A 125,030-nucleotide genomic window follows, 5' to 3' on the forward strand; every position below is an offset into this window, starting at 1 on the left:
CGTAAAATATTTTCAGGTTGACAGTGTCTCTGGAACACAGCAGTGTCCCGTGGAGAGGTCTCTGAAGGCTGTAAGGGCAGGCAGCTTGGTGTGGTAGAAATGGAAGGTGGCCAAGCAGTGTGTGAGCAAGACAGACGTGCGTAGACTGACAGGCCCACTGACTGCTCTTTAGCTGTGTGATTTGGGGTAAATTGCTTTACTTGTCTGAGCCTCCTTCTATACGGGTATAATATCTACCCAGGGGAAGAGGGGAATTACCTTGTATGGACATTTGCTGCTTACTCTGTACCAGGCACCGTGCTAGAGTTTATTATTCATTATCTCATTTTATCCTCAGAAAATCCTATGAACGAGGTACTACTATTAGCTCGAGTTTAGAGATTTAGCGATTTAAACTTAACTTCTCTGAGCCTCGGTGTTTTTACATGTTTAGTTAAGAGAGGCTCAGAGAAGTTAAGGAATTTGTCCAAGGTCACACAGCAGTTAATAGGCAGAAACCTGAAAATCCATTAACCATTACTTGAATATCACCCCACGGCAAAGCATTGGCCCTTGTGTTTCGTTTGAACGAAAGGCACAGGGAATTTTGTTCTTCCCCTTCCCACTCCCAGAGAGTGGGTACAGTGCCGTGTTATTTTATGGAATTCTCATAGCAGGAGGAACACGTTGTTATGTATGTTCTCCAGATGTCAAAACGGGGCCCTAACGCGTGTGTCCCTATCACTGGGACGTGTCAAGGCTGAGGCATGAACCTGGGGATCAGGTCAGGCAGAAGTCTCCTGCAGACGGCATCATCACCTCCTAGTCCCGTGCTCTCTGAACGGCCACAAATAAGACCCGTGTTCCGCAGCGCAGCCCGAGGGCCAGGCAGAAGCTTGGTGGTGTCCCAGCCAAACATCCTTAACTTCCAACCCTTCCCCGCGGGGCTCCAAGGTGTGGTGCTTTAGCTGCGCTTTCTTTTCTCCTACCCTGGGATTTAGCTCTCCGAGCGGGCGGGACGCAGGGCCAGCTGCACGCCTTTGTGCTACCATCAAAGAGTTAAGGGCAGGCCTGTCTGCACAAGTGCCTGCCCGCAGAGCCTGCGCACATGTTGCACACACACGCATACACACCACACACGCTCTTATATGCCACATAGATTATACACCCACACCACACACGCTCATACTCAGCACACGTAACCCCCACCTCACACCCTCTTATACGCCACATAGAATACACACACACCACACACGCTCATACACACCACACATAACCCACACTGCACACCCTCTCATAAGCCACACAGAATATACACACACACCACACACACTCATACACACCACGTGTAACCCACACCGCACACCCTCTTATATGCCACATAGAATATACACACACACCACACATGCTCATACACACCACACACAACCCACACCACACACGCTCATACACACCACACACGCTCATACACACCACACGTAACCCGCACCACACACGCTCATACACACCACACACAGCCCACACCACTCATGCTCTTATATGCCACGTAGAATATACACACACACCACACGCTCATACACGCCCCACATAACCCACACCACACATGCTCATACACACCACATGTAAGACATACACACCCACACTCATATATATCCTATATAATACATATGCGACATGTACTTGTATATACTACATAGAACATACCACACCCCCTACCCTTGCATCACACATGCAAACCACACACATAAATATACCACACACACCCTAAATACCATACACAGCACATACACATAGCCCACACACCCTACAGAAGCACACACCAAATCTCACACCCTTCATCATGTATGTATGCCTCATACACATAAATATTCTACACACACACCTTACACACATAAGTGTAACACACACTACAGCACATTATCATCCCTCATACCCCTAGACACACATGTTCACACACCACACACATATATTCTTCATATACATGTCTATAACACACACAACACACACGCACCATATACTACCTCACACTTTCACATAACACACACATGCCACCCTTCACACTCTCACATCACACATGCCACATACATATGTACAACACACACACACACACACTACCACATTCACACACACATCACTGATAGTTATACACATCACACCAGACCACATACACACAACACTAAAATCATATCACACCTGTACCAACATATAACACACATGTCACACACATACCACTTTACCACATACCATATATACCACACACAAACCACACACAAACACAGAATTTTGAGTTCATTCACATCTAGGCTTCAGCCTCAACCCAACGGTACCCAATCATTCTGAGGAAAGCCACAGACAGACCCCTGCTCCCGGTGTTTTTTTTCTCTTCCTGGCATCATTATAGCCTTGTTGCTGGATAAATTAATTACAGAGTTGAAGAAACAAATTCAACTCCCACCCACCATCCCCCTGAAGTATCAACATTGTGGATCTATTTATGAACTTCAAAATCCAAGGTGTGACACGCTCTGTCACTGCGCAGCGGCACTCTGGCAACGAGCCGGGTTCCGTCCTTCCCTGTGGTGAGAAGTTACACCTCTCTGCTCTGCTCTGCTCTCCAGCATTCACCCCGGAGTGTGTCACCGTGGGGGGAACCGACGTGTGTGTAGTGCCTGCATCTGGAGCACACCCAGCCCTGGGGCAGGCGGGGGTGTCAGTGTGGAAGGGGAAGTGGGGTCCACTCAGGGAGGGCAGAGAATTCTTCCTGTGGGCTTACTTCCCTCTTTGGTCCGATGGGGGAATTTTGCCTGCCAGGGGCCAAGGCATTATGGGAACCATGCTGTTGAGCCTTTCTTGGGGTGATTTTTAGGATTGTTCGGTTTTTGCAATGGTGGGCAGCAAGAAGGCCACTCCTGATCTTGGTGCTGTCTTGTCTGAGTAATGTCCTCCACATATTCATGATTTGGGTCTTATTCAACTTTGGGCGCTCCTTCCCCTACGGGTGTGCTGCCTGAGGGTGCTTCACTCTCCTCAGAAGGCCGTGTATAAACCATATACACCTACCTGTTTCAACAGCAGGTTTGAAGTGCATGAGGTGGGCGGGACAAATGCTGTTACCCGTGGCCAGCCAGTGAGAGGCCACAGGAGGTCCCAGACAAAGAGCCGTCCGCCAACAGACCAGGCTGTGCCTGTTGCTGACAGCACACAGTCCCCCGCTGCTCTCCTGGGTTCCCCGCGCCAAACCTGCTCTGAGAGACCTTCCAAACTTGCCTAGGTCTGTCTCCCCACAGATTCAGGGAGGGCAGCGGAGGGAAAGTTCCCCTTTCTGCACAGCTCTGGAGGGTGCGTGCTGCCAAATGGGAGGCAAAATGTGGAGCCAAAGTGGGAGAACCGAGCTGCATGGTATAATGATTTGTTATGTTTGGTTCAGCACTTCAAAGGCGATTAGCTTTCATTAGGGGCCAAGTCAAGACACTCTAGATAATGCTTATAGCAGCGGCTTCTAGATTTGCCACAAACGTGAAGTGGGTGGTCATGGCACCCTTCAGGCTGTTGAGGGAAACATGAAGTGGCGCGAGGAGAGATGCAGGGTAGGGATGGGGGGCAGAAGTTTTTGGCAGGTGAAAAAAAACGGAGAGCAGCCTCTGAGTTGGCCTTGGGGCCAGGGACGGACTGATGTTAGTACGATGTAGCAGGGTGGGCTGGGTAAAATTCAGGTCTGCAGCGGTGCGGTAGTGTTGGTAGTGACCTGCACTTCCCTGAGAGGAGGCGCCTCCTTGATAAGCTGTTTTCATTTCATTTCAATTCACGTTTTCTCCTGACCCACCTCTGTCAGCCTTAATGTCAAGTTTCAGTCCCATCGCCAGCTATTTGACGCGTGTCCATCTCGAACACAGGGAGTTGGGGGCCCACAGTGAGGAGGCAGCCAGATAAGTGTTCCAGGGTGAAGCCAGCCAGACGGCTCTTAAATGTCTTGTGAAGGAGCTCAGCCAGAAACTCGTAGGAGAAGGTTCCTGCAGCGCGCCCTGGCCTGTGGTCACATTTCTGAACGTAGCCTCCCAAGAATTGTAGGGTGGGCTGAATAATCCTGCTTCCTGAGGGCGTGTATGTACCATGCATCCCCTGATTTCAAGGAAAAGCTCAGGAAATATGTGGTCCGAGGAGAAAGGAGCCTCAATAGGGTTTTTGTTGTTGTTATTTTGCAAGGATCTTGAAGTGAATGCCCACAAACTGCCCACACGATGAATAGCAGCATTCATTTCCCAGGGCAGTGAGGCCAGAGCTGGGCCTGCTGGGAGATCCTGCCTTCCTTCGGCCTCGGGCTACCTTCAGCTCCACCGCCACTTTTCCCTGATGCGGGCCGGGGATGGCGGGGAGCTGGGGGGGAGGAGCAGATACCAGGAGCTACTTCCCCTGCCCCCCCCCAATCCGGGCTCTGACACTGGCTCCTTTTGGCCTTGGGCCATTTGCCTGGCTACTTCACCTCAGTTTCTCTATCTATAAAATGGGGATAATGGTGTTTACTTACTTACCTCATGAGTATTATGGGAATTAATTACTGTTTGTAAAGTGCTTTGAAGATGAAAAGTGTGAGGTGGCATCATCATTATTATTACGAAATATCTTCCACTGCTACCGACCAGGTTCTGCCAGATTCAAGAGAACATCTCAGTTCGAGTTCTAAGTGAGACCCTCACAGCCCCCCCACAGGCACATACGTGTGCATGTGCGTGCACACACAGCCCCGGGGACTGACTATCTGGATGTGGAGAACAAACCACTTTCACCTAGAAAGGGGTCCTTCCTATTTATGGAGTTGACAGTAGTTAGGAAATTTGGTGGTGAGAAGGGGAGAGTAGCCGGTGGCCCAGATATACAACGTGGTCTATTACGTACATGATTAAGCAGGAGCAGAGCCAGCCATCTCCACTTCAACCCTGTGCTCATGATCTACAACACAGATGTTAATGCTACTTTCGTATGGAGGATTTTTGTCTTTGTTCTTGTGGTACGAGAAATGTAACACGTTGGATATGTAAAATCTATCTGCTACTTTGACCTTCACTGAGATGAAGTGCCTCTGTCAAACTGCCTTTCATCAGGGGCCACGGAAAACAGCACATTTTCAGAATTTCAAAGTCTCCTAAAATATATTAGATCATCCCTCTTTTCCAATGAGTGTAATCTGACTTTTTGGAATATTTAGAGGCAGAAAATGAAGTTTTATCAAATTGCCTTTTATTTGGGTTCTGGTATTGTCCCTTGGCTGACTGTGGGAATTTTTCTCATTCTGTATATCTATATCTGGTTGAACAATGGTTTGTGTAGCAGGTTATGCTTGTTAATGGGGCTGAGTTATGTGGGGATGCCAGGGGCAAGATTATTAAAGAATAAAGGGTCTAAACTGGAGGAAGAGATACTGTATGAGAGTCTAAATCTGACCACTACCGATGATCTCTTTAAAAGTTCTAAGTTTCTAATGTAGCATATACAAAATATATGTAAATTTAATTTTACTATGAAAAGAAAAATAGACAACATCCCAAATTCCAGAAGATACCATTTATGATTATGCTGTTTGTTTATATAATAATCTAGGTACCTCTTTTCCTAGTAGAGTAATTATACCTAGGAAGCCAGGAGGTAACTATGTGAATTACCCCACAGGGCAGGAACACTGGGTAGGGAACCAGCCAACTCAAATTATTTATGTAAATGGAGTGTACAAAGTCTTCGCATTTCATGGCAGATTGTGTTCTTGAAATGGGGGTTGAAAATCCAAAAGCTGTAATTCAAATGTGATTTTTAAAGAGAAACAATGGTGTGATTGGAACTTGTGTCCCTACTTAAGGTTGTAATGGCCAAATTGGTTTCTTCATTACAAAATTAATTCATTGTCATTATTTTATAAATAATTAAAAAAAAGAAAAGATACTTTACATTTAAAGCATCCATAATTCTTCTTCCCAGAGGTAGCCACTGTTCCTGTCTCGTACCACTACTCTTCCAGAACTTAGGTATATATAAAAAAAATACTGAACACAAGTTTTATACACTTCTAACATTTCCCTACATCAACAAAATATATTTATTTTAGTGTGGTTTGGTAGGATTACAAATAAGGGTGCAACATATCATCATATGCTTATTGGATATATATATATACATATATGTATATATGTGTGTATATGTATACGTACATATATATGTATGCATGTTTTTTTCTGATTTGAGCTTTGAGCTCTGTTCCAAGCCCATATTTTTCAAATGGGAAGTTCATTTTATTATTATTATCACTAATTTGTTAGATATTTTTTAAAAATGAAAACATGAACATATTTTCCAAATATTTTTTCAATTTGTCATTTTCACTTATAATTTTGTTTATAGCATTTCATTTTATTTTGACTTCAGAGAGAGAAAGGTTTACATTTTGTATCATCACATCTATAAATCTTTCCCTTTATGATTTTGGCCTTGGTGTCATGCTTAGAAAACTTCCTATACTCTAAAATTATGTAAATATTCACTAATAGCTTAGCCTAGAAGTATGTGTGTGTTTAGTTTTGCTGGAATTATTTGTGTATATCTTGTGGGGAGATTAGAGATATTTGGTTATTTTTGGTAGACAGAGTTCTAGGAATGTCTTTCTGTTCTGCTGGGTTTTTTCCCCCTCATTTCCATTTTTCTTTCTTCTTCTGAGTAGGCAAAAAGCAGAGAGTTTAATTATTTGGCTATCCGTGACCTTTCTGGGGCTTTCCTGGACTTCCATTTCATTAGTGCTCACTACTTCCTTCTTATAGCAATGATGGTATAAAAATTATATCTGTCTTTTTAAAAGATTTTATTTATTTATTCGAGAGAGAGAGAGCGTGCGTGCATGAGCTGGGGGAGGGGTAGAGGGAGAGGGAGAATCTCCAGCAGATTTCCCGCTGAGGGAGGAGCCTCAGGCGGGGCTCTATCTCCTGACCCTGATATCATAACCTGAACAGAAACTAAGAGTCTGATGTTTAATCAACTCAGCCACCCAGGCACCCCAAAATTATATCTGTCTTGGGGCTGCACAACCCATTCCCTATTTGCAGAGAATCTTCACCATCTGATCGCTCTGCATGTTGTGTGCCACATCAAAAGCCTTCAAAGTCTCTTCTAACACTCAAACTCAAGACTTGATTTGAATCCTGAATCCATAAAATAGAAACACTTCCTACCCTTGGCCATATCTAATGCTCAGTAGCCCCTCACAGAGCACCACTCTGTCCCCAACTCTGGATTCCAGTCTTGGCCCTTACTTCCCAGCCATGAGATGTGGAGCACCTTCATTTAATCCCTCTGAACTTCAGTTTCCTCATCTGTAAAGTGGCATTAATAATAACCTTCCTTGGCTAGTTCACAACATTACTCTAAGGATCAAATGAGATCATGGTTGTAAAAGTGCTTAGTAAGCTGTAAAGCAATATACAAATATAAGATGTTATTATTTCCCTTTTATTTGACATTATAAAGGATTAAATATGATGTGTGACTATAAAGTAGTAAGAACCATTTTTTTTTAAGTAACATGTCAGACTATAAACACCCAAAGAAATGCAATCCTTTCAGGAGGCCTCATAGGAAGCCTCAAATTAATTTCTATGCTGTTATCCATGCTCAGAAGGTGTTCTTAACTTCCTTTGTCTTTGGGACCGTCATGGACATTCTCCCTTGGTATGACATTTTCTGTCCATTCACCTACTTCACCCTTCCCCTCCACCCTCCTCTTTTCCTTGAACTTCCTACTCAGAGGACATGAAGGGAGATCGAAGCAATGGGAGAGAGTGAGATCTCAGGGAACGGCGATGAACGGAAGGTAGGACTAGGCTACATGACAAGACTGAAACTGGCTGCCAGAGTGAGTCTTCTGGGGTTCATCTCAGGAAAAAGACTGGCTTACACACATTTATGTGCTGTTTGTTGCAGATCTACCTTTAGGGTATCGGCGAATACTCTGTTGATAGGAATCATCAGGAAGTGAATCTTACTCTCTGCTGAAGTCTTTCTGTTCAGTCTCATTAGTTAGCATCTGTAGAATTGTAGCAGCTGCACTGGACTAAAAGTAAATAAACCTGAGTTCTGGTTCTGGCTCTGCAATAACTGAGTGACTGGGTGATGGTGGACACTCAGTTTTAGTTTCCTCATTCTCAGAATAAGAACACTGAAGGTCCTTAAGGTCCCTTCCACCTTGAAAATAATAGGATTTTGGTAGCCTTCCTCATCATGGTTTTATGGAGGTGCAGACCATTTCCTACCTTTGCAAATTTGGGCAAGTTGTTTAACCTGTCTGAGTCTCGGTTTTCTCATCTTTAAAATGCTTATAGGATGTGTCAATGTGGGTTCATCACTTGTAATAAATGTACTACTGAGGTAGTGGATATTGATAATAGGCAGGTTATGCATACATGGGGGCTGGGCGTGTATGGGATATCTCTATAACTTCCTCTCAATTTTGCTTTGCTACTCTAAAAACTAGTCTCAAAAATAAAGTCTTAAAAAAAAAAGGCAGAGCTAGGAAATGATCTGGACCTCCATGGTGGTAAAAGCTACGATAAGGAAGGCCTTTGGAATCCTAGCTCTATATGGACCCCCGTGTTAGTACAGAAAGTCTTAATTGTTACTTTAAAATTTATTTCATTTACATTAAAGGATGTAAAAAGCTGAGAAAATAACATTGTCTCTATTTGCAGATGTGTGTTATAGAAAACTCCAAAGAATCTACAAAATAACTCCTAAAATTGGTGAGTTCAACAAATGTTGCAGAATACCCAGTCAAAATAAAAAAAGTCAATTGTTTTTCTGTATTCTATCAAGAGAGAATTGAATTTAAAAAGAAGAAGTATATATAGCATTTACAAAACAGGTATAAATATATCAAAATATGTACAGGATCTGTATGTTAAAAACTTCAAAACAATGATGAAATAAATCAATGAAGATAGGCGTAAATGGAGGGATATTTCATCTCAAGGGTTGGAAGGCATATCGTTAAGAAGCCAGTTCTCCCCAGTGTAATCTAAATCAAATCCTAGAAAAGTTTTTTTTTATAGATATCAAAAAGTTGATACACACATATGGGAAGACAAAGGACTCAGATTAGCTAAAATAATTTGAAGAAAATGAACAAAGTTGGAGGAATCCCGTTACCCAATTTTAAAACTTACTTTCACACTAGTAGCTAAGACAGTGTGGGCATAGACACAGAGACCAATAGAACAGAATAGAGGGCCAAGAAATAACTGATCCACATAAATATAGTCAACTTGTTTTACAAAGGTGCAAAAGCAATTCAATGGAGAAAGGAGAGTCTTTCAACAAATGGTGCCAGAACATTTAGGTATTCATATGCAGCAGAAAGAACCTCAATCTACAATTTACATAGTACACAAACACTCAACTACATTATTCAAAATGTATCATAGATCTAAATGTAAAAGTGTAAAACTTCTAGGAAAAAAATAGAAGAAAATCAGTGTGACCTTGGGCTAGACAGTTTTTAGCTATAACACCAAGAGCACAATTCACACACACACACACAAAAACTTGGTAAACTGAACTTAATCAAAATTTAAAACTTTTGCACTATGAAAGACACTGTTGAGAATGAAAACCCAAGCCACTCACTGGGAGAAATTATTTGCAAATAACATTTCTAATAAGGACTTGTAGCCACAATATATAAAGAACTCTTAAAACTCAGCAATAAGAAAACAATCCAATTAAAAAATGGTCAAAGATCTGAAGAGACACAACACTAAAGAAGGTGTACAAATGGCAAATAAGCTTATGAAAAGATGCTAAATATCACTGGAAAATGCAAAATCAAACAACAAGATACCACTACACCTCTATTAGAATGTCTAAAGTCTAAATAATTGGCAATATCAAATGCTGAGGAAAAGTGCAGAGCAACAGGGACTCCCATTCATTGCTGGTGAGAATGCAAAATAGAGCACCACTTTGGAAGACAGTTGGAAGTTTCTTATAAAATTAAACATAGACTTACCATCTGACTCAACAGTAACTCTCCTAGGCATTTATCTAACTGGTCTGAAAACTATGTCCACACCAAACTTCCATGCAAATGTTTATAGCAGCTTTATTCATAACTGTCAAAAACTGGAAGTAACTAGAGGTCCTGCAATAGGTGAGTGGAGGAACAAACTGTGGTATGTCCATACAATGGAATACTACTCAACAATAAAAAAGAATAAAGATATCATTCCACACACCAACATGAGTGAATCATAAATGTATTTTACAGGTGAAAGAAATCAGGCTGTAAAGGCTACATACCATATTATTCAATTCATATGATATTCTGGAAAAGGCCAAAATTATAGGGATGTCTTTAGTCCAGTGGTTGTGAAGAAAAGTATTCTACTAGGGGAAGCACTGGAAATTTTTTAGGGTGATCAAACTAATCTCTGTGGTACTGTGGTGGTATATACATGATTCTACAAATCTGTCAAAACCCAGAGAACTTTGCAACATTAGTGAACCTTCATATATGCAACTTATAAAAAATTAAGGAGCCAAAAGATCTCAGAATAGAATGTAGATGCTGACACAAGAATTAATCTGTACTACAAAGATATGACATAACCTCACTGAGGAGGATGGAGAGAAAAAGGTCTTGACCTAAGTAACTTTGGAAAATGGTGTTTTCACAGGAAACTGTAAGTCAAAAGATAAAGGGAAGTGAACATAAACACTGCATTCTAGTTGGTAAAGTTGTTTCTCATGGGATTTGTTTTACCAATTCTGAAACTGCCGTCTCTGTTTACTGGAACTGAATAAATAAATAAATAAATGGATAACAGATAGTGAAAGCCAGGTTTCTTATGATTGGAGAGGGAGGTGACAGATAAACAAGGAGGGAAGGCTAAAATGAACCACTTGGTAATGGATTAAAATTGGAGATATTAATATGAACTTATATATGAGTTCAATATAGATACAGATGAACAGGTACAGGAATAATTATAGATTTGTGTACATACATGGATTAGTATACACACATACATTTCCTAGCTCTGTCTGCTAAAAAGAACTGGAATGCCACCACAGTAACAATGAACACACCTACTGCCCAGATCTTGGTTTCTGATATTGTCCTCTAATAAGAGGAACCTGGGATCCCAGGAGAAATGGCTAATTGTAGGGCGGAGACAGGAAACACACAAGATGTACCTGGGACATCTTTCAGTGGCAGGAAGTAAGAAACTGCTCAAAAAACCAAAGGATGGATGCATGTCAGAGAGACACAGGGGCCAACCTGAAAGAGCACTCACTAGCCACAACTGCAACACTGGGAACAATAAAATAAATAACGTGGTGTTGGATTATAGCTCCAAGTTCAAAGCAAATAGCCTTGAATCCCATACTGATATGAATAAATGACCAAACAAGTACACAAAAACAATGAATCGTGGATCACCACATCAAAAACTAATGATGTATTGTATGGTGATTAACATAACATAATAAAATAAAATTTAAAAAAAAACAAGTAAATAAATGAAGAAGAGACAAATCTCTCATACAGAAATATTCCCAGTAATTTACATAGCTTCCCGTCCCTCCAGGTGGTGGAGCTCAACTCCATCCCCCTGGGTGCGCTGTGCTTAGGGACTTGCTTCCAAAGAGAAGAATAGGAAAAGAAGGGAAAAGTCACTTTCCAGGGAAGAAACCTGGCCAATACTACTTCAACCAGGTGATCAAAATTACCATTATCAGTGATAAGTCATGTTGATTAGCAGGCACTCCTAATATGAGGTGTGATGAAAATGGGACTTCACCTCCACAGTCTTCCTCCCCAGACCCACAGTCTTAGCCTGACCGTGAAAAAAAATCAGACAGATCCAAGTTTGGGAGGCATTCTACAAAATGCTTGACCAGTACTCCTTCGATGCCAAGGCTGTGAAAAACAAGAAAGTTCTGAGAAACTGTTGCAGTCAAGCGGAGAACAGGGAGACACTACAACTAAATGTAAAAGTGGTATCTTGATGGAATCTTGGTACAGAGAAAGGACATTAGGGAAAAATAGCAAAATCTGCATAAAGTGTGGAGTTTAGTTAATAGTGATGTCTTGATGTTGTTTGAGCAGTTGTAGCAAAGTTTCCGTAGTCATGTCAGTGTGGGCGATAGAGGAAATGGGCTCAGAGTGTATGGAAATTCTCTGTAGTATCTTTGCAACTTTTCTGTAAACTAGCCTAAAATAAAACATTTATTTAAATTTAAAAAACATATTGAAGAAAAATATTAATCATATAGGATATATTATAAAGAAGCATGTATAGAGTGATCTTCATTTCATATAACTAAAATACATGAGTGTGTGCCGAGGAAACCAGATGTGTGTGTATTCAGAGACGTGACTTTTATTTCTCCTTTCTGCTTCTCTGTATTTTTTAAATTCTGTACTTTACAGCAAACAGGTATATTTAAATAATTTAAAAAGCTGTACTCAAATCAATCAGCAGGAGACTGTGATACTGAGCAGTGGGAAGAGGTGAGATGGGTTCCCCCTGAGAGAACAGACACTGTGTTTGTAGACAAGCATCTTCAGTCTGACTCCAGAGACAATCATTTTTTTAGACACTAATCCCTGAGTCTCCATGATCATCATTTCTGAGTCACAGTGAAGAATGGTTCCATCTTTCATTTTCCTACCTTAAGAAAATTGAGACTAAGTGACTCAAGCAAAGCCGCATGGTTGGTTAGCGTGCTAAGCCATCCAGATGTGTTTTATTTGTACTATATGGTGTTTCAAAATTATTTGAATACGAATGCCTTTAGGTGATGCCTCTTCTCTGTTTTGACTACAGGAAGCTCAGTTCACAGGATGTTTCTTTAACTGCCTGGCCCCTGGAGGAGTTCATGGGCAAACCCTTGATTTAGGTAAAGCAGCAGAAATGAAGAACTGGGTATAGGATTCGGAGTTCTGAGATTAAATGAGGGAAAAGCAACTTCTTCTTCAATTCAAGGAGAGGATAAAAGGGAAGTTCTTATTCTTGTGGGTTAATTTCTGACTAGAACCGGCATAAAAACCCAGCAGACCGTGTGCATGTCACCACCACTGTGAGCGGAGCCCCTGGAATTGTGCGGTGAACAGACTGTGTAGCCATATGCAGCAGCTCTGACTCTCCCCCCTCCCTGTCAAACTGTAAAAATAGTGCATTTTATAATGTGGTTTAACGTCCTATTTTAATAAGGTGTGGTTTGGAGGAACATCTCAATTCAACACTCCACTCAGTCATCATCATCATCATGACCTCATAATATTTATTGAACATTTACTACATGTCACACTCGATGTTGACTCATTTGTTCCTTCTACTGACCTCAACCAGCAGTTCTAATGTCATCCCCATTTTACAGATGAGAAAGTGGAGACTTGGAGAAATGAAGTAATTTACCCAGGATCATGCTGTGGAGCAGGGATCTGAATCCAGCCATCTGACTCCTGCCCACCTTCTTAACCACCAAACCACATGACATTTCACAAATCTCTGCTTCTTCTTCTTCCATGGACAGCACAATATAGGGTTCCAACTCTGTAGTGTGGAGCCCTTTCCAAGGTGCAGTACGTTTGTGAAGATATTGGAGTTAATGATTTTGTTTCATTTACAAATAATTACTAGTAATTTTAATCTATGCAACTCTGATTTTTCTGTATCAATAAATTATTACATATATTATCACTAATAATTTCTTCATTCCTTTACTTAGGTGAAAGTAACTGTATTTTGACCTCTCATTTTTACTCTGTATTAAATTTTCCTTTTCAAATTACATTGTTTTCTTGATTGTTTTCAATAGACGCAATATTTCAATATTTGTCATGCATAATTTTTTGTATAATGGTTTATGATAGAGGTCAGTGTTTAGAATTTCATATCATCATAGTCGTCTCTTTTGTATTCAGAACTGATGCAGATGTTCTTAAGCTGTTAGGAATCTAGCAACACTTTGCTTATTTGGATACTAATTATATTAAAATCTATTAGCTAATTTTCCTATTTAATCTCCTCCTGCAATGGGCAACATAACCAAATGGATTTCCAAGGAGGACATATTGAAGCCCAGATGGTTTTTTGGTCTCTCTCAGGGAAGTCAAGTGCTTAGGGAAAACTAGAGAATTACAGTATTTGAAAGGGGGAAAAGGGTTGTGTCAAGAAAACAGTGTCAAAGCTATTGAATTCGGTGCCTAAAGCAGAAAGTCGGCAAAAGTTTCCCTGGGTCAAAGTCAAGGTCAAGAATTTTGCTGATGGCTGTGTTTATATCACTTTTGAATGTGCAGGACAGAAGCTGCTACCAAAAATATACCTTTGCTTCTCAAGTTATCAAAAATGAAGACCTTTCCTCTCCTCAGTAAACACATCCTCCATGAATGAGCTGAGCATTTTCCACAACTTCTAATAACTCCCAGATCTGCATCTCCAGGTGAGGGCTCTCTCCAGAAACCCAAACCTGTGTCCTGTTGTTCACCGTACCCTTCATTTGGATGCTTTACTGGAACCTCAAATTCTTCCAACACTAAGCTTGTCATCACCAGCCCCTCCCCCGACCCATTATGTTAATAACAATCAGAATAACAACCGCAACTCAATTCTACCTCTTGTATTTCCAATTTAAGGCCTGGAAAGTCCAACCAGCTAACCGAATTAGTCCTCTCCTTCCATCTACAAATATAGCCGATTACCAATTCATAAAGGTTCTATTTCCTCAGTATCTCTCACATCTGTCTCTGTCTCTTACTCCCAGGGCCATCTTGTGTGCCCATCCCCCTTCCTCCACCATGGGCACCTTGACAACAGACTGTGCCTAATCCAGAGCTGAGACAGTTAATGGGCCCCGCGTGCCCATCACCCAGATAGTGCCCAACAAAATGTTTGTTGTTGGAAAGAAGGAGAAATGAATGCACTGCTACAGTGTTAGTATTATGGAAAATGTGCTTGGTTTTGGTCATTTGAATCCAAAGTGGAGCGATTTTGTTTTCTTTTGTTGTGATCCTTCCATCTAAAGGTTTAAATGACTTCTGGAACAGTTCTTGGATTTACCTGAAAGAATTTTCCCTAAACCTTGCGACTATGTGCAAGTTAAATTTCAAGCATGCACACTTATTTTTAAGCCACTTGAATCATCTGTGCTTCTGGGAGAGGCAATTTGTATCTATCTCTTCTGACTCCAGGCTTGGGCCTTTAGGTGTGGTGTTTCTCTAACAGCCTTCTTCAACCAGTTCGGCGATGGAATTAAACCCTAATTGTTGTAGAGTATCCATTGTATAAATTGAATTAATTTCTCTTCCGTGCATCTTCCAGAATGGCACTAGCTCTCTGCCATCCTTGGAAGGACTGAGAAAACAGTCACTCAAATCATTTTCTGTTTTGTGGTTCACAAAGAACCCTGGTGGAGAAAAGCTTTAGTGTCTCAAAAGAGGCCTAAGGAAAAATTTCTCATTAGAGACCCTCACAGATGGAGATTCTCTACATAATGGGTCAGTCTCACCTTTCCCTTGCCAGCTCATTCATTCACTGCCTCCTGCCCCTAAAAGCCAGAAAACCCCAATAAGCAGTGGATCTGATGCCAGAAAAATACTCTTGCACTTTATCGTCTAAGTCCTTTTTAAACATTCTACCAATATTTAGCCTTAAGACTGGAAATTTAGGGGAAAAAAATGCAACCTTTGCTTCATTTGGAAACTCTCTTTGCTAGGAAGTAGGCTGGTGCGGAAGGAATGGGCATCAGGGAAAGCTGTGTTTTCTTTTGCTTCTCTTTGGGGAGGAATGGTTAGGAGCTGTGATGGCAGACATGAAAATAAGCCCAGGCCTTTACAACTGGCATCCTTTGAAAGGCCTTTCCTTGACCCCTGTTCCCTAGGAAGAGGAAGGTTGCTCACAGAAATATCACAAGGTTCCATTGATGAAATGTCTCTCCAACCAAACCATGTATGATGACAACTAGTGGGTGGAAAAATTTCCCCCAAATCAGGACTGGCTATCCGCCCTCCAAATTACTTCACGGCATGCCAAAAGGTTATCTGTGAGGAACTAGGAAAGGAAGTGTATTTGAAAACATCTCTGGGACTTGTATACAACATCTTAAGGTGTTTGATCTTTTTATGAACTGTTGACAGCTTTTTTGCCATTGAAGTCTATGTGAGAGTTGCCAGCCAAGCAAAAGGAGGGAGCAGGGACAGAGTGCTTGACCAAAGAACCCCCGAGAGCTGGTTAGATCACAAGATGTGAGACAGCCAGAGAGAGGGAATAACCCAGAATTCCAAGAAAAGCTTCAGCATCTGTATTCATAGTTTCAACAAGACCTATTCTGGCCACCCAAATGTATCCCTTTTCACTTCTAGGATCGTATGCATTCATTCAAGGCTCTGTGCAAATGGTAATTCCCAGAGCACCCAGAGAAGTATGTAGTGGCTGAGGATTATTAATAATCACTCCAGTGCACAAAATCAGTAAATCAATCAGTCCATCACCAAGCAAACTTATTTGAGTTTCTTAATGCCATGACAATTGCTTAATTGGGATAGTAACTCTGCTTAACTGGGATACATTTACCACTGCTTTGGCTAGGGTGTCTTTCCCCAACTCCTGGTGAGTCCGTCTGTCTGCAGTTCATAATGTTCTCCTACTCCTTCCCATGTAGGAGGGAAGGGTTCTGGGTTGCAGCGCCTGCCTGGGACTCCGTCACTGTTATGAGATTAACAAGCCATGAGTTGGAGGCCCTAAGCTTAAAAATGCACATGTAGTATTCCTGCTCAGTACTGACTCTAGTAGATACTAGGTACTTATAAGTCAATAATAATACAAAGTTACCCTCATTCCTATGGACAAAAGAATCTTTACCCAAACCTTCTCATCCATCACTCCTACTCTTAATCTTGGTTTCTGTCCACTCCTCATTGCTCCCTTTATATATATAATCTTTCCAACACAGGCTTTGCATTTCTTCTGCAGCTCAGCTCACAGCTTATAACACACAGCTCTTCCCCACACCTCTCTCCTTAGCTCTTTCCAAAAACTGACCTTGTGTCATCATGGTTATCTGGGTTGTGTTCCCGTTAGTGACCCATTTTATATGAGCAGCCATAGACATTGATGTAAATACCCAGCTCCTTTTCACTGGTGTCTCCTGGTCACTATCTCCATCACCCAGTACCCCTGTACCATCCAGGCCATATCATGGCAAGTTGATTCCATTTGTGCTATAAATTCCTACAGTCTTAGGAGGATCCAGAGCTTTAAAATCATATTGTAATAGACATACTGATATTACAGACAGCCAAAGAATAGCACAGAGTAAATAAATGACTTTTCTGGAGGCTCTAGTCCATCAGACATTTACATTTTGGGGAAGGGGACCACGAGTCCTACATTTCCAAGCCTGTGTTGCAACCACCTGACCACACTCAACAACCATAGGGTTTCTTAGAAAAGCCTGATTTCCTTCCAAAACAATCTGCTTAAAACAAAACAAAATAAAACAAAACAAAAACAACAACCCCAAAAACAACTTAATTATTTCTTTTGCTTCATTCAATAGGCCTCAAATTATGTTTGTTTTTTTTAATAAGTTTGACTCATTTTCATATTAAATTGCTTGATCATTTCTTTTAAGTTAGTAAGGAGTTTCTGTGCTTTGAAGTACAGTTTTTGGTTTTTTGTTCCCCTTCAGGGTATGACAAACTATTACATTGTCTTGAGAATTGAGGATAAACTGGATCAGAGAAGGAGAACAAGTGGAGCTCAGAAACATGATTTCTAAATAACAATTCCCATGTGAGTGCTCCTACAGCATTTCCCTTTTACTCATGTTTTTGTGTTGGTGTTTTTGTTGTGGTCTAGACTGGGACAAAAAATGAAATAGTAGATCCAGATGTGAAATATATCTTTTGAAACTGATGTAGGCGCACACACACACACACACACACATCTAGTCAAAGGGCCATAGGGCCTAAATGTTTCTGTAAAGACCCCAGATAAGACAAGGAGTAGTGAAGGAACCTCATCTTTACGGATCTCACAAACAGCTTTTTAAAAAAAGTACATCTTCTCTATTACACAAATGATGACATTGGCAGATTTTTAGTTTTAAGTTATTTCATTGTAGATCTTAATTTCCATGGTTTGAGAGAGAGTGTGTGTCATGGGGAGAAAGGCAATAACTTTAGGGTCAGCAGATCTGAGCTCAGGCCTGACATTAAGCTGTTGACCTTCAACAAGTAATTTTTCTTCCCTGATTTTCAATTTCTCCCTAAAGCAGAAAGAGCAAAACCTACTTGACATGGTAACCGAGTATTAAATGAGATTATGTACATAGCACAGAGTGCTGGACCCACCTAGGCCCAGCACTCATAAGCAAATGAGCTCCTCCAGCCCACCCCATTCCTAGAGAGTACTCACAAGGTTGTGGCTACGTCTCTGGTCAAGTGCACAATGGTGCCCCCTGCTGCCAAGGCAGCTGACCTAAAGGGAGGAAGTTTCAGATTTAGCAGGGCTTACTACTAAACCTCTCCTCAACAATACAGTCTATATCATTATATAATACTCTGTACTCCTTGGATATTTAATTTACAAAAGTGTCCACTGGATGACTAGATCTAGTTGGCCGCGGTGGACAACCAATGCATAGTCTCCTACTAGGCTGTAAACCCCATGGGGCAGGCAACATATGTTCTCCTCCAACTACTCCGTCTCCAGAACTCAGCACAATTCCCCAGCCATGGTAGATACTCAGTAAATATTTTGTGGAATGACTGAATTAATGAGGCCAGCCATAACCTAAGAAGAAGTTACGACTTGAACTTTTAAAGGGTTTCCCTATGAAAAAATTATCTGGAAAATTCATTCCCCCATACTTTAGTAGGATCAGAGAAAGCGATTGTTAGTGACTTTGCTACCTTGACTATAGCCGTTGCTCTTTTTTCCACCCAGTATCATTGAGTAGACCTGGGTTTCTAACTTCACGTTGAGGCAAGCTATGAATTACAACCTCTTTGGTTTTTACCTTCTTTCCAAACCCAATCAATACTATCTTACTTTTTTGATTCGTGTTCACTAGAGACAAGAACAGTAGAAGTAGCTGTCAGATGAAACACATTCTAAAATGTTCACCATCAGAGGACATTTATTGAAATCCCTGGCATGAAAGGATCAGTACTGAGGAACACTCGTGGTTCTTGGGCTTCTGAGTGGCTGGAGGGTTTTCAGTCCTGAACAAGAGAACCATGTCAGAGGGCATTGGCAAGAACTGATATTTTTAAAATGTTCCCTACTGTACCATCAGCCAGGATGGGTGTAACTGAGTCAGAGGCCAGAAGAGCCAGAGGAAAGGGAAGGAAGCAGGGTGTGTTAGCCACATGACTAAAGTGATAGGGCATATGTTCTTAAGCAGGAAAAGACGTGTAGGCTGAACAAAAATGTAAACACTGGTGGCGTTTGGAGTATTCAGGAGGGCTGGGAATAAAAAGCTCTGTGAGTCTGGTGAAAAGAAAGGGTGGCTTTGATGTGGAACAGATTTTCAACTGTAGCAGAGTTGCCATCTCTTGTGGTTGCCAGAGAATATTTAAAGGAAAACGAAGAGGGTGTTCTTTGCTTAGGGGTGGCTCGTGAGGGGAAGAACCCTAAGTGTTTTCAGGTTGAAGGAGAAGACACTGTTAAGAATCTAATGGACACGGGGCGCCTGGGTGGCTCAGTTGGTTAAGCGACTGCCTTCGGCTCAGGTCATGATCCTGGAGTCCCAGGATCGAGTCCCACATCGGGCTCCCTGCTCAGCAGGGAGTCTGCTTCTCCCTCTGACCCTCTTCCCTCTTGTGCTTTCTATCTCATTCTCTCTCTCTCTCTCTCTCTCTCAAATAAATAAATAAATAAATAATCTTTAAAAAAAAAGCATCTAATGAACACAACACATCTGGTCAGTAGCCACCAGATGCTGCCAGGCTGTTTTGGCAACTACTGGACCTCCAGTTTGCTGACCGGCAAGCTCTGTGCTGGTGGATACAGCTGAGGAGTCTGGAAGATGCCTCTTACCAGCTGAAAACCAGGTTCCTGGGTGGGCTTCCTTAACCAGTGCATTATTCTCCCTCTGGGTCTCATATTGGGTCTTCACAGCCCCCAAAGGAAGGGCAGCTAGCCTCCGAGAGCAGATCATCTCTGCGGGGAATGAGGAAAGAAGCACGACCTTGCTGCAGAAAGCTAGAAAACGTCCATAGGAAGTTCCTTCTGGGGCTCACTTCACAACTGCCTGAGCAGGGCCATATTCAGGCTGTGTGAACGTAGGAAGAGCCCTACACTAGGATTGAGGGGTCCTGGATTTTATTGCAGCTCACTTACTAACTATCTTTGTAACCTTAGGCAGATCGTTAGATCTTCCTGTACCTCAGTTTCCACATGGAGGATAGAACTAGATCATTACTATGGACTCTTAGGTTTCAAACCTCCATGATTGCATGGTTCATAGCGAAGTCAAAGGCTAAGTTCCACTCTTGCTTCCCTGTGTAATTTTGGGCAAGTTTTTACTCTACCCAGAGTCTCAGTTTCCCCATCTGTAAAACTGAGTAAATCATACTAGTTTTACAATATTTTGAAAACTTACAGATGAAGGATATTATGCAAATGTTAAGTACCATCAAAGCCTTAAATGCAATTATAGTTACTTAACTTTTTAACATCATGTTTGTGACTGAAAATGAGTCCCTGGTCATTTTACTTGAATAAACATTATTTGTTTTTAACTTGCTACAATTTTGACCTGCTTGCTCAAATCCATTCTGGTCAGGTTAAGTTGATTTGCTTGTCCCCTTCACTTCCTCTTGTAAACTCTTCTGTCCTGATGTCCATCTTCTGTAGAGGAGCTCGTGGAGCCATGGTTTGAGTCAGGACCTGGTATTCCAAAGACCTGGCTTCTAGATCTGGCTCTGCCATTACAAAGCTGTGTGTCCCCAAGCAAGTCATGTCATCTATTTGAGCCTAGTGTACGGGTCTCCAAAAGACAGGGAGATTAGGCCAGGTCATTTCAATGGTACCTCCCAGCACCAGTGTATAACTTTAGAAAATCCTTAAGGCAATGGAGAAAAGGATGAGGCACAAATCATATATGGAGTCCTCAATCCTATAAACCCATCAGAGTTGAATTTCTACAATGACCAAAATCATGGTGCTTAGAGTAACTTACCATACAATCCTTGGTGACAGTATTAAAGCCTTAATTCCTGAAATATTATTAGTATACTGCCGTGATAATTATATCTGTGGGATTCGAATTCCAGCTATGAGACTACACACTGCTCTTACTGTGGAAATGCTATGAGAAGGAAAAAAGGAATGGAAGTCTTGAGATTTATACATGTCATTTTGAAGTTTGGATTCAGGCTTACTTGTATTTAAAGCAAATAAGTTGTACTTAAAATGGAAAACAACCTTGTTTATCTTTGAATATCTGTGGTGGAGAGTAGCTTTAGTTGGTTTGCCCTCTCAGGAGCCATCTCCCCCCATCTGTAGGGTTGGTTTGTGCTCTCAGCCACTCACTGGCTTTTGTGTCTTTCACAAGTTCTGCCATGTACCAAACACTGGCTTGGAGGTTTCCTTTGGGTTTTCTAGAGTTGTGCTTACTAGTGAGGCAGAAAGACCTCTCTTCCCGGTTTACATTTTTAGCCATTGATTGGAGTTCTTGTATGTGGTTTTCTTCTCTTGGACGAAGTGTCCCTATATATTCTCTATATTTGCTGGAAGTGTTGAACTACTTCCCCAAAACGTGCATTGCCAGTTTTCCTGCAACAGGCAGCCAAGGCTGCTCTGGGTCTTTTCTGGGCCTTCACATAAAATACACTGCTCAGTGATCTCTCCAGGGTTGGCCATAAAATCTCCGTGATGCCCGATCAGAGATTTCAGAGGTGTCTCCGGTGTTCCCCTCCTTCCTCTCACTTCCTGCTTCCCTGCTTATACTGCCAGGAAAAGGTCTTGTTACCTCTTAATCTAGTGTCAAATCCTACATGACAAAGGACTTCCCCCACTCCCGAATTTCATTCCAGGGGTTCTATCCAGTGACTCAGTAATTTGTTTGATGTTTTCTTCTTAACGGATTTTCTCTTTTGGAAAATCAGGATGCTGAAGAAGGAAGGTCTCGGGTGTTCTTGAGAGAGAAGAGATTTCTTTGGTTCGTGACTAAAAGTATCCATCACCTAAAACTCAGTGCTCAAAGTTGAAATCACAGTGTTTTAGAGCATTGACGTAAGTCTGGCATTCGATTGCACCGCCTCAAGAGTAAAAGTTCAGAGGACATGGTGAATTGTTAAATTGTTGGGATCATGAAAACTATTTTCACCAAATTTAACAAAATAGGATGGGGGGATGGGTTAGCCTGGTGATGGGTATTAAAGAGGGCACATTCTACACGGAGCACTGGGTGTTACACACAAACAATGAATCATGGAACACTACAACAAAAACTAATGATGCAATGTATGGTGATTAACATAACATAATAAAAAATTTTTAACAGAATTGGAATATAGAACACTGGCAGTTGGAGGAAAGTGGACAATTGTATTGCTTAGGACTTTTTTGGTGGTAAATGACAGAGACTCCATACTTAGAGAACTCAAGCAAAGAAGTGGTCATTATAGACTCCCAGGACCAAATCACAGGCAGGTAACCATGGAGCTGCCCTCAGTGTCACTCAGACCAAGCAACCTGAACACCACAGGAATCTGTCTTCTCCTCCCTTCTCTCATCTTGGCTTCTGCTTCAGGCTGGCCCCTTGCTCACCAACTCTTTCACATGTTAGGGGATATGAGGGCAGGCAGCTCTGGGGCCACATCCTTACAGCTAGAGTTCCAAGTGGAAAGATACCTTTCCCTGCCAGCTGCTGTATGGAAAATCTCAGAGAAAGGCTTGGGTTGGCCGGATTCTGTTCATATGCTCATCACTAGCTCATCCCTGTGGTCAGGTGGGTGGGGCACTCTGAGTATCTGCCACACCAGAATTACAAGCCAAGTGGTTGTGGGGGTGCCGGGGAGAGTGGAGCAGTTCACCAAGGCAGGAGTATGGGCGGGACAGGCGCTGTTACTGAAGAAGGAGGAAAGGGTTCTGGGAAGCCCCAAAAACAGTTACACAGAGAAGGAAGAGTGGAACTTAGCCTATGACCTTGCTGTGAACCATAGAATCATGGAAGGTTTGAAATGTAAGAGTCCATAGTAATTATCTGGTTCCATCCTCCAAGCATGAAAACCAAGGTGCCAAAAGTCTAAGGCTAAGGCCACAAACAACAGGTACCATTACAGAGGGTCAAAGATTATTTGCAGTGTTCTTCTATAGCTTGGGCTTAACTTCGGGCTAAATTTTTCTTTCTTTCTTTTTTTTTAATATTTTATTTATTTATTTGTCTGAGAGAGAGAGAGAGAGAGATTAAATGCACAATCGGGGAGCGGCAGGCAGAGGGAGAAGCAGGCTCCCCGCTGAGCAAGGAGCCTGATTCAGGACTCGATCCCAGGACCCTGGGATCATGACCTGAGCTGAAGGCAGACGCCTAACCAACTGAGCCACCCAGGCATCCCTCCAGCTAAATTTTTCATCTAAAATACATATTTGGTAGGTTTGAGCTTTGCTGATTTCCAGTGTGTCAGAAGAGTAAAATAGATAATATGGTCGTTGGCAATTTACTGGACATTTGTCTACAATTATTTCACCTGTAGAGAGATGGCCATTATCTGGAAGCAGGAATGATTTAACTAATAAAATCTCAGAATCTTGAATTAAAAAACAGAATAGAATTATAAGTGAATCATTTAGAAAATGCAAGCTGAAGAATTTAAATTATGTAATAAAAAACCTTTATTAACATTGATATTACTTCAGTAATTTAGATTTATTTCTTAGTTATCCTTTATGAAGTGATTGAAGGGGTGTTTGGTTGCTCAGTTGGTTAAGCATCTGCTTTTGGCTCAGGGGTCCTGGGGTCAAGCCCCACATGGGGCTCCCTGCTCATTTGGGAGTCTGCTTCTCCTTCTGCCCCTCCACCCTGCTGGTGCTGTCTCTCTTGCTTTCTCTCTCTCAAGTAAATAAATAATATCTTAAAAGAAAAACAAGCATCCCTAGTAAATAATTAAGCTTAAAAGTTGTATTTTCTGTGTTTTGTTTGTTTGTTTGTTTGTTTTTAAACAAGATCATTTCTAACTTACAGACTCTGTTTTCATGACTGGGTTTCATATGACTTATTTGGTTTTATCAAATAAGCTAAAATGCTGAACACCTATGTTTTTGAGATTCTAAGAGTCTTACCTTTAAATATTAGACATTCAGTCTCATTTGAATACTTGGAGCTAGACAGAACTTTACATTCTAGTTTAAATTCTGATCTATCACTTAATAGCTCTGTAACCTTGGGCAATATTACCAAATTCTTGTCTGTAATATGGACATAATAAGAGCTATCTCTTAGCATCAATGGGAAACTCAATGAGATCAGCTGTGAAAAGATGCCTGCTATGTATTAGGCCTCAATAAATATTACCTTTTTCCTCTTTTCTCCTTTAATTAAGCAAAGAGTTAAGTTTGAGAAAAGCTAATCTCTTACCTCAGACACTAGCCAAAGTTTGAGTTAATGTATGAAGACACCATCTAATGTCTTTTGTATGAAGACAGTAAGTAAATTATAATCTTAAGAAGTATACTGACCCTTTTTAATAGTGCACTGAATTTGCTCAAAATAAATCAACTGTCTGATTTATTCACAAAAACATTATCACAAAACATTAATAATAATGAAATAATATGCAACATCTCAACACTGAAAATGTAACAAGTATGGGCAAATGTAGGTAGTGATATTAGTGTTATTATTAATGACCATAGTAATGTTAAGGGCCAGAAAACAAGTCTCAATAAATTCTGGAAAATTTAAATGATATCAAGCATTTTTTATGACCACAATGGTATGAAATTGGTAAAACCACAAAAGAAGAAAACAGGTAAAACCACAAAAACCTGAAAATGAAAAAACATGCTACTGAACAACCAATGGGTCACTGAATAAGTCAAAGGAGAAATTAAAAAAAACAACAACAAAGGAATCTAAAGGCAAATGAAAGTAGTAATACAACATACCAAAATCAATGGGGCACAGCAAAAGCAACACTTAGAGGGAAGTTCATAGCAATACAGGCCTACCTAAAGAAGCAAGAATGATCTCAAATAAGAAATCTAATTTTACACCCAATGGAACTAGAAAAAGAAGAATAAACAAAGCTCAAAATTAGTAGAAGGAAGGAAATAATAAAGATCAGAGCAGAAATACATGAGATAGAGACTAAAAAGACAATAAAAAAGACCAATGAAACTAACAACTGGCCCTGTGAAGAAATAAACAAAATCAACAAACTCTTAGCTAGACTAAACAAGAAAGAAAGAGAGAAGACTCAAATGAATAAAATTAGAAATGAAAGAGAAGTTACAACTGCTACAACTGCAGAAATGCAAAGGATCGTAAGAGGCTACTATCAACAATTAAACACCAACAAACTGGACAACCCAGAAGAAATGAATAAATTTCTAGAAATAAGAATCTTCTAAGACATCTTCCAGATTCATGAAGAAATAGAAAATCTGAATAGGCTAATGCCTAGGAACAGATTAAGCTAATAATCAAAAACCTCCCAACAAACAAAAGTCCAGAATTAGACAGCTTCACTGGTGAATTCCACCAAACATTCAAAGATTTTTGATACCTATCATTCTCAAAGCCTTCCAAAAAACTGAAGAGGAGGAAAAGAATTCAAGCACATTTTATGAAGCCAGCATTGCACTGATACCCAAACCAGACAAGGATATCACAAAAAAAGAAAGTTACAGGCCAATATCTCTGATGAAGATAGATGCAAAAGTCCTCAACAAAATTTTAGCAAACCAAATCCAATACATAAGAAGGATCACACATCACAATCAAGTGGGATTTATTCCAGGGTTGCAAAGATGATTCAACATCTACAAATTCATCAACATGATACATCACATTAATAAATGAAATACAAAATTATATGATCACCTCAATAGATGCAGAAAAAGCATTTGACAAAATTCAGCATCCATTTATGATAAAAACCCTCAACAAAGTAAGTATAGAGGGAATATATCTCAACATAATAAAGGCCATATATTACAATCCTACAGGAAACATAATCAATGGAGAAAAGCTGAAAGCTTTTCCTCTAAGAACAGGAACAAGACAAGGATGCACACTCTTACCACTTTTATTCAACATGGTAATGGAAGTCGCAGACACAGCAGTTAGGCAAGAAAAAGAAATAAAAGGCATTCAAATCAGAAAAGAAGAAGTAAAACTGTCACTATTTGCACATGACATGATACTATAAATAGAAAATCCTAAAGAACCACCAAAAGACTGTAACATTAATTAATAAATGAATTTAGTGATGTTGCTAGATACAATATCACTATATAGAAATTGGTGGCATTTCTATACAGAAATAACAGAACAGCAGGGAGAAAAATTAAGAAAACAATCCCATTTACAATTGTATCAAAAGAATAAAATGCTTAGAAACAAATTTAGCCTAGCAGGTGAAAGATATGCTCATTGAAAACTATAAGACACCAACAAAAGAAATTGTAGAAGACACAAATAAATGGAAAGATATTTTATTCTCATAGGTTGGAAGAATTAATATTGTCAAAATGTCTATACTATCCAAAGAAATCTGTAAATTCAATGCAATACCTACTAAAATTCCAATGGCATATGTTACAGAACTAGAGCAAATAATTTTAAAGTTTGTATGGAACCACAGATGATCCTGAATAGGCAAAGTAATCTTGAGAAAGAAGAACAAAGTTGGAGGTATTATGCTCCTGATTTCAAACTATACTATAAAGCTATAATAATCAAAACATTATGATATTGGTACAAAAACAGACTCACAGATGAATGAGACAAAATTGAGAGTCCAGAAATAAACTGACATACATATGAACAATTCATTTATGACAGAAGAGTCAAGAACATACAATGGTTTGGGAAAAGCGGACAGCCATGTGCAAAAGAATAAAAGTAGACCACTATTTTATACCATATACAAAAACTAACTCAAAGGGAATTAAAGACTCAAATGTATAACCTGAAAACATAAAATTCCTAGAAGAAAATATAGGTGGTAAAGTCATTGACATTGGTCTTAGTGATGTTTTTGTGGCTCTGACTACAAAAGTAAGGGAAACAAAATAAAAAATAAGCAAATGAGACTAAACCAAACTAAAAAGCTTTTTCACAAAAAGGAAACCATCATCAAAATGAAAAGACAACCTACTGAGTGGAAAAAGATATATGTTAATCATATACCTGATAAGGGGTTAATATAAAAAATATATAAAGAATTCACACAATTCAACAACAAAACAAAGAACCCAATTAAAAAAATGGAAAGAGGATCTGAACAGACATTTCTCCAAAGAAGACATACAGATGGCCAACAGACACATGAAAAGATGTTCAGTATCACTAATTATTAGGGAAAAGCAAATCAAAATCATGAGATATGATTAACACTGGTTAGAATGGCTAGTATCAAAAAGATAAGAAATAACAAGTGTTGGAAAGGATGTAGAGAAAAGTGCACTGTTGTGGAATGTAAATTGGTGCAGCCAATATGGAAAATAGTATGGAGATTCCTCAAAAAATTAAGAATAGAACCATGACCCAGTCATTCCACTTCTGGGTATTTATTCAGAGTACAAAAACACTAATTTGAAAAGGTATATGCCCCCTTATGTTCATTGCAGCATTATTTAGGAGAGGAAAGATATGGAAATAGCCTAAATGTATATCAATAGACAAATGGATAAAGAAGAAGTGGTATATATATGTATACAATGGAATATTATGCAGCCATAAAAAAGATTTCAATCTTGCCATTTGTGACAACACGGATGGACCCTGAGGGTATTATGCTAAGTGAAATAAGGTCAGATGGAGAAAGACAAATACTGTATGATTTCACTCATATGTGGAATCTAAAAAAAAAAAAACCCAAACAAATAAACAAACAAAATCATACAAAAACAAACTCATTGATAGAGAGACAGACTAGTGGTGACCAGAGGGGAAGGGGGTTGGGAGGTGGGTAAAATGGCAGAAGGGGTCAACTGTATGGCGATGGAGGGTAACTGCCTTGTGGGGATCACTTTGTAGTGTATACAGATGTCGAATTATAAAGCTGTACACCTGAAATTTATAAAATAAAAAAATACTGTTAAAAGGAAAGAGTCAAACAGAAACAAGGTTAGCAGGTTTCAAGTTGTAAACTATCCTAATTCTACATGCAGAGAAACAGAAGGTGGAAACGTACAGGATGTGAAAAATTGGAACAGGCAACCAACCCATTTATAGGTCATGTTGGTCAGGGCAACTTCCTGAGCCTGTCTTTGCTGAGGTGATTCTGGTGATAATAAAACGTTCCCTGGGGTGCCTGAGGGGCACTCAGGTGAGGTTCTGGTTGCAGATGCAAACAGGCTTACAGAGTTCAGGAGAGCCTGGTCTAGAGCATCATCAGCTGCAGTTGCTCATGGCCGCCAGCCTTGAGGGCAGTCACTGCATGGCTCCCGGGATTACACACTAGAAATGACCACTGCTGCTTACTGTCCAGGGCCCCCAGCCGGAGGTGGTCTCTGCCCCTGCAGGGTGGATTGTAAACACATCCTTGATGATCCTGAAAGACAGGAACAAATACAGAACAGTGACAGGCCCCTTGCCCTCTAGTGCGAAGTCAAACAATACATCAGGAGGACGGCTTTACATTCGCGGTCAGGATGGCAAGAAAGGGGGAGATTTTCTTTTTTCTTCTTTTATTTGTTTGTTTTTTAAAGTTTTTTTGTTTTTTTTTGTTTTGGTTTTTTTGACAGAGAGAGACATAGCGAGAGAGGGAACACAAGCAGGGGAATGGGAAAGGGAAAAAGCAGGCTTCCCAGAAAGCAGGGAGCCCGATGTGGGGCTCGATCCCAGGCCCCGGGGATCATGACCTGAGCCGAAGGCAGTCGCTTAACAAGCCACCCCAGCATCCCAGGGGGAGATTTTCACTAACAGGACATCAAATATGGAAAGGCTGTTCATAATAGCCATGGGAATTCCGTTGGAGAAATGGGGCTGGGGAGGAGCATAGAGGGTAAGAAATGTGAGCCTTCCTCCAGAAAGAAGGGGTCCCCCGGCCCCTTTCACTTACATATTCTGCTTACGCATCACTTCCATTTGCTCATTTGTGGCCAGAGAGCAGAGATTTCGCAAGAGTGGGGTTGCCCTCACTTTTTAGTGCCATGTTACTTGAAGCAGTTAATATGTTTATGGATAATGTCTCATTACTGCCTTTTAAGTCACATTCCAGACCCCCTACCTCACGTCGATAATAACACACCTGTCGGTGTGACTCACTAAGCCCGCGCCCTCTCGGTCTATCACAGGCTGCTCTTCAAACAACCTGCATGGCCATCTGCCTCTGTGCTGATAATGTTGTGCCATAAAACACAGGGGTGTCTCTGGCTCTGCTCCCCTCCCCCCCGTCCCGCCGGCCCCACGTTACTTTTGCCCGGGCACCCGGTCAAACCTTGGGAGGCCGGCGCAGTCCCCAGGACTGTCAGGTGGGTGTTCCCACTTCGAGATGCGGGCCCAACCTGTGGCTGAGAGGCCGGAGAGGGGGAGGACCACGCTTGAGTCAAGGCCACCCCCTTGCCTTCAGTACCTGGTTTAGAAGTTTTATTACATGAGAATGGTGTGGCTCAGGGGTTTGAGAGAGAGGCCGTAAAGGGTGCCTCAGGGTTTTTGGTGCTGGGAGTCTCCCCAGGTTGGTGGGAATCCAGTCCTGCAGGGTAATGACCAGATATTATTAGGTTGTGTGAAGGGGGTGTAAAGGAACCGGAGGCTCCATCCTGGTGAACAAGTGTGGTCCCATGTCTAACGCTCTCACACATGTCAGGCACAGCAGAGAAGCCAAAAATAAAATTGCTTTGGAAACCATAGATCTTCCCCTGCCCCCGCCCCAGAGTAGAGGCCATACTATGGGAAGGAGATGTTAGGGGAAAGAAAGAAACCAATTTAAAGCAAGTTTAAATCTATTTATCAATAAGATGAATCCCGTAAGTAAATCTAGTAGGTAAATGTGAATCAACTACTGTTGGAATTTAAATCTCCTGGTGATATTACTGGTTTCAAAGTACTATTTTTGCATTATCATCAAAACTTGATAAATCTCTAATTTGGTTATGTAAAATCATAGAAGATTCTGAGAACCACAATTTACCTGATGCTCTTGGGTCTTGAATATACATATACCTGGCCAGGACATGGCTGTATGTTGTGTGTATGTTCTTACGGGCTTTCCTTAACCACACCCATTGCATCAGTAATGTCCACTTCTGATTTTCTTTTATAAAAGACAGAATGTCTGATCTATTATGTATCATTTTTAGACAACTTCTAATAACAATTACCTAACATATATATATATTTTTAAAGATTTTCTTATTTTTATTTATTTGACAGAGAGAGAGAGAGCACAAGTGCAGGGCGCAGCAGGCAGAGGGAGAGGGAGAAGCAGGCTCCCCACTGAGCAAGGAGCCTGGTGCGTGGCTCGATCCCAGGACCCTGGGATCATGACCTGAGCCGAAGGCAGATGCTTAACCAACTGAGCCACCCAGGCACCCCTGTATATGTGTATTTCTTATAGTTTAAGCTAAGTTTATCATATTATATTATTATTGTTTTAATGCTTATCATGATACATTAGAAATTTCACTGCTAGTTTACACAAACTTGTTTGCTCTGCAAGAAGTCCTTCTACTTAGGAGTAGCTAAAGTATAAAAAAAATGTTGAAGAACATATTCTCACTATCAATGGTAGTTACTTCTGGAACAAGCTGGGGATTGCAGGTGACTTTTATTTGTTCTCCTTTCCGTATGTTCCAAATATATTCACAATAAAAATAGTTTGTATCTGAGGAGTGCTTTCTCTATGTCGGGTTCTGTGTTAAGTCTTTTATATTCAGTAGTACATACTATCTTCACAATAGCCCTCTTATAAGGTCCTATGATTATCCTCACTTTACACATGAAGAAATTAAAGTTTAAAAGAGTTTAAATAAATTTGTCCAAGGGACTCATACGTGGTAGGGCCAGAATTCAAACCCATGTATATGTAGTTCCAGAACTTGGGTTATTAGCCATCATGCTCAACTTCGTTTCTTTTGTACTCAGAAACACACACACGCATTTTTATTCTAAAAATAAGCCATAAACCCCACCGTTGCTTTTAGCATATAACTTGCATGACAAATGCTAAATGTACACCCAAATCTCCAGGCATAGTTACTAAGATTAGAGTCCAACAACTAAGAAAAAACTTAGGAATTACTTAAATTGAGGCTCACCATTTTTAATCAGCTTCAAAGTGTTATTTGTCCATGATGTCCACTTTTAGGAAACTCAGAAATACATTAGAAAAAAAGAGTTAAGAAATAGGCATAGAAATGATTCACATAATGAAAAATAAATAAATAACATTATTTGATATTGAATATTAAGTAATATTTAAGAAATGACCATGTAAATTGGGCTTTGTTTTGTTTTTGCCTGAAGAAGAAAAGGCTGCAGGAAGATTAAACCACCATTTTGAAATAGAGTCAGAACTCTGGTGTGGTTAGTGGGAGCAGCTGTTCTCCAACCACAAACTACATCTGGAATATTACGTTTACCTCTGGGTAGCACATTTTAAGAGATACCTTGATCAAGTGGAGTGTGTCAGACAGGGGTGAACGGGATGGGATGTACCTAGAAACAGTAACATATGAGTTACAATTGCTGAAACTCTGGTTGTTCCAGGGAAAAGACTGGAGGGAAACAAAAGATCTGGGTCCAAAGCTATGAAGGTCTGTTGTGCTGAAGAGGGATTTGGCTTGTTCTGTACCATGCCAGAGGGCAGGAATAAGACCAGTGAGGTCAAGTGTCAGTTCAATATAAGAAGAAATTCGGGGTCTAATAAAATGGGCTATAGGTGCACTAATGAGGGTCCCTGGGGCTCATCAAGCAGAAAGAAGAGTGTCTGAATCTTCTTGTTACAGGAGAGGTGGTAGAACTACCTGTGGAGATGATAGAATTTTCTTAGTTGTAAAGAAATAAGAGGTAACTTTTTTTAGGGAATGATTTGAGGGTTCTTTTATCAGATACCGGTGATACATCTTATATAATCTTTCTGTTCCCTTCTGCCACACACTTCTTTCTTTTGTTCAATAAGCATGTCTCCAAAATTATATGACATGGAGCTGCCTTCTGGAAATTTGCTTTTTTTTTAAGATTTTATTTATTTATTTGAGAGAGAGAGAGCATGCGCATGAGCTGGGGGGCGGTGGTGGAGGGCAGAGGGAGAGGGAGAAGCAGACTCTCCGCTGGGCAGGGAGCCTGATGTGGGGCTGGATCCCAGGACCCTGAGATCATGACCTGACCTGTAGGCAGATGCTTAACTGACTGAGCCATCCAGGTACCCCTGGAAATGTGCTTTTAAGCACTGATAAATATCCCTTTTCATAACTGTTTATTTAACACAACTCACTAGGAGAAAAAGGAGGGGGAAGAAAAAAATCCCACAACCTTTGAAAACAAGTAGATAACTTTTTAGACAAACATGAACAGAGAGCATGAGAACTAGACATACTCTCAGTTAAAATTTTAGTGTCCCATGTGGCCTTGAGTAAATGAAGTTACTTAAATTCTCTGTGCCTCAGTTCCTTCATCAGTAAAATGGGTATAATAACTCTTGCCTCATGGCTCTTATGGGAATTAGTGAGTTAATGTGTGCCCAGTTCTTTGAGGTGTTCGGATGAAAGGTGTTGTGTAAATACTAGGTATCATTATTAACATTTAATGACCATATCTATTCTTAGGATACCAAGTATCCTAAGAAACAAAAGCTGTTACAGGCCACAGACAAGCTTTCAAAGACAGCTTCACAAGTGTCTATGAATATAAGCTAGAATTACCGAGAGAGCTTTGTGTCTTACTGTCTGCTTAAAAATTGCAGTTCCATAGATTCAACCCGATCATACAGCTGTAGATTCAAAGTGTGCTTTTGAAAGCACTTTTGCTGTCTTCAAACTAGTTTTCATTACTACTTTTAAACTAGTAGTGATTTTGGAATCTTCAAACTATTTCATTTTTCTTATCTCATTATAATTATCATCAGTGGAACCCTCTCAATAGCATATGCTACACGTGGCAGTTTTTATCTTTTTTTTTTCTCTTCCAAACAGTAGTTTTGTCCTGAATGTGGGGAGAACACATAGAAATATCTGTTGCCCTGGGTGAAAAAAATAGAGCCTGCCTTGCTTTGTCCTTTTTCCTGGTGGCCCCTTGCCGTAACATCCTGCTTGAGTCTGCTTCACACTCCACTCCTTGTAGTTTTCAGAAACAACAGAAGTCGGTGGAGAATAGGAGAGTGGGAGGTCCTTCTCTGATCTCAGAGAAGAAACTTAAAAGATAAACATTTAAAGAGAAGGAAAAACAAGTACAGAAAAAGGAGAAACGCTGAGATCCTGAACGGCTCCGTTGTCAGCTACGTATAGTCTTCAAGATGCCTGGTGGAAGAGTCCTTCACCTGAAAAAGCGAATTACCCAGTAGAAAAATGGGCAACAGTCATGAACAAACAGGTCGAGAAAGATGACTGACTGATCAGTAAATATCAAAAGTTGCCTGGAAAAATGCAAAACCAGCAGAGACACTGTTTCGCGCTTAGGTCGCAAAACATTTTCACTTAAAAAATACCAAATGTGGAGAAGAGAGTGATGGAATATTGATGTTGGGAGTATAGATTGATACAATCCCTGGAGAACAATTTAACACTATCTAGTAAAGTTAAAGATGGGCATACACTAAAGTGCAACATTTCACTTCCAGACTTACACTCCAAAGAAGCTCTTGCATATGCATACAAGGAAATGTGAACACGAATGTTTCATAGCACCATCGGTTTGTAATGGTGAGAAACAACCTAAATGGTGGAAACAATCTAAATGTTCAGCGAAGGGAGGCCAGTAAATATACTGTGGTGTATTCATACAATGGAATACTATGCATTACACAGCAGCGAAATTGAATTAACTAGAGCTACAGGGGTCACTCTGGATCACTATAGAAAACTCTCAAAAAACACAAATTTCAGGACAAAAAAAAGCTGCGGAAGTATATAGGAAAAATATCATTTACATAAAATTTAAAAATATTCAAAGGAAGATAATTAGTGGTAGAGAAATTCAAACTCCTAATGTGTATATAGAGTAAGAATTCCCAGTCTTGGAAGTCTCTTTGAAGTTAGTATTTCAGCACTTTCTTGAAATTTTCATCCTGCTAGTGCCAAGTAATTGCTACAATCAAGATTTCTGTACAATTCAGTAGGAATGGGCTCCAAGGGTCCCCATACCCCTCCAAGATATATTTGTTCTAACCCAGAGCTTTCCAATAGAAACACAATGTGAGCCATATGTATAATTTAAAATTTTCCAGTAGCCACATTTTAAAAAATGAAGATGAACAGGTGAAATTAATTTTGATAAGATTTTACTTAACATACTCAAAATATATGTAATCAATAAAAATTTTTAATAAGCTATTCTAAATATTTCTTATACTAAGTCTTTAAAGTCTGGTGTGCATTTTAAACTTAGAGTGCATCTCTATTTGGATGCTAAATCTTCATTAGAAATACTTGCTCTGTATTTAGATTCATAAAATACAGAATTGCAAAGATAGATTCACATATCCAACTTATTTCAAACATACATGAAAAGTTTGTAATAACTGAATCAAGTATTGGTTTTTAAATTTAATTACTTGAAATTAAACAAAATGACAAATTCAATTCCTTAGTTTCACTTGCCACATACAACAGCTCACTAGCTATATATGGCTCTTGGCTACCATATTGGACAGAGCAGGTCTAACCTGCCGGACCAAGAAACTATCTATATCCACCTACCTGTCATCTCTGGAATTCCTCTTTTCATATGATGAAAATCAAACTAAAAAAGTATAGAATGGCTTTTCTGGACAAAGGTAGCTACACAGAGCCACCTGCTGTGAAAGGATCAAGGCCATGAAACGACAGGAGTCTAGCCTGATGTATATGCTTAGCCACCTACTTCTAAATTCTCAACTGCCTGTTGTAGCTCTAGTCTCCCACTACACAAAACGGGAGAATTCCCCAAGGTTCCGTGCTCTTGAATCGACTCTGTGCCTGGAGTGCTTGTCTTAAATTGTTAAGCTCCCCAAATGCAAGCCATTGGATTTTACTAAAACACCAGCGCCTTTCCGGGCGCCTGGGTGGCTCAGTCGTTAAGCGTCTGCCTTCGGCTCAGGTCCTGATCCCGGGGTCCTGGGATCGAGCCCCGCATCGGGCTCCCTGCTCCGCGGGAAGCCTGCTTCTCCCTCTCCCACTCCCCCTGCTCGTGTTCCTGCTCTCGCTATGTCCCTCTCTGTCAAATAAATAAATAAAATCTCTTAAAAAGTAAAATAAAATAAAATACCAGCGCCTTTCCAACTTTGGTGTTTGGGCATTCTCTGGGACTCCTTGGTAATTTCTAGATTGAAAAATTTACCACAAAAATCTAAAGGAACTCAACTGAGAAAAAGTACACAAAGGTTTGCAGAGGAGAGATGGTAGGGCCCTCAGATGCCGTGATGATAAAAGCAACAGTACAGGGAGGCAGAGAAAAAAGAATTTTGGAGTATTCAAACCCAAAGGGAACCTGTGAAATTTAGGCAGATGCCAGGGGAGTGTGATTTGGCATAAAAGGGTGGGAATCACTGGGATAGAGCCTTAGGACTAGAAAGTCAAGCTGACCAGAACCGGAAGTGACATATGTCTATACTGTCCTTCCGACTGCCACTTGGGAGTCCAAAGCAATAGGCAACATGCCTTGTTGAGGAACAGCAACCAGAGTATCAGCGGTTGAAATGGAGGGCTCTTTGATTTTTAAATGAAAGTCTATCAGACTCTACAGTATTCTAAAGTATCCTCACACTTTTGTTAAGCTTAATGCCAGCTTATGCATACAACATATTCACTCACACACACATTAAACAGAACCATAGAAAGGGCATAGAATTGTTCCTTAAGAAAACAACAGCAACAAAGCCTTTGAAACTATTGATAATTAATAAGCCAGGCTGTAGCAATTAATATGTGCAGAGATGGGGCGCCTACTGTTCTCCAAGCCATAGCTCTTTTAAAATACTCACCCTGTAATTTATGAATGATATTTAATACCTCAGTGACCATAAACCTCAATGTTTTATTACCACTGCTTAGCATACTTTTGATGTGCTGCCCAGCACTACACAATCCAAAACAAATTACTTTCAGGAAGCTGGATATTATATAAATGCAGGAAAGTCATAAATAATGCACAGGAGGAACATTTTCTGTGGGTTCTGACATGCCACAATGGGTCTCTATGAGTCTGACTTCTCAAGCCTCTCATTGGCCCTAAATGAAGGGCAAGAGTGCTGTCCATCTGAGGAGTCTTTGTCAGGTGACTTCCAGGCACCACAGACACCATTTTTTAAGCCTATAGCAGAAGCTTATATAAATCAAATGAGGACCCTTCAGGAAGCAGACACTCTCATACACTGTTATTATGAGTGTGAATTTGTATGTCCCAATTCGGAAGGCAATTTTGGCAACATCTTGATTAGTACGCCCTTAGATCCAGCCAATGTCACTTCAGAAAATCTGACCATAGATAAACTTGCACATATGCAAAATTAGTTATGCTGTCTGTGATGTTGCCGTGTCATTCAGTGAAGCAATGTTTGAATTGGCAAAATATTGAAATGAGCCAGAAGTCTACCAATAAGAGACTGGTTAAGTAAATTATGAGACATCAGCCCAAAGGAATACTATGCGGCCAATATAAAGAACTGGGAAGATCTCTATGCTTAAGTATCTACAAGATATATTGTGCAGTGAGAAACACAAGGTGTAGCAGGGTGTGTATGGTACTCTAAGTGTTCAAGAACTAAAAAGTCAGTTAGGGTGCACCAAGACAATATTAACTGTAAAATGTGCCCACCATTCCCAAGCTTAGGAAAACACAAGGAGGACAGAGGAGTTGTCAGAACCTAGAAACTTAAGGAGACATTCCATGGAGCTAGGACTCAGACGTCTGAGAAGGGGCATCACCTGGCTGGTGCTGCAGTCTCTTTGGGGAAGGAGGGCGCAGACACTAGGACAGGTTCTGGGGCTGCAGGTACGAGCTGGAGTTGGGAACCAACCGTGCCGCCATGCTCCCATCTTCCTGCCTTCCAATCTTCCTTTAGTATATGGAGGTGAAGTTGACAGGCAGTCGGTTAGTAACCAGCACATTGGATTTAATAAAAAATGGCCTTGTTGGGCACAGGCACATACATGTGGCTGTGGGAACTGGTGTAAGTTATGATGAGCTTCCCACCGTACTCTGGAGCTGCCCTTTCCCACCATAGCCTGGGATTAGCACTGGCACTGAGTGAGGTTTAGAGTCACACCGATAGATGATGTCTTTTCTATGGGCCAGAGGCTTGGTGGGCTTTTTTGCGTGCATTATTTTTATTTACCCCTCTGATCTTGCTTATGACAAAGAATATCATTGCCACTTTACACATGAGAAGGTTGATGGGGAAAAAGAAATCCTAAGTAGAGGACCTCTCTTCCTCTATTTCTCTCACCTACTCCTTCCATCAGCTAGTGGAGGGTTAGTTGTATTAAACAAATCAGTGGTTTCAGCCCCTCACCTGAAAGCACCCCTTGGGTCTTATTTGGGATGGATGAGGCGGCAGCCACGCTGTGACTGAGCTATTGCACAGTTGTAGGGGAAACAAGTTGGGGCCTGCTCCTTAATCCAAAAGCACCTGGTCCTGGGGAAGCTGACTTATCAAATGCCTGGCTGTCTGCACTCTCCAGCTTCCTCTTTTCTGCATCCATCTCTAGGTGCCCAGTCCTAAAAGATGGCTCAGCCGCCAAATGAGCTTTGCAACAGGAAAGACAACAGTTGACACCATCTCCTTGAGTCAACAGCTGTGGCCCAAAGCAAATAAAAAGATAGCTCTGTGGTGTGATTCCAAAGGAAATGCTTAGAGGAGTGGGTTTTACACGTCTTCCCCAAAAGGCAGAATTGGTCTATCACAACAAGTTTTTAAAGCATGTTTGTTAGTCGTGTCAGTGCCTTGCCAGCTCCCTCCCCACCCCCCTCCACCCCCAGTGTTTTCTATTCAGGTCAGGGAACACCCCTACACATATTTCTCTCATGATGGTGACTGGAGGGAGGGCTAATTTCACTGTTTGTCCTCTTATCGGAGGCCATACTCCAACAAAGGAAATTCTTAAAAATCAAAAATAAACTTATTTACCAATAGCTACGATGCCAAGTGAATAGTAAGCAGCTCTTAACCGGGTTTTATAAATAGAGTAGAAAGAATATTTTCACAAAGCAGATAAACAATAATAAATTAACCAAGACATAAATCTTGCCCTTCAAGTGGCTCGCTTGGATAAACAACACTTGTGCCCTCTTTAAGAAGTCCTGTCATAAGAAAATTCGAACTTACAAAATAACCAAATTGACAAATGATTATTTGCTTTACAAAGGAATCTCTGAAAAATAATCATAAAGCCTTCTTTCCCCAATAGGGTCCTTTTCCCCAAATCCCTTTCTGTTCAGTTACCTATATGTTTTTAGAGGGGAGGGGGGAGGGGGGATTGTTAGCCCGGCGATGCGTACTAAGGAGGGCACGTACTGCGTGGGGCACTGGGTGTTATACGCAAACAGTGAATCGTGGATCACCACATCAAAAACTAATGATGTAGTGTATGGTGACTAACGTAACACAATAAAAAAGAAAGAAAGAAAGAAGTCCAATACTCAACACAAAGGGTTTTCATTTTACCAGTGAAGCTCTCTTTGAAACCCGGTATTGAATCCTCTCTCCAGGTCTGAGTATTTCTCACTTTGGTTTCATTTCTCTTGCTTCCTATGGAAGCCTAAACCGATGGTCCAGTGATTTGGGGGTAAATTCCCCAAGCCTTTCCTCCATGATCCTCTGTCTGGTGGTGTTCTCCCCAGTCTTGCTATTCTTGAGACTTCTCTGGGTGACCACAGAGTAGACATAAATATCTGTTCCTTGGGTACATAGATTGAACTTGAGTCACTCTACTTACCACCTAACATGTTGAAGGTAAACTGGGTTGTTTCACTTTCGGTTGCAATGTTACTTCGGACAAGGACTAAAGAAAAAACATTTGAACTTAGAAAAGATTGGAATCACCTTCCCCCACCCCAGTACACTTGTACCCCCCACTCTCTTCTTCTCATAATATTTTTATATGAAAATGTATGTACTGAGATGTTACCACAGACTTCTCAGACTTTTATCCAAACCCACAGACCTCAATACTGGGCAAAAAAGTCTAGCAAAATTAGCTAGTCTTGGTAGATTTCTAAAGCCTCTGGTTTCCAACCAGGCTAGAAATAGGATCGGGAAAAATCCTTTTGTGCGATACGATGGTTTTGTTGCCAATCCTAAGTCACCTTTCAATAGGGTTAAGGTTTGAAAAACCACAGTTAAAAATGTTAACAAAATAGATTAGATTTTCAGAAATTGGAGTAGAGTTTGAATTGTGTTAAAGATTTGTGTTGTCCTTGTTTTACTTGAAATGATTCCCCTTGCCCCAACTGATGATGGATTTGCCTAGAAATGTAGGTGTTTAATGCCATTGTCTGTTGCTGGGGGGCCAGAGAGACCCAGTGGGAAAGACCAGCTTCTTTAGCTTCATGGAATGCTCAGTAAGATGGTCAAGTATATGCCTACTACTGTCCACTTGTGACAAGTAATGCCCATTTCAAATGGTTTTAAACTAACCTTTATAATTTCTCCATCTGTTTTCTGTTTCTCTCTCTCCCTCTTCCTCTCCTCTCTCTCTAAATATATATATTTAATAAAATGTAAATTTCCTGAGAGGTACTGTTGCAGAGAGCCCTATTATTAATATGTAAGTGGAAATCTGATCATTTAGAAGTAAGGTAATCTCTCTCCTAACAGCTGGGTGGGCCCTATCCAAGTTTGAGGAGGCATTTAGACCACCCAAAAGCAACCATAATGCCAATATATTTTGAATATAAATGTAAAGTAAATGTTAGCTTTCCCGTGATTTGTGCTAAGCACAATAAACATCAAGTGAGTCCAGAAAAATCACAGGAGCTTTAAGAAATTTGCTTTGATGATATTAATTATCAAACAAAGATATCAGACTCAGTTCCCTTATGAACACTTACATATTCCGCTTCTCTCAGGTCAGATCTATATAGCACCGAATGTTGAAAAAGGCTCTTAGTTGTTCTCTCCACACGGGCAGAACAGCTGGCCACTGGCAAATAAGATGAATCTCTCTGCAAGTGAGTAGGGTTCCCCACCTGGGAGACAGGATTCATCCTGATCTATTTATTACCCCATGTACAAAAATTGTTTTTCCACTTTGTCTATATGAGCTATTAACTCCTATGTAGAGGCCACCATCTTCTTTCCTTGTTCATACCCCAACTACATAGAATCTATTTAAAAATATAGACAGTGGGAGCCTAAACGTTTGACTCAAATGAACTAGGGTATCGGCAGATTGTGGAACACAAGTCAGAAGAGAGAAGAAAACATGAGCCACAGCAGGAAGACTGGAGCTAAAAGAGTGAGGATGAGCTCTGATTTCTAAAAAGCAGGGACATTCATATCGATTTGAGTTGGTTTCTCATGGTGCCAAGCCAGTGAATAAAGGTTCTGAGACAGACGTCAGACACTCCAAGGCATGCGGGGGCAACATGATGAGTGAAAAGCAGTCTGGGTGATGTGGTGAGCTGAAAGCATACACTTTGTGTAAATGGGTGCATGGGGCGAGGGGAGAGAGGCTACCGCACTCCAGGCTATTGATGCCAGAAGGGATACAGCACCAATGTAGTTAACTGATTTTCAGGAGAAGCTAGAGTTCCAAGAAATCTATGAGAACTCTCCCTATTTTTAAATGTTACAAGCTAAATTTTAAAAACATCTAAATACCAGGCAAGCCAAACAAAACACTTCCGTGGGCTGCCAGCCTGCAGCCTCTGTTCTATGGGATGGACATCTTGGGGGAAGCCAGTAGAGATGGGTAACATGTCCTCATGGGGACACAAGCACGGAGTGAGTGGTTAGACTCTAACACCGTGAAGGTCCTTTCCAACCCAGAGACTCACCCGGCACTGATAAACCCAGACCAGGGGTCAGATATGCTGATGACCACGGATTCTGGTCCTTACGCTAGCAAAGCATGAATTCTACTCCCACAGTATTGAGTACCACAGGTGCCCCAGTCCCTTCCTTGATTTTCAACTCAAGCATTTCTTACTGGTCTCAAAGGAAGCCCGTGAGAACAAAGTTAAAAGTAAGCCAAGTGCTTTGATATTTATCAAATACCAGAGGTACAACTTTCTCTTCCATAGAAGAAACTCAGAAAATTATACTTAAATGCTTTCAGTAACAGAAATCATTTACCCAAAATGTCAGTGCATGGCTAATGCCTGGGACTTAGCAAGTGAATGGAGTCACAAACTTGGTACTTGGGTGGCCCTCACTGAATGCTTTACCAGATGTCACTTGCAAAGCAGCAGGTCCCAGACCTTTCACGGAAACCTAGAACCAAACTAAATCTGAAGAACAACAATAAAAATAATGTTAATATTTTAAGATCAGGTGTTTATGGAATCAAAGAACCAAGACAGAAAACTCTAAGAAAGAGAAAGTTCACCCATAATCTTTTTTATGAACTATGACCAGTGCTTTCTTTCTCAAAGCACCACCTACCAGTCGTCTGTTATTCAGAACCTCCTGGGCTCAAGCCTAGCAGAGAGAGGGGACTACCTCTCTCATCACCATCATGGGTCACATGTAGTTCTTCTGAATATGGGTAGATAGGCAGAAAGCGGTTCATCCAACAGGTATAGGTAGCTGCCCAGAGACTTTCAAATTATGAGACCTGGGACATTTGTCCTGGCCTGTTCTAAGACCTCATGTCTGGGCCACATAGACTTACTTTTTTCATAGGCACCTGTAAGTCATATGTTTAGAAATGAATGTATTGTTTCTTCATTTCGCTAGAGAAGTGGCATTCCTTTTTTTTTTTTTTCGGTATTCATTTTTGGTTTTCATTGGCTTTGTTATTCTTGGGTGTGAAATGGTATATAATCCTTTTATTCTTTTATTGAATAAATATATCAGGCACTGGAAATGCAGTCAAGGCAAACTAAACTGGTAAAATCTTTACCCTTAAGGAGCTTATACTCAAGTGGCCAACACAGTGCTTATATTTTTTGTGTTTCAGAAAATGACACAGAGAGCTTGTCCTGAATTTTGAGCTTCAGTAGAATAATTCATGTTGGGGACTCTGTCACAAAGAGCATAGGAAAACATATTTTCTTATTTCATGGTACTATCATCAGACTTCCATGGGGTCCCAAAAGGAAGTCAGATTTTAGGGGACAAGTTCATCTTCTTGGAATCTTGGGAAGGCAAAGTGATTGAATCTCTTGTAAGCTTCCATATGGGAGGTGAAGGACCAGATATACTGAGAAACCGGCAAAACGAAGGTAAATTATCTTCTGAATTGATTCAACTATTTGTAGCAAGCCCTTCTGTGCAAATTTTCACGACTTCTTTATGGTAATTAGTTTCATGGATTATTGCCAAATGGCATATTTTTCCTACTCCAAACCCCATTCTAAACACTCCTGGGAATGTCTGAAATATGAGATAAGCACTCTTAACCCAAAGTTTTATTAAAAAGTTTAATTAACACAAATGCCAAGTGACACATTGATTGCTATTAAGTAGTAGACTACATGTAATCTGTGAACTACTGAGTGACTATAAAACCCACTTCCTTCAGCAAGGACAGAGCTTTATTTCTCCTCCTGAGCAGGCAGGAGAGCCCTCGGGAGGCACTTGCCCACTGTCAGCCTCCTGGGTTCTCAGGACTTCGCTGCACACTGTGAAGCTTGGTAGCTTGGTCGTAGTAGGGAATCACCCTGAATTTGCTCTCTGTCAAACCCTCCCTCCTCCCCACCAGCCCGACCCCACTCTGCTGGGTCCTCTGGCTTTCATCTCCCTCATGCTGCCTTCTGGGAAGCCACCGGCCTCAGAGAAACTCTCTCACTTGTCTACACCTCGTCCCTACCTGGGAAATACACTTTTACTGGGTCCTCTCTCAAGCCTCCAAACTATGGAAAATTACCTAATTTTTGTCTTTTCTAGCACAGTCCCCCTCTAGAACCTTGGTTCTTCAAGGGCAGAAACCATGTTCTTATACACCCTTGTATGCTCAGCACCTAGCACTACCTGACAATAGTAGGGGCTCGATTACTTACAAGATGAAAACATGAAGGCCTTGTCCTGGTTTCCCATATTCTCTTTTCTGTTTTTAAAAAATCCTTTTGGAGAATCTTCCTTTCCCACTGTGTCTTCTGAGGGCCTCTACGTTCCCGCAGCCCTCCAGCTCCTCTTCAGATGATTCCTTATATCACGGTCATGTGAAATAAAAATAGCCCAGCTTCTCCACCTGTCATTAGCGGAGTGACTGAAGGAGAGGTCTAAAAGATCACCTGGAATTTTAGGTTACCATGAAATGAATGGCAGAGTTCACTACATATTGCTGAGCAATTCCAGCTTGCTCAGTGATCAGCAGGAAATGAGAATATATTCACAAACACTAGCAGATGAGAAGAGAGAAAATGAGTATGGACAAACAAGTAGAGTGAAGGGAAGGAAGTGGAAAGAACAGAAACCAGAAGGGCTTCAGTAACTGCATCAGTAATCTATTGCCACAAGTGCTGTGCAGAAAGAGCAGTGGCATGTACGTGTTTTTGCCCCAGAGTCTGCCCCAGGGTCTGCTAGCTGATCTGGGTCGGGTTCAGCTGAGGGGGCTGGATTCGCTCACGTATCTGCAGTTGGCTGAGCCAGCTAAGGGCTGGCTGCCCTCCCATGGCTTCAGCCTGTAAGAGGCTCTCACTCCACGGACCGTAGCACATTTCCAAGGCCAGCAGAGATGCAATACGCCTCATCTCTTGATGAGAGGAGCTGCAAATTCACATTACAAAGGGTATGGGCACAGAGAGTCCTGGAGAGTTGGGGCCATTTTTGCCATCAAAACATCACCCTAGGAGAGCCTCGGTGGCTCATTCAGTTGTCTGCCTTTGGCTCAGGTCATGATCCCAGGGTCCTGGGATCGAGTCCCGCATCAGGCTCCCTGCTCCGTGGGAAGCCTGCTTCTCCCTCTTCCTCTGTGATCTCTCTCGCTTTCGCTCCCTCTCAAATAAATAAATAAAATCTTAAAAAAGAAAAAAACCACACAACATCACCCCAAGCCTCAAGCCCCATTTATGAGTAGCAAGGCACACATATAACTGTCTTGAGTTCCTCCGGGAGCTGATCCTGAGACCAGAATCTGAGTGCGAGTGGTGACTTTAGATAGCCATGCTGGGAAAGACTGGCAAGGGAGTGCGGAAGTGAGAAAGTGAAGGAAAGAGCCCTCCTTTGTTATCAAGCAAGTTCCCACTGAGGATAACTGAAGACTACTCCTGCTGAGTAGCTCAGAGCGTGTAGAGAATACACCCTTAGAGGGGTCCCACTGAAGGAAGAGGAAGCCGGGGCATTTATATGCCAGTTCTTCTCAGTCATGGGCTACAGCTGCTTGGGGGGCGGGGGGGGGCGAGGTGGAAGTGGTATATCCGTGCATGGGGACTTTGGACCTGCTGCAGGAGCAAAGTAAGCTCCAAGGTCAGCCAGAGAGAGTCTTCAGGCCAAGAACTGCCAACTGAGAAGTCGAGCAGTATTCACTGAAGTGGTAAGGACGAGAGGGTGTGGCAGGGCGCTGAGCGTGTCCGTGACAGCGCCCGACAGCTGCGGACTGCAGCAGAGCCTGCCAAAGGTTATGGGGTAGCTAAGTGGAAAGACTAAATGGGCAAATCCAGTGTTTCGTTATGGACAAATTCCCTCACATCTCTGAACCTCACTTTCCTCGATAATAGGTACTTCATAAGCATTTTATGAAGATAGAATTGAGATCATGTGTTTACAGTGCCTGGTAGATACATAAATGCTAGATGTTAATATCAAGATTTTTTTTCATTTATACCTTTCTAAATAATGTGGGTGGAATCAACTGCATCCTTTAAAATGTTTGCTTGGAGCCCCACGCTGGGGCCATCCTTTGGCATCTGCTACAGGTTCCCAATAGCAAAGGACAGACTAGAACTTAGAAGTTGAAGAAATGGCAGTGCCTTTACATAGCTTGACGACACAGGAAGTGTTCCCACAGGCAACTTCTCTACTTCACTGAAACAGGACCAACACCAGCCAAAGGCTTGCAATAGAAAACTGCTCCCTCCTGTGTGCACACAGAATTGAATATGCACCGTGGCAGCCAGTGTACATTTAATTATGCTGTGCTTTGCTTGGAAGGCACTCCTTTTTTTAAGATTTTATTTATTTACTTGACAGAAAGAAAGAGAGCGCGTGCACAAGCAGGGGGCGCGGCAGGCAGAGGCAGAGGGAGAAGCAGGCTCCCTGCTGAGCAGAGAGCCCAATGCAGGGCTCGATCCCAGGACCCTGGGATCATGACCTGAGCGGAAGGCAGACGCTTAATGACTGAGCCATCCAGGCGCCCCATCGGAAGGCACTCTTTCCTCAGCCTTTCTGGAACACATCCAGACCCATGCTTATCTTGTTTGTTCTTTACTGATGACCTTTCATAATGGGCCCCCGTTCAATGAAATCGTATTTCTAAAATAGAATCCCCTTTGCCTTTGAAGTCTGTGCTTCAGACTATCTGCTTTTTTTCATGGAGCATAGGGCCACGCTAGGTAGGAGGACAGGGGATCCAATGGATGCAGACTGTGCATGCCATGAAGAGAGGGCAAGGCTCGATCCCCACGTAGGCAGGTTCTCCGATGTGGACCTACTTCTTCCACTAACCACCTAGAGGCTTCATTTGATTTTATTGTACAAACTTCACCAGTGTGCTTGAAGACACTAATTTGGTTTCCACTGGAGAACTAGAGAAAAACTTTTTTACAGCATCAAAACCTGCAAGAGACTCGAAGAGATTATTTGGGTCATTATATTGCCTCTAGGCAAATCCTTCTGGAAGCCATCTGTGTTAGATGAGAACCGTCTCTACTGAAGTGTCAGGGGATCACTGGTGTCCCAAGGGCACCACTGTGGGAACTGTGCCTTTGGTCTAAAGAGAACCCCTCCTGTTATTCTATGATTAAAAAACAGTCCTTCACCCCCTGTCTCTGATAGAGTACCATCTTCTCCATAAAATCTATTCTATTTTTGAAATGTTTTTCATGTGTTCTCAGCATTCTCTTACCAGCATTTGCTCACAGCTTTATTTTTCTATTAGTAATAATGTAGCTAAGGTAGCTCTTTCAAGATTTGCTTCCAGTACTCGGTAAACTTTCCTAATTGTGAAGTCCCCAACTCTGGACTTCAGGAAACTTGGGTGACCGTGAAAGTATGTGGGGTGACAGGGAAGTCTTCTAGGGTTGATTTTTTTTTTTTTTTTGGTAGAGTTAGGAGGGGGGTATTCCTTGTCTTCTTTACTCCCACTTACAACCCTCCCTCCACCAACACCACTGATGACAAGAGTGCCTCTAGCAGAGAATAAGCCTTTTTCTACTCCATTATTAGAGATGAGACAAAGTGCACCTGTTCCAGGGAGAGATATTGCCAGGGTTTAATTCACATAGACACACAGATGATGGACATCAGGTCTTTTCCATTTAGTTTTTTTCTGGAGTGGTTGCATACAAGGGTACCTCTGGTAAGAAAAAAGGAAAGAGGGGTAAGGTGTTTGTCATTCTTTGAGGCCATTCTATATCTTTTAAACATCCTCCCTGTGTTTTAGGAATTTCCTCTAATATCTGTCTTGCTTCCCCGGTATTGAAAAATTACTCAGTTTTCCAGCAATGCTTGTAGCTGGGCAAAATCTTACATGGTGTCAAGATTTCCATTCAGAAAGAACACCTGGAAGAAGGACATCATTGAGCAAAGTTGGTGGTGAAGGCATCCGTGGGGGGTGGGTAGAGATGTTAACAGAACTATTAGGGGGCCAGCTCCAGATCCTCAGTATGAACTGCCCTGACTGGCCCTCTGGGGCTCCACAGAAGCAATCCCATGGCAGGGTTTGAGCACTCCTACTACCTGCAACTGCAACCCATCCCTTAATAAATTAATTTTCTGCTTAGACTAGCTGCAGTATGTCCTGTTTCCATCTGCAGAGACGGACTGATATAGGGTTGTTTCGACAATAGCATTCCACTGTGGATTTGCTTCCATTCCACTAATACTCAATGAACTTTTCATTCTGTTGAAATTCCTACCAGACTCTTCAAAGATACCACAGCCATGTCCCCGTGGAGACAAACCCATGCAGTCTGGGCATTGATGTGGCCCTTTTAAAAATTATAAATAATTCTCTCTGATACATCACTTTCTGGGTTTGGAGAATTAACACAACAGAGAAAGGACAAAGAGAGCCCCATGTTTTGAATTCTGAGTTAGATAGCATGACCTAAATCACAGACTGGGTCCCCATAAGTTTTCTGCAAGTTTAAGAGAGAGATGTCTCGTGACAACAGGCTGTGTAGCAGGACGGCTGGTACTTTTAAAAGTCCTGCTAAAACAGTAGTTTTCAACCTTGGCTGCACATTAAAATAATCCAGAAAAATTTTTTAAATACCTGTGCCTGGGACCCACCCTTGGGAATTCTGTTTCATTTGATCTGGAGTAGAACCTGGGCATCTGTATCTTTTAAGAATCTGCCAAACGAATTCTCAGACCATGGTTGAGACCCCTACAATAGGATGAATTCAGGTCATATATACAAGCTAGAGTTTGTTTTTTTTTTTTTTTTTGGTGATATCACTGTAACTACTCGCCATGTCCTGGTATAGATTCGTCTCAGTTTATACAACTGGAATGTTTATACATGAGAATATACGTTAAATGATATGTTCACAGATCCTGAGAGTGGCAAAACCAACAATAACCCATTCAGGTGCCAGCCACCTTAGTCTGAGGGACATTGTTCACCTGATCTGCCCAGTATGCTCTCCAGGAGAGGGACTCCATATGCTGATTGGATCCATCTGGTTTAGGTAAGTCTCCTCGGTAATATCTGCAGCATTTCAGTTAACATTGAACTTGATAAAACTAACAAGAGGGCTAGTTAAAAGTGACCCTACTTTGTGGCATGCATTTGATATTCTCTTACTAAATAGTTAATGTAGAGACATACACAGGGCGCCTGGGTGGCTCACTCTGCCTTTGGCTCAGGTCATGATCCCAGGGTCCTGGGATCGAGCCCCACATTGGGCTCCCTGCTCCGCGGGAAGCCTGCTTCTCCCTCTCCCACTCCCCCTGCTTGTGTTCCTGCTCTCGCTCTCTCTCTGTCAAATAAATAAATAAAATCTTTTAAAAAAATATAGAAACATACACACATCGCGCGCGCACACGCGCGCGTGCTCACACACACACAAATTAAGTTAGCTATCAGTATGAACAATAATGGGTTGTGCAGAAGATTTAGCCCTGGGTTAGCTTGGAGTCTCGCCCAGGAGGCCAGCAGGCTCCAAAGGACAGATGTTCCCGGGAAATAAGTGGTTGCCGGAGCAGCAGGGGGACTGCTCAGGAATAGAAAACCAGAAGGCAAAATGGCACAAATGGGGATCATTCTAATAGCAAAGTAACAGAAGTCAAGAGACTAGAATCAGGTAGCAAATGCACTTAATGCCAAATAAATCAGTTCCAATGAAGACAGGCACAGAAGTGAGTGCAAGAATGAGAAGCAAGTCACTAAAATAAGGCAGGCTTGGCTGAACCAATGCACACGCAAGGTAAGAATTGGGGCCAGTTAACCAGAATGAAGTTCAGGAAGGAGGGAAAAATAAGGGAAATATAGAGACTTGATTTAATCCAACTAAAACCCCAAAGCTTGTGCAACCTGATAGGGGTGCCGCATGCCCTGGTGCCCCTCAGTCCTTGCCCTCAGGAGCAGCTTCTGATCCCTCTTCATGAGTGTGCTGATGAGACACCTCACCGAGAGGCGCTGAGGCCATCTTTCTCCATGACTGGGTCCCAGTCCTTTGTAAAATTGCCTAGCTCTTTGTCTTCTTCTTCCTAGCCCTGTCTAGTTGGTCTGCTTGTTTTGGTAAACACCAGTCAGTCGGTCACTTCCAGTACTAAAAAGGGTATAGAAATGACAGAGCACTCCCTCAGGCTCTTCACTTGCAATTGCTTCAAGCTCAGGCTTTTCCGCTTTCATGACACAGGCTTCTGCCACTTGATTTCTGTTCGCCGTGCTAAATATCATTGAAATGTAGCTTATGTAAAAGTCATTCTGAAAATCTACAAGACACATTAAAAAAAAGATACATGTTTATTAAAAGACATAAAAGAAAATCCAGATAAAGACTTTCCTGCTGGAGAAGACACAATGTTGCTAAGGTCCATGGAGAAACAGACAAATACATGAATGAAATGGTAGTAAAAATCCAGAATCACACTCACGTGCACATGGAAAGTTCAGATATGATCAATGTGGCATTTCTAACCAGTGCCAAAAAGACATTACTTTAAGTGTTAGGACAGTTGTTCATCCAATTGCGGGAAAGTAGTTAGGTCTCTGCCGTAAAGTTCAGATCGGCCACCGTGGACAAAGAGAGAGGGCTGTCCAGGGCCACCTGCAAGGTCGTTGTGCACCACACCAGTCTGCATTGTGCAAATGTCTTCTATTGAAACGGGAAGAAAGGGGGAAGATTAAGCCCAGATTGGGGCTTCTGCCCCTTGTAGTAAACCAAGGACTGGGCTCATTGAGGATGGCCTCAGAGAACTTACAAGAGTGCTCCGAAAAAATACACACCTGACCAAGGGAACTGGTAGATTTTTCCATTAGAAACATCCTTGTAATATGTAAAAATGTGGGCTTAGGTTCTTTGAAGGCCTCCTTAATGATTACTGAAAAAGTGATATAGACCAGGGATTAGCAAACTACTACCTGTAGGCCAAATCTGGCCCTCGGCCTGTTTCTGTAAATAAGCTCACTGGAATGCTGGTGCTCCCATGTGTTTAAGCATCGCCCACGGCTGCCTTTGTGCCCTAAGAGCGGAGTTGAGTCGTTGCAAGAAAGACCGTAGGGCCCACTAAGCCAAAAATATTTACTATCTTTCCCTTTATAGAAAAAGTTTGCCAACATCTGACAGAGACCAAATGTCCCAAGCGCTAACATCTTAGCAAGAAAGCAAGGTAGACTCCCGTGGAAAGAGCTCTGAACTGGGAGCAAACGGGAAGTGGTCTGGTTTCTAGAATCAGACCTGCCCCCTTTAACTTACCCATTAGACAAGCGCAAACTTGGCTTTAACGTCCTCAGGCCTCAGTTTCTTCATTTTTAATAACAGTATTAGAGTAAGATTATTTGACATCTAAAGACGGTAATTCCAGAATGGTCTCCATGAATGAAAAAGGGTAAAATTCATTCACGTTCTTACATTTCACTGTCAAGGATGTATCTTACTTTCAAAGAACAAAACTGTTTTGTAAGACTTGCTGTGAAGGAAAGAAAGGAATTTAGAAGACCGAAATCCTCACGTCTGAGCACAGATGAGAAATCAAATTGCGCCTCACATTTTGCAAGGCTTTTATTTTAACTCTTCACACACATCAATAATCTGACTCTTTGCCATGGAGAGACAATTGCATGTATTTGCATTTTGTCTGTGTGTGAGAATTTAATTTTTTACAACCCGCTGTGTTTTTCAGGCCCTTTAACTAATAGGCTTTTATCACCTTATGATTGCCTGATTTTCTCTTAATTGCTTTATGACAATACAATTTATTTGGATCACTCCCACCCTGCGGTTTTACTTTCTAATGAGGACTTTCTGAATTTTATGCGTACGACTAGGCATCAGCTTAATTTTTCAACCCCCCTTCTTCCCCAGAAATGGAGAAGTAAAACTGGAGTGAGGCAAAAGAGCTGGAGAGGGCCCTTCGTGCTTTCCTCTGTGGGGAAATGTAGGCACATGGAGTTTCCACTGTCCCAATAAGCCTCGGCCCCTGTGCACTCTCGCCCTGGAGACCTTTCCTGTAACCCCCACACGGCCCTTGGAGGCTTTTACACACACGCGCACATGCCGTGGACAAGGAGGACCAGCTGGCCCAAGGCCATCTGGAGGGGCGGTAGGCCCTCCTGGTCTGTGATTTGGACTTTATCTCCCCAAACACAGTATTTATTAGTTTTTTCATTTGGGTATAAGTGGAAGAACTCATTGATTTGAGAACAACCTGAAAGGGCTCAGAACTGATTTTCAGAATAGCCATTTCTTTTCCTTTGTAAATTCTATAGTTAAGGCTTCTAGCAAGCCATTTGGTAAGTGTTAACACACTTTGGGTTTACTCAGTTCAGCTCAACATGAAAGCCTCATGCCTCTCTCGTCCTGCCTGTCACTCGGTTCTCCAAGTTAAAGATCTACCAAGATCCCAGACAGGGAATCCTACTAAGATGGAGGCAGCAGTGGACAGGACGAGATGCATAGCCCGTTAAATGCAAAGCAGATCACGATCCACTGCTTTTGTAAAGTCTGCTAATGGTTTGATAATAGCTCCCATTTCTTGAGAGTCCACCTTGGGTCAGGTTCTTTATCTACCCTTTCATTAAACCTTCAAGCAGGTTTAACAAGATGATAAGCTTTATCCCCATTGATGAGATGCACTGACCAAAGGGACATAAATGATATATGGCAGAGCTGGTGTTCATGACCAGTATGTTCTGACCCCAAAGCCCTGCTCTTACAAGTGTCCACTTGGTCTTTCTTTCAAAAACTTTCTCCTGCATTAGCTCATCAGATACTGTAGCTCCCCTGCTAAGGTGGCAGGGTGGGCATCCCGTTCTCCCTTTTTATAGAAGACTGAAGAATAAGGGCTATTCCCCAAGCTTACAAGGGAAAGAGTCAGAAAAGACAGGCTTCCTGATCCCTGATCTGGCTCCTTCCATAAATACGTCTTCTTTCTTTTAAATGAAAACCTGTCATCAAACTGGAAAGGCTAGTGCAATGTGAGCTTACAGAGGGGTCAGAGGACCTGTGCGCTCACACATCTTCGCTCAGTGACCAACAGGAGATGGGAGTCTTCTGGTCCCGGGACCAGGAATCAGCTCTAAGATCTTAGAGTGAGGGCAGAAAACAGAGGGACCCAAAAGAACACCCTGGCCCACAAAGTGACGGCCAGGCCCTGGGAAGGAGGAGGAAGACACCGGCCAATGGGTTGAGGCCCCAGCAATGCCAAAAGGAGGGCAGGAGGCGAGACCGCCTAGGGGCCGATGAGGATGTCACTCTGTGACCACTGAAGTCCCCGGTGATGACCCAGAGTGTGCAAGAAAAGGCCAACTTAGATTCAATGGGCACGATTTTAAAAGCACTAACACATTTTAGGGAAATGATGGCACTTGGCATTTATTAAGCTATCGTCCGGTGCCCAGCACTGTTTCAAGCCCTAGGCTCATGTTAGCACGTCAGGTACCATGAGGACTCTTAGGTGACATATGACAAGCACAGAGAAGTGACACGGTCAAGTCTCCTCACTGGTGAGTTACAGAGCTGGGATTTGAACCCAGGCAGTTCTGTCCCACGGCCTTCCTGCTAACTGCCACTTTCTGTACGGCTGTCACTCAACAAGGATGCCTGCATACCCCCCCACCCCAGAGTCCACCTTTCTGAATCACTAAGCAATTTATTGAATGATACTTGTATGATTTTGAAATCCCACTTACAAAACTGTTGAGTCACATAACTGATGAAATTGTTTCTGACTTCACAGAACACATTCATGTTCTCAGACACCAGTAAAGTCACCTCAACTTTCACCACCACTGTTGAGACAGATTTAAAGGAAGCAATCAAAAAGTAATATTAGGAAAATGTTGGTGTACAAGCAATAAAGTCACATTGTTCTGAAGAGAAGTGAAATGTCTATTTCCTGTGAAACACATATCCCTTAATATATTCCCAGTTTATAAATCCGCGGTTGAAGAACAGTGAAATTCAATGCCAAATACCACATTAAAACAAAACCATAATGACCAGGGTTCGGTTCCTAGAAGAAAGTGGTGCTGTTATCAGTCAGAAACAATAAATAATGCAAAGAGAAAGCTTTGAGATTCCAGGCCCTTCTAGTGAGAGGCTCAGATCTGAGGCAGTAAAATGGGCCCCCCCGGCTGGCCCCACTGAGCCGTGGGATAATGAGACTGGCTTCCAGCCACAGCTGTGGGTTACTCCAGTCCCTGAACCCACAAGTCCCCACCGCAGCTTTTCTCCTGCCTCGAGGCAACCTTCAATTTCAGAAGGGCACGGAATCAAACAGAAAGCAATTAGTGTGGCAGAACCTTGAAAAGAAACCAATAGCCAGGATCTAGAGTTTTCTACAGAAAGCCAGGATTTCCTTATTTGCAGAGAGAAACAACAAGAACAATTAAAAGTTTCAAATCATGCACAATTACTTTCAAGTCAGTTTTGGTGAAACATAAATAAATTTCATATCAGAGCTTGAGCCCGAGTCCGGTGTTGTTTGTTTGTTTTAGGGAACTCTGCTTTCATCTTCGAGGAGGATGTCATAAAAGCACATTTCAAAAAATTACCATTGGCACCCAGTTTCCTATTTGATTACATTTTGGCCCAGAGCCCTGCTAGTAATGTAGAGCCCCTATCTCGATCCCTTGATAGAGAAAGAATCAGATGTACTACCTCCCTTTCACCACGCTCACCCCCTACACTGGAACAATCTGAGACTGTGGAAGCTACAAGAAATAACTGAAGTTATTTAAGAAAGTCGGTACTTTCCATTTCAGTTTACCTGGGGCAAATTCATCAGGCCCCCTTGAAACAGCGACACTGAGAGCACTACAAGTTAGAAGCAGCAGATACCAATTATGAGCTGAGAACTAAATGCCATAATTAATGAGACATACACTTTAATCTAAAACAAGTCAAAAATGTTGCTGGATAAAGAAAAAAGTAAAGCAAAACTCCATAATTATAATAAATTGGTGTACAGAGGATAGATTTCTCCACCTATCAAACAACAAAGTTACGTCTTTGAGATACTAGTCGAGTGCTACAATTAACATTTAACTCGGAGTAAAGATCTCACGTTAACAAATACACGAGTCAATTGTACGTTTGAACCTCGGAGATTTATGCACATCAGCAGCACCCACCCCACACCAATTTCAAATGGATGCTTAAAATCAGAGTGTGTACTCTTGTCCCAATCACCATTTGGATGCAATGTCTCATGCATATTTTCCTGACTCACGGCTTCCTGGTTTCCTTTGTTCCTTGCAGATGAGTTGATGGCTAAGTGCATTGGATATTTTCCTTACGTGCTCTTTTGTGCTTTCCCTGGAAATCTGTTAATTTCAACAAATTCCTTTTTGGAAAGCAACACTAGATGCATTGACTCTCCATCGAGGGCAATACTCTCCTCTTTTATAGCCTTCTAGAATATGTGTAAAAAATATTATCAGACTCCCATCCTTGAGGGTTTGTTTTTCATCGTCTTAGTAAAGATTGGTGAGTACATACGGGGAAAGATGAGGCGGAAGAAGGGACAGAGAGAGAGAGAGAGAGGGAGAGAGAAATATAGAACCATTCTCTGATAATTTTAAAAGCTTCTGCCAGGATCAGGGCAATATGAAAAGGGGAAACTAGACCGATAGGCGCAGGGCTTTGTGATCATAAAATGAATGTGTCAAGGTTAAAGCATTCCTCTAATCCTAGGCTACAGGAGGAAAGCTACTGCTAATAAAGTCCTTCCACGCAGTTTTATTCAGCAGCTTGCTCTTGACAAATGGAAACACGAGCGCAGTCTGGAGACCAATTACAAATCACTCTTCTGATTCCCTTAATCCCTTTGTTTCCATTTCTGATCAAAATAAATTTTTTAAGACAGTAAAAGGAAAGAACTTATAAATAGTCTAAATCTTCAGCTTAACAGAAAGACCTTGGCTAGAGTTGTTTCTCCCCCTCAACCTTTTAAGCCACTCAGTGACCCCTTCCACATCTGCCTCCAGATGCTAGGAAGCCCTTGCTCCTGAGTAAAGTCAAGGCAGCAATGTGAAGACAGTGATGGCTGTATTTTCCATGTGACCAATGGGGTCATTAAATGACCCAAACCTAAAAACAAGACCTTGCTTAAATATCTGTTTTACCATGAACAAACTTGGAGGAGACCATCCATTCCTGTTACTATTTCCAGTTATGAGGATGACAATACCTAGCATCTACTCAGGACTTCTTATGAGCCGTGCACTGTGTGAAGTACTTTATACTTACTCTCATGGTAGCCCTATGGGGATAAGTATTATACAGTATTTTTCAGGGGAGAACAAGCTTGAAGATAACTAGCCTGGGGTCACAGCCAGCACACGGTGGAGTACAGACTCGAGATCTTGGGCAATGCATTGTAAGGCCTAAAATTTCAAGAGCTGTCTTAGTGTATCAGAGCCTCTTTGGGGTCCCAAAGGCTTAAATAGGATATCCCCTGCTCTCACCAGATATGTCCCAGCCCCTGACCCAGTAAGGAAAGGCTTCCCAACTGGCCAGCTGCACCCTACCTAGTCCTCAACCTAATGGGCTTTACCACCTTGCAAAATTATTCGAACAAGCCAATGACATCCTCCCATGGGAAATAGGGGGCACCTCATCCTCTTGTTACTACAAAGCCTGCCTTCCACAGCCCCTTCTGATTCACTCTGCTCCCAAGGGCAACTCTCATGTGGTCCTGTAGGGCATGCGGTGTTCTCCTCCCCCAAGCTGTGAGTATGTGTGACTAATGAGGAGGTGGTCAAAACAAGCAGGTGACTCAAATCCCTGAGACCTTAACCACTGTCTGTACTGTCTCTTTCTGCCAGTCGGCCAGGGAGAAGGAAGGCCTACTCAACAAGAGGGTTCTCTCACAGCAAGCTTGACCTCTCTTTCCACATGTGTGCTGCCTCCCTCACCCTTCCCCTGCTGCCAGGGTGGTGCTGCCTGGGGACAGAGTCAGTACCTAAGAGGCAGAGAGGCCCACCAGAGAGCTGTTGGATGGCTGGTAGTTCTGGTTGTGATGGGAGCTGAGGCTCTGGAGCTAGTGGCCAAAATCTCTGAAATGAATGCATCGTGAGGCCAGATGCTATTTTCAAATAAACAAGATCATTTCTTTGAGCAAATCTATCACCAAGCTGGAGGATCCACAGTGAGTGACCCTCCTTTGGTCTTATCTGGAGAAAGAAACCACCACAAGGTAGAGAACGATTCTCATAGGTGAGCCTTAAGTTTTAACCCATGTAGGTGACCTGAGGACTTAACAGTTGAGTTGAGCCCCAAGAGTGTCCTAGACTGTGTAGCTGGGAGCAGAGCTAAGACTTGGAAAGTCGCATAGTGAAGAGAACATGATCTAGATCCACGCCTCTGCTTAAGCATTTGCTAGCTAAGTGAACTGAGAGTTATTTAATGTTTCTAGTTTCAGTAACTTCAGCTGTCGGGCAGTTGTTATGAAGATTGAGTAGGATAATGACTATCAGGAACCTAGCACAAGAAAGGGAGGACACAAGAAAGGGAAGAAAGGACGTCCCGTCCCTCCTTTGAGGGGCTCCATTCTAGGTTTAACGTAACACCAGGTGCCTGGCCAAGTAGACATTAGACAATGAATCAATGTTAATGTGTGGCAGTGGTCAAGTTCTAAGCTTCAGATGGGTTCAAAGTCTGGAGAGGCAAATCTCTCTGTCTTACAAGTTTTGGCCAATGTCTGTGTCATAATGCCTCTTCTTCTAAAATTAAACTCAGGGTTAGAGGAGTTTTTTTGGTTTTATTTTGTGATGATATGTTTGTAGTGGTTGCTATTTTATTTGAATTTGATGGGTTCTATTTGTGTTCGTTATTTTGGAAGAGGGATTATTTGTTTTCAGTAGGTTGCTACCTTTGGTTTGAAAGGCAGCCCAAACTTTTTGACGGCTAGAGGTCCTGTAGCAGCATATTAAGGGATAATTTGCATATCTTAGCATGCTGTGCTACCTTTCTAATAATGGCGTGACCTTGAGCATATCACCACTTTCTCAGCCCTCAATGTTCTCAATTATTGGGTTACATATGCTGTAAATTCAGTGCTAGTGAGCTATTAATCGTATTTTTATAATTATCTCAAGTGTATAAGTATTGCTTCTGTACAGCGTTACAAGGTGCATTTAGAGTATTTGATTTCTAAGAACCAGGGTTTCTGATCATGAGCTTTTTGCCTTTAGTTACTTGTCGGTTCCCAAGGGCCAAAGTTCCCCCACCTACTCTCACTCTCCACTTCCATGGAGCTTCAACCCACCTTACTAAATTCAAATTGATGATATATTTGCTTAATCTCTCATCTTGCCCAGATTCTTGATGATGACCGAAATTCCTTGGAAAGACAGTCCAGTTGGCTGCTTTCCCTCAATAGCATTAGGGAAGTCGGAAGTGTCGGGAGCCCATCCAAACTCTCATGGTGGTAGCAGGGACTAGCACAGTCTTTCTCCCTGTGCTTTGGGATAATGTAGGCACTATCAGTGACTCGCCCCAGCAGCTCAGAGAAGTCAATTCAATAAAGCCAAATCAGGACCGTGCCATTTCCTCAGAGCAGGGTGTGCCTCGACAAGAAGAGTAGGTGAGATGAATACCTCTGAAAGAACCCCCAAGCAGCAAGCATGGCCTTCTGGGTTCTCTCTATTGTTTCTCTGAATATTTCTCTTAACATCACGTAAGGGAATCAGAACTGTTTTCTTTAAGCAGGATGCTCCCTGGAGCTCTGTACCCTCCCCTATCCTCCTCTCTTAAAATCATGTCCCTTCCACACTGTAGCCACTGATCTAGAACACACCATCCGTTCAGGTGTACAAACTGTTTACACAACAAGGTGAGGGAATCTCAAAGTACAGGTGACATAGAGATTAGGTGAGGTACAAGCACAAAGCCTAACATTACTCACTTAGCTTGGCAGAGGTTTAAAGGTTTTGGTTCCACTCAACAAACATTAAACAGCTCCTTGCTCTCCCAGTTTCCTTCTCCCAATTGTCACTCCCCGACCCCGTCTCAAACCCTAGTCTTTTGTATTCACTATCCTGTCTTTATTCTTGCTAAGATTTTCAGTCTTTCATCCAAAGTCTCTATTTTGTCTCCTGGAAAGACAAGGGCATATTCTGTCTGGACAATACATCAGTCCACTTAGCTTTAGGGCAAACCCTTCTTCTAGAAACCTCATGGACCTTGACTCTCCCTTCGGAAATTGCCCACAAGTCTCTCATTCACTGGGATTCAGAATAGCCTCATTATCTCTGTCAAGCTCTACCTCAGTCTTGGTCCTCTTGGATCTTCCAAGATCACTCTGTTGACTCTTTATCTTACCCCATGGTCCTCTGTAAAGGCCCCCGTTTCCACCTGTACATTAGTGGATGGCCCTCTATTTCCATGTATATGAGTTATTAATAGCATTCAATAGCTCCACCCTGCCCCGGCATGTCCTAGTAAGGTTGTGCATCTCACAGCCTTTACACACTTGGACCTCTACACATCTCAGCCTCCCTAAAGACTTCTGAAGGGGTGAGGATTTAGAGTTTTACTCCAGAATTCCGAGGGGAGAGGGATAAAAATATCTAAATCTACCACAAAATTTAAAGAGCAGGAAAAAGTTCCATCCATTCATTTATTCACTCCTTCACTTATACCTACAAGCATCATTCATTCATTCATTCAGCTCTCTGCCGGATCCATGCCACGTCCTGAGAAAGCAAAGGTGCCCAGCAACCCAAGTCCAGCAGAGGAAACAGAAGGGCTTTGGGTTCAACCATGTGTGGTAAATGACCTATGGAGAGAGGAGCAGTGCATTCCCAGTGGGGAATAAAGAATTCTGTCTACAAGGGACCATTTGAGAGGATCTTTAAAAGAAGGAAGGAAGGAAGGAAAGAAAGAAAGAAAGAAAGAAAGAAAGAAAGAAAGAAAGAAAAAAGAAAGAAAGAAAGAAAGAAAGAAAGAAGAAAGAAAGAAAGAAAAGAAAGAAAGAAAGAAAAAAAGAAAGAAAGAAAGAAAGAAAGAGAAAAAAAGAAAAAAGAAAGAAAAGAAAGAAAAGAAAGAAAGAAAGAAAAAGACGAAATATATAAGCATGTTATAATTGTATGGGGGAGGGGATGGAGTCAAATGATACTTATGATCCTATTATTCTTTTTTTTTTAAATTGTCCCAAATATCCACATGCATTACTTTGTAGTTAAGAGGGCAGAAAAAAGCATTGGTTACAAAGTAAGATTAAAGTCAACCCCAGGTCACCACATGGAAGAGAGGCTGGGTTTTGGTCTCCTGCTCTATTATCTCTTTACATCCCTCAATTGTATCATTCATTTATTTATCCTTTCCTTTACTCACCCATTTTCTGTCATTTCCTTTAATGTCTGTGGCTAATTCAGTTAATGTTTGCTGAATATTCATGTGCTCTTCTCCATCTCCCTGATTCTCTCAGAGTGGGATGGAGGGATACGACTGTGAACAGAAACAACATGTCACGTCCAGGGTGAGGCAGTTAAAAGTCAGAGTGCCTTCTCCCTCTCTCTTACCCAGCAACCTGGGAAGCCATGTGTGGAGAGAACAGAATCATGAAATGGCAGGAACCTGGATTCCTGAGTCTCTCAGAGGAGGAGTCCCTGACAAATGGCGCCAGACTTGGTGTGGATGAGAAACAAACTTTCACTGTGGTGAGCCCCTGACATTTGGCGCTCATTTGTTAACATAGCCCAGTCTAGCCTAACCTGACTAATTTGATTAGTCTATCTCCACAGCCTTCAGAATATGAAGTATATTTTTGTAAAAATGTGGTGAAGCTAGTATCTTGAGAAGATATAAAATTCTTCCTCCATCTTTTCCTTCTTACTACATTTCTTTTGCTCCTTTTCTATTTAAATTGGTTTGCAGTTGCTGTTTCCACCAAGTCAGTCAACCAAGACGCAGGTGTGAATTTACTTGTGCAGAATACGTGTTAGCCTACCAGTATGCACGCCACCCTGAAGAACTCGCTCCAGGCAAACACATAACAAAGATATTTTAGGTCAAATTGCTCTGCCTACATGAACCTAGGGTCCTTGTATGCTGTGGAATCTCATTTCCTCAGCCCCACTCAACGGAGAAGTCTCGTGGGCAAAGACTCCGGAATGCAGATTCAGCCCCAGGAAATACTACCACAAGGAAGAGTGCCCATGTCTGACAGATCAGGGACAGTAGGTGACACATTTTTACACTCATGCCCAGGCCTTGTCTGCTCCTGCTCATCCTGTTCCATACATCTGCATTGCACTGAAATTCCTTTAAGGTAATGGAAATGCCGTAAGACTCTCTATTAGTATTTATATTCCAATGCTGCATAATTTCTCTGTAGTTTATCCACATCTTTGATAGGTATGTGTGTGTATAGGTATGTATATATGTAAATACTTTTACGAAAAAAATTGTCATTAAAGAATAAGTTAAGTCACTTCATCGGCCTTGCTAAATGGTTTGCTGCAATGTTACAGGATTTCCTCAGATAACATCTATCACACCTTGTAACGGTAACACCAGGACTTAACTTCTGAGTTTAAATAAACGCTTTATTTGCCTTTAAACAGCCATAATACATCATATCACCCAATTAATTGCTTATCACTGTTCAATTAAGGAGTCATCTTTCCCATTTCACCTGATCCTGCCCAGTTTCCAGCATGATCTGTTGCTTAAAGCTCAAGGGGAAAGGAATTCGTGGCCATAAATGTATGACAAATTATTCATGAGCCACTCCTTGAAGATATTTTTCTCCAGTCAAGTTATTTGGGGGGGTGCCTGGGTGGCTCAGTTGATTAAGCGTCTGTCTTCAGCTCAGGTCATGATCCCAGGGTCCCGCGATCGAGCCCCACGTCGGGCTCCCCGCTCAGTGGGGAGCCCGCTTCTCCCTCTGCTGCCCACTCTTGTTCTCTCTCGCTATCTCTGTCTCTCTCCCTCAAATAAATAAATAAAATCTAAAAAAAAAAAGTTATTTAGGGGCGCCCAAGTGGCTCAGTTGGTTAAGCATCTGACTCTTGATTTCAGCTCAGGTCATGATCTCAGGGTCATGACATCAAGTCCCGGAGTGGGGCCCTGCCCTGGGTGTGGAGCCTGCTTAAGATTCTGTCTCTCCCACTCTCTCTGCCCCTCCACCCCACCCCCTCCCCCTCCCCACTCACCTGCACACCCTCTTTCTAAAAGAAAAAAAAAGCTATTTAAATGAAGGGAAAACTCTCTGACAAACTCTTCCCTCATATACTTAACTTGTGTTATACAGCTTTCTCATTTTGTTCATTTTGGCCATTAAGTTTCCTTTTAAAGTGCATTAGTTTCTATAGAAACAAGAATGTCACTAATTTGAGGAAAAGCTTAGAAATGTCCAGACAAAATGTAGTATACAGTAAATTACTGAAATGTTTTGAAATGTGTCTCCTGGTTTGGTTTGGGAAATCAAGGATTTCACTGTGGTTACCATATCTCTGATACAAATTTATCTGGGAGATTATACACTCACATTTGGGCCTATCCCTAACTATTTTATATAATCCTGATAAAATATTTCCTGAGAACTAAAACCCTTCCTTAAATTTGTTACATCTCTTGATTATTTTGGAAAAAAATACCAGGTGAATTAAAAGGAATTGTTACCTCCTACAGCAAAATGCAACTGTTGGTATTCTGGCCTCACCTGTGTTTGTTTTATTAGCCTCAAAACATTTTTTTTAAAGATTCACTGAGGGGTGCCCAAGTGGCTCAGTCAGTTAAACATCTGCCTCTTGATTTCAGCTCAGGTCTTGCTCTGAGGGTTGTGAGCTCAAGCCCCGTGTTGGCTCCGCACTGGGTATGGAGCCTACTTAAAATAAATAAATAAAATAAAAAAAAGATTCACTGAGATTTGCTCTAAGGATCTTCAAATCAAGGCCTGTCAGAGATGAGAAAGACAAGAATATAGATGAGAGAATACAGACATTTCTTGAGCAACTGTGTCTCTCCAAGGTTGTTTTTTTTTTAAGATTTATTTTATTTATTTGAGAGAGCGAGAATGAGAGAGAGAGAGTACATGAGAGGGGAGGGTCAGAGGGAGAAGCAGGCTCCTCGCTGAGCAGGGAGCCCGATGCGGGACTCGATCCCGGGACTCCAGGATCATGACCTGAGCCGAAGGCAGTCACCTAACCGACTGAGCCACCCCGGCGCCCTCTCCATGGTTTTTGACCAAATGAAACCGACACCTCCATCCAATCTTTAGTGGACTGAGAGCTTCCCAAAGTTTAGACACAGGATGTCTCTGGCTCTGAAGTAAACTTCCTTAGCTAGCCTGAAGCAGAAAACGCTGTACTATTCGAAATGATTATTTTTGTGCAACCTGTCTTTTTTGCTGATTGCTAATGAAGGTTATAATTTATTCATTCATTTGCCAAATGTTTACCAAGTGCTTACTGTATATCAGGGGCGGTTCTAGGTGTTGGGAATAGAACAGCAAATAAATGAGATCAAAATCCACAACCCCACAGAGCTTACATACAATAGTGCATAGATGTACCTGAGTAAAATAAGTAAAAGAAAATATTTGATATGTTAGGTGGTGATAGTTGCTACTGATGAAAATAAAGAAGGGAAGGTGTTACAGAGTGTTGAAGGGGAGGGTTTCGAAGGGGAGGGTGGAATTTCAGATAGGATGGTCAGGGTCTTTATCTCCATTATGTAACATGCTTCTGTTATTTAGGGTTTGTACCCAGAACCACCTCTACAGACATATTCATACAGACATATTTACTCCAGATAAATTGATGACTTTCTTTGGCTTTGATTTTCTAATTCTTCTAGTTTTGATTATTTTTGAAATATAGATATAACAAAGATATTTTCAGTCTTTATTGAAATTTCAATGTGGTATTGCTGTGCAATCACTCACTCATTTTACAAATATTTATTAAGTACCTACTATGTGGCAGGTATCATTACAGTATATTGGTGAGGATACTTTCGGTAGCATTTAAAAATAAACACGACTTAAAATAGCTTCAAAATAAAGGAAATGCTTTGGCTCATGCAGCTGAAAAGTAGAGACGGCATTAGTTTTTGGCTCAGCCTAATCCAGTAGCTCCACAATATCACACAAGGAGCCTACTTTCTTGCCATCTATTTTTCTGTTCTGCTTTCTGTGGTTTCTGCATCATTCCCTACTTGTCCCGAGATGGTTGCCAGCAGCTCCCACAGAGTTTCTTTGCCCCATAATTCCCAGCAAAATCCTGAGATGCATTGTGATTGGACCAGCTTGGGTCACATGCACCCTTTTAAGCCAATACTGTGACCAGAGGAGGAAGGCAGCTATTGGCTTAGTCCACATAGGAGTCACCCCTCCAACCATGGTTATAGTCAGTTTCTCTGGAACTACATGATTAAAAATGGGAAACGAGTCCTATTGAGAAGGATGACTTTGGGAATAAATGCCAAGAATATGTCTGAATTCAGGATTTAAAGATGGATGAAATTGGCATAGTCCCTGCCTTCGAGTAATTTTCCAATTTATGTTCATGTTGCTCTTTTCATTATTCTCATTCATTTTTGAACCTAAGAGAAATGTAATTTGAGATGGGAAATAAATATTTAATAAGCACACAAATAAGAATATATGTGTGTGGTGTGTCTTCTTGTCTAGGATCTAGGGTCTGTATGCAGTAGGCTCCATGTGACCTGGTTGCCTATAGCCTATTATGTGGGGAAGTAAGAAAGCTGTGGACCATGATCAAGAAAATGCAAATCCGAACCACACTGAGACATCACCTCACACATCTTAGAATGGCTAGTATCAAAAAGATAAGAAATAACAAGTGTTGGCAAGAATGTGGAGACAAAGGAATTTTTGTGCCCTATTGGAGGGAATGTAAATTGGTGCAGCCACTATGGAAAACAGTATGGAGGGTTCCTCAAAAAATTAAAAAATAGAACTACTCTATGATCCAGCAATTCCACTTCTGGGTATTTCCCTGAAACAAACAAACAAACAAAACACTAATTTGAAAAGATAATGTGCACACCATGTACACTGCAGCATTATTTACGATAGCCAAGATACACACACACACACACACACACACACACACACACACACTAGTATGTTATTTGGTCATTTAAAAAAAAGCAATCTTGCCATTTGCGACAACATAAATGGACCTTGAGGGCGTTGTGCTAAGCGAAATAAATGAGACAGAGAAAGTCAAATGCCACATGACCTCACTTATATGTGGGATCTAAAATGAAAACAAAACAAAACAGAAACAGGGTCAAAGATATAGAGAACAGATTGGTGGTTACCAGAAGGGGTGGGCATGGTGAGAGAAATGGGTAAAGGAAGTCAAAATGTCCAAACTTCTAGTTATAAGATAAATAAGTCATGGAGATGGAATGTACACAGCAAGGTGACTGTAGATAATAATACTGTATTGCATATTTGAAAGTTGCTAGGAGAGTAGATCTTAAAAGTTCTTATCACAAGAAAAAATGTTTTTAACTATGTATGATGATGATGTTAACTAGATTTATTGTGATCATTTCACAATGTATGCAAATATCAAATCATTATTTTGTATACCTGAAACTAATACCATGTTATATGTGCTATATGTCAATAAGAAAATAAAATAAAATAGATTAAAAACAAAACAAAACAAAAAAGCAAGCAGGCAAGCCAGCAACGGATCCTTACTTCCCACCTTGGACTAGAGCAGGAAAACCTTCCCTGGCTAGGAAGATTCAACTGGGAGCTGACTCTAGAAACTTCATAAGAGATTCTAATGGAGTTTCTTTAACACTTTTTGAGAAGTGGGGCTGGCCCACACACCACGTCAGACCAGGAATGACAGAATTCTGTTTCGTACAGCCTTAAGTCAGCTGCATTGGTCAGCTGCAGAGGAAGTCTGATGGCCGGCGGTCGTAGCCAAAGGAAACTAGGAAAATTCAGGAGGGTGATGGAACTGGGGAGCCGTGGCAGGCCAGAAACAAGCCAACAACTACGTGCCATCACTTGTGGCAGAAGAGACCATGCAACTGCAGGAAATGGCTGCAAACAGCAAAATTGGGGACATGAGACAGAATCCTATGGAGAATCCCAGGACAGCATGGGTAGCCGTGTTATGACATGTCCCCAGTGGCAAATGCAATGACACCACCCTCAGTGGCCTCACAGCAAATGTGGAGTAACTTAGATTCATCAAACTATTAGTTTTATTGTTATTTAGGGAATGGACCTCAAAACCCACAATTGGTTGCTCAACCTAAAAAAAAATTTTACCTCCTGCTACTCCATAAATAATCACTACCCGTGTGAAACTAAACAGGAAATGAAAACGCTTGGTTCATCCCTGGAGAGATGCCACAGACGTGCATTGTCAGAGCTGCCGTTACAACATGGCTCATTGACTCAGGGCCAGGTGCCCTGGTTGGTTACCATGCCCTCGGGGACAGCAATAAGGTACGATACCTGACTGTGATCTGACTTTTCGCACTTAACAAGCTGAAGAGAATCTGTGTGGGCGGTAAACTATTGTTTCTGAACAACTTGCCGCATCCTATCTGATGTCTGCTTTAATTTGGTATCGTGTTTGCAAAGCTGAACATTGTTTTAGTCTGGATTTGGTGGGAATCTGTTCCCACTAAATCATGGGCCAGTTTTTCCTCCTACAGGTACATTCTTTGACTTTGATACATCGGTGAATATATTTGTCTCGTGTGAAACCCTATTTAGATGTGATCATCTCTTCTTCCCTCCTAACTCCCTTTCAAATAATAACAGCAGTTCCTGGGTATTGAGTGTGTTCTCTGTGCCAGATCCTGTCCTAAGCTCTTTGTGTGGACAATCTTGTTTCATTCTTACTAAAGCTCTAATAACCATGTGCGATAATCTTAATTTTTCCAATGAGGGAATGAAGTTCGAGAGTTTAAGTGACTTGCCCAGTGTCCCTTCACTAAGAAATAATTACTTTGAGGTCTTTGTAACTTAAAATCTGCAAAACTGGGAGTATGGTGTACTTTCTACAAGGCTGCCAAGCATAGAATCACTGTTTCTTTCGTGTACTCCTAAGACATGGAGTTTAATGAGGTGAGCGGAAGCTGTGTTGACTCACCCCTACCTGCTATTCTACCGACTCTTGGTGCCATCAATACCCCAGATTGTCCCATCTGAACTGTGGGCCCAGACATGCGGTGGGTGAGGAGAGAGTCTCACATAGGAGAACGAGCCAGCCGTGTTGTTCGCTAGATGCCCTCTTGGCGCCTACTCTGTTTGGAATCAGTCAGTATAATACTCGGCCAGTGACTCTGACCCAGAACTTTGAGTGTCTTTGCTAATTCAGCTCCTGGCAGAATATTTTAACTGCCCACCTGAGGAATTCCTGGCTCCTAGAAATTATTCAGGATGTCTAGAAAGGTGAGCTCCTCAATGGATAATACCATGTGTTGCAGTAAACACCTTCATATGCAAAGTATTAAAATCCATGAACTTAGGGTGGCGCCTGGGTGGCTCAGTGGTTAAGCATCTGCCTTCGGCTCAGGTCATGGTCCAGGGTGCCTTGGGATCGAGCCCCACATTGGGCTCCCTGCTCCGCGGGAGGCCTGCTTCTCCCTCTGCCACTCCCCCTGCTTGTGTTCCCTCTCTCACTGTGTCTCTCTCTGTCAAATAAATAAACAAAATCTTTAAAAATAAAAAAAATAAATAAAATAAAATCCATGAACTTAGCTCAAGCTCTCCTTCATTACATATTTAAGCATATTAGCTATTGAAGCCAGGCTCACCTTTACCTCTGTTTTTTTTTTATTGTCCAAGCTTATTTAATGTAATGTTTATAATGATAAATAATCACCAATATGACTACACATTTCCAGATTTTATGCATCCAACCAAAAACAATGAGGTAAATTATTGTGTGGAGTCATAATATGTAGTTGAGTGAAAAATGTTAATGCAGAACAGTAGGTAAAGTCAGTTCCCATTTCGAAAAATGTGTTTATATACATACATGAATAAGAAAAAAATAACTGGAAGTATTTGTAATACTGACTACTATGTGTCTCTACACAGTTTTCCCAAAATATTGTGCTCATATTGCTTCCCTTTAAGCATCACATTCACAACTTGGAACAAAAACAGGTCTCTAAGTTTATAACTTAGGACCACTAGTTCTCCAGCTTCTGGATGTTAGCTTTAAAATCTGTAGTTTGTTGAATTTGAGTTCTGCTCTCTCTCTCTCTCGCTCCCTCTTTCTTTTTTTTTTTTTTTCCTGGTGTCATCAATGTTTTCAAACTTCCTGTAATTCTGAGACATTCTTTCAATTCTGAAGAGAAGAAAAGAAGAAACCCAAAAGAATAAGCCAGGAGATTCTCTCAGGGTGCTGGAACTACTCTTAAATAGACAGATGTACAAAAAGATGGGCAAGGGGTTCAGCTTCGGGCCACATGGCTGATTGGGAGCTCCAAGGTACTTTGCTGCTCCAGACCTCTCCACTGCAGAAATATAGCGGCCTGGAGTGACTCAGCAGTGGGGCAGGGTTGGGCGGAGTGAAGGAGGCAGTGCGGAGGGACTGAGGCCAGGGATGGGTGTAGGCTGTGTTCTGAATGTAGGAGTGTATGTAGTCTTCAGTGTCAGGTCACATACACACAGGATAAAGTGATTTAGACTTCTTCAGACTGAATACCAGACCAACAAGTATTAAAGTTCCAAAAAGATTTTTTGTGAAGAGTTTCAGCATTGTATATAACAGCTCGGTCTTTTTGGAGAAACTAGAAAATCACTGGAGTCTTGTGGAAATACTATATATGAAATAAATATACTATGATTTACTTTTTAATGTCATGTTATCACATTATTACTCTGTTCAGCAAATATTTCTTGAGTACATACCGCATGCCAGGCTCTGCGCAAAGCAGTGAACAAAATAGACAAGGCACATGTCCTCGTGGGACTTATAGTCTAGATGTGTTCTGGTCAATAAAGGAAGGAGTACCAGACATGTATGGCTACCGATCACTTAAAATGTTGCTAGTCCAAATTGAAATGTGCTATAAGCGTAAAATGCATACTGGATTTCAAATACTTGGTATAAAAAAAGTTAAATATCTCAATTTTTTATATCGATTACATGTTGAAATGATAACAGTTTGAATATATTAGGGAAATGTACTAGGAAAATGAAATATATTAAAATTAACTTCACCTGTTTCTCTTCACTACTTTAAGGTGGCTACTAGAAAATTTTAAATTATATATTCAGCTTACATTAAATTTTCATTGGACCGTGCTGGAATGGGTTCTCAAACCTCCCTTCACTCATAATTATATAAGAAGCTTAAAAATATAGATTTCTAGGTCCCCTCTTATTAAGGGATAATAATTCCCTTATTAAGGGAATTCTTATTCCCTTAGCCTGGGCGTGGGCTCTGGTGCTAGCATTTCTTTTTAAAGCTCCCAAGTGAGACAAGGGGCCACTGTTCCAGGAGCGGTAAGAGTCACAGAGCTCACTAAGGTAAGGCTATGCCCTAACCATCTGTGAGCCAGCCTCTAGTCATTTTCTGAGGGTCCTCTTAGCTTTTAAAATGTGTCCCCCAATTATATACCTCTCTTCCAGAGGTGGAGCTTAATTTCCCTCCTCCTCTTCTGTGTGAAGACTTATGACTGACTGCTAACAAATCAAATGTGGCAGGAGGAACCATATGTGGCTTCCAAACTAGGTCGTAAAAGGCGCTGTGGCTTCCCCTTTTTCTCTCTTTCTTCCATAACACCCGAGGAGAAGCCTGCTGCCATGTTGTGAGGGCACCCAAGCAGCCCTACAGGCTTGGACACAGAGGAAGGAACTCAGGCCTTCTGCCAACGGCCAGTAGGAACTTCCTGGCTGTGTGAGTGAACCACACTATAAGGAGATCATTCCACCCCAGTCAAACCACAGATGACTCAGCCCTGACCGACATCTTGACTGCAAGCACCTGAGAAACTCGGAGCCAGAACCACCCTGCTAAGTGCCTTCCAAAGTTTTGCCCCACAGAGACTAGATGAGATAGTTCATGTTTCTTGTTTCAAGTCGCTAAGTTATAGGCAGTGCAGTGTCCCCGTGATGTGGCGCTGGGCCTCCCTGCTCCTCACCATGGCCTCCCTGAAGCCGCCTGCCAACGGTGAGCTGCCCAGGCAGCTCGGAATGGATAGTGAGAGGCTGTAAAGTTCTCCCTCCCAAGGTGAGGGCTCATGCTGTGACGATGGTGTGGGCACTAGGTAGGCATCCGGAGGGCAGCCTCAGTGCTGGCCTCAGAGCTCACACAGCCCAGCTCCCTGGGAGCTGCACACCAGGCTACAGCCCTGATGCTTTGCTGGGGGGCTACACAGCACAGCACCTGGTGGAAAGGCACCAGGACAATTTTACATGTCCTCTGACCTTTGTTATGGGCATATGAAATCTGCCCCCATCCTCCTCCCCAACCTGATTTCACTCTCCTCAGCCTCCATCCTAAAACAAAGTTCACCTTCAAAAATGGGGCTGCTAAGAAACATACACACATCTGTGTGCCTTTTGACTCCTGAACGCAGTCTTCTCCCCTAGACATTTCTCACTTCCCACCAGTGTCCTCAGACCCACAGCTGCACTTGCCTATGATTATGATTTTATCCTTACTTCTGGTATTATTATACAGCCCCATTCCCCTTTGCCTCCCCAAAGACAGTCCCGCCATCCAGCTCTCCTACATTTCCTGGCACACAGAGTCCTCAGGAGGAAATCCTACAGTGCACACTTCTACACTGGGGAAGCAGTAAGGAAAGCATTATGGCAGTCTTGGTCAATTATGGAAACAACTATTGCAGATTCATGGTCTTGGTCAAGAAATTCTGCTGCAGTTGGTTTGGCAATAATAACAGTAGAGTAATAATACTTAACTTTCTTTTTTGACACCGTTATTTTAAGTTCAATTCCTTCAACATGAAGTTCTTGAAGATTTATATGGTAAGAATTTAGTTTCAACTCACTGGATCCCCCAAGTTGTTCTGAAATGAACGCCTAAGTATCAACATCAATTAAATGCTTCATGCTTTTTTTTCCAGTGCAAAAGGGGAAACAAAGATTACCTTATTCTTAAAGGGTCTTTTCTCCATATTTTTGCCTGGCTTGAAATCAGACTTGTGTTCTAAAAAGGAGCGATTAAGTACAGACTTCTGTTTTAACAGGATGTATTTAAGTCAGCCAGGAGCATTCTCCCTGCATTGAGTCAAAAAGTCTTAATCAGAAAGAAAAACTGATTTATTGTCTTGACACACGTGACCCTGATTGTTATGAGACGCTATCCATGTAAGTGTATGATATTTCAGCTTTGCATAAATAACCTCTCCATTTGTTCTGACTATGAATACTCAGGTTTGAACGCAAGGGCATCTGACTTGAGGTTGCTTGTGTCGGAGTCTTCCACTTTGCTGTCAAAGGCGAATTCACATTTCTTTCCCCAACCACACCCTTTTTTAATGCTCCATCCTGCACCCCTCCAGTACTCTCTTCCACCCCAAAGAGATAATCCATGTATTTCAAAAGATTCCTCGTTAGTGAGATGATAACTGGAAGCCCACCAACTTGCCTTTTGGGCTACTAGGCTTCACTCCTTTTAACGACAAAGGGGAAGTCCACTAATGATGTTTACCCGTCTCAGCCTGTGTTTGACTAATGTTTGAAAGGGGTTTTGTTATCATAAGACATTCCTGAACAATCACTCTCGCGGAACATCAAGCACACGGAAGGAGAGGTGAGGGTCAGGATGGGGGAGGAGAATCAGAAAGAAAGACTGCCTGGTTCAATCCTCCCCGCTTGCTCAGCACCATCTAGTGGGGGATTCCAGTGTGACTCTAGGAATGAGAAAGCTCAGCGCGGTCCTCCAGGGGAGGAAGAAGAGGATCTCTTAGTCCTCTCAGACCACATGCAGTCACCCCACTTCATCTTGTGTGGGTTATACACATTTTGAATTATACACAGCACACATTTAATCTTGCTGTTTAATCTTAAGTTGTCTCCAACCCTGAGATGTGGGACTCCTTAGCTCTCTCTTAATGCGTGGGCAAGGAATACAAATAATATTAATACAATCAAAGCAAGTAGTGCCTGGGAAAAGATCAGACAGCATGCCAGAGTTAGATAAAATAGAATGCTGTTCTCATGTGGCTCCTTATTAGAGTTGTATTATCTTTAAAATTACATTGTTATAACATAAACTGGTATGTATGTATAAATAAATTGTCTAGATAGTTGAAATTTTAACCACCATAATGTTTAATATTATTACTTTCAGAGGATTAGGGAAGAAAACCTCACATGAATCTCATTTACTATATAAAATCCTCAGGAGCAACACAAAACGGCCCCTGTTACTGTTAAGTTCTTGTATCCTCTGTCCATAGTTTTTCTCTTCTTCTCGCTTCCATCTACTGTAATTCTACCTTCTTGTAGCACCCTGCTGCACCGCATTTCTTAATTGTTGACTTCTTTTAAACTTAATGGTAGGCAAACATATGACTAAATTTTGTAGAAACATGTCTAAGTTCAGAGAGAGACCCTCTATAACTCACCGATGGGTAAAATGTACCTGTCCGTGACAACACTTTTGACTTTCCTTTTCTGCCTAAATATCCTGAGCTATCAGAGGTCTTCCAGAAAATGAAAGTGGCTGAATAAGTCAACTTCAGACAAGTTAAGTGCGGTAGATTTTTGATACACTTTTGGTTAAAAGACATTCACCAAAATATGTGTTCACATAAAAAATAGAGAAAAGGTCCAATTCAGTTGGTACAACAATCTAAGGAAATACATATTGGATACTCCCAACAGTCTTGTCATGCAAATTTCTTTCATGACTAAGTTTTGGTCTGTTTCCTTTTTGAAATCAAGTGGGTGTAAATGAGAGCTAACTGGACATTCTTTACTTTCTACTCAGCCTCAGACTCCCTTGATAGGACAGAGTGGCAGGTGATCCAAGCTGACAAGATAGTTACTTATCCGTGATATTCTAATCCAGTTCTAGGATGACAAATGGCTCCCTAGAAAGCAAAAATAGTTGTATGGCATCTCTACTTATAGGTTAGAACCTTGGTTAAAACATGATGTCAGGAAACTAAGATTCTAAATGGGATTCCCCTCTCTGGGGCAGATCCCCTTCTGTGAAGTCTAAGGTTTACACCACTTGGCAAGTTCTCTTTAAAGAAACAGAACACATTACAATTAGGTAAGAAAGAAAATATTTAAGAATAACTCCAAAGAGGTCATAAATGCTATACACATCATGAAATCCAGATTAATAGAGTGTTTTTTATTAGCTACCTGACACTTCTCCAGTATTTTTTCTACTTCTTTATAGCAGCATACTCTTTGATTGCCTCTATGAATGACAATTTTGTTGTATAATTTTCCATAACAACAATGAAATATAACTTAGTCCTTCCTGTAGCATTGGAGCTTTTGGCTTGGTGAAAAATTATATCAAGGAGAATAAAGATGCCCTCTATGAAATGAAACCTGGACTCTCTCCCTGTGGGCGAACTTTGCCATCTGAAGGAATAAACCAAGAGAACATTGGTTAATGTGGGAGGATCCAGTTGGGGCTATTTTGGAAATGGTTTTGGTATCTTCGATGAAAGGAGGCAGAATAGCCGAGTGTTTAGGAGCATGGTTTACTTATAACTATGTGACTTTGGCAAGTAACAATCTCTCTCCATGACTCACTAATACCTAACTCATAAAGTTGCTCAGAGGATTAACTGAGAAAGGTAATATAACATATTTAGTACAGTGCTTGTTTTGTTGTTGGTTAGCTTTGCTCCTGAATTGTTTTGCCTTAAATATTAACAATATTACTAAAAAACAAAAATAAAAAATGCCCCAAGTGATGCTGGTCCACAGTCAACATTGAAAACTACCAGACCACACTTGTACCAAGAATTCAGTTACTTTGATGGGAGATGCCTTGGAGGTGAGGTGAGGAAGAAAACAGTGAAATAATTCCTTATACAGTGAAGAAGAAATGCATTCATTTAAAAGCAGCTTTGCTGTCACAAAAATGATGGTTTGAAAGACTTGTTTAGTCATGCTTCCAAATCTAAAAAAAAAAAAAGATTATAAAAAAAAAGTGCTTTAGAGCAACAATATTCAAATCAAGTCAAATGTATCTGGAATTTGCCAAATTTCTAGTGCTCCAAAACTAAAGTTTTGTAGTATACACTGTATATAGTATAAATACACTATAAAATGTATTTTTTTAGAAGATTTTATTTATTTATCTGACAGAGAGAGAGAGCACAAGCAGGGGGAACAGCAGACAGAGGGAGAAGCAGGCTTCCCACCGAGCAGGGAGCCCAATGTGGGGCTCGATCCCAGGACCCTGGGATCATGACCTGAGCCGAAGGCAGATGCTCAACGACTGAGCCACCCAGGCGCCCCTTAGCTATTATTATCTTATCATTTTTATTATTTTTATTTAGTTGGGAGTGTAAAGTTTTTATTTTGGTTTGTATGGAACCAGAAAAGACCTTGAAAGCAATCTTGAAAAAGAAAAACATAGCTGGAGGTATCAAAATCCCAGATTTCAAGTTTATTACAAAGTTGTAGTAATCAAAACAGTATGGTACTGGCACAAAAATGGACACATAGATCAATGGAACAGGATAGAGAGCCCAGAAATAGACCCACAATTATATAGGTATATATGTAATCTTCAACAAAAGAAGCAAGAATATGAGAATATGTGTGGAAAAAAAGTCTCTTCAACAAATGGTGTTGGGAAAACTGGACAGTTACATGCAAAAGAATGAAACTGGACTACTTTCTCACACGATTCACAAAAATAAACTGAAAATGGACTAAGGACCTAAATGTGAGACCAGAAACCATAAAAATCCTAGAAGAGAGCACAGGTAGTAATTTCTCTGATATCGGCCAAAACAACATCTTTCTAGATAGGTCTCCTAAAGCGAGGGAAGCAAAAGCAAAAATAAACTATTGGAATTACATCAAAATAAAAAGCTTCTGCACAGCAAAGTAAACAACCAACAAAACTAAAAGGCAACCTATTGAATGGAAGAAGATATTTGCAAATGACATGTCCAAGAAACAGTTAGTATCCAAAAATATATAAAGAATTGATACAATGCCCAAAAAACCCCAAATAATCCAATTAAAAAATGGGCAGAAGAGGGACGCCTGCGTGGTTCAGTCAGTTAAGTGTCCAACTCTTGATTTCGGCTCAGGTCATGATCTCATTGTGGTGAGATCAAGCCCTGCCTCAGCTCGGCACTCAGCAGAGAGTCTGCTGGAGATTCTCTCTCTCTCTCCCCCTCCCCCTCTGCCCCTCCTCCCCCTCATGTGCATGCACACGCACTCTCTCTCTCTCTCAAATAAATAAATAAATCTTTTTTAAAAATGGGCGGAAGAATGAACAGACATTTCTCCAAAGACGATATGCAGATGGCCAACAGACTGGTGAAAAGACACTCAACTTCATTCATGATCAGGAAAAGCGCAATGAGGATAGCACCTCACACCTGTCAGAATGGCTAAAATCAAAAACACAAGAAACAAGTGTTGGTGGGAGGATGTGGAGGAAAGGGGCCCTTGTGCACTGTTGGTGGGAATGCAAACTGGTGCAGCCGCTGTGGAAGACAGTGTGGGGGGTTCCTCAAAAAATTAAAAATAGAACTACCTTATGATCTAGTAATCACACTGCTGGTATTAACCAAAGACTACAAAAACACTAATTTCAAGTGCACCCCTATATTTATGGCAGCATTATTTACAATTATTTACAAGCCAAATTATGGAAGCAGTCCAAGTGAATGGATAAAGAAGATGTGGTAGATACATACAATGGAATATTATTCAGCCATAAAAAAGAAATGAAATCTTGCCATTTGCAACAACATGGATGGAGCCAGAGAGTATAATGCTAAGTGAAGTCAGTCAGTCAGAGGAAGACAAATGCCATATGATTTCTCTTATATGTGAAATTTAAGAAACAACAACAACAAAAAACGAGCAAAAGGGAAAAAAGGGACAAACCAAAAAACAAACTCTTAACTAGAAAGAACACACTGATGGTTACCAGAGGGGAGATCGGTGGGACCATGGGTGAAATAGGTGAAGGGGATTAAGAGTAGGCTTATCTTGATGAACACTGAGTAATGTATAGAATTGCTGAATCACTATATTGTACACCTGAAACTAATATAACACTGTATGTTAACTACACTGGGATTAAAATTAAATTAAAATTTTTAAAGTTTTTATTTTGGCTTTTGTTTTTTGTTTATGATAGTTTTATTCCCTCTAAGAGTTATACTGGGTTCATATCTTATCTTGTTGGGCCTTCTCTTTTATAACTCAAACCCTGAGGCACTGACAGAGATTTAAATACCCAGTGCGTTTAACAAAAAGTGAAGTGTATGGGCAGGAGTACGTGTGTATGTGTGTGTGTGTATGTTAAGTGTTCTGTTTCTTGCATTCAGCATACCTTTAAAAAAAATTGTACTAAGGGCTCCTGGGTGGCTCAGTCGGTTAAGCATCTGCCTTCGGCTCAGGTCATGACCCCAGCATCCTGGGATCGAGTCCCACTTGGGTTCCTTGCTCAGCGGGGAGTCTGCTTCTTCCCTCTGCGCCCTCCCCCTGCTCATGCTCTCTCTCTCTCTCTCAAATAAAAAAATCTTAAAAAATAAAAGAAATTATATTTATATATTAAGTGGCCAAGAAAATAACGGCCTAGAAATAAAAATTAACTTTTGGAGCATTTCCTCAGAATAGTCCTACTTTGCAAGTGTCCGTGTGTTTTCTAGAACATATCCAAGATGCTCCTTGTTAACTAGTACAAGCCACTTAGCTTCCTGGTGACTTGAGCTCCCCATATGTGAAACAGGAATAAGATATTTAGTAAGATTTACAGAATGTCATTCATTCAATACGTTTATTAGGTGTAACAGTGAATAAAACTGACATGATTCCAGCCCAGGCGTCATGGAGCTTATAGTCAAATAAGAATGACAGACACGGAATAGTGCCGTGAGTGGTATAAAAGAGTACTGGGCACAGTGGGAATGTACAACATGCTTGCGTAGTCTAGTCTGAGGAAGCGGCATTTGGATTTGTAGGAGTTCAAAGTTTTATGAAAAGAGGATTGGAGAACAGAGTGAGAATTGGGTTACATGGAATCATTCATTCATTCATTCATTCATGTATTTATTTAACAAATAACCGACAAGATGGATAAATCCCTGACTTCATAGAGCTTACTAACATATGTATCTCACCAGCTGCAAATGCCTACAACACAGTAGGAAGTCAAACTGAAGGCTCTTCCATAAGCCTCGTGTATCCATACCCATTACCTCTGCTCTCATCAAGTTTTATCAGGGCTATTCCAGCAGCTGTTCCTATTTAGCCTACCTGCTACACAGCTATCAAAGTTATCATCCAAAGTCATTTACTTACCTTTTAATGCTCTAAGGGCCATCTCTGAATTTGGAGCATTTATTTTTTTTAAAGATTTATTTTTTTATTTTAGGGAGCGAGTGAGCAAGCATGAGGGGAGGAGTAAAGGGGAAGAATCTCAAGTAGACTCCCTGCTGAGCACGGAGCCTGGTGGAGGCTCAATCCCAGGACCTGCCTGAGATCACGACCTGAGCCAAAACCAAGAGTCGGATGCTTAACTGACTGAACCACCCACGTGCCCCTGGTTGTGGAGCATTTAAATGGAGGAAATTTCATCCAGCTGTTCCACGGAATTCTAAAAATGAGGTCTGTTTCCTTGTGGGTTGGTTACTGTTGGCCTCGATACACCCTGTATTTGGAACACCCACCATGAGAAGAATAGAAGTTTTCTGAGCTGTAAGTTTGAGTTGGCCTTAATAATAGTAAACTGCAATCTGTGTTTGCTCTGTCAGGGCTTAAAATACATCTCCACTTGAAATGTCTGGACCAAAGATCTGTAATTGCTTATGGGGTCAGTAGGTTTCCCACATGGGGTGCCAAAGGGTTGTAACAGATAACCCAAGATCAGGCTGAGTCAGGGGAAGCAAACAATAAGGAAATAGAAGCAGGCTCGACAGGAGCTGTAATTTGCTAAAGCAATATGGGTGCCAGATTCCCCCTCCAATCCCTACACCAGATTCAGCCTATCTCAGAACAGTCTTAGAGCCTAGAGACTATTTTTAAAGTGTAAATTTTTTACTTCCAGCATTCAGCTGCAGTTTTGATGCGCAGGAAAGTGGATTCTTTAAACAAGTTGCTTAAAAGTAGATTTCAGTAGATTTTACCAAAGAGGAATCACCTTCTGTATGATTTTGTGTTTTATTTGGCTTCCACAAATCACTGTTAAGAGAAAAATTCCCTATGAAACTGCAGGGGTGTGTGTGCGTGTGTGCGTGTGTGTGTCTGTGTTTAAAAAGAGATCTCTAGCACAGGACTTTAAAAATCATATTCATTTAAATATCTAATTTTAAGAATATAGACATTTTCCTTTTTCCTGTATTATTTCTATAGCTGAAAAGTTAGATTATTTGGGGCAAAGAAAAGTGAGGCTGAAAAAAAAATGTTTCTTCAAATCTCCAAGTTCTTCATGGAACTTGACCTGTGATGGATCTTCAGCAAATAAAACATTTAGAAATGGAACAGGTTTTCTTTTCTTCTGTCTCTGTTAGGATTCTCCTGGTTGCAGAAAATACGAATCAAACTGGTTTGAACAAGTAAGATTTATTTGCTCACATAAATGAAGGATCTGGATTGAGCCAGGATTCATATTTCTTTCCTCTCTTTCTTACTCCATTCTCAGGCCAAGTAATCAGGATAAGGCTTCCAATAGCTTCTGAGCCTGCTTTTGTTCCAGCTTCTAATTAAAAATAAAGAGCAAATGTCTTCCTCCCAGCATTCTTAGCATACTTCCTGTACTTTGCGCTGACTGAACCCACATGGGTCACATGACTGGTTCAAGGACTCTCTGTAGTCAGGCAAATGCAATGTGGCGATTGGCTCAGGGCAGAGTCATGTGCTCCACTACTGGGACTGGAGGTAGAGCCCTGTGGGGAACAGGTGAGCAGAAAGTGGGGGAGGAGTAGATGCACACAGTAAAGCCACAGTTGTTGCGGGAAGGAGGGGAAATTGATGCTGGGGAGACAACTAATAATTTGCTTTAGCCTAAATCCCACTTCTTATCAAGTTCCACCCACCCACCCTCCTCCAGTTCACATATCATTCTGAATCCAGAGATACCTTGAGGGGAGGGGGGGGTAGAGGGAGGACCTACTTCTATTCCTTGCCTCCTTCTGAAAAACAATTTTTAGCTTTCCATTACCTATAGAGAACTTCTCAATCTGGGATACATCCCTCCAACGATTGTGGCGGTATGCCAGAGACATAACTGAATAAACTGATATCTTCCTTGCGCATCACTTTTACTGGAAGATTTAGAAAAAATACCCTAAATGTATATTATCAGATAAATATATTATGGAGTAGGATTGAAAAAGCCACACGAATTCCAATAAACCACGAAACTTCAAGTAAATTTTCTGCCTTCCATTATGTGTTCAGTGCTTGGTCCCATGTTGCCCTGGTATGCATGTGAGACCCCAGATTCCTAGCGTGGCCCACTAGGGTATTGGCAATTACACACCATCTCTGTAGCCTCATCTCCCTAGTCTCTTCTCACACATATCTCCTGCACCCCTGAACTTTTCGCTATTCTCCAAATGTTTCTTTTACATGGCTTTACATGTTTACTCCTATTATGCTCTTTGTCAAAGATGCCCTTTCCCGATCTACTTCTACACCAGGACAACTTTTATTCATTCTTCAGTACCCAATTTAAATATTATTTCTGCACCAGAGTGCAATATTTTTGAAATTTTTTTCTGGCTCTTTGGCCATGAGTCATCTCTCAATTTTTGATTCCTAGAATATCTTATTTATGCCACTGTTATTACACATAGTACATTATGTTGAAGTTGGGTTTGGGGGGGGCTGTGTCTGTCTCTTCCCATCAGACTCTGGTCTCTGTCATAACCCCATCATCTAACACACAGCTGGCAATATATATTGACTGACTAACCTGAAAACTGATATTGCTCCTCATTCTTATTTGCACTTGCAATGTCTAATATAAGACCCAAGGAAGTACTCAAACATATACTGAATGAATTAATACCAAATGCAAGACTCCATTTTTTTTTTTTTTAATTTTAAGTAGGCTCCATGCCCAACGTGGGGCTCGAACTCATGACCCTGAGATCAAGAATTGGGTGCTCTACCGACTGAGCCAGCCAGGCGCCCCAAGACTCCAATATTTAACACCAGATCCTGGAGGCATTTTAAGCTTTTTCTTGAAATTAAGGGAATGGGTAAAGTTATCAAACAGAGAAAAATGAGTAGTGAATTACAATGGGTCAAGCTCTTGGGCAATACCAGGAACCAAGGGCAACCACTTATGGGGGCCTTCTCTCAGAGCAACCCAAGTAACAGAATCAATTCCTAATGGAGAAAGAGGACCAAGCTTGAGGGCAGTGGCTCTGATTTAATGCAGATGCATTTGGTTTCAAGCAACGGAAAAACTCAATGTACCAATTTAAGCAAAAAAGGATGTTCAAGTACAATGTTAAGTAGACTGCAAATACCTGGTATCTAGGTTACTTCCATCTTTCCTTTCTTCCGATCCCAGCATATCTGCTTTGTCCTTGGCTACCTCTCTTCCCGGTTATAAGATGACTTCCAGAGTGCCAGAGTTTTCTGTCATGCAGGCATGACAATGTCCAGTGGAAAAAGGGGACGATCTCCTTTTTGTGACTCTTTTAATAATAAACTATTCCCAGATTTCCTCTCACACCTCACTGGATAGAACTGAGGCACACGCTCACACCCAGGGAAATAGACAACCAGGATTGGCTAAGCCCAATCAGTTCGGAATTGGGAATGGGTGCCAACAAAAGATGTGTGAACATCTGAATAAAAGTTGGATTTGGGTTGCAATAAAAAAAGAGAATTTGCTGTAGGGCAGGTGATTAACAGGGTCTTTTATAGACTCCTTTGTCATTTGCTGGTGGAGAATAATTTTGGAGCAATGAAATTGTTGCGGCCCAAAGGTGGGTAAGATCCCGCTGTAAGGATTTCCAGTTTAGAAGGACATTTAGCCACATTTAAGAAAATCACGTCTTGATGCTCTGTGATGGAAGTAAGATATGCAAGTTTATATATTTTATAATTATAGCTGTATAGATTTTAAAATTTACCTAGAGAAAAGATTGGAAAGAAATCGTCCAGAATGGTGGTTGTGTTAGTTGGTTTGAGGTAGGGTAATCTTTTGTTTTCAAAAGTTTTATAATGCGGTTATATTACTTCAGACTTTATTTGTCCTATATATACCCTCTTCAAATCTTTTGAAGCCCTATAATAATAGCCTTGGCTGGTGACTTATGATGAATGTCCGACTAAATCTGTGACAATCATATTTAAATATAACTTTTGTTGGTTGTGGATTTTATTTGGAGCAAAGCAAATTTTTTTCTTTTGTTTTGTTGTTGTTTTCTTTTTTCTGATTGCATTTTGTTTTCCTCTCTTCCTAATCTGAGCCGTGCTTTCCTTTTTCTGAGCTCCTCATCATGTCTGTATGTTCACCACAATATCAATATCCATGATAGGATTCCCTAGTGCATTCCTTGTCCCTGCCATGTGTACACAGTTCTCATCATTTCCTTCTATAACATCCAGAATCACGTGGGAGCTCTGGCGGAGAAAATGCCTCCTCAAATGTGATCAGAAGAAACCATCTGTCTATAGAAAGCATTCTCCCACTATGAGAAAAGATTTCTTTACTTCTTGGGCTTATTCTACCTTCTCAGGGACATATGTGTATTAACTGAACCAGAAGGGATTATTTAAATTTCTTTATTTGTGATAAAGGGAGTGGGGGATGGTCATCAGGTTGATTTCCCATCACATTTTTAGCAGGGAAACTTGGTTTCCTCCCACATCAGGGAGAAATCTTGTGGGTCTACCATCATTTCCTGTGACGTTAAGCAGCCATTATGGTCAAAATTTGAAAGCAACTGCTCATGCACACCTGGGTGCTCCTTCCCTGGGTCTCCAGGATACCACACTCTCTCGGATCTCTTCCTACCCCACTGGCCACTCCTACAAAGTACCCTTCGCTGATTGTCCTTCATGTTCCAAACTTCAAAATATCAGAGTGCCTGAGATTTCAGGCCTTGGGCCTCTTCTCTACTGTATCTACATAACATTCCCTCTCAGACCTTGTCCTCCGCCTGGCTTTAAATACCACCTCTAAGTAGATGTTCCCAAATTTCTGTCTCCAGCGTGAGCCACTTTCTAAACTCCATATAGCTCCTCTTCGATGGAGGAGCTATATGGAGTTTAGAAACTACAGTTTAACACGTCCAAAACTGAACTCTTGATTTTCCCCCCTAACTGTGCCTTCCCCCATGATTTTCTCAATCTCAACAAACAATGAATTTACTTCTGCGGTTGTTTGAGGAAAAGCCTTGGAATCACCTTGGATCTCCTCTAGCAAGTTCTTTTGCCTCTACCTTTAATATCTATTCATAATCTGGCCACTTCCTACCACCTCCACTCTCACCTTAGGGCAAGTCACACCATCTCTTGCCTAGATTATCAGACTAGTCCCCTGACTGGTCTCTCAGACTTTTGTCCTTAACTCCTATACTGTATTTGCCACAAAATAAACTGTCCCTTCTAAATGTAAAGCAGGTCATGTCATTTCTCTGTTCATCACCCTTGAAAATGTCCCATCTCACCTGTGAAAATAAACTCCAACATCCTTACCATTGTGCCATATGCCTAGAAGGCTCTGTGGCATTTGTCCCCCTACTACTATTCTCACTTAGGCTGCGAGCCCCCTCCTGGTTTACCTTGCTTCAGTCAGGGTTGACTTATCTGATAGGTAGTAGGCACACGGCCTTAGGCCCACAATGCTAGCAAGAGTCCACAAAACCATTTGATTTCTTTTAAAAACAGAAGAAAAAAACCATCTAGGTTAAAGGTAATATTTTAATATATAATATTAATATATTTGTTTTTATACAACACAATCATAAAATAGAACTTTTAGTAATTTTAGTAATTTTTTTTATGAAAGAAGGGGCCCACGAGGCAAAATTGCCTAGGCCTAATTAAAATCCTAATGTATTTGAGGCACCTGGGTGGCACAGTTAAGCAACTCACTCCTGGTTTTGGCTCAGGTCCTGATCTCAGGGTCATGAGGTCAAGCCCCACGATGGGCTCTGCACTCAGCATGAAGTCTGCTTAAGACTCTCTCTCCCTCTCCCTCCACCCCCACCTCTCTAAAATAAATAAATAAATCTTAAAAAAAAAAAGAAAGAATAAAATCCAAATGTAGCCCTAGTCTAGGCTGAATTCCCGGTTGGGCTAGGGAAGTCTTGCTGTTTTATAAAGTGGGAAAGCTGAGGAATCATTCTCTCCTTTTTGGTTTTGCATCCCCCGCCCCCCCACATTGGATCCTGTTTGTCATTGCTCAGTGACTGTGTTCCTTGTGCTCAACCCTTTCCCAAATGACTTCAGAACTCCACTCACACAAATAATGGGAACCTGCTGTCAAATAAATGGAATCCCACCTTTAGGTCTTAAGACACAGCCACCTACACCTTCCTTAAGGATCTCCACTTGCCTCCTGGGTGCAGTGAGAAAACAAGGGGAAATTACCCTCAAGGAACCAAAAAGGGAAGACGGTGAGACTCGGAGTTCCATCTAACTGATGCCTAATTAGCTGCTTAAACAAACAAAACAAACAAACAAATAAAAAAACAAAAAAGTCCTTGGGACCCCTGGGTGCCTCAGTCCCTTAAGCAGCTGCCTTCCGCTCAGGTCATGATAGCAGGGTCCTGGGATCGAGCCCCACATCGGGCCCCCTGCTCAGCAGGGAGCCTGCTTCTCCCTCTTCCTCTGCCTGCCACTCCCCCGGCTTGTGCTGTCTCTATCTCTCTGTCAAATAAATAAATAAAATATATTTTTTTAAAGTCCTTACTATCGCGTGTGCCCAAATTCCTTTAAGAAAACAAACCTTATATTTTCAACCTCAACGTTTATATGACATTTTTTGTTCTTTCCTTTTATAAAGATTTTCTATTCTCTTGTATCTCAGTGAAGGTAAAAGTTCACCTTTAATTTTCTCCTCCAATAACTATGGCTTGTAAATACGGGTAAGTTATAGGGCATTGCTATCACAACCTGGAAATTACCTATAAATCTAACCAGACCAGTACCTTTACAAGAGGTCAGAGAAATGGCTAAAACACCCTCTCTGGCATTAACTAAGAAGAAAAACTTTGGTAGGGAGTTCTAAGAACATTAATAAATTGGCTTTGCAAAATCAGTTTCATTTGTAATATGCATACATGAAAATTTACCCATGGTGCTTCGTCTTAAAGCAATCTTAATTTAACCTTTTACCTCCATTTTTATTTTCTGTAAAAATAGGCTCTTTCTAGAATGATTTTTACTACTGGTCTCTGCTTACTTACTTTTCCATCCTCCGTAATGTTTAGGAATGAGTCACAGAAACATACTTGAATACCTAGCACTGAAAGCCATTAAAAACAGAATATCCATGTCTGATATATGTTCCTATCTGGATGTACCTGCGTGAAATAATTGGACTCTCAGCATTCTTTTTATGCTCTTAATTCAATGAAACAATTCATAAAGGAACACACTTATATTTCATTGCTCATTTACACGTTTGCTTTTCCTAGTGTTCTCTTTCAGACCAAGTTTCCTCCCAACTAATACCAGTTCAAACTGGTGAGGCTTCAGACAAGCTGTTATTCAACGCTGCCTGTACAACAGAAAGATCAGAAGAGTTTTAGAAAAGATATGACCTGGCACTCTTCGAGACTCTGATTCGATGTATTTGGAGTCTATATATTCACAGCTTGGTTATTTGGTTACCTTGTCATCAAAGCAGATCACAAAGAAGAGGAAAAGCCCATTTTTCTTCTGCCTGGGTGCCTTGACACCTAACAAATTATTTTTTACCCCCAAAAGGAAAAATGGGGCTAAAGAAATTTTTACATTTAGTAAATAAAACATGCTAACTCTCAAGAGGTGGTTGGCCCCTTAAGTAGCATGGCAATGCACAGAAAGACCATTGGGCAGGTCTGCATGTCCTTCATATAAATGTCAACACCTACTCTGGGTCCCAAAGTAAATATTTTTAATATTGTCTCATTCTGGACTGTTTAAACATGTACTATATCAACTATATCACTAAACATGCACTATATCAGTTTAAACTGCATATTCCTAAAGTAATAACGTGAACGTTTCCAGCAGCTCATTCTGTTTCTTCACTAGACATTAATTCTTCACTACATGTATTTCACCTCTGAAAAATCACATCAGTAAAAGGCTGCAAGATGTCAGACAGACCAGCACAGTATTTCTAAGGGTTAAGACCCAGATCATTGTTAAAGAAAATAACAAAAAGTTTTCCACACAGATATGACCCCGTGTCTCCGGTCTCTTCCTGGTCTCCAACAATATCGGTTTACTACACCCTGCCACCACTTTCCAGGAATGCTCAGCCTTTGACTGATGTGACTGTTCGCCTTATTTCTCAGAAGGAAGTAGATGGGGCTAAAGAGGGAGGTGGGAGCTCCTTTTTACCTCCGCCATATTCATCTTCCAGTCCTTCCAGTGGGAGGAATGAAAGTAGCCCCACAGGAAACACTTTTGCCCAAGCCCTTCCCATGCCATGGCTGAGAATCCAGTGGGGCCATCTCACTAACCCCTCCCATCAATGCCGCCACTGGCCAAACATTTTGTTCCTGGGTCTCCACAGAGCAGGGTAGCAGAAACAGTCGTTCTCACCTGAATGAGGACATTTTTAGGGATGGTTTAGGTGGGGCGGAGAGGAGACGGGGAAAAATGGAGTAAAAAAAAAAAAAACCTGTAAACTTTTTCTTATGAATCTGGATTTTAAAAATTATACCGCAGCTTTTTTCTCCTTTTGGCACTCTCGTCTCCCAGTTGGTTTAAAATAAGCAACAACACCCTCCTTTGTAGTCTCTCTCCTCTGTGTGTAGCCCTTGGTTTGTGAGAGGAAGTTTTAACCCTCTATGAGGTGAATGCCAGGAACCATTTTAGGATGATTTACCAGAAGTCAGTCAGGAAGCTGACATGTGATGCCTGTTTGTAAAGGAAGAAGGACAGAGCCAGGGCATTTTATGTTACTGTGAGAACCCACACTGACCTTTGATACAGAAACAGGTAATACTTCTTATTCCAATATCATACTTTCAAGTGAGAAATGTAACCTCACATCTGACCACTCCCATATCTTTCATGGCACTATTAATAACGAGTCTACCTTGGTTTCATACAGAACCACGAACTCTGAGAAATGCTGAAGAAGCTGCCCCAGGCCCTACTTTCACTCACAAGCACAGACAAGCTCAGTGGTTTTCTTATGGTCACCCAGCGACACAGGCGGAGAACCCAAGTATCTTCTTCCGTCATTTCGGTGCTAATGCATTCCCCAAACTGCTCATTTTTCTGGGAAATAGGCATTTTAAATTGTAAGCTACTAGAAGACAGAGACTGTGTATTTTAACCTGAATGGCCAAATGGCCACCCTTTTAAAGAAATGGAAAATACCTACCTGGGAGACGAGAGCTCTGGAATTTGGGCTTGACTGTGCCACTGGCCCTGGCAAGTCATTCAGTAAAATGAGAGCATTAGATTATATGAAGTCTAAAGTCTTTTTAGCCCTATGATTGTGCACTGAAGAAATATTCATCAACGAATATGGAAGGCCAAATACCAAAGGCACAAGCCTTCCCATCATGGCTACCTCCCCACTCTTCCCTGCCCTGCCCAGCACACCTTGCTCTGCTTTGATAGACCCCCACCCCCCACCGACCCCCAACCCAGCCCAGAAACTCTAACTGGCCCTGTTTTCAACGCTTCTTTTCCAGGCTATGTGACTTGATCACTATGGTGCATTTTGGTTATGTTTTCTCACTCTTGAGAGATCAACATGATTGTCATTTTCTCCATTTACACTCAGAAACCCCAGCAATGGTGTACAGACCTAGAGGAAGAGTTGTTCGTCTTGAGAGACAGGAGAAAAATAGCGTTGTTGTATTTCTCCATCCATGTTTTCGGAGCCCTTGAAAGAGCAGCATGCTTGTTATTTAAAAGGTTATGATATTCAGAAAGAAAAAAATATCGTCAGGGTACAGTAACTGCACTGGTTTTTGCTCCAAAGGCAGGAAATAGCTTGGCCAACCTGAAAATAAAATATGCTTCTATTAAGCAGCTAAGCTTGTTAGACTCCCAGTCTGGTGGCAGGAACAGCGCTGCATACATAATGCGGACGCGCCAATGCTTGTTCTTTTTCCAGAAATTTAAAAAATCATTTTTCCTATTTTTTAATTCCACAGAAAGATTCCAAAATACAAAACAGATTTTGCTCCAACGGTTCAACCATCTTTGTTCCTCAGATTTATTGTTTTTTTTCTTTTTTTTCTTTTCCCTAACAGACATTACCCAACAGGACTCTCAGGGAAAAGGAGAGCTCTCAGTCCATCAACTCTCTACTGCCTCCGGAACCCACTTTTTCCAGAGAAGATTCTAAATGGGTCACTTCCTTCGTGTGGCCTCACTACAGATGCCATGCCCATGCTTGTCCCTCATCCTATTTTCAGAAGTGAATGGCCAACTCAGTTGCATAAGGCTTTGCCTACATCCAGCCAAGGTCACGGTTGGTACTTAAAAGCCGTGGTCTTTTTCTCCCCCCAAAGACTAGCTTTTATCCCTACCTCCACCCTTCCTCCTTTTTCCTTTGCCCTCTCCTTCTTCAATGGGGCTGTGTTATGAGGGACCTGGCCACACACAGAGAATATTACAGGAATAAAACCTGGAAAAAGGCACACAGTTATGAAATATTAAACTTAAACTTCTCTTTATTTTGCTCCCTGAATTCTCCTCCCTCTCCAAGAAAACACAAACCTCGACAGATCTGTGGCTCATGTTATCTTCAGCTGTAAAAGCCAGCTGAACCAACAGGGCAACTCTCTCTCTTCCCTGCTGCCTAGAGGTTTCAAAAGGAGCTACTGTAAAGGAACAGTTCCTTCTTTGGCCTTATGGACAACTTTCGTGGAGGAAGCCGATTAAGCTGGAATCAGCCTGATAAAGAACTCTATACACTGCAGAGTTGTATACTAATGAAATCTGTTAACATCTCAGGAATTCTTCCATGCCAATTAAAGAGAGTAAGGGCAAAGACAGGAAAGTTAAAGTGCTAGGGCCAGGATACCGCCCTCTGCTCTTTTCGTCGTGATCCTTAAAAAAGAAGAAAGCAAGTTCAAGGATCCGTCCATTTCTTCAGTCAGCCCTAACCTATGAACTTCAGTGGGAATTTGGCCTGAGGAAAGATTGCCTCATCAAACATTGATTCGGTTAAAGCCAACCCATTTTGAAGTGCCACCCATTAATTTCTTGACTGCAAATAGGAATTTTGCCCCAGGCCAGAACTCACAATTGGTCCCAGTTGACCTGAAATGGATTTCCACAAGTGGCTGGGGAAAGGGAGTCTCTCTTTAGGATCTCTCTCCTTTGGTCCAATCTCTCTTTCTTTATTCCCTCTCCTGCTTCATCACATTAATAACAGAGCCCTCAAAGAGCTTCATTAGTCAATGGCACACAAACGGCTGCTCAGAGGATTTGCGACTGGATTGATCCTGATGCGGCTGGTCTAGACAGCACAGGACTGAAATGACTGTGCTTTCCAACTTGGACGGCATTCCCTTTTTTTTCTTCCCCATCTGATGTATTCATTCAATGTTCGCTTCGTAAATGAAAAGACAGTGTTCTTACAGAATGCCTCTCTGCATTAGGATCGAAGTCTTGGTTTACACATGTTTGTATATAAATATAAAATGGCTCTTATTTTTTATTCCTGAAATGCATATTGAACATGCAAGCTACGAAAGAGAGAAAGCATATTAAAGTAGTATATTTTTTAGCTTCATGCAGTGGCAGTATCATAGCCAATGAGGTTTATCCAAGGCGCGATTATTGCTAATTGAAAACTTTTCCAAAAGTAGTATATTTTTAGGGGTGATGACATGTGTAGCTTTCCTAATCAGTCACTAACCATAGAGACTGGAAAACTAATAGTTGTTTCATATATCTGGGAAGTGGGCTGATGTTTGGCTCAGATTAGAGTAACTCTTCCTTTCTCTCCAGTTTTTGAGGCAAATTTTCAGACCCTCTGTGACATATAGTTGAATTCAGGCTGCCCTTGTGAGACTTAGAGACCCAGAAGCTAGAAGCGCAGTTATTTGTACCTCAGAGAAGCAGTCCCATTGGTGCACACGGAGGCATGTATAAGGATGGTCTTTGCGGCATTTATTGACCGTAGCTAAAACAACCACCTGGAAAACACATAACCGAAAATCATAGGGGAATGGCTAAATGAATAAACTATAACTTGTCTTGGCCACAGAACACTATAAAACAGTTTTAAAGAATGAGGTAGAGTTCATGAACTAATAAGGGCCTATCTCTAAGACATAACAATAAAAAACTCCATCCTGATCCCTTATACATTGTTGGTGAGGATGTAAATTGATCCAGCCGCTGTGGAAAACAACATGGAGGTTCCTCGGAAAATGAAAAATAAATCTACCATCCGATCCAGCAATTCCACTTCCCATGCAAAGGAAACGAAAACAGGTTTTGGATGAGATACCCGTACTCCCATGTTTATCAACAGCGTTACTCACAATAGCGAAATGGAAATAACCCAGAGTTATGGAAATAACCCAAATGCCCACCCACAGATGGATGGGAAAAAAAGATGTAGTACATATATACAACGGAGTATTATTCAGCCACGAGAAAGGAGGATATCCTGCCATTCGCAACTACACGGTTGGACCTTGGGCACATTATGCTAAGCGAAGTAAGTCAGACAGAGAAAAAGTACTGTATGTTATCATTTCCATGTGGAATCTAAACAAGTTAAACCTGTAAAAAAACAGAAAGTAAAATGGTAATTACAAGGGGATGAGGGGTGAGGGTAAGAGTGATGGGTGTTTAAGGGTCCAGACTTTTTTTTTTTTAATATTTTATTTATTTATTTGAGAGAGAGAATGAGATAGAGAGGCAGCATGAGAGGGGAGAGGGTCAGAGGGAGAAGCAGACTCCCTGCCGAACAGGGAGCCCGATGCGGGACCCGATCCCGGGACTCCAGGATCATGACCTGAGCCGAAGGCAGTCGCTTAACCAACTGAGCCACCCAGGGGCCCTAAGGGTCCAGACTTGTCACAAACAGTAAATAAGCCATAGAGATCCAAAGCACAGCATAGTGAACATAGACAATATTGTACAAGAATTACATAATGTGATCGATATCACTACATTGGCAATCACATTACAATATATACATGTATCACACTAACACCCTGTATACCTTACACTTACACAATGTTACATGTCAAGTGTATTCGATAAAAAAATTTTGTAAACCATAGTATTTATTTTTAAAACACGCTTATATGCATAGAACAATACTGCATCATTTCTACCTAGAAGAAGGTCTATAAAGAAAACACAGTAGACTGGTAAGACTTCCTTGGGAGAGGCTGGGAAAGAGTTTGGATTAAGAATGGTGATGACAGGGGAGCTGAGCCTTAAATGTAATATTTTCATTTTTCACAAAGAAATTGTATCCATCTATTATTTATGTAGCTTAAATTTAAGTCCTTTGAAACACAGTATGAAGAGGTTGAAACTTTTTTTTTTTTTTTTTTGCATTGCTCTGTTTAACAAACCCTTAATACTACTTCCTGAAAATCAGCTATTCTTCTTCCGGAGGCTTATTTATGCCTGAGGGTTCTGTTCTAGTAGAGCAATGGGAGAGGGAGGGTAAACAAACTGGAATTTGAACTACGTTTCAACACAGAATAAAGCATCAATTATCTCCCTTTTCCACCCTTTCTTGGACCTGAGCCCACTACTTCTCAGTGGCCACCCCACCCACCCTGCGAGATACAGAACCCCTAGAACTGTGAGGCCCTTAGAAATCTTTGCTTGAACCCCTTGGGTTAAGGTGAGGGTATCAGCTTGCTCAGCTTGAATCCATTGTTCCCAGTGACTAATCCTGTCCTCCACCTCGGTTTAAGCCCTCCTCTGGGAGGGAGGCAACCCCCGGGTGGTCTTCTCTGTCCAGCTTCGCAAACTCCGCCCGTTAATTTCAACAGCAAAGAGCTGTTGCTTTGTCAGAACTGTTTATTTTTTTTCTCGGGCGGGGGGGGGGGGGGATGACGTTGGTTTCTTTGCCCGCATTTTCAGTATTCCTGTTTTTCAGAAGTCAATTCCTTTAGTTTCTCCCTTTCTCTTCCTTCCTTTTCTTTGTCTATTGGCCTTTCTCTCGGTCTCTCTGTCTTTCTGTCTCTTTCCAAATGCACGCTGTCCCTTAGGGTTCTCTTTATTTTCTCACAAGGGATTCTATAAAGCAAATTTTTGTTATGATAAATTTCAGTAATACTAATAAAAAAAAAAAACTCTAAAAAAGTTAAGACCAGAAGGTAGATTCAGTTTTAATGAACTGTTCTTCTTTTACCTTGCTTTTATGTTGCTCCTTTTTATCTCTTCATCAAGGAAACTGTATTCCATCAAGCCTCGGGGTATGATAAATAACTTACAAGGATGCACGATTGTACCTAACTCACTTGACAGGGTGACTCACAACACTGATAGGTATTATCTACATTCTTTAAATGGTTTCCTGCAGGGGTAAACCTGTGCGCACCCAGAAATACAAAAGCACAGGAGAATAAAATGTCCGGAGGTGACTTGTTTGGCCCATCCTTATTTCCTTGCAAGAGGTTGCTTAGAAAATGCAACTATTTTCAAAAAGGCGTGAGCAACTGAGAGACAGATGTTCGCATTCTCCCTGGATCCGGAGCCTTCCAGGATGGCTCAGCAAACAGCCCATCTCTCAGGGTGTCGCAGCCTTTCATGGGCTCCAACAAGAAAGGCAGAAGTCATGCTGGCTGAAGTGAAGGCACTGAAGCCGAGCCTTCCCGACCTTGCTTAAGAAACCTTTTTGCCAAGTGCCTTTCCAAAGAAGTGGGAATTCCAGAAAGCGACATTTCTCAGGTACAGAATCCTCCCTTTGAACTTGAGAGTCTGCGCATTTTCATTTACTTCTGCTTAAACAGACACATGACCAATGTTTATCAGGCCAGCACTTGCTGGGGCCTTCTCCCTTCGAAACCATGAAAGGAAGCTCTGGTAAAATTAAGATTTTTTTATACCTGACAGGCTGTGACCTGTAGAAAGCTCTGAGTTCTGGCAGAAAAACAAAATCAATTGAGTTTCATCTAAACCATTCTTTGGCTTTCAAGACCCTTTGATAAATCTCAGATGGAAATTCTTCAGTCCCACAGAAGCTCAGGAGGGTAACCATACACTTTGATTTTTTACTTGATCATGTAATTGAAGTGGCATTTTTATTGATCAGTTGCTCACTGGATCAGTGGTTTTATTAATCTGCTTTTCTAGTCAAATAACCTGACAGGACTTCATTTAAAACTGACTGTAGTGTCTGTAACTGGGTACCACTTGAGCAGTGACCATAGGTGACTGGAGTCAACATTTTATTACAAAGCCCACACAACGGGATAAAGATCCAGTCGAGTTGGGAAAACTGGGAAACTTAACATGGCTGCCATTGTCAACTTCCCGAGTCACTGCAACAACTGGCTTTTTTGCCTAGCGGGAGGGGAAGGGAGAAAATGAATGCACCCTCCACACTCCAGCAACAGTGATCTTTCTGAAATACAAATTCTATCATGCCTATGCCCTGCACAAAACCCCACTGCTTTTGGTAGAAAGACCAAAAGACTCACCCCAGCCTCCAAGATCTTCCAACACTCACCTACCTTTCTAGGCTCATCTCTTGCCCCTCCCACTGTAAGCTCTGCCACCTGAACTCTCCTTACAGCTGAAGAAGTTCATCAGCCTCCCTCTTACTTCTTGGCTTTTAAGCATGACAGTCCTTCTGCTTGGAATACCCTTTCTCTATTCAGCTGGATAATCCTTATTTGCCCTTCAGGACAGTTTTAACTCCAGACTTTCCAGAAGCTCTCGGCATCTAACACACCAATTTGAAATCTCCTTCTATATTTGATGCTCGATTGTAAATTTCTTGAGAAAAGGGACTGTGTCCTAGACATCAGTGTTTAACTCTATTGCAATAGCCTTCATAATCCATTAGACAAAATTTTTCCCCTCCAGGTTATTTATCCTCTCTCGAAATGTATCGTATGGGGTCTGGTCTTCCCAGCCAGAAAAACATCAATGAGAGCTTGTCTGGCCCATTCACAACACATAGCAATTTGGGAAAACATAGTAGGCATTCCATAAATATTTTATTCATTAACTATATCTGCAAAGCCTAGCACAGGGTATAGCAGGTACTCAGAATTCATTGCATCTAAGGTATCACTGATGGTGAGATGCATCGCTATTTTATATACCATTAAGAAACTACGTAAAGCCTCCAAAATTATGACATAATGCTTATTGAAACTATGACACTATGCTTTCTTATTACTTAGACGTTTTTCTGTTTGGTCTAAGAGAACTGCTTAGTCACAGATATTTATCATATCATTCTTACACATACATAAAAAGGAAAATATAAGCAAAATAAATTGGTTCCAGTTTCTAAACTTTTTCATATTCAGTGTCTAAAACTCTGCTGCATCACATTTTTAATTCAGAAAGGTCAGCGTCCGTGACGTTTCCCACAGTATCAGCTGTGCCACCCTGAGTGTTGGTGTTGTACCATTTCCTTTTCTTTTCTTCCTTTCTTTTTTTTTTATTTACAGAGAGGGAGAGAGAGAGAACACGCACAAGCTGGGGGAGCAGGAGAGGGAGAAGCAGACTCCCCATTGAGCAGAGAGCCCAATGTGGGGCTAAATCCCAGGACCCTGGGCTCATAACCTAAACCAAAGGCAGATGTTTAACCGACTGAGCCACCCAGGTGTCCCCGCTGTTGTACCATTTTCTTAAAAGTGTGCTCCACTAGTATCTCTTGGATTTTCTTCCAAGCCATTGACACCCACCATTTTGCAGGTTTGGGGGCTAGTGCCTTGTTGATCTTATCAAGTGTTAGATTTCAAATGACCACAATTCATGTGCCTTCCTCACATGGTCCTTAAAAGTCAGTTGACAGAAACACAGAAGCGCTCAGTTATCCAACTGTTCCACAGGGAATGATCGCCAAGGATACACCATGTTTGCTCTGGCTGACAGCAATGTAAGCCACAATCAATGCAAAAACCTAACCACAATTTTAGAGATAATAAAATGTGAATAAATGCCTCACTTAGAATTGATGCAATATAAAAGTCTGTGCTTAATAGGTATTGTTGAAAGAGTGAGACTAATAGAGAAGCATTTTGGAAAAATAGTTCTAGGAAGTTAATCCCCAAGGTATAAATAATTTCATATACAGTTTCTACTTTCACTGATGCTCGATTGTAAATTTCTTGAGAAAAGGGACTGTGTCTGAACATATACTGTGTACCAACCCTAACGCTTGGTTCTTTTATATACATTATCTCATTTAACAACATGTACATAATTTCCAGGTGTTATAGTCAGTTGCCAGAGTGAAATGTAGATCTACTTTATCTATCACTCTGTCTCCAGAATTCTCCATTCACCTGGAAATAACTCATATCAAATATCACAATCAAAATTGCTTTTTATAATTGCATAATCAGAAAATATCTTCACAAATCATCAAGGAAATCCTTAGTCTTATTGTCAAAGATATTCTATAATAATTCCTGAAGACGGATAATTGATGTCTGGCTTATTTTTTAATTAAAATATTTAATTAACTTGAAGTTTCCATAAGGTTTCACAAAAATCAACTGTTGAATCAAAATACAAAGACAAATTGAAACTCAGAGATGGAACAAATAGCTAGAAAAGTTATTTCTAGCCTTAGCTTTGAAAAAGCCTGGAATGTTGCAAATAGTTTCAAAAGGTGTCTTAAAATTGTCAGAACAATTATCAAAACAAAATCAAATTTAATTCTCTTGGGCTTAAAAATGCAGGCCTACTAGGGTAGGAATGAGGAGACTAGGTGTTATACTCCAAAAGCAAGAGAATTATGCAGTTGAGTAAAACCTCCACCCACATGAATTTAAGAGAAAATCTCCTAAAACCAGAAGGGATATATGTGTGTGTATGTTTTTCGAAAAATAATTGATTAATGCATCAGTGTTATTCAAAGCTCATCTGCCAATGAATCTTTGAGCAGAGAGGTTGTCCCATTATCTGTTAATCTCCACTTCCTTCTAGCCACAGAGTGTTGGCCCCACCAAACTGCCTAGAGACAGCTCTGGCCAATCCCACTCACATCATCTTCCAGTATTATTTGAAATTTGGGTGGTTGACATCTGAAGAAGAAGTGGGGAAAAGCTCCATGGCAGGCCTGACAGTATGGAGGCTAATTTCTAAGGGCAGAATAATAAAATGTCATTCACTCACACAAACCCCTGTGGTTGTCAAAGCAAGAGCCAGTGTGTTTTCTGCCACAATCTTAGAGCAGAATTAGCGGAGGGGGGAAAGGGGCGGAGGTCTGAAACCTTGCCAATGTGTAAATGTACCTGCTACAAAGATCAGTCCTTAGCTCACTTTCCTGGTCACCAGGGATGTTGGGGATGGTGGTCAGGAGCTCCGTACCCACATGGTGACGGTGTTGCTTTGGGGTTTTGTTTGTTTGTTTTTAATATTAATCAACCTGATAGCCAGTCTAATTTACATAGCAGTACAAAGGCCTGCATTTTGCAGTTAGTTCCCAGTTGAAATGGAAATACCCTTACTAATTACCTGAGCAGGACTCTCTGACTGGGTTGGAGATTAAAGGGATTTATTCACCTGTGGAAAGGCCAAGGTGAGAGAAGCCCACTCCTCTGGAGAAGGAAGGAATCTACAAAAGCAAGGAGAAAAAAGGGAGGATGGGGGTGAGCGACTCTCAGGAATGGAGCTCCAGGGCTGCTGGCCTGTTTTTGTCCCAACCTGGGGCTTACATCCCAGCAGGCCCTGTGGGCACACGGCGCCTAAAGAACACAATACTTTTAGGGGCCCAAGAACATGTTTTTCTTTATAAATCAGTAGGAAAAAAATGAACTTTTACGTTGAGGAACATATTGTAACACATGATACTAATATATCTGTCTCTGTTGCAAAATTAAAAATGTAATTTTAAATTTCTTCACAGGAGGAAGTGTCTTATGCCCACAAAAGTCATAAGGGGGTCCTGCCTGTCGTATTAGGTTAGTTAAATGATATGAAATTGCTGATGACCAACAGTTTTAGATGCACAAAACAGGGAGTGACTAGTCAATGGGTGGAAAATGTCAGTTACAAGAGATGAGTAAGTTCTAGAGATCTGCTGTACAGTCTAACGTCTGTACATAACAATCCTGTATTGTACACTTTTAACAATCCATTAGGAGGGGTGCCTGGGTGGTTCAGTCAGTTAAGTGTCTGCCTTCAGCTCGGGTCGTGATCCCAGGTGATCGGGGGATTGAGCCTCGCACTGGGCTCCCTTCTGAGCAGGGAGCCCGCTTCTCCCTCTCTCACTCCCTCTGCTTGTGTCGCCCCTCCCTTTCTCTCTCTGTCAAATAAATAAATAGAATCTTTAAAAAAAAACAAAACAGTTTTGACCTAATACCTATGTCTCAGAGGATCCTTTGCTAGCGTGTAGAAAATCTCAACTCCAGCCGGGCAGGCAGGGAAAGTAGAGAAGGCAATCCTTTCTTTCTTTTCCTCTCTCCTTCCTTTTTCTCTCCCCACCTCCCCCCTCACCTCCTTCCCTTTACTCTTCTCTCTCACCCTCTGTTTTTTACTTCTCTCTCTCTCTCTCTCTCTCCCAAACTTCTAGGATTTTTCTTATGGAACCCGGGGAAGGTTAGTCACCTCCGACCTAGGGCCCCCAGTGGACCTTGGACTGTCCCAGGCACTCACCCTGCTCCTTCCACCCCTCAACGCCGTTTCTGCTGCCTTCCTCAAGGAAAGTCCAGATAAACTCAGATCAGGGGAATGCTGAAGCTCTCTGGGGGCTGGGGCAGGAAGCCAGGCCCAGAGACAGACCCACTCATGAAGCTCTCTTGTTCTTCCCATACTCTTCCTCCATTCTTAGTTCCTGGGATCTCTATCTGGTGGGAAGGAGGAGGAGGAGGAAGACGGATTCTATACATTTGTTTATTCTCTAGAACATCTCCCATCATTCAGTACAAAGAGTTTGATGTTAAAAGTTGAGAATTTGCTTTTTTTTTTCCCCTTCTGATTTCATCACTGACTACTCCTAAAGAAAATGAATGCCTTCTGGTCTAGCTGCCCAAATAAGGAAGTCACCAGGAAAAGAAGGTTAAGTAGGTAAAGAAGGAAGGCTTATGGCATAGAGCACATCAGCTATCGCTTCATCTATCACCCACTGCAAATAAAACTCATTAGGGCCAAATCACAGAGATGACTGTCCTAGGGGATGAGGCAGTATGTTATCAATACAAACATTAAAGAAAGATAGGGCCCTACCCTCAAGGAACTACAGTTTGGTGGATAAAAGCCACATGCGTAAATGACACATGAAAATGAACATCAATGAAGAGGAAAGAAGTACTATGTGGGTATTGATCGAGAAGTTAACTAGGATCCAGACTCCCCTTGGTGATGAAGTGAGCTTTCAATCTATGCCATGGGCATTGCGAATGATGGTGGATTGCCCGCTCTGGTCTGTGGCCTATTGAGAAGGTTGAGTGACATCTGTTAAAACCCAGCACAGAGGTGTGGTTAAACATTTGAACTTAGAGATGTCCTGCAGGTTTTGGAGAAAGAGGATACTTATAAGCCAGGTGGTAAAAGAAAGAAATGACTGAACTCTCATCTTATAGAGCTGTGAATGGAGAAACAGGAGACTCTATGGATTTGGCTCAAGGCTTTCATTTACCTGAAAATGTCAAAGAACCTTTGCTGTGCACCTGACTTTCAGAAATTCTAAGAGAAGAAAATGAAGAGAGCCATTATCTGGCTCCTATTTAGAGAACAACAAGAGCAAAATGGTTACCTTTTTAAAATATAGCCCACGTCATTAGTTAGAACAAGGATTACAGAGGAAAAAACATGGAGTCCATTTTGTGCCAATTTTAGTTTGGGCTGAAACGGTGAGGTTGAAAGTAAGAGGTGGAGCTGGGTAGTGGTAAAGCCTTAAATAACCAACCATGACTAATTGTTGAGTTTAGCCTGAATGAATTCACTCTGCAAACATAGGTGTCATCAAAACATAGCTTATGCAAGGCCTGAATGGGAAGCATGTCACAACATATAACTACAAATCCATTCTTTGTCTGCAAGGTCACAATCAACTGTGCATTTGGTATGGTCGGGTGACCCAGGATGGTTGCCCCAGGTGATTTCAACTTGATGAAAGTAGACAAAGGTAAGCATTTTGTTAATTGTGTTGTTAAAAATGAATCTGTGTGGGCGCCTGGGTGGCTCAGTCGGTTAAGCAGCTGCCTTCGGCTCAGGTCATGATCCCAGGGTCCTGGGATCGAGCCCTGCACTGGGCTCCTTGCTCATCAAAGAGCCTGCTTCTCCCTCTCCCTTTGCTTGCCTGCCGCTCCCCCCCCCCCGCCTGTGCTCTTTCTCTCTTTCTGTCAAATAAATAAATAAAATCTTAAAAAAAAAAAAAGTGACTCTGTGTAGTCAAAGAGTTTGTTGTTGTTATTGTTGTTATTTTTCATTCAAAGAACACACTAGGACAGAGTATAGTTACCTTTTAGGACAGACCTGGCTTCATATTCTAGTTCTGTATTGAGCTGGCTACACGAGGCACAATTACTTTATCTTAAAATGAAGCCCCTGCTAGCCCTAGAGTGCTATTACACTATTTGGTTATTGTGAAGAGCTGAAAGGCACTTTCCTCTGAGAAGGTGGGAGAGCATCTGAGAAAAATGTAAGACACCATTAAATCCACTTACCATTGCATGTTAGAAAGAAAAATAATGAATTAAGTAGGGATTCTGTGAATTTATTTCCTACTCCCTTCTTTATCCACTAATCCCAGCTTTCAAAAAAATAAGTGAATATATTAAATATAAAAAAATCCACCAGGCAGGGGTGAGCCATAGGACATTCAAACTTAGTACTTTTCCACTGAGCCCACACACCAAAGAGGGCATACAGTTGGAAGTCTTGACACGTGTGTGGTATTCTGAAAATGGGCAATGTATTTAAGAGACCAAACTACATAAATGAGCTGTTAGAGTTTGGTCTTAGGCCAGGGTTTCTCCACCTCGGAGCTGTTAGAATTTTGGACCAGATAACTCTTGGTTGTAAGGGGCTGTGATGTGCCCTGTAGGATGTTTAGCAGCATCCCTGGCCTTACCAGATGCTGGTAGCAAACTGCTCCCCCTCCCAGTCCTGATCGTCAAAAAGGCCTCCAGGTGTGGCCAAATGTCCTCTGCGGAACAAAATCACCCTCAGTTAAAAATCACTGGTCTGGACAAAAGGATGAGGTGGATTATGACTTTTTTTTTTTTTTAAAGATTTTATTTATTTATTTGACAGAGAGAGACACAGCGAGAGAGGGAACACAAGCAGGGGGAGTGGGAGAGGGAGAAGCAGGCTTCCCGCGGAGCAGGGAGCCCGATGCGGGGCTCGATCCCAGGACTCTGGGATCATGACCTGAGCCGAAGGCAGATGCTTAACGGCTGAGCCCCCCAGGCACCCCAACATTTACTTTTGATACTGTCTGTTCCTGCTACCTTTCCTGCTCCTCATCCCAAGCCTTTCTTTTATTCATCCATTGAAGAGATATTTATTAAATGACAACTATGTGGCAGGCACCATACTAAGAGATGAAGGATAAAGTAGTGAACCAGAAAGAATGGTCCTAACGGTCATGCAGTTTACAATTTTGTTAGTGAGACAATGTGAAGAAAGTAATTATAAAATAATATGTACAAAATATACAAAATTCAGAATTTTATAAGGTGCATATAATAAAATATACAATAATATGAACCAAACAGAAGTTCAGGGAACCGACATAGATAAGTAAAGCCCCTGCTTCCCCCAACCTTGTTAGTGTTACAGTGAATGGTTTAGAAAGGCGTAAACCTACAAAGGAATGGTAGTGGGAGAGGAGTAGAACAATAAACATTTTAAAAAGCAAAATTTAGATGGATGAGATGAACTTAATAAACTAGAGGAAACTGAAATAAGACTCAAAATAAATCATATCGTCATGATGCTTAGTAACACTGAGGTCAGAGAGGAAAACCTAAAACTTCCGCAGAAGAAAAAGAAAAAAACCAAACAGATCACATACAAGGATACATGAATTAGTATGCCATCAGACTTTTCACTAGCCGCACTTATAGCTGGAAGAAAATAGAGCAATACCTTCGAAGTTCTGAAGAAAAACTCTTTCAACCAAGAATTCTGTACTTAGCCAAATTGTTAAATGACTAAGAAATAGAATGAAGACATTTCAAGGCATTCTCTCAAATTACTTCCCATATGGTCTCGTTTTATATTGCTATAACAAAATGACCTCAAAACTTAGTGGCTTAAAACTATATGTCCCGATTCTAAGAATTTGAACAGAGCACAGGGAGACAGATCATCTCCACCCCTCCGTTTCTGATATCTCAGATGGGATGATCGGAATATCTGGTGGCTGGCCCATCATTTTTCTCTTCCTACATAGCCTTTCAATGTGTTTGGCATGGGCTTGCTCACAGCAGATTAGCTGGACTTCTTCCATGGTTCCAAGACAACAAAACAGAAGCTGTCAGTTCTCTTAAAGACCAGGACTTGAACTGTCCCCCTACTCTATTGGCCAAAGAATTCACAGGTCAGTCCAGATTCAAGGAGAGGAGGGGGAAAAAAACCTCTTTCAATGTGCTAAACCAGTTCTTAAATAGACCAAGAGGTGTTGCATAGCCAGCAAGTTTGGGATTGAGTTGAAGAGTAAAAAGATCAGCTTCATGAAAAGATAAAAAGATCTACCTTTATACCTGATAGCAAGAAACAAAATGGATGAGACTTGTGTGACAGACTGATTTGATTTTAATTGAAATGACAGGGAAGGGACATGAGATGAAATGCATTTAAGAAATCGCTTTGGGGGCGCCTGGGTGGCTCAGATGGTTGAGCGTCTGCCTTCGGCTCAGGTCGTGATCCCAGGGTCCTGGGATCGAGTCCCGCATCGGGCTCCCTGCTCGGCGGGGGGCCTGCTCCTCCCTCTGCCTCTCTCTCTCTCTCTCTCTGTCTCTGTCTCTCATGAATAAATAAATAAAATCTTTAAAAAACAATCGCTTTGGACTGCTGTGTAGAGGATGAGTTGTGTGGGACAAGGGTGGAAGCAGGAAAACCAGCTGGATGCTTACTTGGACTGAGGGTAAAGGCAGAGAATAAGAGAAATGAGCAGATTCGTGATCAATTTTGGAGGGTTAGCTGAATAGATTTGCTGGTGGATTAGACATAGGAATAAAAGGAAAGAAAGAATCGAGGGTGATATCTAAAAGTTTTTAGCTTGAACAACTACATGGACACTGATGTCATTCACTGAAATGGTAAAGAAAGGGAAAGATTTGGGAAGGGAATCAAAAATTCTGGCTTGAAATGATTATAAGTTATCAAATTTCATATCAAGGAGGCGGCTGGCTATGTAAACATGGAGGTTAGTGGAGCTGATGAAGTATGTTTGGAAATCATCATCTGGGTGGTTTGCAAAACCATGGAAATGGATGAGACAGAGATAGAAAAGAATAAAGAAACTAAGACCAAGCCTTTGGAATGCTCAAAAATTTAGGAACTGAGCAAAGAAAGATCATCCAAAAGGAGGAAGACAAAGGCTATCAATGGTAAAGAAAAACCCAGAAGAACATAGTGTCAGGGAAGCCAAGAACATATGTGCTTTAAGAACAGAGAGTGGTTTATATGCTGATTGGCCAGTAAGATGGTATCATAAGGAATGCTGGCTCTTGTATTTGGCTAGCTGGGATCACCGTAAATCTTGGTGACAATGGAAACCATAGTAGAGCAGGTTGAGGAGGAATGGGATGTGAAGGGTTAGAAAAAATAGGATTCGAAGCAGTGGGTAGAGATAGGATAAGGAACCAGAATTCCCCTAGGAAGAAAAAAGATCCAATCACTCTTACTCGTCTCCTGAGCGATACAGAATTAGGAAAATGTATACATCAAGGTGACTTGTGATGACTTGATCTAAAAGCTATTGTAGGAGAAGCAAGATAGGAGCAGTGGCTGGCCCCAGCATTAAGACAGAAGGTAAGTGTGATGGTACTTCTGGAATGGATAGAAGAAAGCTGAATGAGTCCTGATCTACCTGGGTAGATCTACCTGGGTTTACCTAGCACCCTCATAAACAGTGTGGGTGTGAAGCAAAAAGATCTGGTTGCTAAGAACCATAACACGAAGGGATTAGCCAGATTCTGGCCATAAATTCTCTTGTGATTGGGCATAACCCAGGAAAAAATAATTTTCCCTTGAAAAATTTCTGTGAATGAGACAGGCATATCTCTACCCCCTTAGTCCTGGTCACGGTCAGGACTTAGTCTTGCCTGTCCTGGTCCAGACTTAACTTTCAGAAATAGCCAGGGAGAACCAACCAGGAGCTTTAGCAATTCTAAGGCTCTCTGCTCCCACCAGCCCAGTGGTAACTAACAAAGCCAAAGCCACTAGCTTCACCTTGAGATTGCTTAGCCTAGGCAAGAGTCTTACTCCAGAGGGCCCTGGCCACGTGAGCTGGAGTTTTATTCCAGAGGGCCCTGGCCACTTGAGCTGGGAAGCTTCCTTTTTTTTTTTTTTTTTTTTAATTTGAGGGAGAGAGAAAGAACACAAACGGTGGGGGGCAGAGGGAGAGGGAGAAACAGACTCCCTGTTAACTATGGAGGCTTATGAGGTGAGGGGCCAATCCCAGGATCCCAAGATCATGACCTGAGCCAAAGGCAGACACTTCACCGACTGAGCCACCCAGGTGCCCCTGGGAAACTTCTTCATTGAGCTTGGGAGTAAATCAGCCTATTCTGGAAAAGTGCTATCACTGGACCACTTTGGAGAGAAGGAACTTATTTCAGCTTTTCCCTTTAGAGGCAGTCCCCAAGACCAACCACTTTCCAACTATCAAGCCCTCTGCTGTCGTCAGCACACATAGGACCAACTGGACCTCAAGTTACTCATATGAACTCAGGGATACCTGATAAAGAAGCAGAGGCTAGGGCTGTGGGGGGGATATGTGCTGTCCTTCCAGACTTTGTTATTACTGATTATTTATTACATATTATTATCTGAACATAAAGAGCACAGGAAGATATGGCAGTTACACGTGGTTTGATATGGCTTGTTCACTTTCCCTTTTTCCTTGACCTAATTCCAATGTCAAGACAGTATCATCAAAAATGAGGCTCTGTTCCTACCCAATGTCAAGTCAAATGCATTTTCGCAATAATTATAGAAAGGTATCTATCTGAACATGATCGCTGGAACATACTCAAGGCTCACTAAATGTTGATCTTTGGAAGTGAGTGAAACACTGCGTAGTATGCAGGCCATGAGTCCTAACGGAGTCAAAGTTGGCTGGTTGATATCACAATGGATGTCTTACATCGTGTTTTCTTCCTGACACCTGTCTTGAGGTATAACGTACATGCCATAGAACGCACCCATTTAAAATGTACAATTCAATGATTTTTTGTAAATATATGGAGTTGTATAACCATCACCACAATCTGGTGTTAGAACATCTCCAACACCCTGTAAAAATCCCTCATACCCATTTGCAATCATATCCATTGCAACCCAAGCCCAGGCAACTGCTAATCTACCTTTTGTCTCTATATGTTTGCCTTTTTAGGACACTACATATAAATGGAATCATAAAACACAGAGTTTTGCATCTGGCTTATTCCATGTAACACAGCATTTCTGAGGTTCATCCATGTTATAGAAAGTTCCTTTTTATTACTAAATAGCATTCCATTGTATGGACATACCACATTTGTTTATCCCTTCACCAGTTCATGGACATTCGATATGGTTTTTAAAAAGCCTTTCCTGAGTGTGTTTGGTTCAAATGTGTCATAAAATTATCTTGCAAATGGACTGTTTCCTCCCTGCCTAAATAAAGGTAGTTATAAGCACTTCCTAAGGGAGACCACCAGCATCTCACAGAGGCTGTGCCAAGGGCTTATGTCAGCTGCCCCAACAGGCTGTGATACAGGCCATGGACAGATAAGTGAGCATTGATGCAGTTCTACTATCTTCTCTCTCTTTGTGGAGGGAGGGATAGGGAAATGAGACTTATTCAGAAAATCCACAGGTGGTCTTAGAGCGTTTATGATACCAAGGCATAAGGGCGTTGAATTCTCCTAGGAAAGAGAAATGAAGAAAATCGGAAGCAGCATCAAGATTGATGAAGGTCCTAAACAACGAGGGGAGGAGAGGTTTGCTGGCCCTGGATGGGTAGGAATCCTGAAGGGGGGCAGAGTTCTTGCTCTGAGTTAGTAGAGCCCCAGAAGCTTTCTGCCTGGTCTTGAGGCACCAGCTGGTCCTTTGTGGGGAGGAAGAAAAACGCTGTGGTATTATTCAACGGTACCTCCAGACCAGTCCCTGGGGAGACTGTTCCAAGTTCCTTTAACAGCGGGGCCAGTAAAATTGAAAGAGTAAGACTACCTCTTGGGGACCTAAAATATCTGTGGCCACTAAACTAAAATATCAGGTCAGACCACCCAAGATTTCCAGAGTAGTATTCACTTGGATTGAGAAGTTGGCTCCTCCAGCAGGGAGCAGGCGGTGGTAGAGAGCGGAGAGGCAGCCCCACGCGGCCGGCAGCCGTGGGAGGAGATGGGGGGGTTGGTGAGCAGCCGTGGAAGCAGAGCTCAGAACAACAGCAGGAAGACTATAACGGCCACGGAGGGTCACGTGGAAAGGGAGAAGCCTCCCTGGTTTAGAATTCTATACTACAAGTCAATGGGGGCCTGGGGAAACCCAGGACAATCACTGCCAAACCTGGGAGGCAGGTTCAGGCACCTGAAACATGCCCTGGGCTTTCCTGCCTCTGGGTCCTGAGGCTGTTCCTGCTGCCTGGAACATTCTTTCTTGGGCTTCAGTAGGAGGACCAACTTTTACTCTTCAGTTCTGAGCTAAAACGTAGCTCATCAGAGAGTCCACTGCTAGTTAGAGACGCCCAGTGACAGTCTATCACAGCCCCGGCTTTCCTTGAGAGTACTGCGTTTCAGTGGTTCTAAAATACACATTTCCCCCCACATTTTAACATCTCTAAGACTGGGATAAATCACAGTTTAATCAGCCACAGTCTTTCTTAATAAAGGGTTAAAAAAATGATGTACTGAGGCACCTGGGTGGCGTAATAGGTTAAGTGTCCAAATCTTGGTTTCAGCTCAGGTCGTGATCTCAGGGTCGTGATCTCAAGGTCGTGAGATCGGGCCCAGCATCCAGCTCTGCACCCAGCACCGAGTCTGCTTAAGACTCTCTCTCCCTCTGCCCACACCCCCCTCCTTGCACGTGGGCGTGCTCTCTTTCCTTTCCTCTCTATAAATAAATCTTTACAAATAAATAAATCTTTTTAAAAAATGATGTATCTTAAAACCAGTGGCATCTCTGTTCAATAAAATACAGTATTCATCACGCTCTATGAATGTTGTTTTGTATGTAGGTTTATTGTTTGTCTACCCTATGAAACGGCAAGCTTCTCCGGAGTACGGACCACACTTGATTCACCTACCCAGCATGTAGTACAATTCTTGGCACATTGCATGTGCTCAGTAATGATTAGTCAAATGAACGACTTAGCCTTGCTATAGGCTCTCAGCCAGAAAAACACCATACACAATACTATGTATAATCAGGTGACATAATAAGCTCTTTTAGACAAAATCAAATATATATTCCCACTGTCAGATTCATACGGATCCAGTAGTTGATCCCGATGTTGGTTCCCATTTTTATTACTGGAAGCAGAAACTCCCAAACAAGCAGATATCTGAAAACAAAGCACGCTTCTATCTGTCTGACCAGAAGTAGCTGGCTTTTGCATTATACATTTCTCAGAAAATCACTTTTAAAAGTGACATATTAAGAGAAAGTATTCACACAGCCTCTCTCAGTGTAAAACCCGGGTGCTTTGGCAAGTATGCTATTTTTGCATTTGAGGAAAACTCATTGTCAAACATTATGACCAGTTTCTCCTGCTTAATACTATAGTTAACACTAATCCTATGTTTATAACCTTCTAATCTATTTTCATAGACACAATAGATTTGGCTTTATCTCTTCATTTGGCCCTGACTTAAATAGTAGAAAAACCAGGGGGATTGGATCTGGGCAAAAAATAATTTAATAATTAGCAAATATTTCAGGAAATGCCACTTAGGAACTCAGGAAACGTAAATGGATTTCAATGCATGGTTGATCCATTTGAAAATTTTCCTCTGACTAAAAGTCCTTCTCAAAACTGATGCAAAGTTCTGGATAAATCTCCTTATTATAAAAGTCCCCAAGAGTGAGAATTTAAATACAAAATTATGCAAACTGAGAAAAATGGGTCATTTCTGACACTGCCTCATTCTAGGGTTTTTGGGCACAATAGAGCTGAGAATGAAACCATCTCAACTTCACAATACCACCACGTCTCCCTCTAGCATTCACATGATGGTTCTGAAGCAGTTTGCAAGGATAAACACAGAACTGATTCTGATCTCGGGCAAATCATGCTGCTGTGGACCTCAGACGGAATTTCTGCTCGGCGAATCTGACTTTTCCAAGTCCAGTTTAATTGCCATCTCTGAGAAACCTTCCAGACCTCCCTTGTCACCATCAATGTCTCCTTCCTTTTCTGGACACCTCTAACATTTTGCTTCGTCTTTCACTGAAGCTATCACATAGTCTGCCTTGTGGTATCGATGGGTGTGTGTCTATTTGTCTGCATCCGAAGGCTGTGAACTCCTGGAGTCAGGACTATTTGTAGTCACCTTTAGGTCTGGCACATGGAGAGTATCTTGTGCCTTTGCCATATCAAATTGAATGGCTTTATAAGATCAGCCTTGACTTATTATTCTGCGTATGTTCCCTAAGGCATTTTTGATTTTGTTTTTAAGTACTAATATTCCAGATTCGAAAAAAAATCCTGCTCCTCTCCAACCCTCAGGGGTCTTTGTGTGTGACCTGGAACAAAGAGCCGGGTTCAGCCCAACTCAGCTCAAAGAGTGCCTCGAGCAGTTCATACCAAGTTCATGTCCTGAGGTATGATGGTTGGCTGGGGCTTCACTGTGCCCGCTTCCTACAAGATCTTAGAGATGAAAATCAATTCCCTTTGGCTCTAAGAGCAGAGGTCAATGCTGTTTGTGAACTATGCAGCCATCCAAGCATCAGGCATATCCGCGCAGCCTAATCCTGGCTCTAACGCTAATTTTCTGGGTGATGATATGCGGGTGCCCGAAGCCTTGTGGTCATTAGCTCGTTGGTCTCTAAAATGAGAAATCTGATGTTAAAGTGACTCCATAAGGTGGATTGGTGTGAAAACTAATAAAAAGCATTCCCAAGGACTCTGCAAAGGTCCAGTGCTAAGTATAGTGAAAACAATGTGGCCAGAGGCCTTGGACCTGTGCCAGACGCAACTGGTGTGGCCACTCTTTCTCATACTGTTCCCAGATGACGAGGGTTTGGCTGAAGATCCTGGCAGGACCCGCCACATCACCATTCCCAAAGGGAGTTACAGGGTCCAGCCTGGTGTGTGCCGAGACAGCCCCTGGGAAGAATGGGAGCCACAAAGGCATTGCTGATGCTATTCCAAAAATCAAGTTCACGAACATTCCCAGCTCTAAGCATTGCTTTGTGTATATCAGTGCTTCTGACCAGCAGCTCTTCATTTGTGATAGAAAACTCGTCAAATAAAATTCTTTTTACTTTACCAAATTTTTGGTTTCAGGGAACCTAGCTGGGGGCAAAATTTCAGTCTTATACCTACACAATGCCTAAACTGTTGGCCACCTGAAGCGTTTCCTTGGAAAATCAATCCAACCAAACTGTTTGATGTTGTTTAGCCACACCAATTGATTGGAGTTTTCACTTGCTAGCCAGTTGCTTTGGCATTGCTTAGATGAAGCCCAAATTAATTTTGTTCTTGGTCACTGTTCATAAAATCTGAAATCTGAAAGCTCAGCCCTAACCACCTCACAAAATGGGCAGTCTTGTTCTTGACCTCATTAACAAAGGACTCTCCTTCCAACTCACACCAACCTGGGGGAGGAAATAAACCAGACAGCCCGAATGACGACAGAGAGGGATGAAATACCCCCTCCTCGGGACAATGCCTTTTCCTGTTTCTGGAGGCTCCTCCTAAACACTGGTTTCTGTATCCGTTACTCTACCAGGATCCTCTTTCACATCAAAGTGTCCCTCCTTGGGCTTCACAAGTAGGGGCATAACCTTAGCGTCTACAGGAAGGAATTTTCTTCCCAAAGGAAAGGGAAAAACCATGTGTTTGGGGCGCTATAAAATTACACGCCACTCTCCTTGTTTTTCATTTAATAATCATGCACACGAAAAGTATAGGCAGGCCTTGAGATATTACGGGCCAAACATTCAGCTCCTAGACTCCAATAGTTCCAGTTGAAAGCATTAAAAAAAAAAAAAATTAAAACTCTAGCTATTCAGTCTTCATTAATAATATTAAAGGCCTGAGTCAGGAAAAGTTTTTGCAGAGGATACGATTCTCTTCTACTTCAAAAGCACATGAAAGGGCATAAGCTGGACAGATTTTAAGGAAGAGAGGTTGAAGAATACCATGCATTCCATCTCAGACCAGGCTACTGGGACCCTTCTTGGGAGGTCTGCGTTGAAATCCAGTTTTCAATTGCTCCATGTAATTGGTGATGGTAGGAGGCTGTCATTTGCATCATTATCAAAAGCACTTAGTTAGTACCTAACATATCTTATGTGCGGCAGATGCTTGAATAGGCATGTTCCTCTCTTTCTGGGGCCTTTGGTCTAAAATGGTGCTCATATCTTTGGGGACACGGGGTAAATATCAGAACCTTAAGCCGGAGAAAGCTACATCCAATTTTTTTTTCTAATGTATAATTTGGGGGCAGGGGTAGAAAAAATGAAGCTCAACGAACTTTTAAATGATGGGATATGTGGAAAATACAGTTCATTGTCTTTGGGGTAGGATCCTTTTAAAGAGTATCACATTTAAGGGGTGGGAGGTATTGATCAAAAGATGGCATGGGTGTCAAAAAGTGAAGAGATACTCTTCTAAAAGTGTTCATTAATCCATTCACTTGCTCAATCAGAATTTATCAACTGCTTCCCAGATGCCCAGATGTGTGGCTGGCACTATGAAAGGTATAAAACAGACAGACTCATCCATACCTTGAAAAACTCATACACACTCAGGAGTCCATGATGGCACAATGTTAACATGTGGAAAGAAGGGAATTATCCCAATCCAGACAAACACAACTGGTCATGTGGAGACAGGGTTAAAGTGATTTTGAATCACTTTGGGATAGACTAAGAACTAGGCTTAGACATAGAAAAGCACAATTCCTCATTGACCTTAAATAACCCCAAGGCAATCTTCCTTGCTGTTCTCTCTCCCTCACTCCTTGAAGGGGCAGAAATCAAGCCCTGTGGCTTATGAATTTCTTCTCACAATTAGGAGAAGGTTTCTTCACCAAAGGTGAACACCGTAGGCTTTACTCTTGGGCTAGGAAAAGGAAACACTGAAAACGAAGCAGCTCTTCCACAAGGACTATATCGTCATATCATCATTAGGAGCAAAAAAAAAAAAGGAGAGAAAAGAGAAAATGCTGCGCAAGGCAGAAGAGACCAGATTCCACTCAGGCCCCCATTGTCTCTGAGAAACCCGTGTTAACATGAGTAACAGTGACCCCTTCACCCCTACACTGACATTAAAAGGAAAGGAAATGAAAATCATTGGCAAAGCTGTCAGGCCCTCCGAGCTTCAATGCCATTATCTTACTTAATCCTCACAAATAGCTTACCAGGAAAGTGTTAACAACTCTCATTTCTTAGATGAGGAAGCTGAAGCTCAGGAAATTTAAGTAACTTGGCCCAAAGTCATATTGCCAGTAAGTACAAGAGCCAGGAGTTAAATTCAGGGCTGTCTGAGGCCAGAGCTCATGAATTTTCCCCTGCCCCATATGCACCTCACTCCATGTATGCACACACACACAGAACAAACAATGCACGCACGTATGTCCAGCCCCTAGCTGGCTGCAGGATAGATAGTCCTTTAACAACTTCGACCTGTTCAGCCTCTCCAGGGATACATGAGTATTTTTCAAATAGATTTTCCTCATTTCTTTTACTCACCCAAATTCTTAACGATTTCTATAATATTTTTATAATAGCAGCCAGGGTTTATTTTTGAAATGGACTACAGACGGCTATCTGGATTGCTTCTGATGAATAAAATGAGAAACTTCTATGCACACAAAATACTGCAAAATAAAATATTTAAAGACATGTGCATCTATTTTTATCATTCTGATGCAAAACTATACTATATTCTATTTATAAAGTTTATTTCCTTACATGTTTTCTATTTTTTCCCCCATCCTGTCATTCTTTTTCCCCTGGTAATCTCTAATATAAGGAAGAGGAAGCAAGAAGTTGTACCACCTGTGTTTACTAATTATAGTGTTAGGCCTGGGTACTTTATTAGAATGCCGATTATCTCTCAAGCGGCTAACCCTACCCTTTTTCCTTAGAACTGGCAACAATTTAGATTCAAATATCTTCACGACGGGCAATTTTATTTTATGTGGCACACCAGAGGAGTAAGTTGGTTTGGGTGTGTTTGGTTTGGGGCTTTTTTTTCCCCCCTTTCCATTTTTGGTAGAAGGTTGTGCTTCAGAAAAGTATGTTCAGTTGGCCTATACCATTGGAAAACTTTCTTGAGTTGTTCTGCCCATATGCCACAAGCCCGAACCCAACAGATACCAGCTCCAAGAAAAAGCAGGGCATTCTATCTCTGTGACTGATTTCACTTTTGGATTCCCTTTGAGTCTGCCAATAAGTTCCAGATGTGATGTGTTGGTTTTACGAATGCAAGTTACCTGTCTGTTGGGAACAGAAGGAGACCGCTAGTTTGGGCCACCCACAACTGACAGATGGCAGTGACTTTGGTCACTGATGATATTGGCTGGATTAAACTCTGCTTAGAAGAGAAAAAAACCATAATACCCCTTAACAATTTCCTTTGCTCCACCCAGTCATTCTACTAAAGAAAAGAAGATTTGAGAAGTCAAGACTCCAACACCACATGTGCCACATTAACATCTGGACAAGGGCTTGAGGGAATCTCTCTGGAAACAGAAAAGGAAAAAAACCCTCTTGGTAATTGTTGCTCCCTAACTCTGCAGGACAGTATAGTTGGTGGAGTGGGGGTGGAGTGGGGTGGAGCACCCGGTTTGTGAGAGTAGCCAGCAGAAGGTCTGGCTGGTTGGTTATATAAACTGAAACTACTTCCCATTCAACTAAAAAAATTGGTAAATAGAGGTGCCTGCGTGGCTCAGTCAGTTAAGCGTCTGCCTTCAGCTCAGGTCATGATCCCTGGGTCCCGGGATCGAGCCCCGCATCGGGCTCCCTGCTCAGCAGGAGTCTGCTTCTCCCTCTCCCTCTGTGTGTGCTTGCGCTCTCACTCTCTCTTGCTCTCACTCTCTCTCAAATACACAAAATCTTGAAAAAATTGGTAAGTATAAGGTGTCTGTTATATATACAAAAATATTACTAAAAGACTATAACTGTATAAAAAAATTTTAATATATTTGACTTTTTTTCATGAAGAAATGCTTGGAAAAAGTTTCTGTATTCTGGATTTGGGTTCCCTCAAGAAAATCAATAAATCGAAGTATCCTAGAGTATCACGTCTGATCAAGACCATGGCATATGTGAAGGCCAACTCAGTGCAACAGTATCCTGAAAAATTGTTGTTGTTTTTTTAGAGTTCTTCAATAAAAATGTTAGAGCACATTTACATGCTTTAGTGCTTTTTTTTTTTTTTTTTTCAGAATTCCCTGTTTTCTGTCCAGAAAAGAACTTTCATAATTACTACAGTGGAGTTAACTAATTCCCCAGGCTTTGGAGTCTTAAGGATCACAGGTTCAAACACAATAATGACCTTTGTTCGGCAAGTGACTCGACATCTCAAAGACCTCAGTTTCCTCACTTGTGGAATAGTGCCTACATTACAGAGTTGTGAGAATTCAGTGAGGTCATGTCTACCCAGCACTTCACACAGTGCCCGTTAGGTGGCTGAGTGCTCAATAATTGCCAGCTATGAATGTAATCGTGGCTCTTCCACTCCTCGATACCTACTGCTTCCTCTCAGCCCACTGGCCATATTTCTAACAGTCTAACTCCTGACATGTGGGTTTTATGGGCAGCACAGTGAATGGTTAAAAGCATGGACTCCGGCCACAGTCTCCGCCGAGAGTAGCGGCGCTTTCCTGCTTCAACAGTGCTTGGACGGAACCCGGCGCTCGCCCCCCACCCGGGCCGGCCGTTCAGAGCCAGCGCTCCGCCATCTCTTCGTCGCGCCCTCCGACCGCTCCAAGGCCCCCGCCGCCGGTCGCCGCCGCCTTTTCTCAGCCGCCGCCATGACGACCGTCCCCCTCGCAGGTGCGCCAGAACTACCACCAGGACTCGGAGGCCGCCATCAACCGCCAGATCAACCTGGAGCTCTACGCCTCCTACGTCTACCTGTCCATGTCTTACTACTTTGACCGCAATGATGTGGCTTTGAAGAACTTTGCCAAATATTTTCTTCACCAATCTCATGAGGAGAGGGAACATGCTGAGAAACTGATGAAGCTGCAGAACCAATGAGGTGGCCAACTCTTCCTTCAGGATATCAAGAAACCAGACCGTGATGATTGGGAGAACCGGCTGAATGCAATGGAGTGTGCATTACATTTGGAAAAGAGCGTGAATCAGTCACTACTGGAACTGCACAAACTGACCACTGATAAAAGTGACCCCCATTTGTGTGACTTCATTGAGACTCATTACCTGAATGAGCAGGTGAAATCCATCAAGGAATTGGGTGACCATGTAACCAACCTGCGCAAGATGGGGGCTCCCGAATCTGGCATGGCAGAGTATCTCTTTGACAAGAACACCTTGGGAAACAGTGATAGTGAAAGCTAAGCCTTAGGCTGTCTTCCCATAGCCACAAGGGGGACTTCCCTGGTCACCAAGGCAGTGCATGCATGTTGGGGTTACCTTTACCTTTTCTATAAGTTGTACCAAAATATCTACTTAACTTCTTTCATTTGTACCACTCTTCAAATAAAGTAATTTGGTACCCTCCCCCCCAAAAAAGCATGGACTCCGAAGTCCCACTGCCTGGGCTCGATTTCTGTCTCCCCCATTTGCTGGCCCTTTGACCGATAGGGCAGTTTACTTCACCTCTCTGCCATCAGTCTCCTCTCCTTTAAACCAGAGATGATAATAGTATCTAATTTCTAGGGTTATTGTGAGGACTAAACGAGTTAATACGTGTAAGCGACTGAAAACTATGCCCAGCTGTAGTAAGCTCTCAGTAACTATTAGCCGTCATTATTATTTGTACGCCTATTAATGCAATAGGATCATAACCTCCTTGAGCATAGTTGCTGGACTGCGATGTTCATAAAGTCATCTTTTGTATTCACAGTATCCCCTGGCACCGAGCAGGACCTCAATAAATATTAACTTCAACCATCTCTTATTGTAGACTATGAAGTGGCTTTCTAACAGTTCTCTCACTCTGTGATAGCTCCCTTCAAATCCATCCTAACTGGCCCCCAGGTCTGTCCCAATCCTCCCCTACCTTGCTGGGCCCATCTCATCCCCCATTGCTCCCCTCAACATACTCTACCTCCCGCAAACACTGACTTCCTTCACCAGCCATGAACTGCAGGGAGGGAGGTCGCAGCCCCAGCCATTGGGAGTGAATCATTATTCCTTTAGACCAGTCATGGTGGTCTCGGTCTCATTACTCTTGCCGTGGACTGACTGAGGCAAGAGTAATGAGATGTGAGAACAAGCCTTTGGAGGAGAAGGGAAGTATCTGAAAAAGATTTTCCTCAATGACAGACCGCCTCTGTCCTCCCACTAGATACTGTGGCATTTGCATGGGAGGCCTGGAGTGGCTCTGCCACCCGACATCCATAAGGGAAACTACGCCAAAGTACTGAGGATGAGTAACGATGCACTGACCTGCTGAATTCATCAACCCTGGAGCACCTTAGCTATAGGGTTTGTGTTACATAAAAGAACACATATATTTGATTTGGGCTCTTCTGTTACTTGAAGCCCTAAGTAGCCTAACAGATACACAAGAAATCTTCCCCCTCCCCAATAAGCCAAGATACTAATACTTACCGCCCCCCACAAGTGCACATGTCATAAACATACAGCTCACTGAATTTTCACAAACTAAATATAGCCATGAAACCAACACTGACACAAAAATTCAACTTCATTAATATGTCAATAAAAGAAATAAATCTTTTTTAGCTAGCTAACAAATAGGCGGAGATGATTAATATTCTTCCTCTTGACTTGGCTGCAGGAAAAGTGTATTCTCATATACTTTTGGTGAGAATATAATTTGGTAATACGTGTCGCAATTTTAAACATGTTCACCATTTGACTCAGCAATTTAACTTCTAGGAATTTATCCTAAGGAAATAATCAAACAAACGCACAAAGAGGCATATAAATCTTCATTGCTGGTGTTCCACAGCAAATGTTTGCAAATAACCCAGGTAGCTATCAATGGTGAATTGCTGAAATAAACTTTTGTGTACCTTTTAAAAATGAGATCTTTATGAATTGACATGGAAAGCTCCCCATGATTTACTATTTAAGAAAATCAGCATGTTGTCAAATACACAGTATAGTATGAGCCCATTTAGAGTATGTAAGGATAACCGTGGGGAATAAAAGCATGGATGACATCTACTTTGTACACCATTGTTGTGTTTTACTTTGTGAATCAATAGGCACATGCTACTGTTTTCATCAGAAGTTACACTGAAAAAGCTGAGAACAAATATCCTGCAGGGTGTTGGATGGACCACCCCTGTACAACAGCCCTCTCCTCTTGACTTCCGCCGGCCTGGGTTAAGGCAGCGGTTCTCACTGGGTTGTCCCTGTACCACTGGCTAGATACAGACATGGTCTAAAGAGGACACTGGGTTTTCATAGCAACCTCAAAGAATTCACTGGAAAGATTATAACCAATTATATTAATGGCAACTTTTATATTCTTTTAACGTAAGGTGAGAGGAATAATTTTAAAACGTCTATAAGAATTACAGCTATATGACATTCTGGAAAGGGCAAATGGAGATCAGTGGTTGCTGGGGGGTTAGGGTGGAGGAAGGGATGAATAGGTGGAGTGCAGAGGACTCTTAGGGCAGACGAAATATTCTGTATGATACTATACGATGCACACATGTTGTTACACATTTGTCCACACCTAGAAAATGTACAACACCAAGAGTGAACCCTCACATAAACTATAAACATTGGCTGATAATGATGGGTTCATGTCGGTTCATCAATGGTAACAAATGTACCACTTTGGTGGAGGATGTGTGGGGACAGGAGGTTTATGAAAACTCTGCACTTTCCATTCAACTTTGTTGTGAGCCTGAAACTGCTCTAAAAAGATTAATTCTGTTTTTCATTCAATATATGTATATATTGCAAAGTAATCACCACAAGTCTAATTAACACCCTTACCCCACATAGTTAGGCATGTTTTTTCTCGTGATGAGAACTTTTAAGATCTACTCTCTCAGCTACTTTCAAGTACACAATACAGTGTTGGTCACTGTAGCCACCGTGCTGTACATTCCATCCCCAGGACTTACTTTATAACTAGAAGATGTGCCTTTTGATCACCTTTGCTCAGTTCCCTCACCCTCCCCGGCCCTACCTGCAACTACCAATCTGTTCTCTGTATTTATGAGTTCAACCTTTTTGTTTTTGTTTTTGAGTTCACATACAAGTGAGATCATATGGTATTTGTCTTTTTCTGTCTGATTTATTTCACTTAGCATAATGTCTTCAAGGTCCATCCATATTATCACAAATGGCAGGATTTCTTTCTTTTTTATGAATGATACTCCATTACATATATAGTGAGTACTTAACCATTATATATGATATAGATATATCACATTTTCTTTATCCATTTATCTATCAGCGGACAGTTAGATTGTTTCCATGCCTTGGCTATTGTAAATAATGCTACAATGAACATATATCTTTTTGAGTTAGTGTTGTCATTTTCTTCGGGATAAATATCCATATGTGGAATTGTTGGATCATATGGTAGTTCTAGTTTTAATTTTTTGAGGAAACTCTATACTGTTTTCCATAGCGGCTGCACCAATTTACATTTCCACCAACAGCACGTGAGGGTTCCCTTTCCTCCACATCGTTGCCAACACTTGTTATTTCTTGTCTTTTTGATAAAAGTCATTCTAACAGGTCTGAGGTGATATCTCAGTGTGGTTTTGATCTGCATTTCCCTGTTGATTAGTGACTTTGAGCAGCTTTTCATGTACCTCTGTATGTCTTCTTTGGAAAAAAAATGTCTGTTCAGATACTGTGCCAATTTTTTAATCAGATTGTTTTGATGGGATTTTTTTGGGGGGGTTATTGAGTCATATGAGTTCTTTATATGTTTTCGATATTAACCCCTTTGAAGTCTATTTTTAAAGAAATCCTATAAGCATAAAACTCTTCTTGGGAAATAAGGTCATGTGTTTCTCTCATGAGAAAAAATGACTGGTGTGAGCTAAAATGGGAAAGGTTCAAACTACTCACTAATTATAGCTTGTTTCTGGATGCCCACTGACTATAGCAACCTAAACAACACCTTATTATTCTCACACCTAGAACATTTATCTGCCCAAGGATGTTTTGTATTTAGAGTTAAGTTTTCACCCAAAGCATTGCAGGCAGAGATGAAATCAAATAGAGACAGTTTCAATCACTTGCAGTGTTTAAAATATTTATAATCCTTTCTATAGCCAAAGGCAGCCAGGCTAATTATTTACCAAGCAAGTGGAAATGATGTCCCCAGGGATACAGCAGAACTGATACATCAATTGGGAGAAAGATTTGTAGTCAGTTGGAGTTCAGGGAGTCTCAAAAGCATCTTGGAGTGGCTCTATTTTAGCCTCACATAAGAACTGGACCACCGAGCTACAAATGACACATTTGCTACTGAAAAGATCTAACGGTGCTGGGAGGGCTTCTGTAGCTAGTCCTCACGTTGATTTTCTGAGCATCTCTAATGAGCTGCAGCGATAGAAATCTATGCTCTCTGGGACTAGGGGGTCCCCAAATGGAAAGGCTCTGTAGATTCCAGGAGAGAGATTTAATGGAGGTGGGAGATCATTGGCTCCACAAAGGGCTTTAAATTTCCCAGCCGAAAAGCTTTCTATTGGTAACAACAGTGATTTTATGGGTTTTGTTAATTAGAAGACCAATTAAGGCTTGCTTTAAAATTTTTCAGACAACATAGTAACACCTAGACTTGAAATTGATGCTTTCTGTCATCTGACTCCTCCAAAAAATAACAGCAACAGCTTGATCATATTCTTCCAGAATTTTTTCTACATGTATACATATGCATATATTGGTATTGGCAGCTCTGAATTTAGATATCACATTACGATGTTGCCAGTCATTCCCAGCTCTTCCTAAAATGTTACATTAATGACAGAGAGGTTTGGAGATTTGATGCAAAGACCAACAGACTGGACTGAGTTTGCCCCCTGTTGAAATGTGTGATTTCCACTGCACATTAGTTATGATAAGGCTTCCTAAACACTGCTAGCTGTGTTGTCTAAGGTTGAAAACCCTAACCGGTGATCATCTTGCAAGCCAGAAACCTTGAGGTTCTCCTTACCTTAACGCCATCCTCTCCCTACCACCTTCTTCCACCCAGCCAGCCAGTCTGAGCTCCTTCCCTGTTCTTGTCTCTCCATTTTCAACATCATGACCTTAGTCCAAGTCATCAAAATCTCCTGTCTGAACTACTGCGGCAGCCTCCTTATGGTCTTGTCCTCTTCTAATCCACTCTCCACAAAACAGCTAGAGTCCTCTTTTTTTTTTTTTAAGATTTTATTTATTTATTTGACGGAGAGAGACACAGCGAGAGAGGGAACACAAGCAGGGGGAGTGGGAGAGGGGGAAGCAGGCTTCCCGTGGAGCAGGGAGCCCGATGCGGGGCTCCATCCCAGGGCCCTGGGATCATGACCTGAGCTGAAGGCAGACACTTAACTGACTGAGCCACCCAGGCATCCCTAGAGTCCCTCTTTTTAAAGACATAAATCTAACCCTAACATCTACTTATTAAGAGCTTTGCATTGCACATACAACAAAATCCTGTATGGTGTTCCCATCTGTCCTCACGTGTTATTACTTTGCCTCCTGGTCCAGCCTCAGCCACTCTCCTTTCATTTCCCAGGTTCCAGGCACTCTGGCTTCCAATTCCTGGAGTGGTCCCCCCACCCCTGGCTCAGACACATGGACACTGCTGTTCTCACTGCCTGGAGTCTTCAGTCTCACTCCTATTCAGTCTTCAGATCTCAACTCAAACACCACTTTGTCCGGATAATTTTTTGCTGTATGTGTGATGGTTTGGTTAATATCTCTGTTGCCCACTAGATTGTAGGCTGCATGCAGACAGGTCTGTTTTAGTACCTCGTTTCCCCAGAAACTAACAGAGTACCTGCCACGTGGTGGGAACTAGAATATTTGCAGTCAATTTACATCCCAGTAAAGGACCTGAATTGGCTAGTAATTAAAGGGCCAGCACTGGTGAAGTTGCTGGCAGAGGCCCAGCTGGGGAAACACTGACCATGCCCCCTGGTAAAAGAGCCTGAAACTAGGAGTTTGCTCTCCACTTCCAAGACCAGTCATGCACCCAACCCCTGGCTTCTGGTTGTTCTCCGTTCAGGTTGGCCACTTCTGGATGGGCAGAAATGACATTACACATATGCATAGCAGTTCTGATTTCTCCTTTTGCAAGATAAAAAGACCTTTCAAAGGTTTTTAAAAATTATTTTTTTTACTAGTGAATTGAGCTGGGGAAATAAACCAAATCTACCAAATTACTTTTCCATCCTTTGGTGCCCTCTATTGACAGTAAACTCAATTGCAGTGAAATTACACCAAGTTTTTTTCCTAGTGAGGAGAGCTGTGAGGAGGGTCTTTGCAAGTCTTTCTACAAATACAGGTTCTGGGTGAATTTAAAATCTTTGGGTAAGTCCAACTACTCTTTCATCAAAAGCAGTGTTTATGGGATCATGCATCCGAACTTTCTGGCACATCTTTAGGCATCTTCATCTGGCCAATGTCAGAACTCAAAGCAAAATTGTGATAGAATTTCCAAGCGTCAAATAGCAATAAGAAAGAATCATCTTTTCCTGTGCAGAAAATACACCCTACACAGAACTGCCAGATTATGTTTTTGTTTCCTGCCTGGGCAAAAAGCAGACTTATACTGGAAACATGGACAAAGCAACTATTAAAATATAACATTTACTTAATTTTACTTATTTTAATTTGTTAATTAAATAAAATTACATAATTTTCATTTTAATCAATTTATTTTTCCCAAATAATTTTAGTTCCAAAATAATGTTAGTTCTTTTCAAAACATATGGTCCCCTTCTCATAGAAAAATGGATGAGTCCGTAAAAAAGGAGACATCAACTTTGTATGTGACTTTAATCAAAAGTTCAGTTATTGGTTAGAAACTTATTTTTCTAGAAGCATTGAAAATTGAAGCAAACAAAAATGTAAGAAAATTCTCTGAAATGAGTTAATTATATTTGCTTGGTTTTCACAAATTTTGGAAGGAGATACATGTAGAGCAGAGCCCACTTTAAATTTTCCAGTGGTCAGGGCGCCTGGGTGGCTCAGTCGGTTAAGTGACTGCCTTCGGCTCAGGTCATGATCCTGGAGTCCCGGAATCGAGTCTGGCGTCGGACTCCCTGCTCAGCAGGGAGTCGCTTCTCCCTCTGACCCTCCCCCCTCTCGTGCTCTCTCTATCTCATGCTCTCTCTCAAATAAATAAATAAAATCTTAAAAAAAAAGACACTTTAAAAAAAATAAAATAAAAAATAAATTTTTTCAGTGGTCAGTCAAGAGAACTCCTCCATTTTTTCCCTCCGGAAGTGGTCTGTGAAGATAAATGAAAGAATGACTAATCTCCATACTGAATCTACAACTCAGCTTGTATATCTAAGGTACATTTGGATGCTGAGGCAGTGTCACAACACCAGACAACAGAAATACAATGCAAGCCACACGTGTCACTTTAAATTTTCTAGTAGCCACTCTAAAAACAGTAAAAAGAAACAAATGAATGCTGTTTTAATATGTTATTTTATTTAACCCAGGAGGTCCCAAATATTATTACTTCAACATGGACTCAATATAAAAATTATTCACAAGCTATTGCACACTTGTTTTCATGATGCTTTCGAAATCTACTGTGTTCACATCTCAATTCAGACACTAAGTTTTCAATGATTAATGTGAAATGGGGTTCTATTAAAGCAATAAAGTTATCTTTAATGGAAAAATATTTTACATGGCCTCGGCTCCTAAATTAAAGTTAAGTAGGATGAAGTAAAATTTGAATTTCAGTACCTGCATCTCTCTTGCCACGTTTCAGCTGCTCACAACCGTAGCGAGGCTAGCAGCTAACTGTGATGGGTAATTTTACATGTCGACTGGGCCGCCACTGGGTGCCCAGATGAAAACACTATTTCTGGGGGTCTGTGAGAGTGATTCTGGATGAGATTAGCATTGGAATCATCGCACTCAGTAAAGTAGATTGCCTTCACCAATGTGGGTAGACGGCATCCAATCTGTTGAGGGCCTGAATAGAACAAAAGGCAGAGGAAGGAGAAATTCACCTCTTTTTTCCTGCCTTATCGCTGGGCTGGGACGTCTCATCTTTTGCTGGACTGGGATTTACGCCATAGGTTCCCCTTGTTCTCAGGCCTTTGGATTTGGACTGAATCGCCTCACCAGTTTCCCTGGGTCTCCAGCTTGCAGATGGTAGATCGTGAGACTTCTCAGGCTCCATAATAGTGTGAGTTCATTCCTCATAATAAATCTTTATTTATAACCTGAAGGTTATATATACAGGTCCTGCTTCTCTGGAGAGCCCTGGCTAACACACTTCCATCCTGCGCGGCACAGGTCTAACACATTCCCAGCCGACAGCAGCTTCTGGTAAATGCTAAGTCATCTCTATCCTGGCTCTGCCACCAACTAAGTGATCTTGATCAAATCATTGACCTCTCTGGGCCTCCCTTTCCTCATTTGTAAATAAGTATTGAAGAACATGATCTTTGAGACCCCTTCTAACCTGTAATTTTATATCTCTAAGTCCTCCCACATACCCCTTGGATTCACCTAATTTCCAGAAAGGAAAGCAGAAACTCTATGTGAGCCTACACTCAGTTCTGTTCTACAGTCTTTCATGGAGCATCAACTGGTGTAAAGACATGAAGACACACAGATAAACACGTTACTGGTCTGCACTCTAGAAGCTCACAGTTGAATGATATCATTTGCTATGATGGATATAGGACAAAGCTACGTGCAAGCTATAAACAAATACTGTAGTAACACACTGAACAATGCAATACAAAATGATTGTTTTAACTCAGTGAATTCAGTGAAAAATCTGTTAAGCCATGTGTTTGGCATCACCCAAACAAAGTAAGTAATATATTGGATTTTTTTCTCTTTTGGAATCTATGCTCTAGGTTTCACTTGGGCAGCCTCAATAGCTGAAGAGCATACAAATGGTGCTGAGTTCATATGTCCCTTTCCAAAACGTGCTTTATTTGCTCTCTCAGATCTAAAAGCCGTGTGCTGATCTGCTTACCATGGACTCTCCTGAGAACAGCAAGTCCCCTAGCCAACATGTGCCAAGCAGATACCAGCCTGTGAATCAAAAGTCCACATAAAGCAATTTCCAGCTGAGGCAAAGCATTCAGAGCCCCCACTGTCTTAGTCCGCAGTATCTTTTTCAGCTCATCGAAATGCTGCCCATGGTCCACAAATAATCCATTTCAACCTCAACCTCAGCTGCTGAGACCTACGATTCACCCCTTCCGCTTCAACTCTTTGCAAACTGGGGCCCATGCTAGCTCCATTGGCTAATGGTGGCTACGGACCTGTCCCTCCAAATTCCTGCACTGAAGGACAAAGCAGTAGCTATACATTTCACTAAGATCTAATGTTAAAGCTATTTAGTGTTTCTTAGGACTCTGAAGCATTTATTTCTGCCCCACATCCAACCCATTCTCCACAATGAAATGGGACGACTTCTCAAAAGAAAGCATTTGATGATCTAGCTGGTGAAAACATAGAAATGATTAAAACAGAGGCAAAGAATCCACATGCTGCTATTACCTTAATGATTAAAACATGGATCTCATTAATTTAAGCTGACAGTTGGCCCTTTTGTGGGTAGACAACTCATATGTAATGTCTTACTCCAGCTGAAGAGACTTGTCCCATGCCAAGCCTGGCTCCCCATTTCTTTTATTACTGAGAAGCCATCGGTACAATCCAAAATGATTAAAGCCATAGAGATTGAATTGCAGACAAAGAACTTCAGACTGGATCAGGGATGGGAAAACAAAACTCCAACCAAGTACAGAACTCGAGGGACTTACGATCAAAACATCCAACATTTTTTTTAAGCTGGAAAATTCAACTTTCTAGTTTATAACATGTTAGAAAAAAATAACTGACATGGTCCATTAATACATTAATACTTTTTCTGTGGGAGTTCTTCCAGGGTCCCTAAAAGAGAACCCTTAAAATCATATGTATTGTACACAAAATGTCAGAAGTATAAGGAAACTAATGAAACACATTCCTGGGTCCAGTTCTCCTTGTCCATAGCTGCTCAAGCCCAGAGAAACTTGTGAACTTGATTACTGGGATAATGATTAGCAAAATGGCACCGAAAACATTTAATCACAAATACAACAGAACAGCAAAATTAATATCTCACAAAAATTACAGAAAAATAAAATTCTTCAAATTGCCTCCATATGCCCAACCCACGAAAAAGAAAATTTCTTTTGCACAAAACAAACACAAATAATTCAAACCTCCACTGTTACTCAAAAAGCACAGACATTATTTTCTATTGCTAGTACTCTGCATCTAATTTTTAAAATCCATTTTAAACCACTTCTCAATCACCAGACCTGAGCCTTGTTCTTTTTCTTCTTTAGTTGTAACTAATATATTAAGGCAAACTGTCCCCTTATGTGATGTTAGGGTAGCCCACAGAGGAAATTCCCACTTCCTCTGTTACACACCTTCTTTCACACTGTATCCATTCCCATGGGACTGTCTTGATCAAGCTCATGATACAGATTAACTGAGTGAAGGGCACAATTCTTAGGATACTTTCCAGTGCTTCTTAAAACAAAAGTGCTTAAGTTGAGCTAGATCCTGTTTTAATCAAATGGTAAATTTCATTCTGATATTCTGCTGTTCAATGGCCAATTCTTTCAACGTAAAGACAATCATGACCAATGCCATATGAATTTTCCCCACTTGACTATGGATGGATTCTTCTTAAGTCAAAATAAGCTTATCTTCAGTAATAAAAATACTCAAACAGGGGATACATGGGCGACTCAGTCGGTTAAGCATCTGCCTTTGGCTCAGGTCATGATCCCAGGGTCCTGGGATCAAGCCCCGGGTCGGGCCCCCTGCTCAGCGGGGACTCTGCTTCTCCCTCTCCCTCTGCCTCTCCACACACTGCCCGCCCCCGCTAGTTCTCTCTCTCTCTTCCTCAAATGAATAAAATCTTTTAAAAAAAATACTCAAACAAAAACTCTTAAATAGACTATGTCTGAAGCACCCCCACTCCACCTGTGTGTTGACCTGAGAGCTGTACTGCCTATGAAGACAAAGAGTAACTAAATGGTGATGCCACAACTATTAGTTCTTTATCTGTATAGATGAGACCTATTTCTGGTTGATACTTCCTCTGGCTTGGTAAAGTTGGCGATATGATATTGATGCCTAAGAGTAATGTTTCTGGCAAAATCTTGGTAATTTTAGATGACTTCTTTCATTTAATTTCCTTTTTGTGACCTGCTGTTTAATAGGTTTCACAATGCATTTATTATATTATGCTTCAATATTAGGACTTTCAATTAGCAATATTAGGACTTTCAATTGGGGGCTAGCAGAAATAGTTCAGCTGATGAAAATAATGATTTTTTTCATGCTGTACTACATGGTAATTTATAGCATTTCTATTAAACAAACTGTCTCATTAGAGCTCCTGATGATGTTTTGATATGGTCAGAAATCCCAAGGATGTTACTGGGACCCACTCTCATATGAATGAGTTCAGGAAAGTTACCCTATGCCAAATATTTTAGAGTACTCAAACGACCTACTTTAAAACAGTTTGAAGCCATTTGGTGGTGTGGATCCAGGATAAATTACCCTTGATTAACAAGTAACTTCCAATTTATGTTCCAAAGGGCATCCAAGTTCTACCACTGAGATTTATTTGAAACATTCTATTTTTTTTCCTCCGATCCTATCTGAAGATTACCTGAAAGCACATTAGTTTGTAAAGTCCTTGTTGTCCTGTTACTACTTTGTTTCTCACAGGATAGGCTAATAATGAATATTATAATAAAGACTTGACTGTTTTATACCATATTCCCTGTCAGTTTTTCCCAAGAGATTCTAGACTCATTTGGACATTTCTCGAGGAAACAAAATATTAAATGCGCAAATAAGTGAAACTGGTAAAAGTATCACTGAGATACACTTTTTTTTTTTTTTTTTTTTTTTTAGGAATCTCTATGCCCCGTATGGAGCTTGATCTCAGGACCCCGAGAGTCATGCTCTACCAACTGAGCCAGCCAGACACCCCTCACTGAGATACCCTTAAGATAAATTAAATGTTATTACTTTAAGTTAAATATTCAAATGCCTTTAGATAAGCTGAAAGTTTTTTAAAGATTATTTATTTATTTGAGAGAGAGAGAGCATGAGTGGGGGGAGGAGCAGAGGGAGAGAGAGAAGCAGACTCCCACTGAGCAGGGAGCCCAACAAGCAGCTCAATCCCGGGACTCAGTCCCAGGACCCTGGGATCATGACCTGAACTGAAGGCAGACGCTTAACGGACTGAGCCACCCAGGTGTCCCAAGCTGAAGGTTTAAAAAGATAAGAAATTATGTTGCTTTTACTGTGGTTAAAAACAGATGAAAAATAAATTTTTATGTTCTTAACATAAGCAAGAAGTGAAATTTGTAAACTTTTTATGTCACCAAAACAACTAGTTTCTTTCTTTAAATACCTGTTAATTTGATTTAAATATCAGATTTATTATTGTAGCTGGCTGTCTGCCCAAGGAGGTAAGAAATGGTTTTCGTGAACACATAGCAATCCTGCCACAAGTCTCTAGAGCCTGGGCAGGAACTTGACAAAAGGAATATAATCTCACCATTGTTCTCATAACAGAAGAGGTCATCATCTGGTCTTTAAATCGAA

At 41.5% G+C, this 125,030-nt stretch overlaps 2 pseudogenes; both read left to right on the forward strand.

The window, feature by feature from the left end:
* The first annotated feature begins 7,783 nt into the window (after positions 1-7,783).
* LOC113924773 lies at positions 7,784-112,727 on the forward strand (annotated as a pseudogene).
* Positions 88,308-88,467, forward strand: LOC113926007 (annotated as a pseudogene).
* Positions 112,728-125,030: the final 12,303 nt, after the last annotated feature.

The sequence above is a fragment of the Zalophus californianus genome, chromosome 2 (genome assembly GCF_009762305.2).
Source record: "Zalophus californianus isolate mZalCal1 chromosome 2, mZalCal1.pri.v2, whole genome shotgun sequence".
Taxonomy (NCBI): domain Eukaryota; kingdom Metazoa; phylum Chordata; class Mammalia; order Carnivora; family Otariidae; genus Zalophus; species Zalophus californianus.